We start from the raw sequence: 144,179 nt of genomic DNA, 5'->3' as shown, positions 1-144,179 counted from the left end.
CTCAGTTTGTATTCCCCTGGAAAGCAGATTATGTTTAGAGACAAAGACTGTGATTATGTACAGAGACAAAAATTACGTACAGAAACGAAGACTATATACAAGTGCTGATCCTAGATCTGGGGCAGTAGATCCTAGACAGCAGGAGTAAGCAAGCATAGAGGCCAAGGCAGGAAAAAAGAAAAATCACCATACGGTGTGCTATCAAGGTCACTCATAGATTCTTCTAGAATGGATCCTGCATTCTGCCAAGCACTCGGAGAAGTCTATGGAATACCTTCTAGAATTATCCAACAGACAATAAGAGGCCGGAGCATCCATGCACTAGTCTCACCCCACCCCCTTTGGCTAAGTGTTATGCCTGGCCTTACCTCACTCACACTTCTCACTGCTTTTGTGCACTGCATGAGGAATTCCCCGTGTTACCGAATCAGGTACTTTTTGCCCACTGCACAATATTCCCATCACCAAAGTGATGAGTTTTGCAAAAAATAAAATTTTATTCATGAAGTGGCCAAGCATGTGGAGTCAGGAGAGCAAATCTCAAATCTGTTTCCCTGGGATAGAGTTTTTGGGTAATCCCAGTGGCTTGGGAGGCTGAGGCAGGAGGATCACGAATATAAAGCCAGTCTCAATAAAAGTGAGGTGGTATACAACTCCATGAGACCCTGTATCTAAATAAAATACAAAATAGAGCTGGGGATGTGGGTCAGTGGTCCGATGCCCCTGAGTTCAATCCTTGGTACCCACCCCCTCTCCAAAAAAAAAAAAGGTATTTTAAAGCATGGGGAAAAAGAAATTGAAAGTAAAGAAGAATGAAGTAATTGGTGGTCTTCACATACATAATCATATGTAATGGCTCTTCATAGGATGCATGTTCAGAAAATTGCAACCTTAGCATGACCTCCGGGTATTTGGTCTTCTGATATTAAAAGGTCACCCATCAGTCACCCACACAGGCTCAACTGAAAGGGTCAGTAGTTCCATTTGAGTTAGACAAAACTACCTCCAAATTCCTGAAAAACAATTTAAATAACAATATCCACTGTGACCATACATCAGAGATGTTATCTACAGCAAAGCTAGTGGAGGGTCTAATACTTTATTGTTTAGGTAAGCAACTTCAAAATCAGTGATAACACCAGTAACTAGAAGAAACTGAAGCTAGAGTTTGTTCACACCCACATCTGACATGAACATGACCTTGATTATGGCAATAGAGCATTACTGTCATGATGTACACAATTGATGTGGCAATAGCTTCTCTGGAGCAGCAATCGCAGTCCTGGTATGGGCACTGAGGCTAACTTGCTGGGTTCTGCTCTTGCTTTTATCACTGGTAAACTTAAGTGCACACTTAAACACAATATCTTTCAGTTTCTTCTTCTTCAAAAAGGACCATAATAGAATCTACTTTATAGTTTGATGTCAAGTTAAGTGAGATAATGGTTGTAAAGCACTTAGTAGAGAGCCTAGACATAGTTAGTGTCCCAAGAGGTCAGTAGAACTTTATCAAATACTTTATAATTACCACATATCAATTTCCTTCTCTCATAGCAGGAGGTAAGTGCATTAAAAGCACCCCATGCCTTCCCCCTCATGGTTATAAGATGCTAAGTAAGGGAAGCAAAATAACTGCAAGTTCAGAAACCAAGCATCATGGTGACAGGCAATTTCAGCACCCAAATCCCAACGTTTTCTTGGCACTGTTTCATAATGATGAAAACTGTGTAGGGGCTTACCTCTCTCACACAAACGAGAACCAACGAGAAAGATTTTAAAAGGCTCATGTTTCCACTTGGTAGAAATCCTTTAGTCTGACAGAATAACAGCTGGTTGGAGAGGGGGAAAAACAACCAGCACAAGAGCTAAGTAGCTTCAGGTTTCCATGGTAACAGAGTGCCATATTCTGACCTCTTTAATCACCTGATTCTCATAGGATACCAAAAGGAGCAAGGAAACAAAAACCCTCAGACAAAAAAAATGCAGCCATTTGTGGAGCAAGTGATGACAAGACAGCAAATGTGGCCCAGAGGTGATTCTAATTACCTTTGGCTACCTGATAGTTCCTTAGAATTATCTTTTTCACTGTGATAGATTAATATTCATCAAGCAGAGCTTAGTTGAAATTACTCATTCCCCCCACCCCACAAGCCACAGTACAAATGCAAGATGGCACCCTGGGGATGGCAGACAGTTTGCAGCCAAGCCACAACAGGTAGCAAGATAATGGTGTGGAGTGGATAGTCTCTACAGGAATGAAATTTATGATATTTTTCTCCTTACCATGAGCCTTTGCTTGATTTCTAGGAAAGATACTGAACATCTTTTGAAAGATCAGAGTGGTAGATCTCAAAGCAAGGTCCTCAGAGCGCCTGCACTAGAATCCCTGGGGGCATTGTTAAAACACACTCTCCTAAGGTTGAACTTCAGAGATTCCAGCAAAGCAAGCCTGGAGTGGCGCCAAGGAAGCTGTATATGCCAGGCAGCTCCAGGGGGTTCTTTTGCACCCTACAGTTCCAAACCTCTTATTTAGAGCTTGGGTGTTACTTAAGAATCTAATTTTAACTAACTTTTCTCCACTTTATTTGTGCTGGCATTCAAAAGATCACTTGTCAATGTAAATGTGACAGATTCTACTCGTCCACAGATAACTAACAGGGATAATCCATTTATTGAGACATAAAAATATAGGGAAGAATTCAAAACCACCTAAGTAGAAGAAAACAAAACTAGTTTGGAAAAATACATCCAAGCTAACAATGAAAAGGTAAACTTTGGCTTGAGTAACTTTATTTAATTCCTCATGTTGCCTCACCAGTTATAATAATATCTAATATTATAATAAGTGTCATTTACTTTTTATACAATTGAATTCTTCTGTTAAAAGAAAAATACCGAATGTTATGAATCACTATTTTATTTCGTATCTCCCAAAAAGTTGTACAAGTTATATTTAGATGCCATTCAAGTTTTTCATACATTTATATATTCAAATGTTTACAAAGTACCTACATGAAGGTCAGTGCTCCAGTTTCGAGAAAAAGGGGGAAAGTGGCTTTATCTTGAGGAAAAAGGGAACAACATGGGTTGAGATAGAAATCAGAGTTTATAGAGTTTATATTCTAGGAGGGAAGAAAGACAATAAACAACCAAGTGCAAGATATACCGAGTCTGGTGGTTAAAAGTACTATAGAAAAATACAAAGCAAGTGTGTTGATTGCAGTTTTAAATAACGGAGGGCGGGAAGAGACCTCAAAAAGAAGGTGACATTTGAAAAATCCTAAACATGATAAAGTAGCAACTCTTACAAATACTTTTTGCAAAAATGTTCAAGGCATAGGAAACATCAGGTGCAAAAGCCCAGAGGCAGAACATCTCAGAGACCAATGTGACATGAAGGGAGTAAACAAGAGGAAGAGAAGTAGATAAGGTGAGACATAATTCTGGGAGAGATGACACATAGCATGACCTTTGATATTTATTGCAGTGAGACAAGAAGAAACCAGGAGAGGGTTTCAAACAGAAAGTACAGGAACTGACTTACACTGAAAAGCATCACTCTGGCATCTGAACTGAGAATAGACTGTAGAAGAGACAAGGCATAGTAAGAGGGAGACCAGATAGAAGATATTCTAAGACTTTGGGTGTGGAACCATGGCAGTAGTGACAAATGGGAAGATTCTGGAACTATGCCATGATATGGGAGACTGGGCAGTGAACGGTCTTGGGAAATTTGGTATTGTTTCCAGTAGTGTAAGGGTCATCTTGATAAATCCAAGGTGAAATTTCTCAGCAATTGTGACCTTACACGTTTAGGGAAAAATATAGTCAGATCAAAAAAATCGTATTTAGCCATTGTAAGAAGTTTTCTACTTCACTGAATAAATTTTCACTTAGTTTTGTCAAAGACCAGTTTGAGTATTCCTCATTCTCCCTGGGAAGTGCAGTGTCATGACTATTATCTCTGCTTGCTAGAGAATTTTGGAGGGTTGGTTGCTGAATCTACAGGTCTTTCACTTTATAAGAACGTGAGGCATATTTTTCAAACACCTCACTCTTTCCAAACCCCATCCTCAATGGCCTAAAGATGTCTGTGGCATAATTTTGGCTGACATACTTTCTAAGTTTATCCCTACCAATAGTGTGCTAAATGCTACTCAACAGAAATCATTCTCAATCATGAGTTTTTAAGGACTCGTTTATAACAAAGGCTGATACAAAAATTCTCAAAGCAGAAATAATTTTAGTGCAAAACCATACGGAATATTACACATATCATTTATTAATGATAAGAGAGATAAGACTCAAATTAACCAAGAAAGGTTTTTAGAGCTCAAAAGGGATATATTATATGAATCCCAGGAACATTTACAGTCGGTCCTGCTTCTGAGTTCCTCACTTATCATGAGCTTTCATTCGCTGTTAACTACCATCCTGCTTCACATCTTTCTGCAGTTTCCATTCATCCATTGATCTCTGGGTAGTGATTTAACTGAGGTACAACCAGCATTTAAGAGGAAAACGAAGCTCATTGTGACTTCATAGACATCATCCATCTGCCATCACCAGAAATGACTTCTGCCTCATGTTTTCCAGTTACACATCACAAGCCTATTTTCACCTTTTTTGAAACTTTAGAGTACCTTAAAGTTGGTAAGAGAGGGGAGGAACATTTTATCATGCCCATGTATGAGACTTAACTTATTTTTATTTTAAAATATCTTACAAGTTTATATTCAATGTATTTGCCTCTGTCTTATGGCATATATTGTCACATTTGTGATTGACTTGATAATGGATACTTGACACCAGAGCCCTGATTCTAACATGTCCCTATAAAAAACAAAATAGGATTTTCCTTATCACTTTGTTAATGTGGTATTAAGGGGACAAATAGATGAGGATAGTAGGAACATGAGGCTAAGAGAATAATTCTATAAAATGAGTCCACTATACTGACTCCCCAGACACTTTCATTGCCAAAAAGCAATCCATCTGCAGCCAGGTCACACCCATGGGGACAGGAAATGTCACATTCCTCAATAAACTGAGGCAGGGGGCAGAAGGCCTAGCAGTAAGTGTAGGTAATGAATGATAGGGTTGAGAAGATGCGGACTAATTATCAACAAAGACAATGAACTCTAACAAGTAATTTCCAGATTGCACTTGCCCCCTCAACCTCTGGACCACTCAACCAGTGGCTAACATCTCCAGGGAGATCAGGGATCCCACTTCTCAGCACAAGTGATTGTCCCCTGCGCTGCTCCTTAGGCACAAACATAGAGAAGAAAGAAAAAGTGGAGGAGGAGGGGATTCTGGGAGTCCATAAAAGATCAAGACATGCCCCTTCCCATGGGCAACCAGGTCCCGATCCCACTTCTCTCCAGAGAAGTCTATCTCTCTACCTCTCTTAATACAACTGGCTTTCCACGCTTGCCTCAGTTTTTTGGATGTTGAGTCTTCAAAACCAGAGGAACAAGAACCATTTCTGATCTCTAAGACAGATATCAGTGTCATTTCAGGGACTGCCTGTGTCTCTTTTATTGGTCCTTTTATTGATTAACTTATTTGTCTACATGCTGTAACAATTAAAAAATATTCCAAGCATATACTAGTTTCATGAGAAATATTATTTTACATTTGTCTTTTAAGAATGCCTTCAAGATCCAGTCACTGATTAATACAGCACTAAATTGTGTTTTTGCTGTACTATGGATGTTCTGCATGATTTTGGGCTTGAGCTTTACATCATAAGTCTTTTCTATTGATGATCTATTTAGTTAGGAAGTGACTCAGATGATGGATAATGGACTATTCTCTAGAGTCAGATTATCCAGGTTTCTGTTGTGAGCTCATCCCTTGGTTCCTAGGTGATTTGGGGGAATTGACTTAAAACCTGTAAGCCTTTTCTGTAACCTGGACAATAAGAATAGTCCCTCTGTCAGAATGACATTGTGAGTGTAAAACACACTAACTCATGCAAGGAGATTAGCACACAATGCCTGGCAAACAAGAAAAAATTCACTAAGGTTTGCTTTTACTACATTTTTATTAAATATTTTTTAAAACACCTCACTCTTTCCAAACCCCATCCTCAATGACATAAAGATGTCTGTGGCATAATTTTGGCTGACTGCACAGTATATGGGAAATATTTATTGATTCCCAATTCTTCCACTTACAAGTTATTTAGCCCTCTCTGACTCAGTTTTTCAGATTTTAAAAAGAAATCATTCCATCTCAAGTGAGGGTTCACAAAGGCCTCTTAACAATTTTGTAGGTATTCATTAAAAGGTGGAATTAATTACCCTTTGTGAACATGCCAAAAACAAAATACCACAGACTGGGTGACTTGAAAGAACTAATTTTCTCTCAGTTCTGAAGACTAGAAGTCCAAGCCAACATGTCAGCAGGTCTGGTTTCTTCTGAGGCTTCTCTCCTTGACTTGCTGATGGCTTCCTTCCCACTGTACTCACAATGTCTTGTCTTAGTGCATATCCCTGGTGTCTCTCTGTTGTCCTAATCTCTCCTTAAGAGAGCATCAGTTAGATTGGACTCAAGTTCACCCTTACAGACTCATCCTCACTAATTATCTGTTAAATGCCCTATCTCCAAGTATAATAACATTCTGAGATATTGGGAGTGTTTCAACATATGAATTTGGGGGTGGGACACACTTTGGCCAATATTGGGAGTCTTTCAACATATGAATGGAGGGGGAGACACACTTTGGCCAATAACACTATCTTCAGTTTTCCCAATCTTTCTCATCTCACATAACCCACCTACCTTAAAAGACACACCTAAAGAAATAGGGATTGAAAAGCTACAGATACCACAACTTGAAGAAATGGAGAAGTCTGTTGATAATAACTTTCTTTTCCTTCAATCACTCCCTTATCCTGCTTCATGTGTAGTTGCTGAAATTTTAGGTAGTGGTTCTAAAAGTACAAACACTCTGATAAAATGTCATTGCTATAAATTGAATTCTAGAGCAAGTTATTTAAAAATATTTTACAGTGCAGATGAACAATGAGTTCTCGCAGCAATACAGTGAAGAAAATCAGAATATTGTGAACTGAGAGGAATTTTTAACATATGTAAGAAGAAAAAAAATACTTTTACCAAAACTTATAACATTAACTTGCCAAAAATGACTTCAGAAAATATCATAGCTTGTCTGTCCAACAATCATTCGCTCTCCTTTTGTGTCAGTCCACTAAATTGTGTCTGTTTTTTTACAAGAAGTCATTGACCTCAGGGAGGCTCTCCAAGTTCTGTGGATAAATCAGGAATGGCCAATAAGGCAATCACAATAGTTCCATTTCCCCTTTTCCCTTTGGCTTAAGTATAGGCCAATGACTCACAAGGAGAGTCGGCAAAGAACTTTAGAAAAAGAACATAGGAAAGATAACACTTTCTTTCAAATACTGTGAACACGAGGATATGATTCTTAGGGCTTCTGCAGCCATCTATCCCCTGAAATACATCCCTGCCCCCTGCCCCAAGATTAAGCACAAAATAATAGAATGAAGCATGGCAGATTATGCCCCTTCAAAATATGCTATTTGGGCATAAGGATTATCATGAGTTGTAGGTTCTTGGAAAACAGTAGATACAAAAGGACACTCTCTCCTTTTTTCTCTGTCCCAGCAGAAATGAAACATTCTTGTCACCAGACATGGGGAATTGAGGTAGAGAAAAGTCTGTGCTGATAGATCTTGATAAGACAATCCTTGTCTTCTTTAACCTCCTACATGTGATAGTTACTTTTCTCCAATTGTCACCTTTTGTTCAACCTACGACTGTTGGTCAGCATTTGAGTTTTGTCACTTTGGGGGGTCATTTTCCGGTGGAGTCCTATGTACATGCAAAACCTGTTTTTCTGCTTTCAATCATCTTATGCCGTTTGATCCTCAGGCCAGCAGAGATCCCAAGAGGGTAGAAATAAAGTTGTGCCTTCCCTACACAAACAAACTCTCTAAAATCAGAGTCTAATTTTTACCAATACAGATATTAATTTAACAGAACTCTTAAAAGACAAGGCAGCCTGAATCACTTTGACACTCAACTAGATGAAGATCCAGAAGAAAGTTCTGAGGGAAACTTCTAATTCCACACCAGGATGTTGAAGAATGATAAAGAAAATGTTCAGGTCAGTGGGAAAGGCAACAAACTGCATTTGATTTTTCTAAACAGCATTAACTTTGAAAATTCTTTTTTAATGATATTTTTATATTTAACAAACATACTGAATTGGACAAAAGTCATTGCTTAAACAAAAGGTACTCAAGGAATGAGCTTTCTTCTATGATATCTGGCAAAATCTACGGAAGGAACAGAAAGCTCTCATTGTTGGCATTTGGTCTCACCTTTTGAGAAGACTCCAGTTTTAAAATATTATGAAAAGATGGCAGTTATCAGAATGATAATCCCCTTTGGTCTGAATGAGTGATGCTGAAGTATTTTCAACATGTGAGTCAATCTAAATTTTGTATAACCAAGAAAATCAACTTTTTTTTTTTTTTTGTACTGGAGATTTAACCCAGGGGTACTTACCCACTAAGCTACATCCCCAGACCTTTAGTTTTTTATTTTTCATTTTGAGACAGGGTCTCACAAAATTTCTTAGGGCCTCACTAAGTTTCTCAAAGAGACTTTGAACTTGGAATCCTCCTGCCTCAGCCTCTCAAACTACTGGAATTACTGGCGTGTACCACCACTTCTGGTAAAAAAACTCTTCACACTGCCTTCTCCCTTTCATTTTCAAGGTAACCATGATCATTTTTATACATAAATGAGGGGTGGAAGAGTTACACATTCTCATGGTTTAGGGGAGATTCCAAGTCACATGACACTACAAGGTACTTACCAATCATCCAGGACACTATGTTCAATAAGAACAGAGAGTGGTCAGGTCTGTTCAGCTCTGTCTTCACTGCCTAAGAGCTCAGTAAATATTATTTTTATTACAATAATAATATTAATGATGCAAGGGAAAAGGTAGTCTCATACATTGCTGGTGGGGACTACAAGTTGGGGTAACCACTCAGGAAAGCAGTATGGAGATATCTCAGAAAACTAGAAATGAAACTACCATTTGACCCAGTTATCCCACTCCTCAGCATATACCAAAAAGACTTAAAATCAGCATACTATAGTGACACAGTCACATCAATATTTATAGCAGCTCAATTCACATCAGCTAAGCTATGGAACCAACCTAGGTGCCCTTCAACAGATGAATGGTTTAAAAAAAAAATGTGGGACATATACACAATGGAATATTACTCAGCTATAAAGAAGAATGAAATCATGGCATTGGCCAGTAAATGGATGGAACTTGAGACTATCAGGCTAAGTGAAATAAGTCAATCTCCCAAAACCAAAGGCTGAATGTTTTCTCTGATATGTGGAGGCTAACACACAATAAGGCAGTAGGGTGGGAGAGAATAGAAGTTCATTGGAATAAGACAAAGAGGAATGAGGGGAAAGGAGGCAGGATTGGAGTAGAAAAGACAGTAGAATGAATCAGCCATAACTTTCCTATGTTCATATATGAATATGCCATCAATGTAACTCCACATCATGTACAACCACCAGAATGGGAAGTTATACTCATGCATATATAATATGTCAAAATGCACTCTATGTCATGTATCTCTAAAAAGAACAAATTTTAAAACTCCTTAAATATAAAAATAAAATATAATAATAAATAAATGGATGAATGAATGGGTACTAAAAAGAAATAAAAGCCATGACATACATATCCTTTCCCTCACCCCATCACAATTACTACTTTTAACTATTTATTATCCTTCACTGAACAATATGACTTTTGTCTAATCCAAAATATTCACTCAGTAGTGATCATTAAATTCCCAATTCAAAAATCTAGATTGACCTTTGTAATCATTTTTTAACTTACCATTGTTTTAAGATTTTTCCTATTCCTGTAACAGCTTTTGGTGACCTTACCTGTCTCTCTGTGATCTGGCATCATCTCAAAACAGACCATTTTAACTGCATTCACTAAATAAAACTATTCTTCACAACTCCTGAGAAAGATGAACTTATCCACATTCTGTTTTCAACAAGCTAGGAACCAAAAATGTGACAAAGCAGGTCAGAAAAAAATAATGATCATGTTGACTGTGCCCTGTAACCCAGTAATCACACAAATCAAAGTGGCAAGATGATCACAGACCTTCGGTGACAGGACTCATTATCCTAAAGAGCAATTTAGCAGGAGAGAACAGTTCATCTTGTTCACTAAATAGAAAATGTCGGAGTTTAATAGCCATCATTTTTATAGCATCTGTAGCTCAGCATCCAGGAAAAAATATATCATGAAGTTTAAATCCAGGTGACAATTTATTTGTGGTAGACACATTATTGGGTGAGTAAGCACTTAAGACTTTAAACTGAATAAGTTAGTATTCTCCTCCAGGACCCTACCACCCCCCTTCACTTTTCAGGGAATGTGGTAAGAAGCATCAAGGGAAGGGGCAGTTTCTTGATCACCAGTTAACAACCATATCCCCTTCCTGCACTGATTCTAAAAAGCTCTTAGAGTCAGATTGTCTCTTGAAGCAAAGGAATTTGCCTTAAGAATATATACAATTACTCTTCATCTTGACAAAAACAGTTTTAGGGAGAGTAGGCTCTAAAGCAAAAGAAATACCCACTCTTTGCAGCAGCCTAGAATGATAATGCCTATCCTTCCAAATGTTCATGGAAACCCTCTTTGTTCAGTGAAAGGACAGGCAGGTGGAAATCCCTAGAAACAACAGTAGAAAATCAGGAACTGTTAGATCTACATAGCAATTTAGTGTTGTTAATGTACTAACGTTCAATGTTCTCATTTTCAACTAAAAAAAAAAGCCACTAATACTTTAGAGCAAGAATAAATAAATTAGCATGACGAAATCAAGGTAATCCATATGGCATGAAAGAAAGCAGTACAAATTCTGGAATCAGACACATTTGAGTTCAAACCCAAACCCCCTGTTTCTAACTGTGTCAACTGGGGAAGTGACTTAACTTCTCCAAGCCTGTTTTTTCAGGTGATATGCATATCTCCTTCAGAGCATAGATTTAAAGATTACACGAGATTATTTATGTAAAGTACTTCCCAGACTGCCTGCAATTACTGAATGCTTGAGAAATATTATTTATTATTATGCTAATAAAAATAATGATCTATATTCCCATCTCACAAATATGCACTGTTAATGTCTTAGCATGCAGTGTATCATTCTGTTTTCTATATGTATGTTTGCACTTATTTTAATGCAATAATGGTATCATACTATGCATAATGTCTGTGGCTTACTTTCTCAAAAAAATAATAGTATATTGTGACCATCTTTCCATGCCATTCACTAAATCTCTGTATTATAATTCACCATGGTGACATAATATTCTCTTTCATATCTCCACAAAAGTTTATTTTACTGATTACCCTATTACTGAACTTTTTAAATGGGCCCAAATTTTCTCTATAATAAACATAAGTAAATAACCTTGCACAGAAATACTTTGGTATAATCCTCATGGTGTTAAATTCCTAGAAGAGAAATCACTGGGTCAAAGTATATATGCACTTTTCCAGTTTTCTTGACATATTTTGACAAATTCCCTTCCAGAAAACATAGAAATTTTAAGATTCTCTTTTACTTTATCCACACTGAGAACTGCAAATTCACCTTTTAAGAGACAAAGATATTACCAATATAATAGCAGTGAGAAGGTGTTTCACTGCTTTCTCTATAAAACAAAAGCACCTAAAAGCAAACTGAAATCTCCTAATTGCTATTTCCTAGCTAAAGTTTATTCTACAGCAAGAATCCACAAATCATAATCTGTTAAATTAAATTTGTAGAAGGCCATTTATTTGGACTAGGCTCCTACACTGGGCCCATCACACCAAACAAATATGAAGTCATTCATGCCAAATAAAACTAAAAAATTTAGAAGTATATTCATCCAACAAATGGCTGAGCTTCCCTTATTCACAGCAGCTGAGCTTTAGTCACCCGTAGGCAGACAGTAGATTCAAATGAGGTGAACCAATTAAGCACTTTTCCTCACTTCTATTTCTTTACCTCACTCTTACTTTCTGTCCATAACTATTGGCTGATCATGTTACACTCCCAAAGTTCTTTAAAGTTATTCTGATTCTGAGCCTGCCTGATTCTGGATCTTTAAACTAAATTTTTTGTTAGATTAAAAGAAAAACTGAGACCAGTTGAATATATCAAGGTTTACTTGAGAAAAAAGGAAAGGTTCTAGAACAGGACATCATTTTAGATTAAAGATGGTTCAGAATGCCCCCATCACCACCACATGTGGAGGTATAGCCAGAGAAGAGGGAGTGACATGCAGAAGCAACCTGATTGGCTGCATCAGCATTTGCCTTTATATAAGTATGGACGGCATCAAGAGGTTTTCTCTTACTTGAATGTGGTCTGATCAGTTGGCAGCCTGTGATTGAGACTCAGTTGCTTGGTTACTTTTAGGGTAAAAAATAGGTTAGATTTGCTTATTCATCAAACTCCACGTTTGGAGACTTCTGTGGGCCAAACTTTATCATCTAAGAACACACAGGTTTGGACTATCTTATTTTGGTTAAGTAGTAATTTTGTCTTTTGACAGGCCCATGAATCAAATCCCACCCACCATGCGTTTTTGTACATTTCACAAGAATTGTTCGTACAGATGAACATCTGCAATCAATTTGGTGATGGGGAATACTAACATGAACCCCAATTAAGCAAAATGTTATTTTTCAAAAATAGAATTTGGTTCTTCTCATTAGCCAAGACGTAGAACTTTTACACAAGGATGATTATTATTATCATACTTTGCATTTTGTCAAAAGATGTTATGAGGATTTGGTTTCTCTCTTATTATATAATATCCACATCTTATTCTGAGTTTCATATCTTGGCTCACAAAACCTAAAACATTTCCTACCTAAACTATTTACAGAAAAGTTGACCAACCCCTCTTCAAAGATATCCATTACAAATTTGAAAATTTAAATATCTTTTTAAGTGCTTCAACTATTAAAGTGACAAATTTAACAAGGATATTCCTGGATTCTGTTTATTAGTGATTCTTAAACCTGGAGTTCTCGAAGTTTCCCAGAGAGAATCTTCTGAGAAAAATTATAACAAGGAAAAGTTAAAGGATATCCACACATCAACCATTTTTATGGTCTCTTTCTTCAAGTTTAGGTTCCAAAAAATGTTTATTTAGATAATTAATCTTACTGTTAGAGAGAGGGGGGGGGGAGAGGCTGACTGTACAGGGTATCTATTCAGCCAGAGGTCTCTTTTACATATCTTTATCCAGTTTATCCAGTGACTACTGACAATAGAGAGTTCACAACAGCCCCAAAGCCTGCCTGTTTTCAAATAAAACTGGTCCACTTTTTTTGAATTTTATTTTTTATTCTAACTTGTTATGTGTGACAGGAGAATGCATTACAATTCCTATTACACATATAGAGCACAATTTTTCATATCTCTGGTTGTATACAAAGTACAGTCACACCATTCGTGTCTTCATACATGTACTTGGGGTAATGATGTCCATCTCATTCCTCCACCTTTTTTACCCCCATGTCCCCTCTCTTCCCCTAACACCCTTCTGCCCTATCTAGAGTTTGTCTAATCCTCCCCTTTTCCCCCTCCCTACCCCACTATAAATCAGCCTCCTTATATCAGAGAAAACATTCAGCATTTGATTTTTGGGGACTAGCTAACTTTACTTAGCATTATATTTCCAACTCCATCCATTTTCCTGCAAATGCCATGATTTTATTCTCTTTTATTGCTGAGTAATATTCCATTGCGTATATATACCACATTTTCCTTATCCATTCATCTACTAAAGGGCATCTAGGTTGGTTCCACAGTTTAACTATTGTGAATTGTGCTGCTATAAACATTGATGTGACTATGTCCCTGTAGTTTTCTGAGAGATTATAATTCCAATTGAAAAAACACAACTAATGACCATTCCAAATGAATCTAAGTTGGTATCTGTAATTTTTCTCCTTTTACGAGGAAACTAACCTTGATTTATATAAATTATTTCACATTTAAAACTATTGCGCAAGTATTCCTGCAGTAAGGGCAGAACAATTAAGAACAAATACACATAGAACAGAAAATGTAGGCTAAACTTTCCTTGTTTTCTCGGAGCCATTTGTTTAGGTTATGACAGCAAACTACACTGAAGCTAACCTTTCAAAACCCACTGCAAAATGAAATGAAATGGTTCAGGACAAAAATATAAAATAAAATACAGGAATAAGGACTGGGTTGTTTTGCCATTAACTGTGGCTTCCTTAATGATTGTGCATTTCCAGAAGGTTTAACATAATTGCCTCTTCTCCCTTCCTGAAGCTCCTTTAGTTACATCCTGACACATTCCCACACGCACAGCTCTTCTACCCTCAGGTTCAGTTTGGCACCGAAATTCAAACAAGCAACAGAGAAAATAGTCTGTTCTTTACTGCATATAGGCTATTAAAAATCAACCAAAAATGTATCAATTTCATGACAGAAACTTTAGACACTACAATTAAAATTTTTGTAAAAGGTTTATACCCAAGTAATCCTCTGGTGACCTGTAAGTCAAGACAATGAGAATATAACCAATAAAACTATCAGAGTTAACAGTGATGCTAACGATAGATAATGTTTGGATGCTTAGAATGTATCAGGGCCAGTAAGTTCAGCTGACTTGTAATAGTAATAACAAACACTCACCTATGAGCCAGGCCCTGCTCTAAATCCATGGTGGATATGCATCATTTCAAGTCAGTGGCACCTAGGAGGCAGGCACCATTTATATTAACATTTTACAGATGCAGTTTGGTAAATTGCCTTGCTCACAGAGGTAGTTCACTGTGGATCTGGGATTTGAGCCTAAGTCACTTGGCCCGAGAAACAACAAGCTTATCCACAGCTTTTTTCGTCTTCTCAAACATGCCTGATAAAGGAAAGTGGGGTAATAAGCTTTAGTCTCAACCATTACTGAAAGAGTGAACAAAAAAAGTTTTAAAAGGCAAACAATACAAATAAGCCGGGCACGGTGGCACACACCTGTAATCCCAGTGGCTCAGGAAGCTGAGACAGGAGGATCACAAGTTCAAAGCCCATCTCAGCAAAAACGAGGCACTAAACAATTCAGTGAGACCCTGTCTCTAAATAAAATACAAAATAGGGTTAAGGGTGGTTCAGTGGTCAACTGCTCCTGAGTACCCAAAAGTTAATTAATTAATTAATTAAAAATAAAAGTAAAAAATACTTGCATTTGATCTCTGTCTATTGTCTTCAAAAGCTATTAGAATAATAAGTCGAAAAATGAGCTCCATATCAATCCCAGTGCATGGACCAGAAGATGGAACAAGGGAATAGTCCTCAAATCTGGCCAACATGGAAGTGATAACCACTAGAAGAGGAAGTAACTAAAGACCTAGGAGAGTTCTCAAACGGTGGCACAACCACTGCAGCATCAGGAGGTACCAAGATAAAAGGGGGTCATGGTAAGAACTGCAAAAATTGAGTTAAAGTAGTCCCCATTGTCTTAGGTGATGCTAACAAGAAATTTTCATATAAGTGGAAGGAAAAAAGTCTATGTAATTTGATAATCTGGGGAGAAGATGGAGCAAAAAGAGTTACATAGGTTGCTTTCTTGCAGGACTTCTAGAGTTTTGACATGCTTCAGTGGATCTTCATGAGAATAATATAACATTTATACCATTTCCTAAATGTATCTGAACACAGATAACATTCTTTTCTTGGAAAAAGATGTTAACATTTTGTAGATTATGCATTTTCCATGCAATGCCATTTAAATGAATTACTCAATTTTTACTGTTCCTCTGTGGTGAAAACAATGAGAGTACATTGCTGAGAGAAGAGTTTATACTATGTGTACGGGTGTTCACATCTATGTACACTAACATGCAAAATATCATAAACCAGAAAAACCACCCTGTACTAAGTGTACTTCAAAGGGATCCATAAGAAGGATTACTAAAGTTTACTGATTAGGTGAATTAGTGAAAGAAGAATTACAGACAAATGGGTATACATTTTTTTCTTGCTGTGATATGATGAGAGATAGTATTGTGTTCATTAGGTTCAAGGAATTCCAGGACCCCAAAAAGCTTAAGAACTAATTGAACTGATGCAGTAAAAATAACCTTGCAAAGGTGATATTAACACTGAATTTCAGAAAAATCCCAGTATCTCTGAAGCTTAGTTTCCTCATCTAAATTGTGAAAACAATAATTAGTTGTATGTGCCATACAGAGTTAAAATGAATATAAAATTGTATAATAGATAAAGTTTTGATAAGCATACAGTTCTTTGCAAATATTAGAATTATTATTATGATAACATTAGATTATATTATTTCCAACAGAGGCAATATAAGAAAGAATATAATATGTAACATTCTGACTTTAGTAATGCGTATCTGAAAACCAATACAAAAAAACTGGAAGTAATCAACAAAGAACTAAAGTTAAGGCAAATCTCTCTGTCAGGCAAGCTCAAGATGATAAGTCACTTAAGGAATCTATCTGAATCTAGGCAGAAATCCCACAGCTTGTACATACCTGTGGCTTAGCACCACCATTTTAAGTGAAAATGGCGTTCAGGTATATTAGTAATATTCTTGCTATACACATATATGTGCATTAAAAGGAAGTAAATCTAGGACAATAAAAATAGCATCATTGTAAACTGTAGTTGAAAAGAACTCTGTAGTCTTGTAAACCACAAAGTATAAACTACTAATGGTTCCTAAGTGTCAGTCAAAGAATAGCAGGGGGGTGGGTATAAAACAATACAAATCAAGTGCCTACCACTTAACAGGTATGCTCCATGAAGAGTCACATTTAGCCGTGTAAGGTGGGAAAATTTTTTTTTTTAACTTTTTAAATAGCTGTAGATAGACACAATACCTTTATTTTATTTATTTTTATGTGATGCTGAGGATCGAACCTAGTGCCTCACACATCCCAGGCAAACACTCTACCACTGAGCCACAACCCCAACTGGGAATTATTATTCTTATTTTATTGATAAGGAAACTGAGGTCCAAAGAGATGTGATCTAGTTCACACAGCAAGTAGTCACCAGAGGTAGAATTAAAAGTCTGGTCTCTCTGATTTCAAAACATTTTCTCCTTGAGCACATCTATGGTTGTTCTAGTTTAAAGTAAACAAAGCTAAAAATAAATGTAAAAATAATGTTTTGGGTGATCTAAAATCAAATCTATAACTTTAAATATCTGAAATGAAACTTGTGGTAAAATTTTAATAAGAAAATATTTCTATAATTATCCAAGAGATTTGTTTTCATAATTACATAGGTAAAAGAAATTTCAGAAGGAAAATTACTTTTAACAGATGTAATACTTACTTAGTGTTATTTATAAGTGATTAATGAAAGGAATATTATAATTTAAAATTCCAGAAGCACTTCATGTTTAATCCTTATTGACTGATTGTCCATAGACCAGCACTAAAAAAATATAAAAGTGTTACACTTAATAAAATGTTCTCTGCTCAATATTACCTATTTTTATACTGATCTTGAAATAGCAATAGCAAGTTCTGTATTTTAAAACCAGGTTGAAGGATGATCTAGTTTCTTTGCCCCCTCTGAGTCCTTTTAAGAAAGTTTTTACCACCATAAGTTCTGTAAGGATGTGTCACAAATTATTAATTTCAGCTCTGATAAAGCTGAAGACACTTCCCATTCATAATTCATCAGCAGAAAAACACCATCTTCAAAAAATACTTTTCCTGATTATCAATCCACCATTTCTTCACTAAACAAATAAATGAGAGCCCAGACCAGAATCCCTGGGTAAAACTTCAAAAATTTTTCCAGGAAATCCCTTACGCCAGTGACCCACACAACACAAATAGAAGCAGGATAGACCCTTAGGAAGTCTGTCTAGAAATCAGAGCTAGATGGCTTATGCGAGTATAAAGAATAATTATCTTCCTCCAAATCCATATCCAATTCCTCTGTGGAAGTGTGAGCTGGTTTAGCAGGTTCAAAGACACAGGGAAGCACACGAAGAAGAGAAAGTCACAGGAATCTGAACTGTTGTGTCAGCAAAAGGAAAAGTTTCTTTAGTGTCCTCGCCTAAGCAAGTTCCAGGGCAACCAGCATCAGCAACTGGGTGTACAACAACAGGGAGCTGCACAGGATCAGGTTCAGACGCAGGGCCTGGGAAATCAAAGTAGATTTGATGGTGGCCTGAGCATCTCCTTTTCTCTCTCTATCCCTCTCCCCACCTCACCCCACCCCAATCCCTTACCACTCACCTCTTGCTTTTCCTTTTCTCTAGTAGAATAGGTAAAACTCACTCCACTTTCATTCTCCTAGGGTCCTAGCTAGCTTTGAGAATTAAATTGACAAGAAAGAATAGCAGGAGAAATGTGTACACATTCACTCCATACTGAGTGAAAGAAAAGTGACCACAACACTCGGAGCGACCAAGAGATCTTTATTGCAGCAGTGCAACAGAGGAGAAAAGAAAGAAAGAGGAGAGAGAGAGAGAGAGAGCAAGAGAGAGAGGGGTCTGGCAGGAGGGAGTTTTTATAGCCCAAATCTAATGAGGTTTTTGGGTCTGCAAGCTGCCTTGTTGGCACAAGGGAGGTTAAGTGTTCGGCCTTGAGTGTTCAGCCTTGAGCGGGGACTTGGGCGTTTGGGCTTGAAGCAAATAGTTGATAAAGAACCAGACAGAGGGTTTGAGTGGCCAGGTCATCCTGCAGCTAACTTTGTTTGGCATGCCCTGCAGACAGCTTACTCAGCCTGTCCTGCACCTAACACTGAGTTTTATATGGCACAGGAAACTTATAAAAAAAAAAATGAAAACCCAAGCAGCTAAAGTGAGTCACTTATATACTGAACTGGATAAAGAGTATCAAGTTGTGAAAAAAGGAACTAAATTATCCAGAGATAAGAGTTATTTAAACAAGGTCTGTACAGAGCTCTCTTGATTTTAACTTCTCATCCTTGATGACAAGAACGTGTTTCCTTCTGTTATAGAGTGGACATCTTTCACAAGGGAATTCAACTCCTGCTGTTATGGAGCAGAATGAAGGTCTGATTGATCTTGTATCTGCTGTTGTTTTAAGTGCCTTCAATTCAAAATAGCCAACATGCCAGACCAATGAGTTTTGAGGGGGCCTGTTCTAAAACCCCCTTTATTCTCTTCCTCTTGGGGATTGTAGTCAAGCACCAATCTCACTGCCCTTCTCTCCACCATAGTCTGAATATGAAATGGCTCTCTTTCCTCACTTTGAGGCACCTCAAGCCCCAAAACTAACTCCAAAATTGAGTAGCACGGGCCTGAAATGCTTCTTTCCCATTTTCCCTGAAATAATCAGGTACTTCCTTAACTGCCACTAAGGGAAGGATGCATAGCAATGAAGGAACTGTTGGACAGACTGTCTGGGCGTTCTCACAAAGTGTGGCATCTCAGTGCCATTCAGGAGTAATAACTGGGCATGATTCCCACTGGTGAAGAATGAGATAACATTCTTTCTTCTGATTTTCACAAAAGTAGGGAAAGCTCTTGGGGTGAAAAAGTTTTAGCCTTCTTTTCCTTTGGGTTGAGACAGAGAGATTTCTAGGGACCAAGGAGGAGGAAAGCGTTCAGGGGCCAGAGTTGGTCATCAGAATTTGGATTGCAAAAGGGAACTCTGGGGACAGCTGAATTGGTTAGCTTGTTTTAATTGCTAGTATTTGAAAAGCCATCCAAGATGGTTTTCCCAACCAGGAAAAGTGATTGTTTCACGTAACAAGAAGTCCCAAGGAAAAGGGACTCCACGGAGGAGGCTTTTTAATTCACCTGCTAAGACAGTCATCATGAACCATCTTTCCATTTTCTTCTCTTGCATCCTCAGCACAACACTTTGTTCTCATGCCATGTCTTCTTAAGGTAGTTTGATAGGCTGCCAAAACAAAGTACCATGACCTGGTGACTTAAACAACAAAACTGATTGTCTTAGTTCTGGAGGCTAGACTTCCAAAATCAAGATATGCAGAGGATGGGTTCCTTCTTAAGGCTAAGAGGAAGAGACTCTGTCCCAAGCCTCTCTCCTAGCTTTTGTCTCATGACTCTCTCCTAGCTTCTGATGGTATGCTGACAACTCTTGTTGGCATTTATTGACTTATAGACACCTCACCATGATATCTACACTCTTCTTACATAGGATTCTCCCTGTACCCAAATTTTTATTAGAAATCCACCCTACTTCAGCATAACCTCATGTTATCTAATTATACCTGCAATGACTCAATTTCCAAATCAAGTTTGGGGCTGAATTTTCTCCCCCAAAAAAGATAGGTTGGAGTCCTAACATCTTCTAAATTGTAGTCCTAACACTTTATTATTATTGTTATATTATTATAATCATCATCATTATCATTATTATTTTATTGCTGAGGGACAGGGAGAATCAATTTCAAACAGTAGCAAAACAGCTATTCCCCAAATCACATCTACACACAACATTCAGAGGAAGGAGAAGATATATCATCCTTACTCCTTTTAGGTAACTCCCCAGTACACACTGGTCATGTCTCACACTGTCTTACATATTTGTGGTCACAGCTATGTCACATGCTTCCCTAAAACTAATCACTGGGGAGGGGTTGGGATTGCAGACATTTGGAGATAGAATGTTGTAGAGAATGAAGATGATAACTTGACAGATAAAGGAAAGATTAAGATTTTAAGCATGTCAGTTACCATGTTCCCCTAAATCTTTCAGACCTCTAAATTGTTAATGTCTCCTTTCCCCATCCCTAATCACGTCTGTAACCTTCTTTAGAATTCATGCTCATTGGAAAATTGAAAATTGTTAAAACAAACAAATTTAGAATAATGACTGATTCAATATCCCACCAACTGAGATTTCTATTTTCTTTCTTTGTTGAGGGTGAGGGCGGTAACCAGGGATTGAACTCAGGGGCACTCAACCACTGAGCCATATCCCCAGCCCTATTGTATATTATTTAGAGACAGGGTCTCACTGAGGCTGGCTTTGAACTTGTGATCCTCCTGCCTCAGCCTCCCCAACTGCTGGGATTACAGGCATGCACCAATGCGCCCAGCCTGAGATTTCATCTAATGCATTGATAAGCATATGTTTATTGAAAATTATTGAGAAAACACTAAAATTTTTAAAATAATCAACTTAAAATGATTTATAATCCCACAGAGATATCCCCTGGTAATGTAGTAGATAATGTATTAAGTTCTTTTTCATCTGTATATTTTATACATTCATACATGTATAACAAAAGATGGTACTCTAGTATGTATGCTGCTGAGTAGCCTGTTTTCTTCAGCTAATGTTAATTTTTAATTTATTTTTTATTGGTACATTATAATTTTCCCATATTGGTACATGCACGTAACAGTTAATATTAATTTAATTGTTTTTACTTTCATTCTCTTTGTAGTTGCACTAGTCATCATACTATTGCCAACAGCTTATTCCCAGTACGTATTTATAGTCTACAGTTCTCTCTTGGCATCATTAATTGCAAGAGTTCCACCTTGAGTTAAGTCCAGCGTAAGTTTCTTTGTTCCACTGGAGAAAAGGAAAGGTGTGGCCAGAGAAGAATTAGCCATTATTCACTAAAACCAAGGTCAGAAGTGCTTGACCTCCTCTGGGGATATTTCTGACTAACTCCCACTCCAACAGAAGGAGAATTATCCTGCGTGCTCAATTATGATTTTTCTGTCTGTCTCCGTTCTCTATTCTCTATCATAACACCTATGAGCACAGCAGAGTTAGTTTTTCACATGACATGGTATCCCTGAAAACAGAGATGAGCTCTGAGTCATCTTTGTACCCTCTAGGTTTAGCATCAGATCTTCTGTGTACATTTTATTGAAAAAATGAATTTATTCATTCATTCACAGGTAAACAAGCTCAAAATTCTTTTTCTCACTTCCTGCAGTTTTTTCCTGCAATGATTCATCTTATTTTTAAAGGAAGTTTGAATGATTAATTTTTAAGTTTTATTTGCAAGAAAGTGAGTGCAATTATTCCAACACTAAACTAGATATTACACTTAAATATCAGTGAGGCAGGGGCCTAAAAAAAAACAAGTGTCTATAAAAATGAAGTAATAATTTAACAATCAGGTGATTGTTGCTAAGAAACTACATTTTTCTGTGAACACAGATGTACAAAGAATGGCCTAGATTCATATCCTACATTACGCATCTTCCTTGGAGTTATCTAAAAAGTCTGATTTTGCATGGCCTGTCAAAGCATATAAGTGAGTCCCTTAGTTATTCTGCTCCTGCTATTAAAAACCATATGGTTCTATACATAGAATATTATTTCAACACCATTATCTGTTTCTGAACCCCAGGTTGTTTAGATGACAGACTGAAGCTTCCTTTAGCTCCAAAACATTTCATGGCATCGATTATGACTCCCTTCTATAAGAACCACATAGAAAAAGAAAATCACTGCTACTTTTTTGGAGGGCAGGGGGAGGGATGGGAATTGAACCCAAGGGCACTTAACCATTGAACCACATCCCCAAACACTTTTCATTTTTATTTTGGAACAGAGTCTCACCAAGTTGCTTAGGGCCTCATTAAGCTGCTGAGGCTGGCCTCAAACTTGCAATTCTTCATCAGCCTCCAAAGTCTCTGGAATTAAAAGCATATGCCACTGTGCCCACCTAAACCATCATAGTTCTGATGTATCAACTATGCTAAATCCAAAAATATCTGCAATGTTTCTATGTAATCCAAAGTGAAATAAAAAATGAATTGGAAATTCTCTGGCAATTTTGAAAGACTTTTGCTCACCATTTCTGGAACATAATGACGATTTTGCTGTACTCTATCTGAAATAGGAGTTAACTCCAGAGCTTGACAGTGGAGATCTAAAACATGGTGAGGGACTGTGTTAAATTCAGGAGCTGGGAATTATTTTTGAAATAAATACTTTCAATATTTAACTGTTGCATTGGTTAGAAAATTCTTTATCTGCAAGCAAGACACTCAAATAGAATTAGCTAAAGTAAAAAGTAATAAGAAAAAAGACTTATGAGACATTACAATAACTGGGATAACTCACAATATTGAAAGAACTGCTGGAAAAAAATGAAAGCAGTGGGGATGTCAGGAACTGGAACCAAGGACAACTCAATGACTGCTTCTCTCCATGCCAGTCCCCACCCACATCATCTCCTTTTCTGTGAGCATCTGTCTCAATTCATCAAGTTTCTTCTTGTGCCAGGATGCAACCACCAGCACTCTGCAGTCATGCATGAAAGACAAGAACTTTGGCTCTCTATCTCCCTGAGGGACTTACCTAGCTTGTGGCCTAGAGGAGGATTAGGTGTAGAGGTTCATAATCCCTCTTGAGCCAACAAGGGTGGGCCCAGTCAGTTACCAAGGAGGAAGAGCAAAACTGTTACAAGAAGTAAAGATGAGCAAGGAAAATCAACAGAGATCAACTACTCCATGATGGACAATGATTTAATATGATTTTTACTAGTTGTGTCACCACAAATTCATAGGCCTGTTCAACTCCAACCTTATACAACTTCACTCCTAATACTCACTATTCTAAAATACTTTGATTTTTTTTTTTTTTTTTTTTTGCCTTAAACCTGTAAGGGATCACTAAGACAGAGTGGTTGGTCATTAGATCGCACATGCTTCCTCTTATAGAATGTTCATCCAATGAAATTCTATGGCTTAGTTTTCTTAAATTAAAAGAAAACTTATTTTTTTAAATCAAAATACAAAAAAAATAAAGATGGAGAAAAGAGAAAGATGCATATGAACTACCTTCCCCCATGGTTCCTTAGATTTCAAAAATTAATGTTTCCCAATTCATTAATAAACTCTTACCTAATTATAAGAGTAACAACATTAGGGTTAACGAATATAATGGCTCCCAAGGGGAGAATTTCTTCTGTTTACAAGCGCTGGCTGTGAAAAATTGGAGCCTCTCAGCTCTATGACATAAGCTGCAGTCTCTTGTTTTCTCATTCTCTGTGCCTCTTATCAATTTGTAGTACATTTGGAGTGAGGAAATGTGACCTATAGACACACCTATGTGGGAAAATACTCATAAGCCTCTGTTTATTCAGTAAGCATTTGTAGAAATCAATTCACTCTTTGTCTCCTAGAAATCAGTTTTTTATTTTAAAATAAGTGATGCTAGTGCTTAAGGATGTTGCCAGACAAATAGTTGGAATCGTTTATGTTTTCAAAAGATTTTTACCTGCTAGAAGTATAAGCCCAATTTTAGCTAGTCTCTCAGAAGATTGTGGATATTCTTCTCTGTTTGAAGTTTACTTACACAAAAATTTTTAACCTAATTCCATCCCATTTATCTAAGAAGATCTAATGCAAGATTTCTAATCATATTTCAGCCCTATAAGTTTTCACTTTTTGGTCATATGGTACCAACTCCATGCCCGTATACCCACCCACTCTTGTATCTTACTTTATTCCCACCAAATTCATAGGCACCTCCTCTTTCAGGATAAGAAGACACTTACTGCTGATCAATCATAATCACCTCAGGAAACAAAGGGCAACCTCAACTTAGGTGAAGCCAGTCTGTTTATTTCCAAAAACAGCATATTATAAATATCTAAGTGGGATGTAGGGAAACCTCAAGTGTTGCTACATGAACACTGAGTCAAAGACAACAAAGCTGTGACTATACCTAGGCCAAGGGACAAAAGAGCCTGATCACCAGAATCAAAGGACAATCATCCACTCTCTGGAGCTGGTCAGTAACTGTTGGGTGTGCTAGGTGCAGACACTGTAAGCTAGGTATGGAAATTAAAAGTAACCACTTATAAATGTCAATAGTGATTTAATAGAAATTATGTCTAGTGTATCTAACAATGGAAATGGAGTTCAAATGTTCTATGTCTTCATTTTTAATTTTATTTCATTTTCTCTAGCAATTCCTGTGCATTCTATTCACAAAGATACCAACCTGTGACAAACTAGAAATAAGAACAAGCTGGGCCTTCACCACAGGAATATAAACTCTATTCTGGAAAAAAAAACTCTCATTCACACCATGAGAGTTTTAATTCATGACATATGCATATATTTATGGGGTGACATTTCAATACACCTATAAAGTGCATAATGATCAGGTCAGGTGATTGCTATGTACATCACCTCAAATATTAACATTTCTTTGTGTTGGGAACATTCAGAATTCTAATGGCTATGTTGAAATACTCAATTAATTCTTATCAACCATAGTTACCCTTTCCTGTTACAGAATATTAGAGGTTATTCCTTATATCCAACTGTGCCCCAATGGACCATCCTGTCTCCCTCCTCCCCTCTCTCCATCCTTCCCAGACTATGTTGATTTTTATTTTTTAATCAGGTTTTTAGATTCAACATATGAATGAGAATGTGTGGTATTTCTCTTTCCATGCCTAACTTATTTCACTTAGCATATTATCCTCTGATTCCATGTATATTGCAACAAATGACACGATTTCATTCTTTTTTATGGTGGAATAATATTCTTTTGTGTATATATGCTACATTTTCTTCATCCATTCATGCACCAACAGACATCTTGATTGATTCCATATCTTGGCTGTTGTTCATAGTGCTGCAATATATATGCAAATGCAGATTTTTTTCTCAACATAAAGATTTCATTTCCTTAGTGAGAGTGTTGGATCCTATGGAGGAAGCATTCTTTTTTTTTTTCTTCACATTTTCTTATTGGTGCATTACTGTTGTACATAATGACGGGATTTGTTGTTACATTTCATACATGCACACAATATAATAAAATTTGGCCAATATCACTCCCAGCACTTCCCTGCTCTCTCCCCACCTCTCACCCCTTGGTCCCTTTTCTCTACTGATCCCCCTTTGATTTTCATGAGATCTGCCCTAGCTTTCTTTTCCTCTTTTCTCTCAAACTTTCTCATATGAGAGAAAACACATGTCCTTTGACCTTCTGAGTTTGACTTATTTCGCTTAACATAATGGTCTCTATTGACCTGCAAATGCCATGATTTTATTTTCCTTCATGACTGAATAAAACAAGGCGAAGGCATTTTTAAGCAATCCAGGCAGCCCAAAGAGACCAGTGGGAAGACAGTCAAGGAAACTGACAGTCTATTTTCATGCTCCATTCTTCCTCCAATCTCCTGTTGAAGTTCCCCATTGGACTATGAGGTAGATCAGTCTTGTCAGCCAAAAACAAGATACAGAAAGATAGAGAAAAGGAACTCTATTTATTACAGTTGAAAAGTCTGTGCCTTCATTGTGGGAAATGCACAGTCCCATCCCCATAAAGTAATATTGTTTTGGTCACACTTCCTATACCATTATTAAGTTAGTGCCTCTCAGCTTCATCTCAACTGCTCCACACAAGCTTTACCATAACAGACAGAATTCCTTTCAGTATCCGTCCTTCACAGTGAGCAACACCACATGGGGCTTTTTCAGCCCAGGCATTTGAGGCATATTGCTGGAGGAAGGGACCCTCTGCTATGTGCAGCTTCCTCGAGGGGCCAGCAGCTTAGGTGGGGAGACTCTGAACATGGTCTTCCCCTGCCATACACACAGAGCATATGGTCTCTCTGTCAATTCTCAGCTCCAGAGTGGCCTAGCATTAAAAATAGAACCTCCTTTCATAGGGTTATAATGAGTACTAATTTTTAAAGTGCATGTGTAATCAGTATGTTAACATGAAGCTCTCATGGTGTGAACAAACACTTTGATTTTACTCCTTGCTGTTCTTTTAAGACTGCTTGGGGGATAGGGACTGACTAGGCCTTCTCCTATATTTGGATGAAACTTGAAATGCCATAGGGACTGTTCCGACACAGGACTCTGGGGGAACATAAAATCCTACAATCACTTTAAGTCATAAAAAGAGCCTCAAGTCAATTATTGAAAGTGTCCATTACATCCATCCGTTTCGCAATCTTTATTCAAAAGTAAGACTTCTGTACCTCCTATTTGCTAACTGTGGCTTCTGGCCCCTCCATTCTTAGATGGAGGAGAGAAAATTGGGGGTACAAAAGTTCTTACTTAGCAGGCTCAAAATATGGCTCCAAGCTGTCTGAACTATGCTTAAAAAACAGCCTTTCTCTTATTGGCACTTCCAGGATTCTTCAGAGGGACTTCTCTCCACTGAGGTATTCTGGTTCTCCAATTCCCCCATTTGATATAGTCCTTGATTTTCTAGAAGTCCACTCCATGACCTCTGACATCAAGATGGTACCCCTCTTACACATGATTGTATATTGTTCCAAGCCAGATCTCTCACCCCCTGCTTGACTCATCCTAGACCAAGGGAATACTCATCTATCCTTGGTCCCAACAAACTGCAGGACAAGGTCCAGCCAAATGCAGCAGCAACTGTCCTCACTTCACCTCCAGACCCCTGCCCTGGGCCTTTATCTCCCGAAACTGCAGGAGGTCCCCATGAAATGTTCTGTGGGGCCCACTGATAGAATTTGCCTCAAAATAGAGAATGAGACATATTTGATTTGCCTTCTCAGCTTTTTAAGAGAAGGAAACATTTCCAATTTGAATTCTTAACAAGAGATTTTAGTCTGTAATTCAATTTTCATCTTTATTCACATACTTTTCATTTTTGTCACAATTTTATCCATCTTTTTCTTACCTATGAGACATGATGAAACCATCTCTTTGGAATCATAATCATGGTCATAAATCCTGTATGTGGCCTTCCTCAGGTTTTACCACAAGTTGGACTAAACAGTGGTAAAGTGACACACACAATCACAACGGGCTCTATAGAGCAAAATATGCAAACGCTACCTGTTTACCTTTCTCCTTGGTATTCTTACTACATATACCCAAAGTAAATGAACTTGAGGTTTGTGAATAGCCCATTTAATTATCTACAAAATTATTCTTGCTTATTCTAAAAAAACAAATTGAACTATCTAAAAAACTTGTCATCTACAAAAAACAGATAACAACATTTCAGACCTCACCTTTCTTATACTAAATATCTGTAATGCCCCATCTAGAGAAAAGGGAGAGAAAAAATAAATAATTTCTAACATTTTCTGCTGATAGTAGTTAACTTCAGAGTTCTGGATAAGAATCCAGTAATCTGAAGAGTTTTAAACACAAAGACCAAAGTCCACAGCAAAAGAGTTTTGTTTCAGTTCTCTTCAAATTTAGAGCATCCTGGAAAAAAAAAACAAAACAGAATTTCCTCAAGGCAAATAAATAACAGGCTGAGACCAAGAAACTATAAAGACAAGGGTATAAAAATGAAACTGATTGTCAGGTAAGACTGGTCAGATTGGCCAGCATTATTAAAATAGTCAGAGTGACAAGGGATTGCTATGGAAAAAAACCCCAAAGGCAACAACTCCCTGGATGGGCTATAACCAAACCATCTTGAGTAACGAGCTTCCCAAGTGAAACATGCAAACCTGTCCAGAACTGAGAGATGGCCAACCACCCAAATTTCATTTTTTGCTTCTTCTTAGTAACAGAATCCTGATTTTCCTGGGGAAGTGTATACAGCCAAAAGCAACATTTTCTAGCTTCTCTTGCAAGTTGGTACCTCCATGCGACCAATTCTGATCAGTGGATGTAAGTGGAGGTCGTTGGATCCAACTTATGAAAAAGTTCCTCACGTGGAGACAAAGAGATGGGTGTGAACTTTTAGCCTTTCTGTCCACTCCTCCTTCCTGCTCTGCTGAACTTAGCTTTGAAGGCTGGACTCCTAGCAACCATGATAGAATACAAAGCAAGCTTGAAAGTGGGAGTCACAAGCTAAAGGCGACACAGCTGATGAATGGAAGAAAAGCTTGGGTTCCTGAGACCACAGTCGTGCCAGCCCTACACGGTGCTTCCACATTTCTTTTATAGGAAAGAAAGAAAGGCTTATATGTTGAGGCACCTGTTTTTATACACCATCAAGTCCTAAACAGTGATGCTAACACTTTCCTTGCCTTACCAGATTTCAATAAATAACTCTCACTTTCACACAAGCATTAACAGCTTTCACAGTGCCACCTATCTGTCAATGATTACAGCATGCCATTTGGAAATGTTAAAATATGGGGGAGGAGAGAAATATGTGTCTTAGAAATAATGGAGCTGTATTTGGAGTTTTCCATTTGCCCAATTGCTTTAGCTTAGCTGAAATTCTGCCAGTAAAGTCATTGATTCTGGAGTCATATGGAAGTTAGAGATTTCCATACAGGGACCCAAATGGCCTTGACCAATGATGTGTGGTACATACCCAGCAAAGAGAAAAGCAACCCAATGCAAGTATTACAACCCACAGCTGTGTGGAATTCTAAGTAAAAGTGAGAGAACAGCTGTAGTAACATTGAGGTTAGAGTAACGACAAGGGTTAAGAATCTCTTGTTATATAATGGAGCTTAAATAAACTCAAAAGGAGCCTGGAAATAATGGCAGGCTTCTGATTAAAAAATAAATAAAGGGAGACTAAAAGGAAGAGGATGCCAAACAGAGCAAGGAGGACATGCCCCAGGCATTGGCCATCAGTAATGAGCTCTGTGGATGCCCTCATGCTAATTATTTCACAAACCCATGGTATTGTTTGGGCTTATTTCCACTGGTTCACTTTTTATAAATTTAAGTTCCTAGCTAAAGAAACTTTTATAAAAATGTGGTAAATCAGAAATACTCCATTCAGTCATACTAAGTGAAATAAGCCAGTCCCCCCAAAAGCCAAAGGTGAAAGTTTTCGCTGATATGTGAAAGCTAGCCCACAATAAGGGGGGATAAGGAAGCACAGATATTCAGTAGACTAGACAAAAGGGAATGAAGAGAAGTGAGAGCGGACAGGAAAAGGAAAGACAGTGGAATGAATCAGAAATAATGCTCCTATGTACTTACATGAATACACCATAGTGAGTCCCACCATCATGTACATCCATAAGAATGGGATACTAATTAGAATAAGATATATTCCATGCTTGTATAATTATATCAAAATGAATTCTACCATCATGTATAATTAAAAAGAACGAATAAAGATTGTTTCTTAAAAAATGCTCCATTCAACACCTAAGAGTTCATTATAATCATATTATTCAAGGGCTGTTCTAATACTAATCCTCAGTCAGAGTGAATCATATCACATATCAGCTTTCACATATCAGTAAAAACATTCGACCTTCGGCTTTTGGGGACTGGCTTATTTCACTTAGCATGACTGAATGGAGTCTTTCTGATTTACCACATTTATGACAACCATTATAATCTGTATGGGTAAGTGAACAAAAATACTAAGTCCATAAAAAGAAATTAGAGGTAAGTAATGGAAGAGGGAAATGTGTTAGAAACATTTGCTATATTATTATTCTTGAATACTTTCTGCTACATGAGAAAAAAAAAATAGCAGATAGTTCATGAAGGCTAAGATTGAGCCAGTTTTGACTTCTCCACTCTCTGGAATTATGTAACTCTGACCTTTGCCCAATGACTTTGCAGCACCAGCCACAACAGTGAGCGAGCAGGGTCACACCACAGCCTGAGGTCAAGGAGGGCAGCAGGCCCCAGAACAGATCAGCTGACCCTCTATCAGCAGACCTGTAGCTTGAGTAGTGTAGCCTGCTGTGTTAGCCAGGGATTCTTCAGGTGTTTTGCCACATTATCGTGGTAACACAGGGTCTGATGCAGTACTCAATAAGTGCCCACTATTGGGTATTTCTAAAAGTTTAATGATGAAAATCAAAGTATATAGCCCAATAGATGATACATTGAAATATTTTTGGTTAGTCCTGGTAGCATCTTTAAAGTCTAAAAATTATAGAATATTCAACTGGTATATGTAACGAATGCCTCAGTATAAGATATGTGGACTGACAGGTTTATGCCTTATTAAAATAAAGGTATCTAAGATAATATAAATGTAATCATGGCTTTCCATATCCTATCTTCTACATTCAACCATAGCTTCAGATAAGTTGCAATTTTCTTTTTGTCTTTTGATTCTTCACTGTCCTGTTTCCTCTGTTCTCATGGTTGAGGAAAATGGTCAAGACCTGGAGAGAATAGAATACCCCAACCCAGGCATGGTGGCATATGCCTGTAATCCCATTCTCTCAAGAGGCTGAGGCAGGAGGATCACAAGTTTAAAGCCAGCCTCAGCAACTTAGCGAGGCCCTGTGCAACTTAGTGAGATCCAATCTCAAAATTTTAAAAAGGGTGATAGTCTGGGGACATGGCTCAATGGTAAGCACTCTTGGGTTCAATCCCCAGTACCAAAAGAAAAAAGCCCAGACTATCCACCTATACAATCAAAGGTCATTAAACTACCCTATTTTAATATAATTGTGTATATAGAGTGTTAAATAATATACAACCTATGTTTTAAAATGCCAAAGACCACTTATTAAGATAGAGAGTAAAAAGCTGATAAAAATAGATTCTGTTTATTGAAATGAACAATGATAAATCTTTGTAGTGTTTATTTGCTGAATGTTTTTTTTTTAATCACCAGTTTCCTAGCTCTCTCCCCCTATAATATCAGATACATGGTAGTCATTCAAAAAAGACTATGTATTAAATGAATAATGTAAGACACAGTATATGGTTTCAAAGATGTTTACTATTTGGTCAAACAATAAATTTTTAAGTTGTCAATCATACAGTAAAATATACAATGGCATACATATTCACCAAATTTGCATTATTGCTATGTAAAAACAGGTTATGATCTGTAGAAAAATGCAATTCCTGAGATTATTATTGGCTTTTATCAATCATTTTCCTGACAACTTGTCTTTCCTTAAGTGACTTGGGAGTGTGAATTGTGGTTAGGATATTCAATTTTAGACTAAATTTTTATTATCTGTTAAATGAGCAAACAGACTCTCTTTTTTATAAAAGACAGAGAAAAGACCCATGGTATGCTACCTTTTTCCCCAATGTATACCATATGGAAAAACACAGGCTGAACATAAAAGAAGTCTTTTCTAAATGATTCTCAATCACCCATGAGGAATGTATGTTTTCTAGTTAATAAGTCCTTGATGTACAGCAGTCCAGCTGTTGTTGTGCATTTATTAAAATATTCTCTGCTAAATAATTATGTTCATCTTTTAAAGTAAATGGCTTAAAATTCCATTCAATTTCTTTCTGCAAAAGAGTACATCCTCACCGTCATAAAACAAAGGCATGATACACTGACAGAGTTGTCACGAGCTTTATATACTCTTCTGTCATTTCTAAGAGGGGCAACCACAACATAAGTCATTTAAAAAAAAAAGCTCTTCTGGCCTGTGATGGAGTCCGTTAGAGTTTACACTTAAAGATAAACCTCTAAGACCAAACATGATAGGGCTAGCAAGCCACTGTTGAGTTCCTGGTTTCTGTTTTGAATGGTTTTCAAAACAATCCTACAAGTTCCTAACTGAAGCATAAAACAGAACAAATGCTCCAAGCAATCTTTCTTTCTTGGGTTCATTAAGGCCTTGGAATCGTGTGTTTTATGTGTTTTGATTCTCTTACACATTTCGAGGTACCTTGCTCTTGAAAGCACTAGAACAAACTAATTGAAAGGAAACCACTCTGCAACTTTGATCCTACCAAATTTTAAAGCCTTACATGACCCATCTTGTAAATCTGTCTCAGGGCTTAATGTGTCTACGTGATTATAGAATGCATGAGTCTTGCCTCATGATGATTTTCTAATATGCATAAAATATTGAAAAATAGGTATTTACCAAAATCCCCATAGACCAAACCTTTCAGACTGGAACCCCAAAACTCTTGAAGTCTTTTAACAACAAATTGTGGCCTATTTCACATACTTAGAACCAATAATTAGTATTCTTGACCTACAATTGAAAATAAAATGATCTTTATAACTAAACAGGATAAACGTAAAAATCCCTTTGGAGATGTTTTTTATTTAGACAATGCCTTCATTAATGACACATCATCCTCCATTTCTTATTACTCCAATTCGATTTCTCCTGCAAACAAGGTAATCAGCAGAATAGCTGTGAATCCAGTTAACATTCCGGCATTCTGAATCATGAAAAAGGTGAAATCGGTTTTTCTTCCAGTTACCTTTTCTCTCAGCATATCATTCATCTCTGGAAACTAGAAAGAAGATATATTGTTAGACTACGTTTGCCATCTAGTGGTCAAACATAAAAAAATCACTTCCAGATTTCTGTGGGGAGGAAGATCATTTATTTCCCGATGATTAAACATTTTAGTACAGAGTGTATAATTGGAATATCTAGTGCTTTCAGGCATTAAGAGTAAAAGTGTTCAGTGGTGTTGTTCCCCAACTGAGTCAATAAGCAGATGGGACCTACCTGGTTTTGTGCATTCTCTCTCTGGTCTCCTGCCTCCCCTGTTCCCTGTGCTGAATCCATACACACCATTCTCTCAGGATCTCAAAGGCATTCTCCTTCAAAATCCATGTACTTACTATAACCCTGACATGAACGCTTCCAATTTTTCAAAGGACTACACACTTCAGATTTCACCTTAATTCCTACCTTCCTGAAACACTTCCCTCAGCCTTTCCTAATTTATACTAGATTCCCTTTTATCTTCTCTTGTCATATATACTGCTTTTCCTTTTATTTCACAGCATTTTAAAATTATTTGTAATTATTCATGATTTGTTTGTTTGTTCAGTTTCTAGTTTCTTTCCTTCTATATAAAAAGTCCCACAGATGCAGCAACTGTCCCTATTTTGCTCACTCCAGGGTCCTAATGCCTCACAGACTTCCAGGCTTGGCCCAAGAACACATCAATAGTAGCTGACTGAATAATTTTTTTAAAAAAAAACACACACTATAAATTTAACTCCTTATTTCTTCAATTTGTTTACTTTTGTTTGCTCTAACCTCACAAAATTATAAGAGTTTTAAAGAAACTATGCATTATTCTAGGATTAAAGACTACAACAATCTCATTGCAGTATAAAAACAATTAAAATCCCAAGTATTTTACTTAAAAATCTACTCTTTCTCAGCAATAACATCTACAGAAAAGTCTACATGAGGAGACTTGTAGATGTCAACTTTTCAAAACATATTCCAAAATGATTTGCTATATATGCTGTGGTGCATTGTACCAAAGCATCCGAGAGGTCTCCAGAGTCTACAGTTAATCTGTGGGCTTGACTTAAAAAGTTCTTTCTGTGAATCGTGTACCATGGTATACACCTGAAATTCTAACAGTTCCGGAGGCTGAGACAGGAGGATCACAAGTTCAAAGCTAGCCTCAGCAAAATACAAAATAGGGTTGGGGATTTGGCTCGGTGATCCAGTGCCCCAGAGTTCAACCCCTGGTACCCCACCCCCCAAACAAAAAATTCTTCCTAGAAAAAAATAATGGTAAGATGTGAAACTACTGGCGAAAAGGCAAAAATGATGAAAGTACATATGGCATCATTTACCAGTACATTTTTTTTAAGAGAAAGAGAATTTTTTAATATTTATTTTTTAGTTTTCAGTGAACACAACATCTTTATTTTATTTTTATGTGGTGCTGAGGATTGAACCCAGCACCCCGCGCATGCCAGGTGAGCACGTTACTGCTTGAGCCACATCCCCAGCCCAACTAGTACACCTTTTAAGAAACTCTAATAGATTCTGTTCTTATACCAGAGAAAAATGTGACCACCTAGAATAAAATAGTATGAAACATTAATTTTGCAAAGAAAAATGCAAATGCAGTGGGTTGATCTAAGAGATGAAATCCTTGCTCTTAACAGGGTCTGCAGAGAACAATGAACAAGAGCTAGACGGTTTTAATTATGGAGCTAAGAATATAGATGAAGAAATTAAAATATTAAATTATATGTAATATATTCAGTTCCAAACACAAAAGAAATATACCTTGATTTTTATATCCTAGCACATTTTTATTTTCTAGAAAGCTATCCATGACTCACTCAAAAATGTACAGGATATTTTCTCTCTTAAACATACACAAATGGGCTAGGGTTGTGGTTCAGTGATAGAGCGCTCACCTAGCACATGCGAGGCCCTGAGTTCGATCCTTAGCACCACATAAAAATAAATAAATAAAATAAAGGTATTGTGTCCAACTACAACTAAAAAATAAATATTTTTAAAAAACATACACAAAGACACACTCAAGTTGGCATACACACACACACACACACACACAGATAAAGCAAGACACAAACACCCATAGACATAAATATAGATGCAAATACACATTGACACAAATAAATACTATCAAATTTAATTTTACCAACTTCTATGTAGTAATTTTAGTTCAACCCAAAAAAGTTTCACTGTTTAGTGTCATTTCTTTTATCAAGCTATTCTTCTTCCAAATGTGACATCCTCATAAAAGAGGGGAAAAATGTTTCATGCATTAGAAGACAGTTTTTAATCTACCACAAGGCAAAGAAGACTTGCAAAAATAATCCTACTTCAGCAAAAACAAATCATTTCACCCTCTATCAATAAGATTACAGATAAAAGAATCAATGAGAACCAATTTCAAGTTACTATTAGTGCAAGCTACTCAAGAAGTGTGTTCAAACAGGAATATTTAAAGGTACAGCAGGCCTTGCACACTGAGAAAAGCAGAAAGTTGCTCTTAGTCAGCTCATCTGTGAATTTTAAATTGCAACAAAATAAAATGTTAAATTTCTTACCATATCTGCCAGAGAAATGTAGAGAAACATGCCTCCAGCAAGTGCAAATATAATATTTGGAGCAAAGTTGTTGCCCACTAAAATGCCAAAAGCCAGCCCAAGGTAGCAGGAACAGGCAGAAAGGAAGTTGAACAGCAAGGCCTGTCGAGTGCTCATCCCTGCATTGAGCAGGATCACAAAGTCCCCTGGAAGAAGAAAAAACAAGTGAATTGCTTTTTTTCTTTTCTTTTCTTTTTTCTTTTTGTATCAGGGATTGAACCCAGGGGCACTTAACCACTGAACCACACCCCCAGCCTATTTTATTTTTTTATTTAGAGACAGGGTCTCACTAAGTTTCTTAGAGTCTCACTGAGTTGTTGAGGCTGGCTTTGAACCTGAGATCCGCCTGCCTCAGCCTCCTAAACCTCTTGGATTACAGGCATACCCCTTTTGCACCTACCTAAATTACTTTTTTCTACTTGGGGATGAAATCAAAGATAATCATCAATTGTATATCATCTCCTGAGAAGTGTCTGTTCAGTTCTTTAGCCCATTTATTGATTGGGTTATTTGGTTTTTTGGTGTTAAGTTTTTTGAGTTATTTACATATCCTAGAAATTAGTGCTCTGATATGTGTGTGGTAAAAATTTGCTCCCATTCTGTAGGCTCTCGCTTCACCTCACTAATTATTTCTTTTGCTAAGAAGCTTTTCAGTTTGAATCCATCCCATTTGTTGATTCCTGATTTTATTTCTTGTGCTATACGAGTCTTGTTAAGGAAGTTGGGGCCTAACAATCAATCAACAAATATATGAAAAAGTGTTCAACATCTCTAGCAATTGGAGAAATGCAAATCAAAACTACTCTAAGATTTCATCTCACCCTAGTCAGAATGGCAGATATTAAGAATACAAACAACAATAAGTGTCAGCAAGGATGTGGGGGGAAAGGCATACTCATACATTGCTGGTGGGACTGCAAATTGGTGCAACCAACCTGGAAAGCAGTATGGAGATTCCTTGGAAAACTTGGAATGGAACCACCATTTGACCCAGCTATCTCACTCCTTGGTTTATACCCAAAGGAATTAAAAACAGCATACTACAGGAACACAGCCACATCAATGTTTATAGCAGCACAATTCACAATAGATAAATTGTGGAATGCCTTTCAATAGATGAATGGATAAAGAAACTGTGGTATATATACACAATGGAATACTACTCAGCAATAAAAGAAAATAAAATCATGGCATTTTCAGGTAAATAGATGGAGTTGGAGAATATCATGTTAAGTGAAATAAGCCAATCCCCCAAAATCCAAAGGCCAAATGTTTTCTCTGATATGTGGATGCTGATCCATAATGAGTGTGGAGAGGGAGCATGGGAGAAATGGAGGAACTTTGCCCCTTTGGATAGGGCAAAGGGGAAAGGAGTGGGTAAGGGGGTCAGAAAGATGGTGGAATGAGATGGACATCATTACCCTAAGTACATGTATGAAGACACGAATGGTGTGATTCTACTTTGTGAACAACCAGAGACATGAAAAATTGTGCTCTATATGTGTACTATGAATTGAAATCCATTCTGCTGTCATGTATAACAAATTAGGACAAATAAATAAATTATTTTTAAAAAGATGATCATTAATGTCTGACAAGGGCTCCTTCATTTTGGTATATCAGCAGGATTTAAAGAATGTGTTATCTGAAATGTCTCACTGCATAAACCACCCTTTACTTTAAGAGTGAGGCCCTCACCTAACTCATGAGGAAACTCCTCACACAGGATTGCGATAGAAGTGCTGATGCCCTGGAGAAGAGACAAGGTGCAGGAAGCCCCAATCGCCAGGCCATCGATGAAATTGTGGAGGGCATCGCTGAGCGTTATCATCCAGGCAATCGTCCCTATTTCTGACAGTTTGGGCCCCTTCAAACAGGTACATGAACTTGACTCCCTTTTTCCATCCTGTAAAATAGTAGAAAAATCGATCAACCTGATAACCAACATTTCTTAAACTTCTAAGAGGTACAAAGAAATAGAAGATGGGTTAGGTTATGTCTTGGGAGAGACAAATTGTTCAACTGAAAGCCCTGCACAGGGATGGGAAACTTTAATAATATCTAACAGAGAAAAATAAAAATTACAGTAGGGAGGAAGAAAATAAATCAATTGATACATCTTGAGCAAGCCACTTACAGACATTTTACATTAGTTTCCCCCTAAATCAATCCCTTTGGCTTACATGAGCAAACTTACAACTTACTTCCTGCGATGTAGCAGATATTAACCTAAGCATTTGATTTATGCATGTTTTAAATTAAGGAATTTGCTCAAAGACCACATTTAAACTCTTCTCCATGTTACGATTTGAATGTGAAATCCTTAATTAAACATGATGACATCAAGGAATATTTATTACAGTTCATTCTGTAATTATCAGAGTCAGTTTCTTCCACTGTGAAATTACATAAATGTACTAAATGATACACTTATTTTTCAACAACTTTTTGAGTTTCCACTCATTCCAGGTACTATGCCTCGTGTTTAGGCTATAAAAGTGTGGTCCCTACCAGCTCTAAATTTAGATTATTCTCTTAACAAATTTCATGAATTGTTATTAGAGCAGGATTGCCTTTGCTCTAGCATGTCTTCCCATTTTGAGATAATAATAAAAATAGAAAATCCCATGACAAACCCTTGGTGGGAATTTAGAGTTCATAAAATTTGCAAAATGGTACAAAATCAAATGATAAATGCCAACTAAAGCATTGTACAGAAGTTGCAAGAAAATGCAAATTCATTTTCAAGCAGGAAAGCAATTTGTAATTAACTGGAGAACATTATTTCTAACTCTACTCCCCCCACCTCAACATAAGCAGTTAATCACCACATTTATTATTGAGCATCTGCAATTTGTAAAACACTGTGCTGAATGCTATGGGAAAGATATGGAAGTAAAAAACAGCTTCTGTCTTCGTGAAGCATATCTACATTGAATAAACAAGACGAAGAGTATATAGCTGACTTTCTTCCTAATGAGCGACATGTATTCAACAGAGAGGGGCTTCTTTCAGAGCAATCATCTAAGAGGTTCTGCATTTACTCTAACATCATTTCATTGCTCAGTACACTTTGGGGACCAACACTTTCAGAAGTTACTTTAGATCTTACATCTTTTCACTATTCGCTGGAGGCAAGTCTGCATCTTTGTGGGATGTTGTTTGTTTCAGACATCACCAAAAGTCACTTGGAGCAAATAAACTCTTAATTGACTATAGAAGGACTGGGAACACAGCTGTCATCCTCATTGTCATTGTGGTCAATGTTGTAGTGGAATTTTAGACAGCATCCATTATGTGTTAGATGCCGTTCTAAGCACCTCCATTCATTTAAACCAATTCTTTCAGGTAAGTACCACTGTTATTATCATTTTAGAGTGAAAAAAATAAAAAACACAGAAAGATTAATGAATTTACCCACTGATAGAAAGGGAGTAAGTGGATTTTTTTTTTTTTTTTTTTTTTGGTAGCAGTGTATTACCACTCCAAACTTATAAAGGGACAGAGGGTTCTTGTTTGTAATAGGATCTGAAGACAGTTCATGGGGAAAACTGCTCTTCCTGTCAAAAAGCTCTTCTAAACATTTGAAGCAACAATGAAATACAGTTTATAATCTCCTTGACTTTAAAAAGCCAAACTCTTGTGCATGAAAAGAATTTCATTTTGTCTTTCCATGTGGTTTTTTTCACTCTATAGCTAATCTTCAATGCACAACATAATGAACAATCATGATTCAGTCCATGTCCAGTGGATGGCTTGGGTAAAAAAAAAAAGAAAAATGTCCTGGAGCAGGAAGCAATGACCACAGAAGAAGTTGTGGGAAAGCCATAGGAAAAGTGATCCCGGCTTTGTAAAAACTTCCTAGCCAGATACACTTAATAAGTCTGCTGTGAATTAAAACGATTATTTTCACCTTCCAACTTGGCTTACCTAATCATACATTTATAATTTCCTTATTTACTGGTGATGATTTAGGGAAAAGTCTAGCAGACCAAGTCATAGCTACCCGATATTACTCACACAGTGGGATACAAACACCTTTAATACAAAAAAGAAATTAAATTAATACATCAGGCATGATTTTCTTACCTCTAAATACAGATTGGATTGACTTTATTTATTTGCCTCATATTAGCTATATGAGTTTAGGTCCCAAATGATACTACCAAGGTTATAAGTCTTAAATTTTTAATAAGTTTGGAACACACCAAAATAGGCAAACATTTACAAAAAGTTCATTTGTAACTCACCTGGAGCTAAATCACTGAGCAGAAAGAACACTAAATTCAGGTTTCTCTAATTAAATGAGTGAGGGCTCATCTCTTTCCTTTCTTTATTTTTGCTAGCTGCTGTGGCTGCTGTTTGCTTCCTTATTTGATTTTACTCTAAATATGAGGCTATTTCTATCCCCAGCCATGATGAGGCAGTTCAATCTAGTGAAAAGACGGTTAAGTCTGACATCCAAAATTGAGTTTCTAGGGCGGCTGTGACAAGAATTACTGCACCATCTCCAGCAGGGCTCTCAACACATCTCACTCACCTTAATTATTAATGGAAACAAAAATCAAAGCACAGTGCAGTGGAATTGGAATAGGGAGAGGAAGCATATTGTGACCAAAGGTTTAAAAAAATAAAAAAAAAAGGAGGCACTAAGTAGAATCCAACATCAATTGGAGAGGAGGAAGCAAATTAAAAAAAAAAATACTAAGAATTTAAAATGGAGAAAGCAGGTGGGCTCACTGTGAAAAGTTTAAGCAAGATGGAGGAAGTTGAGAGGGGAGGAGTAAAGGAGAGGGAGGAGTGGCCTGAGGAGAGGAGGAGGAACAGAGGGAAATGAGGAGGAGGAGGAGAAAAGGATGTGGAGGAGGAAGAAGGGAAGACAAGAACAAGGAGGAGGAGATGAGCAAGGGTGAGTGAGAGCAGAAGCAGGAAGAGAAAGAGAAGGCACAGGAAGACAGAGAAGGACAAAGACAGGGAGCACAAAACGGAGGTGATGAAGAAGAACGGAAGGAGAGTAATAGGAGGAGGAAGATGAGAAAAGAAAAAGAAACTCTTGGCTAGGTAAGTCAGACACTGATCATAGAAATACAGCAAACCCCTGTCAGGAAATACTCTGAAGATGGGGAATAGCTATTTTTTCCACATGTCCAAAATAAAATATTCAGATTTTTTTAAAGTATAATAAAACCACCTACTTGCTAGATACCTATTTATAAAAATAATGTGATTTTTATTAAAAAAATAATGTAATAATGCAATGATATTCTAAGTGCAAATATGTTTGGCCACAATTCTTTTTTTCTTATTTCAGTGCTGGGAATCAAACCCAGGATCTCAGTCATGCCAGTCCAGTGCTTTACCATTGAGCTATATCCCCAGCACCGATGGAAATATATTTGGAAGAATATATACAAAATTTTTTGTCCTGGTTCTACTTGAGAGAGAACATCATGAATGATCTTAGTGATTTTATCCTTTTATGTTTTTATGAGTGTTCTGGCCCTTTTTTCATACTCATGAATTTTAGTACTCAGAAAATAAAGTGAACCTAGGCTGGGGGTGGGGTATGGGGTAAGAAACACCAGGCAGGAACTGTGAATCTGCAGATTCTGACATTACCATCAGCTAACCATGTGAACCTGGTGAGCATGCTGCCTTCAAGGTATGGAATGGACTGGAGAGAGGGTAGAGTGTTCCACTGAGGTGAATCATTTTTTGTCTGTTTAATGGCTCAAGAGATTAGCATGGGCACAGTCAGACCTCATTCTGCACTGAGAAAGGCAACAGAGCCAAGAGGAATGGGCAGGTTCGAATTGCTTATTGTCTCCATGCTTTATTGGTAAGGAAGCAAAAGCAAACAACCATCAGATGAATAGTTAAACTCCATAGTCCATGTCCCATGGGGAAATTCTTTTTTCAGAGGAAGAGTTCTGGCAAAAAGAAAATTAAGCCAAAAAGGAAAAGTAGCAACCCATCAAAAAAATACAGTGATGGCAAAATGAAATATAGATGACAACCAACAAAAGATGCAAGCTGTATGTAAAGAAACATACAAAATCCATGCCTAGGAAGGAGAAAATACGGTAGTACAAGTGGGAATAATAAAATGCAGCTTTAAAAGACTTCAAGTAAAGGCGGGTGAGATTTAAGAAAAGCAGCCTAGAATGCAAGCCAGTTTATTGATCAGCAGGCATGAGCCTTGCCATTAAGCCAACCTGCATTTGAGGCCTAGCCCTGCGCCCTTGGAAAAGAGACTTTCTTCTCTGAGATTCAGATTCCTTATCTACAGAATAGTGAGAATAATACTTCCGACTTAATGGTCCGACTTAATGGGACTGTTGTGATTAAGTGAGATGGTGTTCATCAACTAGTGAGTGCTCCTCGAATGATTTGTTGTCAGGTTGCAGAGCTGCATAGATGAACATGGCTGGATGACAAGGCAGGAAAACTAAAACTTCCCAAGAGTGTATATGATAAAATATTTACTGCTTATGATCCTTAAAGATATTCAGGAGCTTATTAACCAAAATTATTGAGAAAAAAAAGAAAGAAAATTTAGATCTACAAGGAAAGATTTACAAAAGTGAGTGGGTGCAGAGACTCGTTGAAAGGAAAAGAGAAAAAAAGTTTAACAAGGATGCGTGAGCTTGGGCATAATTATGCTCTTGAGGGGAACCTCACTACTAAAGCTCAAGGTATATGAAAGAGTCAGGAGATTAATTAGGCAGAAAGTCAAACTCCCTGTGAAAAGTACAAAGTCTGAGTTAATAAGTTTATATGAATTGGACAGCTGACTGGTATGGGAGGAATGGACTCAGAAATGTGTAAAGGGATAATATCTTACAGATATGCAGCACTTCACAGCTTAAGAAGCACTTCCAACTGCTCACTTCTTCATCTTCTCTTGACCTTTACATTTGTCCCCACAAGTGAAACAGTACAGATACTGGTATCATAATTTTAGATATACGGAATAAGATAACCTATGTCTATAAATACTTGCTCAAAGTCACACAGGAGATATTAGAATAGACCACTTAATTATTCACTGAGCATCCATTTTATAGCAGGCAGAAACTGTGCTTAGAACTGAGGACAGAAATATAAATAAAAGAATCTTCACCTTGTTGAAGTTCATAGCCCAGAAAGAAACACCCAGGATTCACACTTTAGGCTTGTGATAAATGGCTCCCATTTCCCCTTCCAGAATGTCTCCCTACCCTCTTTCCTGAGGCTGTGCTGAGTTAACCAACTGGACATGCTCATTTTTTTCCCTAATTTCCATTTGAGATTGATCCTTAGGAGGAGTTCAGCGGGGAGGACAGAGGAGAGGTCAGGGTATTCATTCCTCAGAGCCCCTTTATGGGCTCACCTCAGGGCATGACCCTCAAATGAAGGCCACAGCTCCTCCCAAGAAAACTCTTTCTAGGTTCTATAAACTGCTTCCTTCCCTCCATCTTTGGGCCTGGGGGTAGTAACACCTTTGCCATTATTGGTCCCTGGTTTACACTCTAGCCCTTGCAGATCTCTTAAGACATGCTCTCACCCCACTTCACACTTTCCTCAAATTATCCTAATTTGAGAATGCAATCTACTTCTTATTCAAACCCTAACTGATAACATCATTGGTGCTGGAAAGGGGCATAGGAAGCAAAATTCAAAACTAAGAAATTTTAATTGGGTTTTTCATAATTCAAAGGAGAGAGCAAAGGAACATAATTATGCACAAGGTGACAAATGACACCCAGGGCATGCATGGTCTCTGAAAAGTGTGTATTCCAAATTTCCCCACCACTTGGTTCTTATGACCCCCACAGAACCAATGGAATTGGAACAATCTGTGGCATTCAGAGATTCTATAAGGAACCCTAGACCCCTAGGATTTTAGTGTAAAATCATGTCCCCTCTTGCATTAACTACTTTTTTAAGCAGTTCCTTATTTGTTCATGGGTACTGATCTCTGCCCATGGAACACTAAATAATGGTAGAATCATGAACAACATGAACTGGATTTTATCTGATTCAGTAGACCATTAAATTGGATGTTCACATCACCATTCCACTATTAAACTGTACTTGCAAGAATAGGCTCACACTGTTCTTGAAGGCACAAGTGAATTTGCTCCAAACCATTTTTCATAGAATTCATAGATCCTATCACTTCCTCCCTCATAGAAACATCCAGATAGGTCTGTGGAATGCCCTGATCATGAATATATACCTTATACCAGCAGCCAAATATATGATTTCATTTCTGATACAGAGAATACACAATTCCAGGAATACCTACAATTGTGCTATAGAGAGTGCACACCTTTGGCTCCAGGTATAGGGAAAGTAGCCCATCTTATTTTTACACCCAATAATTCACTTGGAGAATTATTGCTTCCTGTCCTCAAAACCTTAAACTTGGTAGGTTTGAAGAACCTAATGTTCAAGAGAGTGATGCTTCTAATTGGAAACATGGCTGTTTTCTGATCCTTTGGAAGCAATCTAATCCATGGCAATTTGAGGTTCTTTATGTCCTGAAGCCAACAGATAGATGAGGAGGCTTTAATTACTGACTAGGAAAATGGTGCCCAGCTGTCAGGGGCAACTGATTTTCTGCTACAGAATGAGGACAAGAATAGTGCTTAGAACTCCCTCCCTGATAGTCCTGGTCAAGGAATTACAGCAACAACCCAATTTAAAAAAAAAAGACCATCAGTTTTTGCAGGACTCATTTCTTGCAGGAATGAAGGTTTGGGACACCAAAACTGGAAAAGGACGCAACCAGTCAAGATGAAGCCAGACAGTGAGGTAAACACAGGATGGATATTGGAAGGACAGGTGTAATAACTAGCCTAGGCCTCGTATCCAACAAAAAAAAAGTAAGTAGCAGCTTTAATTTATTCCTCAACGACATCTTTTCTCCCTCTCCTCTTCTCCCAGTACTTTATTGAAGAACACTGATTATGGCCAATATTTTAATTTAGATTACAGTGTAAATAAAATGACCTCACATACAAGGATGATATGGAAGTTGATGGTATTTTGTAAATCTCCCATGTTAAGTACTTGAATTTTTTAATTGCATGAAGGATAAAAGTAAAGACTCAAAGGGATTAAAAAAAAAAAAGAGTGGAATGTTACCAATGTCATTCATTTACCCATCCAGATTCACTGTCTGTCTTTCTTTCCCCTAGTTGCCTCTCCCATGAGACTTGTATGTACTCCACCAAAAGGCTCCCAAACCCCTAGCTTTCAGTTGGTTTCATACAAAGGCCTCCAACATAAAATTAGAGGTAAAGGAAGAATTAGAGATGAGGATGTTTATTCTCCTGATTCACTCCTTGAGGAGTAATGTAGGCTGACTATCCTCAATTAAAGATCATGGTTCCATTTACAGTAGATTTCTGTGCAAGACCAGCTTGTTCCAGGTTCTAGTAACTTCTTCCTTCCCCTTGGTGTGGGGAATATGTTGCTAACTGTTCCAGTATTACTAGCCTCAGGTCACTGCATCTATGTATTTTTTATCCTTACTAGGATGTGCAATCTCTTTCTGGAAAGGACATGACTCATTTAAAGTTGAATGCTCATTCCACAAGACAACAGTCACACATTCTACATATAGTGTTACATATATTTTAATGGAACAACTAATAAATAAGACTAAAGGAACATGAATGTATATGAAGAGTAAAAGACACTCTAACAAATGTAAAATTTTGATGGGCTTTGCTTTTATGACTAGGTTTTCTAATGATCTCTGTGTTTGTGTTTTATAAACTGGGGGTTCCTTGGTCCTTCCTTTAGCTTTGAAAAGGAAATCTCAGTTCGCTAAAACTAAATGAAACTTCATACAAGAAAGGAGAAATAAATTTTATCTTTATTGCATATAACCAAATATAATTCAAATGCACCAAATCTCTAGCCAATTGGTTTCAGGAAAATCTCAAAACTATATCCCAAACTCTCTTTGCTATAGAAAATAACCATTCACTAAAAAACAACAGTTTCCAAAAACCTTGAAAATTGTTTCCTTTCTTTCCAGTCCTTCTGTGAAATTCAAGTAAAGTTGTTTTGGTCCTTAGGAGTTGAAATAATTGTCTTTCATTTTCAGCTTGGGAGCATAGCATTTTACTGCCTTAAAAAAAAAAAAAAAAAAAATATATATATATATATATATATATATATATATATATATATATATATATAAAATTCAGAGGAAACCTGAGGGATTTTCAAGAACTCTGCTACTATTTTGCCAATGGAACTTAAAGTATGTACTAATTACATATTTACAATTATCCTAATGGAGTATTTATCCACTCTAAAAGGTTGTCTACTGTTGCTACAGAGAATGGCATTAATGTTCTGGTACATTCGAGAAACCAGATCTCATTTCTTATAAAGAAAGATTGTATAATGTACTCCCCAGCCCACACAACTCTCATTGTTCCTGAGAATTCTTAACATTCAAGAAACACCAGAAATTGGTTAAGTTTTAATATGAGCTACAGAAATCAGTTGCTAGGATCCTGAAAAGTAGTGTTCCCAAAATGCAGGAAGATCTACACTGCCCCACATCAAGGCTTCCAGAATAATGCAGATGAGGAAGCAGGTATAGGTGGGTACCATAGAGATACCACCCCATCCAGCGGCTGCCTCTCGTGTACTTACTACTTGATGTGAATTATGTCAAGAAGGGAAATATAGACAATCCTGCCCAATGTAATACAAATGATTGGTTTTCTGGCCCTGCAAAAAAAAAAAGGGGGGGTGGGGGAAGCACTTTCTGTTGACAGAGAAGATTAGAAACACAAGCCTCTTAAGGCAAGAAGCTCAGAAGATAAGAGGCAAGGAATGACAGATGAGAAAACAGAGCAGAGCCAGTGGTAACTGCAGACACTGCGATGGGACAAGCAATTAGACCCTAGTGGAGTGTTGGAATGAGGCAAGCTGCCAGCCAAGGAGACGTGAGCAATGTGGAGGCAGAAATAAAAATTAAAAAATCCCTTCTCTGTGATTGGGAACCAGCAACTGGCCAGTATTTAAAAATCAGAAAAACAGAGGCCATTTCTACTCTGTATGTGGAGAGTAAGGGGTGGGAGCCACAAAAGATAAAAGAGTACCAGGACTTGACGGGCTCTTCAATATGTCATTGCTTGCATATGAAGATTTGCTGACCAGTTTAAGAATAGATATTTTCTAGTGATTGATAGATACAGGATATACCTCTAGAGCACTCAACAGTAACAATGCAATATTAATAATAACACAATCTCATAGAGCAATTTCACTTATTATGTTCCTAGTATTGTTCTATGCATTTTACGTATATCAAGTCACTCCTCATACCAACACTACATGGTTATCATCTTCATTTTACGAACGAGGAAACCAAAGCACAGTGAGAATGAATTAACTGACAAAATCATACATCTAGACAGGAAATGGGACAGGATCTGAACCCATTCATCAAACAAGCTAAGCCTGAGAGCTCTAGGAAATGTGGGTTTCTATTTTCTGTCTTATTTACCCCTGTTCTCCCAGTATCCAGTACTGTAGGTACTCAGTAGAACATTTATTGTCTGAATAAAGGTGTAGTCATAGTAAAAGTACATCTTCTATCATATGTTCATAAAACATTGTCCCATGAAGCATCTATTCAAATCTTTTCAAAGAGCAAACATGTGGACATTTACCCATTAGGTGCAAAGAACGTGCATAAAAAAACATTTATTAATCAATTTCATTTTGATTCATCTATATAATACAAGACTCATAAAGTACATAGGTTTTTTGTTGTTTGTTTGCCAATTCTTTATTACCAAAAGTTGAGGAACAAGATTTTAAAACTCTTGAAGGGTAAGGATTTTTTTTTTTTTCTTATTTCAAGCCAGGAGTTTTTAACATTCAGTAGGTTCAATAAATGTACCTTTGAATTAAATAGGAAGAGGACTATTTTGCTAAGCTGAATGAAGTAGAACAGCAAAATCACATTACAGTTAACTATTTCAGAGGGCATCCCCCACCCCCACCCCCACTCACCCCAGTGACCCAGCAGAAGACTCATTGGCAGCCATCTTGCATCTAACTCTCTAGAACTTACAAATTTTCCGATACCTTGGGGGCAGGAATCAAAACAAGAATAGTAGTAACAAAGACAACTAACCTGTTAACCTGTTAAATTTTTGTTTGCTAAATACTTTCCCAACTGCCTGAGAGTTGTTACTGGCTTCCTGACTCCAGATGAAGTCAATTAAAAATAATTACCAGTGAGGTCTTAACCAGAACCACACAGTTAGAAAACAGGAAAGTTAGGACTTGAACCCAGACTATTTGACTCATAAGCCAATGCAATAAAAAGCCAACAGACTACTCAAGAGAAATGAGTTTTTTCAGATAAAACATTTCTGAATTCAGTAGTTTATTACTGTGATAATGGATTGCTTTATTGCTCTTTGCTAGCCTCCATCCTGGAAGGCACTAGTGATTCAAGTGCCCCTGGTCTTGAGGAAGGAACACTAAGCTGATCCTCAGAGGTGTTCTGAGGTTTGCTAGAACTTTAAACATACTTAAAATGATACTCCAAATCATCGAGGAGAAACAAACATCATCCTTGAGCTGTCAGATCTACTCTGTATAATCTGTTGTTTACAGAATGCAAGCATGGATGGAAAACTACAATTGTCTTTGTAGCTGGCCCTTCCTGAGTTTCTCACATTTAATAAAAGGCAGTTTGGGAACCAAAGTCTTATTTTAGATCATCAACACTATTTAAGCATTCGAACACAGTAATGCTTGATCTCAAGAATAATTTCTATCTAGAATTTACTCCAATTTCATTTTACAGCATCCACTGTGCCACACCTACTCTGGCCATCTTTCTCTTCCTATAACCCAACAAAGGTGGGTTCCTGCCCCTGAGACTCTTTGTTGTTTCCTCGGCCATCACAAAGACAGCTCTTTCCTGTGATTCAGATTTGAGTTTCAATGTATTGTCCTTACAGAGATCATCCCTGACCACCCAAACTATTGCAGTCACCCAGACATCACCACATCCCCACATTTTAATTCTCTGCACAGCATTTGTTACCCTATGATGTCCCAGTAGGAAAAAATCAGAAGGCCAGCAAGTAGGAACATCTCCTGTCTCCTTTGCCACAGAATCTCCAGAGTATAGAACAGAACCTGGCATGAAGCAGGTGATCACTGGATACATAAGTGAGTGAATGAGGGAATGAGTGTCTGAATACTGTGTTTCTCCCCAGTCAGATGACCACTAATTTATCATGTCTGAACCAGGATGTCATGCAGAACATGAACTGTTACCAGAAAAGTAGCCTACTATATCTTAGAGGCTCAGTTTAAGATTGCTTTTATTGTTTAATATAAAAATTTCATGACTCTGGAATTTTGGCCAAAGTCAAGAACACTATAAAAAATAGAGAGAAAATATGAACCATTTCTGCAAAAATGATGTCTACCCAATAAAGAGTTTTTATGATTCTACTTTCTAAATGCAAAACAAGCTCTAGATTTGTGGATTTGTTTTGCAGCCTAGAAAACTATGCATGATGACTGATCCCTCACTTCAGTTTTTCCAAAGTGTGTTTTATAACCTAGCAGTAAAGGAGGTTAAACTAGAAAGCATCAAACCAGAGACTTAAATGGTTTACTAAACCTTCAAAGGTAATCTTTCTTGTTGCTTTCTTCAGTACTAAATGTTTCTGACTTCATCTGCCTTCACTGAAGGTTTAAAAAAGTCATGTTCATCAAGCTCTTTGATATTCCTAAGAAGATCGGTAAAATAAAATAAAGTCTGGGTTTTTTGTTTTGCTTGTTCTTTTTTGGATTTTGAGGGGTTTTTTTTTTTATTTGTTTGTTTTACTTTTAATCTTCAGATACCTGCCAACCGAAATAAAAAGTAGTAGTATCCCAATCACTTCAAAAAGAATTGGGCTCACACACAGGTCTCTCCTTCCTACTAATTAGAACTCAAAACTAACCATACTTCTGAATAAATTGAGGCATTGCTAAGAATGGTGAACAAACTTGAAGGCCATAGAAAATCACCACTTAGTTAAAATAAATGAGAAGCTATTAACTTAATTGAATTGAGATCCTCAGAAAGGAACTGAAATTCTCTATCTAAAAGCAGCCATAGAGTAAGATTAAATTTTACCACCCAATCAATTGTCTAATTCCAGCCTGAAGGTACATTTATTAAGAGTGAGCACTTAAATTGGTCTTCAAGCACCTTCGATTCTTTTTGATTCACCAAGGTTAACAATAAAGTATTAATAATTATAAAAGTATGATTCATTATCTGAACATTTGCCTCAGACATAGAACTGAATAGATATTACAAAGACAGACAAACATCTTTGTGTCAGCGGGTGGGGGCATGAGGTGTCTGCTAAGATTCTACTATGTAACAGTGATGTCAGACCCAAAATGCATTTTGGCTTCTTTTTCAGATGGTTTCATTTGTGATCCTTCTAATTTAGAATCCTTACTTTAAATATATAGAAAAAATAGAACAATACAATGTAAAATAAATTCTGCCTCCTCAAGAACTTCTTCAAGGAATAAAGATTATATAACCCTCTTGCTTTAGCAAACTTTCCCTCAAGTAATCCACTGAATAAAAGTTACTCACCAGGTCTTGGTTCAGTATTCCCAAACTGCAGAATGTAGCATGTAAAGAATAGAGCACAAAATAAATATTTTTGAAAGTGCAAACAGAATAATGCAAAGAAAAGAAAGTGGCCTATTTAACAAGTCCAATAATTATGAAATAAACATTCTTAATAATGCAACCTTTAATAAATAAAAGACCTTGAAACACTGACATTAAAGACCCACCAATAATATAATGTGTATTTAAATATTCCTTTGCTTATGCTGGTTTTCATCTGGGCTTTCTATAGAGTGGAATTAAGCAACTCTTTCTGGTACCCATAATAATTTACTTGAACCTTTTACATTTTTTTCCCTCATTATTTAAAGGGAAAATATGCTGGCTCTCATTCTCAATTTTTTATCAATCAGCATGCATGACAGAGTAATACAGCAATTCTTCATTATACTAATGGGGAAAAAATTAACTTGACATCAAGCCTAATTGAGTAAAACCTCACTAATTCTTCTAAATAGGAATAAGTCCTGCTTGATTAGTGAAAGCAATTTAGTATAGAACATGTTTAGATAAATGCACTTATATTGCCTTCCATAAATGACACTAACAAACTGGGCTCCAACAGAAAGCATACATGTGGTAAGATCCCTAAGAAAACCTGCCACAATGTATGGATAAGATTAATGCAACACACATAATAACAATTATGTATTTCTTTAGATAGCTTAAAAAAAATTAGGTATAATCTTGCCAAACAAAAAAATATGTTTCAAAGGCAATTTTTAAAGACCTTGCCAAGAGAGTCCATAGTGCAGCCTATAAGCAAAAAGGAACAAACCATAATTTATCCGCTATTATGGAAAGGTAGTCAAAATTAATGAGGTTTCACTATGTAGGCAATCCTCAGCTTGCTCTAAGTTGTGTTCCAAAAGTTCGTTTACAAGTTAACTCTTGGACCTCAGAACCGATTAAAGCAATGTTCCCATTAGGAAGTTAGTAGGATGGATATGGAACAAACACAGGCTTGGGATGCAAGACCTCAGGAGAGGGTCTCATTATAATGTTTCCATTTATTATCTGTGTAAACTTGAGTGAAATGCATACTTAACTGAATCTTAATTTACTCATCTCTAGTAGGTTTAAATACCTGTATCTCAGGACTCCTATAGAAAATAAGCATAATAATTTTTTAATTTTCCTAAATTTTTTAAAATTAGAAAAAGACCACCAAATGTTTCAAAATAATAATTGGAAGTATCTTCTGCATCTAGGTTAGGGTTCTCGTCAATCTAATCCAGGAGCCTCTTACCTTCAAGGTTGGTTCATGACTCATCACCTCAGGAAAACATCCATGACCAACCACTTCACTTCCATCACTTTCCACCCAATGTGTGCCCCATCTTCCTCAGCACAGTGACTTGCTAATCTCCCTACTACAGTACTTACCACCCTACACAACAACTACGTTTTTACATGTTTATAACCACCTTTAAGGAGCACCAAGTACCTGATAGATGCTCAAAAAGTTCTTGCCACATAAGTAAGAATATTTTTCTTACAAAAAGGAATTTATACTTGTCTTTTATTTAAAACAGTCATTTTTCCAGGTGTGAGAGTGCACACCTGTACTCAGGAGGCTGAGATGGAAAAAAAAAAAAAACACCTTGATCTCAGGAGTTTAAGACCCGCCCAGGCAACACAGCAAGACCTTATCCAAAAAGGAATAAGTAAGATTCTTCAGACTCATGCCCAGGCTCCCTCTCCTGGGCTCAGGAGGACCAGGTTGCTTGGCTGTGAAGTTACTAGTAGATCTACAGGGAGAAGGCTTGGCACCCTGAAAGCCAGGAAATGTCTATCAAATGAAAAAAAAAAATCAGATTTGGATACCAGATAAATTTATTCTAAAGAAATATTGCAGAAGAGAAGATAGCTGAGCAGATCTAGGCAGCAACCATGGACTCCCCCACAGCCAGAAACAAATCACTGAAAGAGGCAGCTGGTCGGGGAGGCCGGTGACAGAGTACACACTCTAAAACCCAATGCTGGATGGCTTGAGGCTTGGAGAGACAAATAATTTGGTTACAAGAACAGAAAATCAGGACAGAATTCCTTGACCCTGAACCCTGACCAGGGTGAGGTCAAAGGGGAGGGGTAACAAAGAAAGAGGGAGGGGAAAAGCCCATCAAGCCCACTTCCTTAACAAGAGTTGTGAAGAAAAACAGGTTAAACAGGACAGAGGCAGCAAAGACAGTGAAGGAGATGACAATAGTTTGGCCCAAATTGTGGGCTGAAAACTGAGACTGGCAGCAGAGACATTTAATAGAGTTCAGAGTCAGCCCCCCTAAAAAAAAATTAAATCGATATAGCTTCTCCCTATGTTTTGAGAGTAACAAATAAAACCAGAAGGAATATCTCTGAAATGGGTTGTCCCAGTAATCCCTCTAGAAAGAACTTTTTATAGAGGGAATCACTGCTAGCTGAAAGTTACTGAAACCCCTTCCCCTCACTTTGGGCAAAGGGAGTTGGGTGGAGCTGACCCAAGAGTTAGTCACTCTCAAGGAGTGCTGAACCCAACCCAGCACTCTCCATAGCCTCTGCAGGAGCTCAGGTAAAAAACAGGCCAACTGACATGCTACCTCAGTTATAGACAGTCTCTAGTGATCTACATCAGCCAGGGGGGAGGTCTCTAAGCCAAAGACCACTCACAGAGAGCCTGCATTCACAAGCTCTACTGTTGCAGATAGCCTGCAAACTGTATGTCTCTGGGGAGCAGGTGTACGGTGTCCCACAGTAATCAGTGACAGCCCTGAGCCCTGCACCCTGCCCTCCTGTGCCTGAAAGAAACAACCAGCAAATACAGCACCCTCCAAGCTCACAGACTCATGCCTCTGGGCTGGATTAACAAGCACTGATTGGGGAGAAAGCCATAATAACCAGGGAACTAGCTTCTGTGCCCAAGCATCTCTAGGAAAGTCTACAACTGCAAGTCCCAAAGTTGCTGATTAACTCAATTCTCATTCATACTCATGGACCCTAAAAAGGCAATTCCGGAAGATGATGCCAAGTCACCAGCAAAGAACTTCACATATACACAATGGCTGTATACCCCACAAAGAGGCTTACAGAGAAGCAACCCAGAAACCCCAGCCAACACTCAGTGTACCCACATAAAACTCCAAAAACCTGCAACTTTTGCATTCCAGATGAGACAGCTGTAATATTCCCTCTCCCCAGGCCACCCAGTGCCACATCAAACAGACTGCAATACCACTACCTTAGAATATCACACCCTGCATACTCTGAAATATACATGGGGATTCCCACACTGGATTTGACAGTACTGGATACATGAAATTTTTTCTTCAGGAGGACACACAACACTGCATTCCCTAACAGGGAAAACTTGGCTTCTAAGTCACAAACAATTGGGGACCATTGCCTCTTATTCAATAGAAAGCTGGTAGATACCTGGATACACCAAAGATTTGTAAGGGCTTCCTAGAATTATATCCAAAGTGAGCTGGTATAATCACCATCTCTACACCAGGGAAACTTAGAGGCAAAGCAGAGGAGTGAAAGACATCTTCTAAAGGTCCAAAATCCTGATGAAATCCAAATCAGGAAGACAATAAAAAATCTCCCCACCTTGGCATGGTTTAGAAGACATATTCTCAGGCCTCATAGATAAAGTATATAATCTTGAAAATAAAGTCAACAATAAACAAAAGATGTTATGAGACTACAACCAGAATATTCAAAATAATCTGAGAGAACATTGAGACCAAATGTAAGAAGTATGGGCATAAAAGAAGGCACCAAAATACACACTAAAGGAATGGAAAACCTTTTCAATAAAATAGTATCAAAAATTTTTAAAGCCTTAGGAATGAGATAGAAATACAAGAGATATTTAGAAGCCCAAATAGGCAAGATCAAAAAAGATCCTCTCCAAAACACATTCCAACTAAAATGCCTAATATATACAATAAGGATAGAATTTTTTTAAAGTGACAAGAAAAATCAAAGGTCACATTTGGAGGTAAGCCAATTAGAATTTCTACTTGTTTCTTAGCCTGGACCCTCCCTAGGAGTAGCTACTCTCATATCTAACAAAGGACTTTAAGCCAAAGTTAATCAGAAGAGACAAAGACGGTCACTTCATACTGGTTAATCATCAAACAAAACAATATAATGATTATAAATACTTATGCCCCAAATGTCAGTGTACCTATATATGTAAAACAAACCCTAATCAAAATAAAGAATCAAATAGACACCAATATGATAATATTTCAACATACCTCTCTCACCAATATGTCATTCAGACTTAAGTAATGTAAACACCCTTCAGAACTGAAAAATACTATTAAACAAATAGACCTAAATGCACCTATAAAATATTTTATCCTTAAACAACCAAAGCCACTTTCCTCTCAGTGGCTCATGGAATCTTCTAGTATTTTAGGACAAAAAACAGGTCTTATCAAATTAAAAAAACTGAAAATTCTTTGCATCCTATCAGATCAAAATGGAATGAAATTAGAAACCAATAAGAAGATAAAAAACAGAAAACATCTTAACCTGGAAATTAAATAATACATTTCAATGAGGAATGGATCATAGAAGAAATCATGAGAGAAATACAAAATTCTTAGAAACAAATAAGAACAGATATAAAACATATCCAAATCTCTGGGACAATATGAAGGAAGTTCTAAAAGGAAAATTTATAGCATTGAATGCCCACATTAAAAAAAAAAAAAGATTCCAAATAATGTTACCACTTCAAGGCCCTAGAAAAGAAGAACAAATTAATTCCAAAATAATAGAATATAGGAAATAATTAAAATCAGAGCCTAAATTAATGAATTTGAGGATAAAAAAGAAAAACAAAAGATCAGTGCAATAAAGAATTAGTTCTTTGAAAAGATAAACAAGATTGATAAACCCTTAGTCAAACTAACCAAAAGAAAGAAAGACCCATAAACAAGATTGATAAACCCTTAGTCAAACTAACCAAAAGAAAGAAAGACCCAAATAAACAAAATGGAGATGAAAAAGGAGAAATCACCACAGACACTTCTGAAGTCCAAAGGATCATTAGAAACTATTTTTAAAATTTATAATCCAATAAACTTGAAAATCTACAATATATTGACAAATTTCTCAACACATATGATCTACCAAAATTGAACCAAGAGAATGTAGAAAACATAAACAGACTAATATCAAGCTTTGACACTGAAGCAGCAATTAAAGCCTTCCAGAAGAGAAAAGCTCAGGACCAGAAGAATTCTCAACTTAGTTCTACCAGATCTTTTAAGAAAAACTAACATTAATCATCCTTAAATTATTCCATGAAATAGAAAGGATATAAAAACACCAAATTCATTCTGTGGAGCCAGTTTCACCCTGATACAAAACCAGACAAAGGCACTTCAAGGAACGAAAACTTCAGACCAAAATCCTAATGTACACAGATGCAAAAATCCTTAATAAAATATTGGAAAATCACATTCAAAGACACATTAAGAAGATAATATACCACAATCAAGAAGGTTTCATCCCAAGGATGCAAGGTTGATTCAATATACACAAATCAATAAATGTAATTTACCACATAAGTAGAATTAATTACAAGAATCACATGATCATCTCAATAGAGATAGTCTTTTCCTCTGTTTACTAGATTGAGCCTTTTTGTTTCTTATCATACAATGCAGCATAATAATTCCATCAAAACTAATAGAACCTGGGTTTAAAAATATTGAAAATTTATATATTTGTTGCCAAAGCCTTTGGAAAAACACCAGGGAAGGAGTTGTACAGGATGTGTAGACATGTGCACACACAGATACACACACACCACAAAATTTCCTAAATATCCTCTATACCTCTCACTAGCCCACAGTTTCAGTCATCAAATACTGCATGATCTCACTTATGCCCAGAATCTAAAGAAGTTAACCTTATAACAACAGAGAATAGAATAGAATAGTGTTACCAGAGTCTGGGGTGGTACCAGAACCACTGTTCCACAGAGATGTGAGACACAAAGAACAGAAGTACATGTGGTTACAGTTCCTGTTAGACAGGAGAAATAAGTTTTGGAGTTCTGTTGCTCAGCATCACAATCAGAGTTAATGATAATGTATTTGCAATTCTTTGAATGCTCCCAGCACAATTCCTGTTGAAATTTAATCCTCGTCCCCATCGTGAGGTATTAGGAGAGGAAACCAAGTAGGACCTTTAAGAGATGAATGGGTCATGAGAACAGCCCTTGTGAATTGATTAATCCACTTATCAATTAATGAGTTAATGAATTCTCTCCAGAGGGCATCTGTCATAAAAGCCAGTTTGGTTCTGTCCTTTGTATGCATGTTCCTTTGCCATATGATGCTCTGTGCCACCTCAGGACTCTGCAATCCCCACAAGAAATAAAGATCTCACCTAATATGACCCCTCAACCCTGGGCCTCCCAGCCTTTAGAACCATGTGCCAAAATAAGACTCTTTCCTTTATAAATTACCTAGTTTTAGATATTCTATTATAGCAACAAAAACAAACTATGACACTATACACATATGTATAAATATATGAGAACATTACACTATACCTCATAAGTGTATAAATTAGTACTTGTTCACCTAATTAGTTTTTAAAATTCAACCCAACCACCTTTATATCCTGTGTTTGAATGTGCTGTTTAGTGTTGTTCTCTGAGAAACTGTCATAGAAATCTTTTCCTACTTGTCTATTTTGGAAGAATAGAAGAGTCATTCTTCAGTATAACTCTTGGCTATAAACTGTACCTGAACTCAAGTAATTCGTCTATTTTTGAATCCTCAAAATGCACCCTACCTTGCCTTCACAGAAAACACGCTCATAGATTGATAAGTGCTTATAAACCTGACATATGATCACACAACTTTGCACCAGGTCATCTACTCTTTCAAGAGCTACTGGATATTCCACCACTGAGAGAGGGTTTTGTGGCTGCAACCATGTATGAGTTATGGGTTTGTTTGAGCTATCACAAGGCAGGGGGACAAGTTCCTGAGAACTCCTGGTGTAAATCCACCAGTTGCAGATTGCTCAAATCAAAGCTGATGCCCTACCTTAGCTCCCAGTCCTAGGTTCAAATGCAGCACTCACAGGAGGGCGTAGCCTCCCCAGCTCCAAACACCTTGTTTTTCCCATGTTTTCCTGTTTTCCTACACTACAAAACATTCTCAATAAACATTTCATAAAGAAGAAGTGAACATGGCAGTATGTATAAACGTGGCTTTATAACCAATGTGATCCTGCAATCTGTATACATGGGAAAAATAAGAATTCATACCCCATTTGAATCAAATGTATGATATATGATATGTCAAGATCATTGTAATGTTTTGAGCAACCAATAAAAAAAAGAAAAAAAAGTAAAAACCAGAAAAAGGAGAAATTACACTAGAAGAATAGTCAATCAAAAGAAAAACTAATTCAGAGTAAAAACCAGAAATATATCAAAATGGAATGGAATAAAAACCATTTCTTAATAACAACATTGATTGTAAATGGCCTAAACCCATCAATCAAAAGACATAGACTAGCAAATTGGATTAGAAAGCAAGACCCAACAATATGCTGTCTTCAAGAGACACGCCTCATAGGCAAAGACATTCAAAGAATTAAGGTGAAAGGATGCATAAAAAATATATCATTCACATGGATCTCATAAGCAAACAGTGGTTTCTATCCTTATATCAGATAAAGTGGACTTCAAATGGATATTAATCAGAAGGGACAGAAGTACATTTCATACTGCTTAAGAGAACTATGCATCAATAAGACATAACAATCATAAATATTTATGCCCAAAACAAAGGTGCATCTACGTGTATCAAACAAACCATTTTCAGTTTCAAGAATCAAGTAGATCACAGCACATAATACTGGGTAATTTTAACATGCCTCTGTCACTGCTGGATAGATCCTCCAAACAAAGTAAAGAAACCATGGAATTAAAAAATACAATTGCTGATTTAGACTTTACAGACATATATATAATATTTTATCTATAATGGCTAAATACACTTTCTTCTCAGCAGCACATGGATCCTTCTCTAATATAGACCATGTTATGTAAGCTATTACATATATGGGCGTGCAATTGTAATATTACCATAATATACTTTTAGCATCTGTAGGGTTATTTTGTTAGCTCCCTTTCCATTGAAATTAATTTTTATGTTCTTGCTTTTTTCTTGATTAGATGTGTTTGATTTTTATCAACTTTCAACTGTATTATTTCTTCTCTATTTCACACATTTCTGCTCCTACTCTTATTTTTTCCTTCCTACTTCCTAATTTGAAAATAATTTGATTGGTAATCTACCCTCTTTCTGATAAAAGTACTTTAAGTTATAAATGTTCATCTGTATACTGTTTTATCCCAGAAACAATAAGCATTTATTATCACTTTGTTCAAAGCACTTTTTATTTACTTTTCTTGTGCTTTATTCCTTAACCTGTGAGATATTTATAAGTATGCCATTTAATTTTGAAGTAATTGACATGTGGAAGCGGGGTACTATATATCTTAAGGTGATTGATTTCTAACGAAATAAATCATGCAGGAAACACAGTCTGCACGATTTCAAAGTTTTTAAAAAAGTAATGAAATTGCTTTTTCATATTGATTATGTTAGTTACATAAGTGTCAAGAACATGTCAAAACTGATCAAATTGCATACTTCAAATATGTGCATTTTATTATACTTCAATTTTATCTCAATAAAGATATGTGGAAATAAATAAAATCAGCATACTACATATCAATAATTATCAATTAAGAAATATAACAGGAAAAATATATCATTTATGAGACTGGTAAAGATATGGAGTATATCAATAGAACATTTTTAAAAATACTTAAGAATGGATTATAAAACATAGAAAATCTGAAATAGCATAAAGATGTCAGCTGTCCCTCAACTGAGTTCCAAGTTCAACACAATATCAATAAAAATCCCAAAAATTATATTGATATGGAAGAAAATGAAAAAGACTTTCTCATTGATCAAGCTGAATTAAACTCCTCTGACCCTCTTCTCTTATTAGACCTCAATCTTGGGCTCCCAGTTGTAGCAAGAATCCTGCTGAATTAGTTCATCAAGAATTTCCCACTCTTGATATTTGATCTCCCTCAATATCTGCTAACATTCCTCATTGCCCACAGATGATGTCTGATCACCCTGGCTTGCCCTCAGCAAGAATTCTAAGTTGGTTTGACAAAGCACTTCTCCCCTTGATGTCTCCTATTAGCAATTTTCCAACACTGACCCCACACACATAAACACACGCACTCTGCTAATAAACAATAAATGCATGGCTGTCTTTGCTGTATTTGGAATTGAATCTAATTTCTCTCCCCTTTCACCATAGAGTAGAACTCTATTACAACAGTCTTGAATAAAGTCTTCCTTCATAGTTTTAACAAATGTTAGAATAAGTCTGCTTTAACACAAATTACTAAGAAAAAAAGACAGATCAACCAAAGATAAATAATACAGGAAAACATAAAAGTAAAACATAAAACAGGAAACATAAAAGTAAACATGGCCAATTAGTACATAAAAAGATGCTCAACTTTACCAAAAATCAGAAATATTCAAAGATAAATTGCAAAAGGATACTATTTAATACTCATTAAATTGTCAAGAAAATTTTTTTTAACTCTGAAATTTCCAAGTATTGTTAAAGATGTGGAGGAAATGTGACTTCCTTTTATTTGCTGATCAGAAGGTCAATAAATATAATAGTTTGAAGAATAATTTGTTATTACTCAGTAAAATTAAATATGTCCATAGTCTGTGACCCATTTCTTACACATCTCACTATATCCCAACCTTTCTCACAGACGATTAAGCCCTAATGCCTTATGTCATTCACTACATAAAACAAATTAATGACTCATCTGTGCACACAAAGTGGTACTATATACTTAAAAGGACAGAAAACTCTGTCATAAATGCCTAACTTCCTACAATACATGGGATATTTTCATACTCAGAATTGTTCTGCCTCAAATACTATTATCACCCTAGCCTCAGTCCTAGACAAACTTTCACCCACAGACACAATAAGACATGTGTAAGTATCAAAGTGTTTTTTAGTATCAAAATGTAAAATAACACAATATGTTGTTTATGGTTGTAGAGCTATATATAAAATATAAAAGCATGAATAGATATGGGAAGACTGAATTCATGAAAATAATATTAGTGAAATATATGCATAATTGAATGCTATAAAGCAATGAAAATAAAACAACCATCCCAGGCAGTAGTAAAAATTAATTTTATATACATAATATTGATTAAAGAATGACCAATAAAAATAAATAAATAAATATAATATTGAACAATAGAAGGCAGATAAAAAGATTATATTCTCTATGAAAAACTATTCCATAATATTAGGTGTGAAAACAAAAGGACATAATGACCACAGAGGGGCTCAAGTGAGTCCTCTGAATTGCAGGTGATAATCTGTTTCATGGTCCAGCTGATGGTTATACAGGCAGATTCACTTTGTAACATTTAGAGAGCCCTGCAATGATGGTGTGTGCATCTTCCTGTGAGTATACTTTGCCTCAATAAAAACATTTATCTGGAGAAAATTGTCTTTCCTCTTCTTCCTACCTCTCTAGGACTTTCTACCTGCTTCTCTCATTTCTGCTAATGACACCATAATTTTTTTTTCTGTAACCCAGGCTCATATACTCATTTTTGGTCTTTCAACCCCAGCAGACCAACTCTTGCCAAGAGCAATCACTACTAACTGGACATTATCCAGAGTTGGTCCAGTTTGTCCAGAATAGATCCTATTCTCTCTCTCCTTTTCTGCATTTCATACATCGAGTTGGAAATCAAGAAGTATTTGGAGTCTTATCTTGATAATATGTACCAAAAGTTTCTGTCCATTTGAGTTATATTCTCCAAATGCAATTTTAAAGATTCTTAGGTTAATATATATGTGTGTGTGTGTGTGTGTGTGTGTGTGTGTGTATATATATATATATATATAGAGAGAGAGAGAGAGAGAGAGAGAGAGAAGAAATTGGTCAAAGTTTCTCTGGCAATTTCTAGGGAAATAGGGAAGGCCTATCTAGGACTATCTTGTCTTTGAATAACTGTTCTTTTTTTTTTTCCTTTTTATTTCAAGATATTCATTTATTCAACAAAAATCATGTGTGTGTGTGTGTGTGTGTGTGTGTGTGTGTGATGCTATACATAGAGAGAAAAAAAAACTTAAGTTTCCAAGTTACATCCAGAACTCAAATTTTCACAACATTTTAGTTATGTTAGTATAGATCTGAATGCACATATCAATGAATTAAATAAGCTCCATAAAAATATTAACCATTTAAATGTTTATTGCATGATTAACTTAAACAGGAGCCAGACGCGTGATTTCTGCCCACATCCCGCATGAGCAGAGAATGGGTAACTATCAGAGGTGTGGGCCGGCTGCAAAATAAAAGCTATGAAAGTAATATTAAGAAATAAACAGGAAATTAATTGAAATGGGGGCGCTTGGGAGGATAGACCTTATGTGTCTGATCCTAATAAAGAGGAAAGCCCAGGAATTCTTTATCTATAGAGGTACACACCAAGGGGAATCAGTAAGGAGTTTCCTCAGAAAAACAGGCTGTTCAGTGCTTGGCAGGTTACACCCATCTCCTGGCAGCTGTGTTTGATCCTAGGGCTGTGAGCTACAGCAGGGGGCCAGTGTGATCTGGGCTTTCTCAACCAGGGAATTTCACCTAGGAGTTCCCAGAAAAACAACTTCCCTGCCTTAATGGCCCAAACAAAATCCATAGTTCATACATGGCTTCCAACATTTAACTGAAATGTTGCCTTTTCCCAAGGTAACAAAAGCAATCCCTGACTGAGGCCTGTAAGCAACTCTCCATCCTTCATACAGACAAAACAGTACAGATTTGGAATCTTCTAAAGCACCTTCATACACATAATCTCATTTGATTATCCTAGCTGGCCTGTGAGTTGGTGGAACTAATGTTTTCTCTATGAACTTCACATGCATTGACATCTTTATGAGGACAAGAATGGGGAGGTCCAAGCTGACCAAATAATTATCTGATGCAAGGAGTCACAGCAGACAGACTTCATTCCTCCTGACCCTGTTCTATCTGACCTTTCAACTACCATTTTTATATTTTGCACCATTAAATTTTTCATCTCTACAATTAAACTGTTATAACATTTCTATACCCAGATTTTAAAAATTAACAGTACCAACTATAATCCTTAATTCAATTTTAAGAGATGTGATGTGCCCCAATTATTTCAACTATGTGACAAACATCTTTCATACATAATCAAGGCATTATTACTTCATGTTCTTTCAAATAAACTGAATGTGTCAGATTGTGACAGATATAACTGGACTTATTGGGTGCAGAGTTAGACAACTCTGTCAGAGAATCTGGTGCAAAGCCTGATAATATCATCATTCAAGTGGTAAATTAAATTAGACTTTAAAGTTCTGTTCCATTAAGTGAGAGTTAATGTTCCAAATTCCTTTAATATATCTGACAGATCAATGGCAGGCTGGCAAGCATCTATATTCAGAAGGTTATCTTTACTAAATTAGCTACAAGTTTCAAAAATCACTTTACTTTCTAGGAAAAGTATTCAAATTGTAAGAAAGACAAATAACAGAGATGAGAATACACGGAATTCTGTATATTTTTATCTTCTTGTTGTATTATTATATCTGAGAGGGAAAATATACAAACGAATTCAAACATCTGTGAGGTTTAGTACCAGAAGCCATCTTCAGAGGGTAATCTGTATATACTTAACATTTAAAGTTGAAGTTATTCCCAGAGGAATGAAAGGTGAAGAGACAGGTCTTGATGAGATGACTATGATAAAAACCAATAAAAGAAAAAAAAGTAAATGGAAGAAGCAGGAAGACATAAATTTATCACATGTGTGCAATATGTCCACACTATGTTGCATGGTCAGCCCATAATAAACCATTTGATTTTCACAAAAATTGAGTAGTTAAGAATTTTTGCTCCTCACTTAACCAATAAGCAAACGAAGGCTCCGAGTTGTTAACTGTCCCCAAATCACACAATATAACTTATTGCTAAGATGTGAACACTGGACTGTGGAACTCCAAAGCCTCTTAGCTTCTTCTCCATACCCAGCAGCTGCTCAAGAGCAAGGAGATTCAGAGGCAACACCAGGACAGTGATAGCCACAAGACAGTACTGGGCCACTGAGACCACCTGGTGAGACTTCCCTGATGCAACAGGAAAGGAATGGGTTCCTGAAAAATTTGCCTTCCTATTCCAAGCATTTAGTCAGTAAGAAGTGCTCAAATATTAACGACAGGAATAGCTCAGAAAAAGAGGGAATGAAAGTTACAAATACAGAAGGCTGCCCAGATGAATCACTTGTATTCCAAAGAGAAAGTTCAGAGAATAGGCAATGAGTTTAAAAATTATACATAATTAAGCATTTGGGGAGATGAAGAGGAGGAGGAGGGAGCACATAAAAACTAGTCAGCAACAGACATAGATCAGGGGGCAATGGTCAGCCACACACTGAGAATACAGAATGTCTTGGTTTAAATCCTTTTTTTCTACCTTTTTGCCCTTGGGTAAGTTACTTAACTTCTCTGGATGTCAGTTTCCACATTTATATAATGGAAATAATCCAAGTTCCCAGAGATTACAAATAGGGATCTCGGGTCCTCACTGAAGTAGGAACAGGGAGGAGTGAGAACTTTGTGGAGCATTAAAAAAATTAGACCAGTTTTTATTGAAGATGTGGGAAGGTGTTAATAGAGATGAATAAAAGAATAGCTACCATCAGTGAAGTGTGTGCTCAATTTGGAGGGATCCAGGCACCATTTTCACGACGTTAGCACCACTTAGAGGAGAGGTGGATTAAATGGCCCGCAGAGGGCAAAGGAGCACCTAGGTGGACCTGGTGAGAGCAGATTCCACCCACAAAGGGACCTGCCCAGAGTCCCTCCTGACTGTCTAGCTGTACCATCCTCCTCTGCAAGCACTCATCAAACAAGCTGTAAAAATCACTTCTTAAGTAAATTTGTATTTTTTTTGTTGGTGGTTAATTATGGAGGAAGATGAAAAGAGAAGGATGAACTCTTTTCTTCACAAATGAAATAATCAACAAGAAGCAAAGCGATGCTGGCCCCAGAACCGCAGAAAAGTTTAGTGATTGGAAGCACCAAGTACCACTGAAGGTAGAGGCTAAAGAATGAAACTAAAAATAAGAGAATTGGTTGCAAGTTAATTTCAGAAGCAGTTAGAACCTCAGATCTTTCTTTTCCAGCCAAGGACTGCAAGGCAGGCATTACGAACGACTGAATGGAGATTTACCCTTTGGGGAAACTGAACCAGAGTATGAGAGAACTCAAAGCAAGCTGAAGGCTGAAGTCAAGTTCAGTGCTGGAGACAGGGGCACATAGTCAAATATTGTTAGTGTCCCAACCCCCTTTTCCTTCCCACTTCCCAACACAAGCAGCCAGGAAAGAATACTCCAGCTTTCTTACCACCAGGTAAAAATGAAGGAAAACCAAACTACTCAAAAGAATAGTAATCAAGACGCACATGTATGTGCACAGAGGTTCCAATCAGTTTCAAATCAACCTCATACTTAAATATACATGTATATATACATATGTGTATATGCATATACATTAAAATGTGTGTATATGTGTGTGTGTTTATATACATATGAATTTTTTGCTTTTCTATGTAAAATATATCATATTTCTGTTATCAAGGGCAGAAAGTTTATTGATTCTGTCCCACTGATAGATTAACAGTACTTAGATCAGTGCCAAGTATATATCATATATTTGATAAATACTTGCTGAAGGAATTACTATGTGTTTAAACTTTTACACTCTCACAGAGACCCAAACACCTCAAAAATGTTCTTTTTATACTTGAAAAGTATTGCTTAATATGAGTTATTGACAAAGTAAGTCTCCCTAGCATCACCACACTTAACAACTAAATTCCACTTCACTGCACCTCAATTTTAAACATAAAATTCCCAATAGTCAACTTCTAAGAAATGGCTGAATTAATTTTTCTTTTATTAGAAAAACAGGTATATCATATCACATTCTTATCATCATCTATTCTTAAATGAAAGCACAAAAGATTTCAGAAGGAGACTGATTACAGACTTCTGGAGGAATAAGCTGCACTGTCCCTCCCATAGCCCTGAAGAGCTAACACTTCCCTTCAAAGACCATACCATTCCTGGGGAATCATCATCTGGTAAATACAGTCCATCAAAAGCTGTGGAGCAAAGGGGGGAAACCCCACCTAACTGCTTATGTACCACTGAAATGAGTATTCCACATGGCTATGTAGGAAAGTCAGAACAAAGAACAAAGCGACATAACAGGGTGTGATGTGACACATTATCTTGTGACAATAATTGAATAACTGGAGAAATAAAATCCTGTACTCCCCCTCTTCCTCCTCTTCCCCTCACCTTTCCCCACAAACACGCATGCCCCCTGGGTACCCTAGCTCTGCACAGACACATGCACACACCACACGGACTGCGACACCTCTCATTTACTGAGTCTGGAGCAGGGGTACTAAGGAATCTCATGTCATCTGTCTAAATACTTAAGTTATAATCAAGCTGCGAAATTGTTAAATGCATCCATGAGAACAAATTTTTTAAATTGTGTAAAGCTATCATTTTTATATGACTAATCAAAGACAAAATACCAAAGACCACTAAATGTAACATTCTTGCATAAAGACTCTTCTGTGATGGGCCAAATTGTTTGGCTGAATAATAAAATAATGACATCCCTATTTCATATATTTTATTTATTCTATAACATTTCTTTTGTTCTTCCTACATTTCAGAAAAATCAAGAATTGTACTGTTAAAATCTAGATTTACTACATAATTCATGCTCTATTTGTAGCGATGCCAAATTAGACTACTTTTCTTACAATATTTAAGTTGTTTCTTACTTTCTTAAATTTAAAAAAAAAAAAACTTCAGCTTTAGTTGAAACAGTAGCAACTAAAATTGTCAACAAAATTCTTAAAGCTTCGCTTAGACTCCCATCACATAGGTTAAATTATTTTATCATACAAAAATATAAGAAACTATTTTAATTTTATTATTAAAATCACCATCATTTATATTATAAAACCTACTATCTCTTGAAGCAATATCTAGAACTTTAATATACATTGTTCCTTGGATTCCATTCCTTTTCCTGTTTTATACAATCAAAAGAAAATAAAAGAGTAGTTTGTTGCTTAATTTGTAAAATCTTGCTTCCTTTAAGACTCTTCCTCCAATGAAATGTCCAGAAAACAGTTTTCTTAAGAACTGGTGTAGTCCAGGCACAGTGGCACACACCTATAATTCCAGCAACTAGGGAGGCTAAGGCAAGAGGATCACAAGTCAAGTCCACCCTCAGCAACTTAGCAAGGCCCTAAGCAAGTTGGTGAGACCCTGTCCCAAAATTTAAAAAATTAAAAGGGCTGGGGGTGTGACCCAGTGGTTAAATGCCCTCTGGGTTCATTCCCCAATATTAACAAAACAAAAAAAAACTGGTCTCAGTATCACTTTTGCATTTCATCTCAAGGCTGGGTACACGGCTGCTATCCAAGCATGCACTGTCTCTGCTTCAGTTGACCTCTTATTCCTGGGAGTACATTTCCAGAAGTCTAGTTCATTTTATTCTTTCAGTAGATTGGTAGTTTACATAGATTTACGATCCCACAGTTTTTTTCATTCAATATATTGAAGGAATTGGGCCCCTGGCTTGCAGTGTTGATACTGGGAAATTCCACATCATTCACCTGCCAGTTCTCTTCTAAGTGCCCTGTTTAATTTCTCCCAAAGTTTTTTGAACATTCTCTTCTCAGATACTTGTGTGACTAGTTCTTCCTCTTTATCCAATTCTCTGCTGACCTCTTTAGGGATCTTTCCTGACCAGTCAATAAAAAGAAGCCCCCTCATGTCCCTCTCACATCACCATATTTGATTTCTGTCAAAATACTTATTACTGTCTGATATTTTCTTGATTTACTCTTTGCTACATGGTCTGTTTCCACCAAATAAACTGTGAGGTCTATGGGAATTCGTTTGCTTCTGAGTCACCAGTGTTTGGGATAAGAGCAGATACTTTAAAATGCTTATTGAATAAATGAATGAAAATCCCGTTCACAACACTACTGCCAGAAGTAGAGCAAAAATAGCCTTTTGATTGTATTCGTATGGTACCTAAAACAGGATCATGTCTAGGACCCCACCTTTGTAAGAGTGCTTAGATTTAGTATAAACATGTCATCCAGCATAGCTAGTCCTAAACCAGGAGACTGACAACTTTAACTACATTTGAACTTTTGAGCCGTTCAATTTATTTGTTAAAAAATATACATATTAACCTCTTAAGAAGCTAAAGCCTTTGGGAGATCCTCCTGTGCAAATAAAAATATTCCTTTCAGCTCACTCTGACACTTGAGGCACATTTGGCAGGTAACTCAGCCTGGTAAGTTCCTGAGCAGGAATGGTTCTGACATCAGATTTTCCAGAGAGGTCACACTGAGGTTCTGCTATGGTTAAGGAGGTCCTCAGCCATCCAAATATTTTAAATCCACAGCCCTTTCTCTTCCATGCTTTGTGAAACAGGACTTGGGTATTCCAATGGAGAACTTGTTCAAGTTTGGACCAAGTTCAAGCTCTTTCTCCACAGAACTGTAGCCCTCCCTTAGAGTAAGAATTCAAGTTGGGCTCCAAATTTCATGGCAGAGTATCACCTCTGCCATCTAGTATCTGAAAGATTATTAATCATTGTTTAAACCAGCAAAATAACTGAATGACACTTCCTGAACCACCATCAGAGTTCAACCATGATTTCACTATGATCCAGTATTTGCCAAAAGTCTGTATAATACATATAGAATTAAGATATATAGTGCAAGGAAGGGGTTGTGATTTTCCATTTTGGGTTTTGTTTTTGTTTGTTTTGTTACTGCTGCTATTGTTTGGTTTTGGTACTAGGGATTGAACTCAGGATCATGTAACCACTGTGCCACATCCACAGCCCTTTTTTAAATTTTTTATTTTGAAATAGGGTCTCACTAAGTTGCCTAAGATCTTACGAAGTTGCTGAGGCTGGCTTTGAACTTGGTATCCTCCTGCCTCAGCCTTCCCAGCCACTAGGATTACAGGCATGCATCCCTATGCTAGGCACAAGGAAAAGTTTTTATTATCATTCTCTAAGTTCTCTCTGCTATGCCCTGCATTAAACTGTATCTTCAGAAAGCAATATCCTTGAACCAAATTATCTTTTCCCCCCCTCCAAAAATAAATATTTATTAAGTTAAAAGTTAACGTGGTCATCTTGTTTCTAGTAGAGTTACATGAGGAAGGAAATCCATAGGTTTCAGCAGATAGCCTCAGTACTCACTCACTTCGACACTTAGAAGCTGAGTGTTCTTGGATTTGTAATGTCATCTCTCTAAGCCAGTCTTCTAATGATAATGGACTTGTACCCTAGACTATGAGGGACAAATGAGGCAATTCACCTAATGTTCCAGACATAGTCCTTGAGCTTTTAATAACTGTTGTCGCAATAATAAGAAATTATTTGAAATCCCAGAGACTCGGGAGGCTGAGGTAAGAGGATTGCAAGTTCAAGATCAGCAGCAAATCAGTGAGTCCTTAATAAAAAAAAAAAAAAATTAAAAACAAGGACTGGGAGTGTAGCTCAGTGGCTAAGTAACTAAATCCTGTACCAAAAAAAAAAAAAAAGGAAAGAAATTATTTCAACATTTTCATATTATTTGCAAAATTTTGGTTTAAAGCATCATTCATTACATTGCATAAAATATTTTTCTCTTTGGTTTGTAGTAACACAAAAGTGTCTCTTCAAACACACAGGTAGGGAGAAGTACACAACCAACCATGTTTTCTTTCTAGAAGGAGACTCAGGTCATTTGTCACAATAACCTCTTTCAGGTATCTATTTTCTTCTATTTCCGCCTCTTAGTTGGCTATTCTTTTCATTTTTAAGGTACACGTTTATATTGTGTTTATCTTTATAGCTGGTAATCTGCCATTTACTAGCTGAGTAAACCTGGAGAGGTTATTTAACACCTTAAGTTTCACTGTCTTCACCTGTCAAAGGAGAATTTGGAACATACTTTGTAAAAACTTCATTGAGAGACTCGTGTATAGTTAAATAATCTTAGAGACCAGTGAAGCCCCAGACCACCAAGTAATTCATAATTTCTTTTTTAAATCACTTTGTTTGGAGCAAATATGTAGAAGGAAAGTGGGGAAAAGATGCAGACTCACATTCTACTTACCTCATATTTATAGGAAGAAGTCAGATACACCAAAATGTACAAAATGCTGGCTCTACGGTATTCACAGCAGTCTTTGCATAGTAAAAAGCACAGAGTACAGTAAAGGAAAAAAATGAAATCAACACAACATACCTGGAGAGAGATTACACTGACATTATCAAAATGAATATGTCCATTAGGCTCTGTGACAGCAGGATTTGCATAGCACGTCACACCATTGATTGCAGGTAACGTTTTAGGTTGATGCACTTTTTCTTGAGGACCAAAGTCATCATTTCCAAAGTGAGTATGATCATTCTACATAAAAAAAGGAGTATGAATAGGTTATAAGACGAAAAAAAAGACAGCTCACACAGACAAGCAAATAGTTTACTGATTTTCATTTAAAGACAACATTTTTTATTTCTGGTCTTATGTAATGCACACTTTTTAGATTTATAACATCTCTATTTAAATGTATTCTCATTTATTAGATTCTGTCACTTCTGTTTTTCATGTTAGGGTACATATACTTCTCTGTTTTGATGAATATGAATGGAATATAAATTATACACATCTGTTACTTGACATTAAATTGTTGGTACTTGTTCCAAATTCTACAATATGAATCAAGTATTTTCTTATACTTGTCAACACACTGACCTTTTCATTCTCCTCACATACAGGAGTCCAATAACATAATTCTAAGAACAAAATTCCTGCCCACATTAAGGAGTTTTAGAGGGTAACATATCACATGCTTTAAAGTCCATCTACCTGACCGTATGTCTTTAATAACATCTTCAGTGTTCTTTCAAAAAAGAAAAATATGTAAAATCCACCAAACACAGCAACTGCTTTCTCAACATAGTTGTCAACTTTAGGATTAAATCCAAATGCCTGAGGGAAGAAAAAGGGCAAGTCAGGTAAAACTAAGTAATTTAACTTGGTTTCTGGAAAATAATACCATAATTTGTCAGTATACAATTTTCATCAAAGTTCTAAGTCCACCTTCACATCCAAGTAATATCAGGAACTCACCTGCCAAAATCACAAAACAAATATTCTGAAATTTGAGGAGCCAAATCCTATGGGATGGCAAAGAAATCTTACAACCAGAAGTCATCCCATTAAATAAAGCCACTAGATGATCTCACAGTTTCTTCCCTAGAACACCTAGGGCAATATGGTTTTGAAAAAGTCAATTTTTAGCAGTGAAGAAGCAGCACTGATTCTCATCTTTATGAGATAATAGTAGATCTAGGTAATGAAGACAAAGGAGATATTGACTACCCACTTTCTCTAAAAGTAGTACATTTTCCCATGATATCCAGAGTAAAGAGATCTCTCCCCCACTGCCCCACCACACACACATAGAGAAAGATGAGAATGAAATAATCCATTGTTGAGGACAAAAAGACAAGAGTTGGAGTTTGAAGTCACAAAGAGTCAAGCTGTCCCTAACACATGGAAACATTAACTTAAATAAAATAGGGGCAGAGAGTTAATATGTGAAAAGTAAAAAAAAAAAAAAAAATCTAAATTCGTGGTATTATTTTTTGGGGAGAGTGAAGTGGGGCTACTGGGGATTGAACTCAGAGACACTTAACCACTGAGCTACATTCCCAGCCTTATTTTGTATTTTATTTAGAGACAGGATCTCACTGAGTTGCTCAGTGCCTTGCTCTTGCTGAGACAGGCTTTAAACCTATGATCCTCCTGCCTCAGTCTCCTGAGCGACTGGGATTACAGGATTACACCACTGCACCCAGCTTGAGGTATTATTACAAATACAGATTTTTTTTGGCGGGGGGTGGAGGTATCAGAAACTGAACCCATGGCCACTTAAGCACTGAGCCATATCCCCAGAAGTTTTTTTTTTTATAAATGTTTTCAGACAGGATCTTGTAAATCCTTAGGGCTTCACTAAATTGCTAAGGTTGTCTTTGAACTTGTGATCTTCCTGCCTCAGCCTCCCAAGCCCCTAGGATTACAGGCATGTGCCACTGTACCCAACCAGATTCTTTATACTAGAACATTTTCAATAAAATATAAAACCTTAAAATCATAGATGTAAAATCTCTAGTCTCTAGTCTAAAATCTCTAGTAATACTAGTTTGTTTAATCTGTGTGTGTGTGTGTGTGTGTGTGTGTGTGTGTGTGCCTGTGCATGTGTATCTATGTATTTGGTGCTGTGAACTGAACCCAGAGCCTTACACATGCTAGGCAAGTTCTCCACCACTGAGCTACTTCCCTGACCCATTTGTTTAATTTCACTGGACTTAAAAGCAAGAGAGATGATAAATACATATAGTATTGTGTTATATTAAATGTATAAAATTTATTTTTAGTCATAAAACCTGCCCTGTCAACTTAGCTATAATACTAGTCAATTGTATATCAAGTCATTTAATTCTCTTGGATTTTAATTTTCCTCTCTATAATTGAAGGTTTGAAGTAAATCCTCTCCTACGTTCTTCCTGTATCAAACAATAATAATAAAATCTATAACTCTAAAAAGTTGTACTCCCATTTCCATAGAGGGCTGTGAAAACTCAACAAGGTTTTAGTAATTTTTTAAAACTTCCTGAAATATTATTTTGTCTCTGTTTACAGGTTGTATCTCTCTCTCTCTCTCTCTCTCTCTCTCTCTCTCTCCCTCCCTCCCTCCCTCCCTCCCTCCTTCCCTCCCTCCTTCCCTCCCTCCCCATTATGTGTAGAGAGATACAGTCTGTGTATGCACAGATTTCTCTAGTTCTCCTTTGTGACTTCCTCCTACAAATGTCTCTTTCTTTTTCTCTCCTCTTCAACATTTCCTTTCTTTTCTTCTCACTAATTTCCTTCTTCTATTACTTTTTCCTATATGGCCATTATATATATATATATATATATATATATATATTACATGAAATAAAACATACATACCACTTGTTGAATAATTGAATAGTGCATGGTAATCAATATCAGGTCAATAGCACATTTTATCAAAGAAAAAAATAAGTTGCTATTTATTTATTAGCCCACAATTGATTTTTTTTCCTTCAATCAAAAAAGAAGGAAAAGGGTTGTTAATGATGCTCTCACTGATCCTCTGGTAGTAAATATAGAAGGGCCTTTTGTGGTATATCTTCAGTAAACCTGACATTGCATGCTCTTAAGGAAATAAATAAATAAATAATGAAACAGTGCCCAGAAAAATTAAATTCACCCAAATGCGAAGCACAATAAAGTGTTAACGGCCCTCAGAGGTGTCCCAGAGATGTCTGAGCACGTCCTGGTGGCTGGCCTCCTAGAATATTAATTTTGTCTCTGACACTGACAGCCACTGCAGCTTCAGACAAGCTTTTACATTTGCTATGATTCAGCTTTCTCTTTTCCAAAACACTATAAACCAGACCGTAAAATTCTGAGAGAATTATGGAGGTTAAAACTGTATAAAATGCTAATGCATTTAAGAGAAACAATTATTCATAGAAACCAACAGTCAACATCCTTACCTCTGGAATAAGTTGGAAAATTGCATTTGAAAAAAGGGTCCCAATAGCCAGTCCCACAAAATAGGTCAAAATTTTGGGGAAATAAGACTTCTTTATCAGTGGAGTCAAAATTAATCCAAGGAGAGATGCCAGGTTAATAATTGTCACTGACAGGAATCCATATCCCCAAACTGTGGGTCAGAGGGAAAAGGAAGTCGCAATTAATCAGAGCCAAGGAGCCAAATGAAACCTTACTGTACATCACTTGGAAAAAACTTCTTCTTTGAAAGCTTGAAATGGAAATCTTCATTAAAACAAAATTTTTACAATGAAAATTATACAGAAAACTGAGAGCATATAACAGCATAATAAACATTAAGAAAAATAGTGTCTGACCTTCAATCTGTCTTAAATCATCATTATGGGATCAAAGAGTTTTATAACTTTCAGGAACTTGGAAAATATCTGGAACAGTGACCAAGAGTCTGAGGTCCACGGGCTCTACGCCACTGAGTTTCATCTGTGACTCAAGGCCTACTACTATTCATGGAGCCTAGAATCTGGACCAAACCATAGTTTCTCCTAAAAAGAAGCTTTCAATTTTCAGCTTTTGTATGAAGATAAAGGAAGTGTGAGTTTCAAGGAAAAGGTATGGGATGATGTGCAAAGGGCAGGGGTAGAGGTGAGGTAGGGTGGGTTAGCCTCCAGGTGAACATCACTGCGGAAGCTGAGCTTGTCATAAGCATTTGTCTGCAGACTCCTGAATGCACCTCCTGGGAGAAGACAGAAGCACCTAAGCCCCCCACTCCCTGAGGCCTCCCAAGACCTAGTGCATGAGACACAGGAAGTGAGCACTTCCTGTGAGGCTGGAGGGAAGGTGGCTGCATTGCACAGTTCACCTTGCCAGGCCCAGATCAAGGCAGAGATTCTTGTGACAGATGGAAGTGGCGCATCTTTCATCTTTGGACACCCAGGGCCTGTTGGTCAACAGGTACTCAGTAAGTGTTGCCTAGAGTGAAATGAATAAATGCTGTCCAAAGTTCTAGAGCTAAGGGTAGATGTGACCTATGACCACTGGGCCTCAATTTTCCCTCTTGATCTAGAGAAATCAGTTTAAGGAAAAAATGGAAATGCAAGTGAAACATATGCAGTGCAGACTGAGACACAACATGCCACTGGAACCCTGAAATGAGTGGCTTTGCTGATGGCCCCACACACTGTACACAGAGAACAGTATGAAAGAGGAGAAAGCTGCCTCTACTGCCATTTCTTTAAAATACATAGAAAATACTTTTAAATATTGGACCAATTTTCTCATGGCACTCTCAGAGGAATTCACTGGTGACAGCTAAGGCTCAGTGGGCATTTGCCATGTGCCAGTACTGTGCTAAGCCATCAACAGGTATGAATTCATTTGCTCCTCACAGAGCCCTGTGAGATGAGCACCACTATTACTACCTCCTTCAGACAGTTGAGGAACCAAAGCATAGAGGGTTCAAGTAAGCTGCCCCAGTCACACAGACAGGAAGCTGGCTTTCCAACCCAGATCGTCTGGCTCCTGAGCACCCATCTTTAGCCCCATGCTTCATTATTCCTGTAGAGGTCATCCAACTTTTAAAAAGGCCAAAGGATTCAACAAAACTGTAAAAATGTATCCTGAATGATGCCTCATGAATACAAGATTACTCACCATTATTCTAGTCCAGTATCCATGAATAAAAACACTTAGCAAATATTCATGGAGCCTAGAATCTGAACCAAACCATGGTTTCTCCTAAAAAGAAGCTTTCAATTTTCCATGTGGGGAGCTGGAAAAATTGTGTGCCCATGCATACACACAGGGCCATGTACTAAATGAAAAGGACAGAGAATAAATGACCAAATCTCACTATAAGAACCATCACGCACTGACACAATGACTCTGTCTTCTCCAGACTCTCTACTATCAGCTCCAGACCCTGGCCATGCTCTACAAAGTCTTCAACAACCCACCTCATTCCCATTTACTAACTTATCACCAAAAACAATACCGGTGCACTCCCCTCAGACTCCACTAGTAATTTCCCTTAACACAAATGGCCCTCAATCCTATCACCAGCCTTCACACATTTATTCATCAACACACACTTCTAATCTTATTGGGTAGACAAGATGTCTACATGTTGAAAAATAAAAAGACAATTTTTTTTTTTTTACTACTGAGTAGAGGAAAAGTCACATACTTATCAAACTCATCAGCTTCCCCTGAGAAATCTTGTTCCAAATTCACTTAGTACCTCCATAAATAGAAGAAATACCAGGATCAATTTCAATTTGTCCATCTCCACTAGTCAATTCCATAGACAATTGGTGACCAAAGCCTATCAATTCTGCTTTAGATATCTCTAACTTTCAGCTTCTCATTCTTCGTGCTTGTGGGAGTACGGGTCCTGCCATCTCTCCTTCACTTGATGCAATATGACAGCTTTCTGTCTGGACTCCCTCCCTTTGATTGACAAGGCCTTCAAACTATTATACCAAGACATAAAAATGATAACTCATGCCCCTATTCCAAACCACCCTTCCTATACCTTTCTCCTCAACATGGTCTCCTCCGGAAAGCCTGTTTTCTGTTTTCTTCCTCCCCGAGGCAACAGTCTCTTGCTCAACAAGATTCTCACAGCTATTTGTTTGAAGTCGATTGGTCAAAAAAAAAAAAAAAAATCAATTCATCTCCTTATCCCATATCTTCCTTGCCTTTGTGGACATTTATCAGAACTATTTGAGAATCTGGGAATATAAGTCATCGCATGCTAGGGACATTGCATAGAGATGTCCCTTCATGTATTGGTAAGCCATAATTTGAAAAAATAAAAATCTATTTTTCCACTCAACTAAGAAACACCAAAGAAAGAACTGGTATGAACATTTTCCTTGTACTTTTCCATTTACACCTAGGACTTACTCTAAGGATCTGTTTCAGAGAGGATACTTTATATGAATTCGGAACCATTTTAATAGACTTCAAGGAATATCAGTAACAATAGCTAACATTTACCGAATGCCCACTGTGTGGGTCAAAGAAGTTCACTTATTTTTTAACTCATCTATTTATTACAACAGCTGTATGAGATAGCTAGCATTATTATCCCCACTTTGTAAATTATGAAATATGATTTTATTATTATCCCCATTTTATAGGGGTTTTGTTGCTATTGTTTTTCATTGGTTGGCTGGTTTTGTTGGAAGAGGGGTTGGTTTTTGGTTTTCGGGGTATTTTTTTGTTTTGTTTTGTTTAGTAGTGCTTGGAAATCAAACTCAGGACCTGTCATGTACTACATAAGCCTTTGAACATAAAACTATTCTCCCAGCCCCACCAACTTTACAGATTTATAAACAGTCTAAACTTCAATTTCTACCTGGCCCCACTCAAAGAGCAAGCAGCACAGATGGTGTTTAACAATGAAAACTCTGGAGGCAGGGGACTTATACTTAAAACCCAACTCTTCCCTTTACGACTATCATAGGCTTGTCCTTGACTTCACTGAGCCCCTGTTATTTAAATTGCAGATAAAAACAGCTCCTATCTCAGAGTTTTTATAAGAATAAAATAAAACAAATGCTATTCTTATAACATAGCAAGACTTCAATAAATGTTGTTTATTATTCTTTCCAAAAAATGTAGTAAATATATCATCATGTAAATTTTAATCCATTTAGATCATTGTTGTACAGCGAAAAAAACAATAAACTTGGAGTTAGGTGCCCTGGTCTGTCTCCTACCTCTGATTATTATGCCTATGGAAGCCACTAACTCAGGAGTGTGGGCCTAGGTCATTGGTTTGAACAGAATAATCTTGTAATAAAATTCTATTATTCTTATTTATAATCTGAATTAAACAATGATCTGTGAACTCTTTGGGGCCATGAAGTTATTGCTAAAATGTAATTCATTTCTCTCCTAAAGATTTGAATTTACTATTAGTCTCTTACACTCATTGATATGACTTTATATATATACATACATACATATATATATAGGACTTCAAAAAAATCACACAATGTAAGATCTCCAAGAAATGAGGCTATTTTATCTTCCTGCTGAAATATCAAAATAAACACACTGAAAAAAATTCTTGTATCATGACCCCATTATTGCTTTTATTTTGATTTTTTATTCCCTTGGATGTACTCAAACTTGTCTCTCTATTAAATGAACTGGTATATCAAGATTTGGAATCTTCCAAAGCAACTTCATACACATAATCTCATCTGATTGTCCTAGCTAGCCTGTGAGTTGGTGGTGCAGTTAATCATTTTGAAGAACTTTTCCTTGTGAGAAAATAGCACTGGACAAGGGCAAGAGAATAGAGTGAACCTGAGTAGGCTTATATAAGAACAAAGACATAATTGTACTACTGTGCCCAGGGCACTTATATATATTAACTCATGATGCTCCCAATAATCTATAGGAGAAGAGCTCTTACATCCATTTTTCCAATGAGATGGCTGAGGCATAGAGACATCAAATAAGTTGCTTAAGATCATACAACTGCACTGACATAAAACAATTGATTGTCACATCAAAAAGGAAATATATTGCCAAATTAAATAGATTAGTAGTGCCAAGTACTCTGTCTTGATATTGGGTCCTCAATTCAAGTATTAGGTTCCTTTCCGGTCTTGTAATTAAGAATTGTTGACTTTTCCCTTTATGACTTTACAATATTGACCCTAGAATTCCTGCTTCCAACTTCCCTGTTTTCATCTTTTGGTTTCTGAACTGGAGTAACCTTTGAGCAGTTAAGGTTAAAATCACTTTTGCATACACAGAATAGGAGATTTCCTTTTTCTGAAGTCTAGCTTCTTGTACTCAGAATTATATCATGTTAGATATATTTTATTTTTTAAAAAAGACATATTTTATTTAACAGTACTAATAGTATTTATGTGCCATTCTAAGTACTTGTCAAACATTAAGTTATTTAATCCTTATAACAGCCCTATGAGAAAGGAACTGTTTTAGATGAGGAAACCGAGACATCAAGAGATTAAAGTCATGTGCCCAACACAGCTGGATACTTACAAAGCTGGAATTTGAGCCCAGGTGAGCTGTCTTCACAGTCTGTCCTATTATTGTCTATACTACTAGCAAATGTTAGAATATTAAAGCATTTGCAAAATTCACTTTTGAGTGTAAAGTATAAACTGTATCGCTAAACAGGCTGTATCGAAATATAGATGTTCTCTAGCAAAATATTTGCTTGAATAATTAGCAATTATTCACAATTGCTATTGGTTCAAAATTGAAATTATTTTTATTCACAAAACTGATAATTAAGTTGATAACGTATGCTTGATGATTTCTATTCTTCATATGTATTAATATAGAAGATAAATGAGAACATGGATTTTGAAGACAAGACAACTAGGGTTGAATCTGGCTCTCCCAAACACAAGTTGTGTAACTTTCTTTGAGCAAAGGATTTCAAGTCCTTGTACCTCAGTTTTCTTGCCTATAAGAGCAAGTTTCTACATCAGAAAGGTGTATATTAAATGAGTTAATGTATGTAAAGTATTTGGTATCTGTTGAATAGAAAATACCACAGAATCTGGCTATTGTTAGTCGTTATTATTGTTGTTCACATATAGAGGATTGACACATACATACAAAGCAATCCAAAAGTAGGTTAAATGATAGTTCTTTGTTGAGTCTCCTCTTGTTTTCTCTATATTTACTCTCCTTCCAGTATCTATGTATACTCATGTTTGATGAACTTGCTCAGACCAGCATCTTGAAATGCCACCTCTATGATATTGAATCTCCTATCTCGATCTTTCCTTTGAACTCAACTGTGTGCACACCATTACCTACTAGATATCTCCACTTATGGGTCTATGTCAATACATAAGGCTGACTGTGCCAAATATTCTTAATCCTCACCACTCCCTTTTGTCTTCATCCCCAGAAATGGATACAACCATGTATTCAGCTTCTCTGGCTCAAACCTTGACTCATCTTTCTCTTTCCCACATCTGCCCCAGAAGCAAACCATTTTATCACAGTCTCCAAAATCCATTCTGCATCTGACCCCTTCTCCCTAGTTTGATTTTTCTCTACCTTAGTCCAAGTTCCCATATCTTGAGCATCCACCCCTGGCAATAGCCTCCTGACCAATGCCCTTGCTTTTGCTCTTGCCCCATGACAATGCACTCTTCAAATCGAAAGCAGAATTCCCCCTTAAGGATTCAAATAAAATTGTGGCACTCCCAGTTTAGAATTCCATGTTGGCCTCACACTCTATTCACAACAAACTCCAATCAGTTGGACCACACCCTCGCAGGCCTCCCCCATCTGGTGTCCTCTGCTTCCAGGACAACACTTCCGTCTATCTCTGTCCCCTCACTATGCAGACACACAGGCCTTCTTGCTGTTCCTTCCTCAGCCAAGCTCACTTCCAAGCTACACGGTCTGCTCCCTCTACCAAGAAAGCTCTGCCCACAGAGGATCTGCAATGGCCCACTCCTCCTCAGCCAGGACTCTACTCAGATGTAATCTCACCCCTTGAACGTCTAAAATCTCATCCACCCACACTACCTTCTCTGCCTTACCTATTTTATTTTCTTCTGAGGATGCAATGCTCTGAAACTACATTCTCTTATTTGTTTAAATGTGTATTATTTTTCTTCTCTACTATGGGATAAGCCCCAGAAAGGCAGGAAATTATTCTTCATATTCATTAATGAATCCTTAATGCAGAAAACACTTATTGCATGAATAAGCTAATTTAAAAATGAAAATTTAAATACCCAGGTGGAACAAGTAAACAATTTTGGGATATTGAGAAATTGCATATAACTGGGAAATAGAACCATTGAACAACTAGTTTATTTCACTGATGAAAGTACTATTCCATGTTCTTAAGCATGTGAACTGTATATTAAGCAACAATTACTTTTCTTATATTTTAAAATCTGTTCACAGCAGATTGTTCCTTAAAAATGGAGTGCTTATGGCAATACTGTTATAGACCCTTGCAATCATTGCTAACATTTTTTTTCATCTAAGATTATTAAAAGATTAATAACTCCATCCCTTAAGCTTTAATCTAGTTCCCTTATCCCTTCACTGACAATAGCAGATACACTGGCAAGTTTTAGAATAATGTGATACAAAAATAAAAATAACATGGTAAGCAAAAGGTGATGGAAACTAACAATTAACTATAAGACAAATAATTGATATGCAATCCAATATGTACAGCATAGCATAAAGTATATATTGTTTAAAATCAAGGATTAAGGTTTACAAAGTCTTTAAGTGATACTCAGTACAATTTTGAGTCCACAAGTACAAGATCATTACTTATGAATTTTAAATGAATTTTAATTCTAACTACTTTCAAAATGTAAGTAGATTAACTAAAAGGAGAAAAAAACAGAAAAAGAAGCATATTAGCATCATTTCATACTGATTCAAAGACTTTTCAAATAAGGGAGAGAAAATGCTTCAATGTACCTTCTGAGAGGCTTGGTTTTGTTTTGTGCTTGGACCGATCTGTACAGGGGTGGAAGCTTAGCTGTTGTACTAGTGCGGGACAGATGGCCGAGAAGTTTGAGCTGGTTATCTGGGAGGCATTTGAAAATCCATGAAGGGAAAAGATCTCTGCAGCAGATAAACACTGAAACAGAATAAACCCGATAACACAACATGTTAATACTATAAAAGCACATGAACAAAGAGGCATTGAATAGTTCAGCCAAAACCCACTACAGAAATGTACAGACCCTTAAAATAAGGAAATAGTCCATACCTCTTTAAACCTAGAAAAAAAAAATAGCACAAAGTCATCTTAATCAACAGCCTGCTGATACCAGATAAAAATTACAGATTGGCCTGGATGTGTGCAAAGACTTTTAAAAATAAATAAATAAAAAGTGGGGCTGGGGTTGTGGCTCAGCGGTAGAGCACTGGCCTAGGTCATGCAAGGCCCTGAGTTTGATCCTCAACACCACATAAAAATAAGTTAAAAAAAAAAAAGGTATTAAAAATAATAATAATAAATAAATAAATAAATAAGTAAAAACTGTGCTGGGGTGGGCCTTAGCGGCGCTCTTGCCTAGCATGCACAAGGCACTCGGTTTGATCCCAGCACTGCAAAGCATAAATAAATAAATAGAAATAAATAAAAACATATCATCAGCATTCAAACAAAGGGTTTTGAGACAATTTCAAATTCTCAATATTCCCTCCCACTTTCTTTATTTATTTGTTAGTTTGAATGGATTTTTATAGGAGCTATCAGAGTACCTATCGAATTTCTTACAGATAAACACCTGGTCCCCCACAGTTTCATAGTAAAGAAATTCATCCCTCCTCTACAGAGCAATAATAATCCTAACATATAAAATTATTTTAAAATGTGTCTCTAAAAGAAACAGTTGTCTCTAAAAGAAACTAAATATGCTTTCTTCTCACTGATAGCTTTTCTTTATCATATGAAGTTTTGAAAATAGTATTTTTGAAATGTAATAATTCTTAATGAGGAATAGAATCTGCCCTAGAAAAAAAGGAGGACTGCAAATTCAAGGCCAGTCTGGGCAACTTAGTGAGATGTGGTCTCAAAATAAAAAATAAAAAGGGCTGGAGGTGTGGCTCAGTGATAGAAAATGACTAGGTTCATAGAAAATGACTAGGTTCAATCCCTAGTACTCCAAAAAAAGAAAAAAAAAATCTGGAAAAAAAATAACTTTTTATTCTCAAACACATTTTAACTCTAAACTATCTTCCATATACTTGCATTATAACAAAGAATATAAAACAAACCAAATACTAATACATGCTATAAGAACTATAGCATGTGAAAATAAACATTTACTCAAGTAGAAGTGTCTATCTTTTAATAAATAAAATAGGGAAAAGTTCTTTGCACATTCTAGCCAGTCCTGAAGCCCCACTAAAACCTTAACTATGTTCTAGGGACTGAATTGCCCCCAAAAAACTCTTATGTTGCATCCCTAACCACCCAATGTGATCATATTTGAAGATGGGGACTTTGGTAGGTAATTAGGGTTAGATGAGCTCGTGAGGGGCCTGATCTCATGGGATCTATGTTCTTATAGGAAGAGACACCAGAGAATTTGCTTGTTGGCTTTCTCTGCTATATGAGGTCACCAGGAGAAGGGCACATTTGCAACCCAAAGAGAGAGCCCTCCCCAAACAACACCTCCTTTGCATCTTGACTTCCAGTCTCTAGAACTGTGAGAAAATAAATATCTGCTGGTTAAGCCACTTGGGCTATGGTATTATATTATGGCCGCTGAGCTGACTAGTACACTAGGAATGGTTTTGAGAACTAAAAAGTTGAGTTGTTTCACATAAGGTGCTGTAATTCCCTTCATAACAGAAACAATGAAAGTTAAAATGTCAGATTTTGATACAAAGAAACCACTATTGCTTACAAAGGAAAAATTAAAAAATACCAAATACAGCAAGATGCACACAACTGTCAAAGCCAGATTGCAATTACCTTACAGAAAATTCACCTTCTTTTTTTAATTGATTTTTTAATTTTTTTTAAATACACGACAACAGTGGAATGCATTACAATCATATACAATACATATAGAGCACAATTTTTCATATCTTCTTTTGTTTTAATGTCTAAGTATGCATCTAAAGTTGCTCTTTATTCAACTTACTCTCTCCTTTGGGTTTAGGATGATAGCTAACCACTGGCCCTAGAAGAGGACACAGCAAACTGACTGCTCAATTAATAGTCTTTTTCTCTATTAACAGTCTTCCCTGGGGCTGATAATAGGGAATCCTAAGCTAATAGATGGAGAAAATACCCAGATACCATTGCAGAAGAGAAAGTGGATATAGTTTATTCATCACCATGAAGACACCCAGGAGCATCATTGCTAGACTCAAAAATGACAGAGCCAGTGTGGCTCAGCTGGCCGATGCATGACTCCAGGAATTAACCAGGTGACAGACAGCAGAAGGTGGGACTTTCAGCCTCCAACACAGTTGTTGGAGCCAGTACCTTACAATGAATCCCTCATTCACATGCTTGTGTGCTCACGCTTACACTCGCTGTCGCTCTCTCTCTCTCCCACCTCTCTCTTTCTCCATTTCTCTCTCTCTCTCTCTCTCCCCCCTCTTTCTCCATTTCTTTCATATATATATATATATATGAGAGACAGAAAGCTCCTCTGGAGAAATTGTTTCTCTGGAGAACCCTAATACATACCTCATACCTATCACGTTAGTTTCTGACTAAAATATGATTTCACTACTTTAAATGCTATCAGGCTCTGGTTTTCTTTAACAATATCAAGTATAACAGCCACAGAATTATACTACACTTTGCATTAATTATTTCCTTCTTTCTACAAGTATTTATTGAATCATTGAAGTCTGGGTATAATATTGATGGGAGAAGAAGAGGGTGGGGAAGATAGAGGATGACAACCAGGAAAAAAAAGAGTACAGATAAATAAGCAATATCACTCTCCCATCAAGAAGCCTCAATAACGGTGGTGTAAATGAAGTAAATATGCCAAGATCTATAAAACCAGAATGAAGGAAATGAATCCAAGAAAGACACCACAATAAAGAACTACAAGCGTTAACATGAAGGAGAAATTATACACAGAGGAAAGAGTCAAAAACAACTATGAGGACAGGACTCTGGAAAAAGATAAAAAGGATATGGCTCGGGGTCTGATTAAGGGACTTAGGAGGAGAAACACAACACGTGGGGCAAGAGGGCGGCCAATTTAGTTTTAAGATATTTGAAGTTGCAGTGCCTGCAGGGCCTCAGATTGAGATGATCTGAAGCTTTCTCTGACAAAGGTAGATGCCTGGGAGAGAGATGAGGCTCTCTTCTGTGAAAAGATACCTGAGCAGGCAAGGAAAAGATGATCAGGAGAGAGAACACGTAGAACAAAGAAAAGATCTTTTTTATATAGAAAAAGGCCTTGGGAATATATGTGTAATTTGTTCAAACACAGGGAAAAAAAGAGCCAGAGAACAAGATGGAACAAGAGAATCCCATAACATAATAATCTAGGATAGCAAAATGTAGTGAATGCCCAGGACTTTGGCCTGCCTGGCATTCCTTATTTGTGGGCCAGTCAGGACAAGCCACCTGACTGCCATGGGAGCACTTCTTTCATGTCATGTGAGTGGGGCTGAGCAGGGAACAAATGATCAAGATTTGTCTACTCTCTGATAGAAGTACTGATAGTACGGGCAGGAATGCTGTGAGTCTAATGACTCCTTCAGCCATTTTGCCACCATGTGAAAGAAAACTGATGACTCAGAGATTTTCAACATCATCATTATTTCCGTGGATACAGCTGTGCCTGAAGCTAACGTGCCCTTGACTCCTCAATTACCTGAGTTAATAAATCCCCTTCTTGTCTTAGGTTAAAAATAAGTCATAGTGGATATTTTTTTTCTTTCACTCTTCAAATGAAAGATCTCTAATTATTTAAAAGTCATTTTCTAAAAACTAGTGAAGGAATGCTACCTAGGTGAAAGCAACATTTCCACTTTTTCTCTATTTCTTCTTCCTTTTCTTAGCACATGGACCATTTTCTCTACTTGGCTGTCTTGTCAAGTAGCACCCGTTAAATAATACAAATAATAGGACCATCTGATCCTATGACCATTATGCCAAGGCCTTTGCACCAAAACCTGAAATGAAAATCATCCCATTCAACTCAACCCAGAACTGGTTTCAGATTTTTGTCATGGACTGGGACTCTGTGGGAAGCTAAGAAGTTCACAGTCCCAATGAAGGACACTGCTAGGTGTGGCTTATACTCTCTGTGTGGCTAAAGGTAGGGAGAGAGAGTAACCTGAGATGTATTTAAACTCACTGTCAAAGTTAGAATAAAATATCAAGTCCGGGTAATTTTCCTAGGTGGTAAAGTAAGTGGGACACACGAACTTCAAATTGTATTACAAATCCCCAAAGGGAGTCAGAGAGTGAAGTTGAGTTAGGATCCAAATCTGAAAGAACCCTAAGTCCATTGTCAGCAAGCACTGCAATTACCTTATGGGATTCACCACATGCACAGCCATGCGCATTCATTTACTCATTAAAAAAACAGGTTGATCACACCTTCTGTGGGCCAGAAGTTGGGCAGGGACTGAGATTAAGACATGGTTCCCGGAACATCTTCAATAAGGTCACCATTCATCAGAGAAAACAGGTGCAAAACTGGTAAATATAATGATATGAAGGAAGTATTGTGAGATACAAGGGAAGAAGCCAGGGATCACTTCCTGGAGGAGAAGACACACATACACAGTCTGCCGTATTATTTTGGTGCTTCTGAGGGCTGGGGAGATGAGACATGATTCACATAAAATAACAATCAGTAATGCAAATGAGTATGCCGTTAATTGACATGTATTTTCTATACAACAACTATCATAGGAGTTCTATAAAGGCTACAGTTAATAGGAACTATAATATATGCTTAACATATTCAAACTCTTTCAACCAGCACATTAATTACTAATAGGTTTCAGGAAAAATCTGGATGAAGAAATCATATCTGATAGTAGAATGAATCAGAATTATTACCCTATGTACATATACAACTATATAACCAGTGTGATTCTACATCATGTAAAACCAGAAGAATGAGAAATTATACTCCATTATATATGATGTATCAAAGTGCATTCTACTGTCATGTATAACTAATTAAAACAACAAAAAAATTTTAAGTCAAAGCTGTCCAACTTTATAAATGTTAATGACAAAATTCAAACAGGTTTTCTCACATTTTCTGGCTTCTAAGCCAATACTGTGCTGCTATGTCTTGCTCAAACACTGAGAATAACTCAAAGGGGAAATGATTTTGATCCTGTCATGGAGTGCATTTCATTGCCCCTATTAGTGACTTGAGTCATAAAGTTAAATTGCCTTTCTACTCTTTAGAATCTACCCAGAGAGAGACCTCAACAACAATGCTACAATTCAAACATCAACCAGGTTTTCTCACCATGGTGTGAATTAAGAAGAAAATGAAAGATAGTTATGATAACTTGCCTCCCAGTAAGCCCACCTAGCTATCATTCAAACAGGAAAACTGGGTGTGGGGCAAAAGCTGAGCTCAAACAACAGATGGCCCAGAGCCTGGCACAGCAGGAATAAGGCTGTGGCAATTGCTGGGAAGTGATCCTGAGGCAGGGTCACGGTACCTAGGCACCTCTGTGTTCATGCCATCTTAAATGCTTTGTTTCCCTATTACTATTTTAAACCAAATACACTACTTTTGCAGGTCCAGCAGAGGAGCCAGCCTGTTGATTCATTCTCCTGGGCTACCATTATGTAACTACATGACTATGAAACTGATACAACTGGCCACAGGCTGTCAAGAATGTATTCAGAGGAAAAGGTGAAGATTCAAGATGATTATTTAATGAGACAGAAGCCTCTGGAATCCTTGAGCTCATATGACCTTAATATTTACTAATGTTAATAAGAACACTATGTGCCTGCCACAGGGAAGTGCTCAGTAACTCCATGTTGAAATGAATGAATGAATGAGCTCCTCATGTGGTTTCATAGTATTCTTTAGAACCAAATGCAAAAAAAAAACAGTAATAATGTAAATAAAATTATGAAAAAGTAAAAGAAATAAAAATCAGAAAGTAAAATACACTTAAGAATGTTTCATTAAGGTGACAAGCCAATATAAGAAGAGAACAATTTAATAATCAGGAGGACATTTCTGACCGTAGAAACAAGTAAACAGTCCCATTAATTTATCCCTTTAGGGGTCACTGAACAAATGTCATGGAGTTGGTGATTTAAATGCTCCACACTCAAGGCAGGAACATTCAAAGCTGGAGTGACTGAGGAAATCTCTTCCAGATTTGGTATTGCTGCAATCTTAGAAATGTCTTACCTCAGTTTCAAGAAACTTGAGCCTCATTCCTCCTAGGTATTGCTCAATCTGGGTATAAGCTGAATCACTATCAACCTTCTCTTGAAGTTTTGCCCTCTTAAATGACTATTCAAAGTTTATGCCTTAGTATTTTATCAAGATAAAAGACCGGTTTTCCCAAGATTTGAACAAAGAACAGTCTAGAAAGATAATCCCTAGGTGTAAGAGATAGCTAATCAAGTGATCCCAACTCTGTTTCCCTGACATTAATTCTTCCATTTTTCCCTTGGTTTTTCTTTTTCTTTTTTTTTTTTAACCATCTCATATATTTATTTTTTTTAATTTTTATTTGTTTTAATTAGTTATACATGACACTAGAGTGTACTTATATACTTTGATATATCATACATAGATGGGTTATAATTTCTCATTTTTCTGAGTGTACATATTGTAGAATCACATTGGTCATACAGTCACATACATACATAAAGTAATCAGTCCTCCTCCTCCTCCTCCTCCTCCTCCTCCTCCTCCTCCTCTTCTTCTTCTTCTTCTTCTTCTTCTTTCTTTTCTTCTTTTCCTTCTTCTCCTTCTTCTCCTCCTCCTTCTTCTTCTTCTAATTAAGAACCATCTCTGCTATTCCAAAACACAGAAGAACAGACAGAGAAGAGCAAGGCACAGGGAAGTGTTCTGGGGAAAAGAGCCTCTGATGTCTCTCCCAGGAGGAGGCAAAGAGACTCCTGGGTGGATCCATATGTGCTGCTTGATATCTGTGTGAAGCCTAAGCCAATTTGCACACCTTACACCTGCAGCTGTCTGAGTTCACACCTAACTGAGGCCCACACTATGATGTCAGAATCCACAGGGCTCAGGGTCCCCTGGCTGTCCATCAGTTTTGTCTCTCTCAGCTCTCCATTTTCACGGGAGTCACTGCTTCTGAATCTTGTGTTTCTGCTCTCCTTTCATTGGAGACACACAGAAGCATGGTTTGCAACAACACAGCTGTCACCCCCTTCCAGCCTTTGCTTCTGTCATGGGTATGGGCTGTGGGCCCACCTGTGGAGGGCAGTTTTCTTCTGACCTAGACCTTAAGAGCACTTGCTACTCTCTGATGTGTCTCATCTACTGATCCTCCAGAATGAGTATGTATGGGGGACACAAGGTCATGATGGGAAACTATGCTGGGAGTGGGGGTCCTCGTGGTGCAGGAAGCAGAGACCTTCCTTACCCTGGCTCAGCCACAGGTGCCCTGTGATTTGTGCTACTGTTGGCCTCTGTGTGGTGTCCACAGTCAGTGTTTGATTGATGAGGCTTCCTGCTTCAGCAGAAATGTGCAGGAGGAATGTCGTAGATTTTTCAACTCTCATAATAAGAATAAGACTTTTTCAACTCTCATAATAAGAATAAGAAAGGATTCTGGAAGCTTTTTGCCTTAATGAAATATGAAGACTGACATTCACTTGTTGAGAAATTAAAATTTGCAGTAGATTTCGATGGTCTTTTCTTGAGTCTGAAAATCAGTAATAACTTTTTTTTCAATCTTTAGTTCAATTGGGGATTGAACTCAGGGATGCTTAGCCACTGAGCTACACCCCCAGGCATTATATATATATATATATATATATATATATATACATTTTTTTTTTTTTTGAGACAGGGTCTCACTAAGTTGGTTAGGGCCTCACTCAGTTGCTAAGGCTGGCCTGGAATTTGGGATCCTCCTGCCTCAGCCTCCCAAGTTACTGGGTTTACAGGCATGTGCCACAAGGCCCAGCTATAATAACTTTCAATTTTTTAAACCCCTCACTATAACTACACTCAAGGTATTTAATTTCTTTTTCTTCCAACTCGGAATGATTGATATCAAAGGGATGGTAGCACTTCACTCACATTGTGATACTAGAACACAATGCTCTGTTCTCTAAGACCCTATGAAGCACAATATTAACACCTATGGGGTTGAGAGAGAGCAAACATTCATCAGGTAGAAACCCTAGAATGTAAAAGACATTGATATATTCAAAGTGATAAAGGACAAAATGTGGAAGCGAAGAATCCTAGAACCAGCAAAAGTGTCCTTCCCATAGCAAGGGAAATGGAGGTATTCCCAAATGCCTCTATCACTTTGTGCTGCTATAACAAAATACCTTAGTCTGGGTAATTTATTAACAACAGAAATTGACTTGCCACGGTTCTGGAAACTGGCAAGTCCAAAGTCAAAGCACCTTGTTGCCATAGCCTCACATGATGGAAGGGGCAGAGGAATGAGCTCATCTCCTCAAGCTCTGTTTTTTTGTTTTGATTTTTTTTTCTTTTCTTTTTTGATGTACTGGCAGTTGAACAAGGGACCTCAGGCATATTACGCAAGTTTTCTATCACTGACGTACATCCCCAGCACTTTTTATTTTGAGACAGGGTGTCTCTAAGTTGCTTAGGCTGGGTTTGAACGTGTGAACCTCTGCCTCAGTGTCCCAAGTGATGGATATGTGTCATACTCACATACACACATATGCATACATACACACTCACACACACTCACCTACACACATCCATACACATCACATACACACTCACATAAGTGTACTCATACATACTGACAAACATGCACACACATATCCATACATTCACACATACACACCTATACACACTCACATACATTCACATAAATACATTCACATACACACACTTGCAAACCTACTCACATACACTCACACACTCTCATTCTTAAAATTTCCTAAAAATCAGATGAAAAGTACTGAATATATTAATTCAAAGAGAAAGATGTCTTGTTTCACAATACATTGTTAAGAGGAAAAGATTTTTATAAAATAAATGTACAAAATAACACTAGTGCTAGAAATAAGGTTAAATATAATCTGCAGCTATCTGCTCCAAAATGTTAACAGTGCTTATTTCTGTGTGGTGAAATTATGGGGATTTTTATTTTTTTCCTTTCTGCTTCTCTGTATCTGCCAAAGTTTTTATCACTGCACTTACATTCCTATTTCATTGAGAAAAATAAAATTAAATTGATGGGAATTTTTTAACTTTTTTCTCTAGGTTGTCTCTCTCTCTCTCTCTCTCTCTCTCTCTCTCTCTCTCTCTCTGACACACACACACACACACACACACACACACACACACACAAGATGAGCTAGAAGTCTAAGAGATTACTAAAAATGAAGAGAAAAAAAGAAATAGTAAAAGCTACAATACATTTTTTCAAAACAGTTCACACACAACAGAATATTACTCGGCAATAAAGAGAATAAAATCATGGCATTTTCAGGTAAATAGACGGAGTTGGAGAATATAATGCTAAGTGAAGTTAGCCAATCACAAAAAAACAAATGCCAAATGTTTTCTCTGACATAAGGAGGCTGAGTCATAGTGGGGTAGGGAGGGGGAGTATGGGAGGAATAGATCAACTCTAGATAGGGCAGAAGGGTGGGAGGGTAGGAGAGGGGCAAGGGGGTAAAAAACAGATGGTGGAATGAGATGGACATCACTACCCTAAGTACATGTATGGAAAAGACACTAATGGTGTGAATATACTTTGTATAAAAGCAGAGATATGAAAAATTGTGCTCTCTATATGTAATATGAACTGTAATGCATTCTGCTATCATATATAACAAATTAGAATAAAAAAATTTAAAAAAACAAAAAACAGTTCACAAACTTTTCTGACTTTATCATAGTAAACCGACAAGTCCTCCAGCCCTGTTCCATGCTACCTTCAGTTTCTCAAGCCCTCTTCACCTCTAAATGCCTGGTGTGGTGTCAGACAGAAACCAGATCTGGATTTCTGCCTCTCAACTCTGACCTGACCCTACTTCTCATCACCTGTAAGATGGCCCCACAGGCTTTCTCCCATCTGCTAGCAAGACCAAAAGGCCTTTTTGCCTTGCTGGTAACCAAGGGCTTCACTCAGTCCCTCTGGGGATAAAGGGTACAAGGCATGCTTCTTATGCAAGTCAGAGCATGAAGAGACCATGAGGAATGAGCACATCCTTCAAAACCATATTATCTCTGTATGCAAGGACTGGCCTTGTCCATCACATAACCAATCACACAAAGAGACCTTTAGCACACTGATTCTCAAAGCATGATCCAAGGCCCCTGAGGGTTGCCGAGATTCTATCAGAACATACGCAAGTCAAAATTATTTTCATAATAATACTAAGTCTACATTTCTCTTTTTCACTCTCACTCTGTTATGAGCGAACAATGCAGTTTCCAGAGGCTACAGATGTCATAACAGATCAAATGCAAAATCTCATATGGGAATCCAACCCTCTGCTATTAAGCTAGGTATTAGACATTTGCAAAGCATAAAACAATGCCATTCTCTATTTTTATGGTTATATAAAATACAGTTATTTTTTCTTTTAACATAGAATGAATTCATCATTGTAATTTTTAATAAATTCAATAAATATTTCCAAGTTTTCTCAACACTAATTTCTATAATGGTAAATATTAATAGATATGAATCACACATACTAAGGCTTTTTGATGTTCTCCATAATTTAAGAGTACAAGGAGATCCTTGGGACAAAAAGTTTGAGAACCTAGAACATATGCACAGGAAGCTCCAGTGCCAAAAAATAAATAAATAAATAAAAACACAGACAATGCCTTATATGCCATGTAGCGGAGGAGTTAGGAGCTTTTAATATAACCCTATCTAATATACCTCTTATCCTATTTATCCCACTCCATAAGATTGTGTCCACTGAAGCATCACTCTCAGTTTGCTCCTCTTCTACTCATCTTAAGGCCTAACACTTAAGGAACTCAATTATCTGTCTTTAATGTTCCTCTCCCTCCTTTACCATCCTCTACAAACATACGTGAATGTGAACTCTCTATTCTAACCAAACAGTTCTAATAAGCCATGTATTCTACCTCTATTGTGACATTGATCTTCATGGCCTAGAAGACTGATGCCCCTCCTCTCAAACTATCCAACTACATTCTGTCCTGTGAAGCCCCTTTTGGAATCCACCTCCTCTGCTATGCTCAACCCTTCTTCTCCAGACTCCTACATCCATAGTGTTTATTTGTTTATATTTACTGGTACTTCCTTATATGATTATCTGTTCACAGAAATGGGTATCTCACCAGACACCGTGACGCACACCTATAATCCAAGCAATTCAAGAGGCTGAGGCAGGAGGATCATTAGCTCAGCAACTTAATGAGACCCTGTCTCAAAATTAAAAATAATAAGAAGAAGATCTGGGTAAATAGCTCAGTGGTAAAGTACCCTTGGGTTCATATCCACCATATCCTCATCTCCAAAAAGGGGCATCTCTTCAGTAAGATCATAAACATCTAGAGAGGATACTTCTTCCTTATTCTGTCTTCCTCAAATCCTAACAAGACTTTGGACATAAAAGACACACCATGTATTAAAAACTCACTAATTTGATAGGTTAAGCAAAGAGGATGCATAAAAGGAGATTTAAAACTAGCTCAGGAGGCTGAGGCAACAGGATCACAAGTTCAAAGCCAGCCTCAGCAATGGCAAGGCACTAAGCAACTCAGTGAGATCCTAAATAAAAATACAAAATACAAAAAATACCTTGTCTCTAAATAAAAATACAAAAAAAAAAAAAAAAAAAAAAGGGCTGGGGATGTGCCCCAGTGGTTAAGTTCCCCGGGGCTCAATCCCTGTACCAAAAAAAAAAAAAAACTAGCACTCAATGTCTAAATATAGTTCTGGGAAATAAAGTCAATAACCTGAGAGTCATTTACCACGACCTCTGAAGAGCCAAATTTTACAGTCACAAGGTTTTCTGCTCATTCTATGAATCTCTCCCAGAATCAGTTCAGTGTGGCCCTGATACTACAAATAAGCAAATACTGACATCAGTGCTTTCAAGTTGACCTAGATATATAGCAATGGAGAACAACCAAGTCCAAATGAGGAGAACAGAATTCTGAAAAATTCAGAAATCAAGAGTCAAACAAAATTTATTATCTTTATTATTTCCTTTTACTCAGACAACACATGGGTAAAATTTCAACTATTTCTTTTATACTACTTTTAAAATTTATTTATCTGCATCAAAGGAATTACGTTTTTACCTTGACTTAAATAAGTTTTTAATTTGATTAAACTAATTTAGAAAGTTGTGTTGTTACAAAATATTGTTTAAAAGATTGAAATTATTTATCAAGCAAATAAGTATTCAGTTACTCAACAAATATTTCCTGAATTCCAATTATCTGCTAGACACTATGCAGTTAGGTGAAAACAGAAGGTGACAGAGACAAACACAGTCTCTCATTTCACAAATCTTACAGACTTTTAAAGGGTTCATATAAAAACATAAATAATTATACCGTGGCCTGCTACAAGTTAGGGTAGGATCCATGAATGGATCAGGTAATAGGATTGTCAAAGACTTTCTAGAGAAAACAACATCTAAACTGAGACATGAAGATGAAGTAGAAATAAGGTTGAAGATATATGGGAATGGGGGCAGATGCCACAGGGTCCTAAAGGACAGTAGAATTCATTTTAACTGTACTGGGAAGTCTTGTGAAAATCAAGGCCTGCTCGGATTTGCATATTAATGATATAAGTTGGACAGAAATGTGGAGGATAGAGACAGGAGCAAGACTGGATGTAGAGGGCAGCAGCAGCCATGTGGGGGACTTCTGAGCACTCACAGCATGCCAGGCACTGGGGAGAATGGCTAGATACGGAATACGATTTCATCTCCACTACAATCCTACTAGGTAGTTACATTTTGTTCATTACATGAAAGAGAACACTTAAGTTTAGGAATTAAATAGAAGATATTTAGAAACTAATGTAATAAGGCTTATGTGCATTTGACAAAGAAAGAAGAAGCAGAAGAAGATGGAGGAGAAAGAGGAGAAAAGAAGGGAGGGAGGGAGGACAACATCTATTTTCTCAGCCTAATCCATGGAGTAGATGGTGATATGTATCTCTGAGATGGGCAAAACAGCATTACTAGGTTTTCGTGGAGAAAGAGATGGAGTTGCTGAGTTCTATCTGAGACAAGTTTAGACCTGATGATATGGGGAAGTTGGTAGAGTTAGAATCCATCAACCCTGGATGTCCAAGGTTCAAATCAAAAGAGAAATCTGAGCAAGCACCTCACATAGAAGGCAGCCATACAGAAAAGCATAACCTTAAGAATGACTGAGGGGGGGGGGGCTGGGGCTGTATAGCTCAGTGGTAAATCACTTGCCTCACATGTGTGAGGCACTGGGTTCGAACCTCATCACCACATAAAAATAAATAAAGATACTGTGTGTTCATCTACAACTAAAAAAATATTAAAAAAAAAAAAATAAAGAGTGACTGAGGTTGGGCTGAGGTCGTGGCTCAGTGGTAGAGCACTTGCACATGTGAGGCACTGGGTTTGATTCTCAGCACCACAAAAAAATAAAGGTATTGTGTCCATCTACAACCAAAAAAAAAAAAAAAAAAGTGACTTGAGATTGTATGTAAAGTCAAAAGAAGACGGGCTTGTGATGGAACCCTGAGGAACACTAGTAATTAAAGAATGAGCAAAGGAAATCAAAATTGAAAACCAGCAGCCAGAGAGGCAAGCAAAACAGCAAAGTTGCAGGCAAGTAAAGGATGTTTCATACTTGGATATAATCGGCACCATCAAAATTTACAGAGGTCAGACAAGGCGTGAGAAGCATTCATTATGTTTAACAATAAAAGGAATAAAAGGTTCTGTGTGACCTTGTGTAGAATAATTTCAAGGAAGTGGTGGGAGAAGCCCAATCACAATGACATGGGGAGTGACTGGGGGATAAGGAAATAGATATTCATACTTCCCCATCCAGTTACATGCAGAAAGTGAGGCACAAAAACCAGGGAATATTCAGGGGGATCATAGTACAGTGGCCTCACTAATACAGCATCTGCTTAAGCACAAGGGGAAAGAACTGAGGATTCAAAGTTGGAATGTCTCATGTCCCAAACAAATTTGTGTACTTGTTCTGAACTTTATTTAAACAATTTACTTGTACCTCAGATTCCGGAGAAATTGATATGTAGTAGGTCTCTTAAAACCGTTTGGCAAAGCAAATGTCCATAGCAGGAAATAACTTTGAAAGGTTAGAAAAACAGCTTGTAAAGGAATTAATATTGGATTTTAGAGTCAGCTGTTCATAATTATTGCAATTTGGTTAAACTAATTTAGAAAGTTGTGTTGTTACAAAGTAACAAGAGGGCAAAGAAAATAAATATTTTTTTTTCTTTTTTATATTCAAAAAGACAGTAACATCAGCAAAGAACACCCCCCTGCCTCAAATGAGTGCACAGTTCACAGTAGTTTCAAGAAACTGACATCAGTTTCACCTTGACCTCCAGGCACTTTCAAGGTGAGCTAACCTCTCCATGGGATGGTATTCTTCCCACGAGAAGCAACCATGGAAAGGACACAGGGTCTGAAGTCAGTCACCCTAGAGTGGAATCCTCACTCTGCACCTGTGATCTATCTCATTTAGAGTCATCTAACTTCTCTGAGTCTGGGTTTCCTCCTGGTTAAAAAAAAAAAAGTATTTTCCCCCAGGGATTAGAAATATTGGGATGTAAATAAGAAAGCACTAAGCACAATACCTGACACACAAGAACCTCTCCATAAATGTTAGCTATTATTCCTATTAGGAAAAGAGCAGCTTCCTCTGCTACCTGCGAAGGTACTACCCATGACATTTACATAAATGGCAATCATAACATTAGGAACAGAGCCAGTGGTTAACTTTTCATATTAATATGTGTAGGTGAAGTAGCCAAAGAACATACCAAAGTTCTGAGACACTACTCCTAAAGAAACTGCAGTGCATCATGATTTCATATACAAACTCAACTACTGGATACCATCAATAGCATGCAATCCTCAACAAAATGGTCTGTGTGCTTTATAGCTCACACCCAACTCAGAATCAACCTACTGATTTTGCCAGCCCCCTCCATTTGAACTTCGGGCTTATTTTCTCTTTCCCTGCCCTTGAAGAGCCATATCTCTCCTGTTCCACCTCGAGTTCTCCAATTAACAGGGTTCAGCTGAATAGGAAGGGGCCTGGATTCTTTGGCTTGCAAAATCCATATAGAGGTTTATATAGATTTAGAAGTATATCTAAATTTAAAATCACAATTCTATCCTTCTAGAAATATAATATGGATCTTAACCACTCATATTTTAGTAGTAATGTAAGTTTTGGAAAGAAATAACATATAGCCTCAGAAGTTGTAGAAGAAAGGAATCATTTCAATGTGTATTCAAATACTAAAACTATTTCATTTGTTTCCACACCTAGCGTAACATTCTCAGCAATGCATTACAAGTGTTTGATGAAAGAGAAGTAGAGACAGTTAAAACCTTTTTTAAGGTGAGAGTCATCATGGAAATGAAGCCACCAGACTGACTGACTTGTCACTGAATTTTTCCTGTCATTAATCCCTGCGGTTTTTTATAGCAATACTTTCTTCTATAAACTGTCTGCCTCTAAGGTGCTCAGGTCCCTAATCAAGGACAATTTTGCTAGAGACAACACACCAAGTAACGTAGCATTATGATGAGAGTAACCATGTATTAAGCACATAATTTCAACCAGATATGATGCTAAGTATTTTATAAGGTTTGTCTTTTTTCTTATTTATTATATGCATACAAGTAGTGGGGGGTGGATCTTACACTTTTATTGTTAGTTCATGTAACACACTAAATATAGAAAAGCCATGGATGTTCTTATTGTTCTTATTTTTTCCTTCAAACAATCATTCTGTGAGTAAGGACCATTCATTTCAATCTCCAGATGTGAAAACTACGAATTAAAGAGGTTAATTTGCTTGCCTGTGACTCAAAATAAGCTAATAAGTGACAATTAAAATTTCAAACCATGTCTGTTGGACTCTAGAGGCCAAACTGTTAACCATTATCGTGTACTCTCAATATAGTCAAAGAGCTAAGAAACTCATTAAATACAGCAATGACAAATCTAGATTATTTTGAACTAGATTCACAGAAGTTTTAAAGCCTTAAAGCCTTTATCAATGCTTGCTTAATTTTTCCCTCTAACTATTCAGTATATTTTTAAAGAATTACAAAGCCAAGGTGTTAAATATTTGAAAGGCACAATACCACTTTTCAGGTAAATACCTTTGATCTAGATTCAGATATTTTTGTTTTTGTTCTCCTTAAACTTCAGGCCAAGAAAAACAAAAGAGGAGCTTTGGAAGGAGACAGAAACTGCATTAAACAAGGCTCCATTCTGAAGGTTTTCTATGTTCTCAAATCCCATCATCGCAAAGGTAATTCAATGATAGCTTCACTTCTTTATAAAATAAATCTCAAGACCCAGCAAACCTATTCCATTACTGAAACAGACAAGGGGAAATTTTTGAGAATAAACTTATTCATTTCAATTACAAACAGCAATCTCTTAACTGGAGTTGAACCTGGGGAAACCCTCTGAAAACTATATAGTTTCTAAGATTGTCCAGAGTTTAGTAACATTGATTTAAATGCTGCATTGGAAATGATCCCAATGTTAGCTGACCGTACTTGGTAAGTGTACATCCTTTGAGGAAAACACCACCTTTATACACATAACTCACAGAATCTTTATCAACCACCCAGCTGCCAGCTGCCTTCACTTGAGACTTTCCCCACCCTCCTCCAAAAATGTTGATCCTTCTCAACCTCAGGCCTTTTTTTCTTTCCTTTCCTTTTTTTAAATTTCTTTGGTGGTGGTGGTACTGGAGATTGAACCCAGGCCAAGCTCTGATGCCACTGAGCTAATTCCCAGCCCTTTTTATTTTATTTTGAGCCAGGGTCTCATTAAGTCACCCATGATGTCCTTAAACTTAAAATCCTCTGGCCTCAGCCTCCCAAAGAGCTGGGATTACAAGCAAGAACCACTACACCCCACAGATTTTCCATTCATATTTATACTCTCATTTCTGTCCCCAACTCCTACTCCCCCAAAAGAAACTGATAACACAGAGGATTTCAAAATGTATTAAATTTAAAGAAGATATGAGTTTTTATGATGAGGAAACTAAGTGCCTGCTCCTCAATATCTCCCAAGATGAATATAACTAGAAAACAGAAATACAGCATGAGCCATGGAAAGCCCAACATCTACAAGCCTCCTACCTATCAATTCTACTTCCAACATCCCCAGGGAGAAATAAAGATCTATCCCAGTTAAGGAATTACCAGGCTGGAGATGTAACTCAGTGGTACAACACTTGTCTACCATGTGCAAAGTCCAGGGCTTGAATTCCCAGCACTGCCAATAAATAAGGAAAGGAATTTTACCTCTCCTGGTAGTGAGAGAGTTCAAACTCCCACCTGCAGCAAAACTTCACTTAAGATGGAGCCACTGATGCTACCAAAGAACATGCTCATCAGCTCCCATTCCTTGCTTCATCTCGTTGCCCAGCACCTATGAACAACCATTTTCTCCAGTGCCATTACCACGGACCAGAGAGAGGAAGATTTCCACTGTCTGCTACCAGAAGTGCTCACTGACAGAACCCTTTCCAAGTCATATAGAAGAACGATTGTTGCTCAAAATACTGTCTGAAGAAAAATTCCACACATGAGAAAGCATAAGAGAAAATTTCATGCTCTACATAAGAAAAATGCATGTAAACTCACAAGGAAATCCAATTTGTAATTAATGGTACAGACACACTTGGTAGAAGCAGAAGTTCAATTAATACATACATTTTTTAAAATGAAACCAGATAAGTAAAATTGATCGAGTTGTAACTCCTTATAGGGTATTTCCAATTTATTTGGAGCCAGGGTCACAAGAGTCCTTCAGGTCCATGCCACAGGTGTCCATTTGACAATCATGCATGGCCTTGTGATATGCCTCATGTTTGCTACGGTGATTACTTAGATACTGCAGTTTTACCTTGTGCATTTACTTTTCACAAGTTTCCATCTTATTCCCTGGTTGTATGACAGGGCCTTGAAGACAAGAACTAGTTTCACCCTTGTGGACCTTTTGATTCAGTGTGACCAAGCAATGGAGCCAGACAAGAAACTGATGCTAAGCAACTTCTGTCCATGGTTCAGAATCTGAGGTGATGATTGCTTGGGCTAGAGGAAGGATGCTTTTCTAGACTATGGACCCCAAAATACACCACAGCCTGAGCTTAAGATTGCCTGAGGTTCCACCTCTTACTTTGTGACACTGAGTCACTGACACAGAAAATGTGGACCTGCATTGCTTGTGGTCCTTTCTTTCCTTGTCTTTTCATACTGCTTGCGTTTCTTTCTTGCAGGCTCGGGCGGCGGCTCTGCTCTCTCCTTATTCCAATTGGGGTGTCGTGACTAAAGACCTAAAAAGAGCATGCTACAGGGACACTGCTACATCCATGTTCATAGCAGCACAATTCACAATAGCAAGACTGTGGAACCAACCTAGATGCCCTTCAATAGACGAATGGATAAAAAAAAAATGTGGCATTTATACACAATGGAGTATTACTCTGCATTAAAAAATGACAAAATCATAGAATTTGCAGGGAAATGGATGGCATTAGAGCAGATTATGCTAAGTGAAGCTAGCCAATCCCTAAAAAACAAATGCCACATGTCTTCTTTGATATAAGGAGAGTAACTAAGAACAGAGTAGGGACGAAGAGCATGAGAAGAAGATTAACATTAAACAGGGATGAGAGGTGGGAGGGAAAGGGAGAGAGAAGGGAAATTGCATGGAAATGGAAGGAGACCCTCAGGGTTATACAGTGGAGGGGGTAGAGAGAGAGGAGGGGAGGGGAGGGGAGAGGAGGGGAGGGGGGATGGTGGAGGATGGGAAAGGCAGCGGAGCACAACAGACACTAGTATGGCAATATGTAAATCAATGGATGTGTAACTGATGTGATTCTGCAATCTGTGTATGGGGTGAAGGTGGGAGTTCATAACCCACTTGAATCAAAGTGTGGAATATGATATGTCAAGAAATTTGTAATGTTTTGAACAACCAACAATAAAAAATTAAAAAAAAAAAAAAAGAAAATGTGTCCCCGTGCCACATTTTCCCTTTGTGCAAAGTGAAGATAATCATAGTACCTTTATCATAGGACTGTTGTGAGTATAAAATGTGATAATACAAATAAGTGGGTTAAAAGAGTTATGTCACCTAGTAAAAGGTTGATAAATCCCAGCTATAATTATTTATGTTATGTACAAAACGATCCATGTGATCCCCAGGAGAGGGAATAAAGATGAAAGTTTAGGTGTTAGATGTGGAAAGAATGAAAAGCATTTTCCTATTCAGATCCCAATCACACCTGGAATCCAGGTAAGCTAAGCTCTTGAAGCCATAGTCAAATGACTTTTGAGTGTTTCTCAAAAGTTTTTCCAAAAGCCTTGAAACACAACACACTGGGCACAACTTATGTAATAGTGATATAATGGGGCAGAATAGGGCCATTGTCTTTGAGGACACTTGACAAGAGACCAACACAACTTCGCCCTTCTGTGTCACCCTTCTGGTTTCTCACTGAACGAGCAGGTCGGAAGGCATTCCTAGCAGGTTTACTCCTGCTATGTCTCGGCACATAAAAGCCAAAAAAGAAAAGACAGATGATGTTCTTTATCTCTTCCATCCATAGTCAGTGCTGCCTGGAACCTTCCTCCCTCCTTGCCCCCACCCCTGGAAAAAATGTAATAGGCAACAATAAGCAATGCATAGAATATGTATGTAGTGACCACACACACACACGTGCACACGCGTACCTTCTGTATGCTGCATACCACTATCCTCACCAGCCATTGATCTGAACCAGGACTCATCACTGTCTCTCCCCTTCTGGCATTATAATACAGAGGGATAATGAAGGAATAGATCTAATAGTAAATGACCATTATAGGCCAAAAACTTGAAGGTATATCTCTGTGTTAAAATGTTTGCTGGGCATGAACAAAGGCCTGGATTCAATCCCCAGCACCACAAAAATAAAAATAAAATGAAAAATTGTAGTTGACAGTGTTTATCCTTGGGGCCTTTTGAATATGCTTCATCCATGCCTACCACCTGTCAACTACCTTCTGACTGTTTCCAACTGCAATGGTCATTATGCCCCATGCAACCCACCGTTCCTGCCTCCCTAGCTCCCATCTTGATGCACTACCTACATTCCACACTCTAAAGTTAGATTAATTTTTTGAAGACACAAGTCTGATCCAACCAGACATATCATTTTATGGTACATTATAGTTACGTGTGCATGTCTTATCTCCTCCAATTATCCGTAAAGTCATGTGTAAACCCAAATTATTTTACTCATCTTAAACTATCTTCACTCACTTATTCAAAAAATTTCTAATGAATACATCTAATGAACCAGGCACTACACCAACCCCTGGAGAGATGAGTCAGGATACACCTTTCAATTTGTTTATAATCTAGTGGGAGAGGAGAGAGGGGCATAGAGGGAGTACAGCCATGTAAAAAAAAAACAAACAAAAAAGTAACCTAAAATCTGTCCATGTTATAATATAATTGCAATATTTATTATTAATATTATTATTATATTATAATAAATATTATTATGATTTCACAGGCATCGATTAATACAAGATCACATAAAAGAGATTGCTACTAAATGTTTTAGGCAGATCAAGAAATGTCTCAGAAGAATTAATACCAGAGCATAAGCAGATATAAGTGGAACACTGAGCACTATAAACAGCCTATTATGGGCTGGGATTGACGCTCAGCGGTTGAGTGCTCGACTAGCATGGGCGGGACCCAGGTTCAATTCTCAGCACCACATAAAAAAAAATAAAGTCATTGTGTTGTGTCCATCTACAAAAAAGATTCTCTCTCTCTCCTCTCTCTCTTTAAAAAACAAAAACAAACAAACAAAAAAACCCAGCCTGTTAAACATTGCAGCAGTGGGGGGCTGGAGATATGCTCAGTTGGTAGAGTGCTTGCCTTGCATGCACAAGGCCCTGGGTTCGATCCCCATCATCCACACACCTGAAATCCCAGGGCTAAAGAAGGAGGATCTCAAGTTCAAAACCAGCTTTAGCAAAAGTGAGGTGCTAAGCAACTCACTGAGACCCTGTCTCTAATAAAAAATACAAAATAGGACTAGGAATGTGACTCAGTGGTCCAGTGCCCCTGAGTTCAATCCCCAGTACCCACCCCCCAAAAAAAGGTTACAGTTGTGGCCTGGTGCGGTGGCACATGCCTGTAATCCCAGCAATTTGGGAGGCTGAGGCAGGAGGACCACAAGTTCAGGGACAGCCACAGCAATTTATCGAGGCCCTAAGCAACTTAGCAAGACCCTGTCTCAAGATTAAAAATAAAAGTGGCTAGAGATATAACTCAATGGTAAAACTCCCCTGAGTTTAATCCCCAGCTGTGGCTCAGTGGTAGAGTGCTTGCCTGGCACGTGTGAGGCACTGGGTTCGATCTTCAGCACCACGGAATACTTTTATACTTTTATAAATAAGCACTTTTATAAATAAATACATAAAAGTATTGTGTCCATCTACAACTAAAAAAAAAAAAAAAACTTTAAAAAAAAGGGGGGGACTTTATTGAAATGTCTGAAGTTTAGGGGATGGGGTGGAGTTCAGCGGTAGAACACTGACCTAACAAGTACGAAGCCCTGGGGCCCTGAGGCCGTGGGTTCCATCCCCAGCACTGCAAAAAATAAAACAGTGTTTGAAGTTTATCTTGAAAGGACTGAATTGTTTTAATAGGATGAGCGATAAGATCAGATCTGTACTTCAACCATTCTAAATTAGAGTGCAGGACTCAGTCAAACTGTTTATTGAATAGTTAATTGATACTAGCATGATAAAAATATTTCATGAACTGGGAAAACAGAAAAATCTGTGCATCAGTGTTGTTTGTGATGCTCAAAAAAAATTTTAAGACAATGTTTAACTGAACTTTGTTAAGCATAGATTTTGATTAAGTGATTCAAGGAAAAAAAGAATGTTCTAGTTGGAGGCAGGAAAGGTCCAAGGAAGAAAAAGAGCTAAGAAGAGATTGAGCAAAAGCTTACCAAATTGTTGAATTGAGTGGGTGCCGGGCCTGGAGAGGTAGGTTGACCCCAAAGGAGGAGGGCCTTCAATGCCAGCATCAAGAATTTTCCAAATGAAAAGACAGATATGAGGGTTTTTGAAAGAAAGAATACTATACTCCTTCAGGAAGAGTTGATATAAATTCAAAGACATTAAAAATACAGTTCAGGCAATGGGGTAATAGTAAAATGTGAAAGAAAGAAAACTCATATATTTTGCAGGGGACAGTCAAGTGTCAGGTACAAGAAAGTATGACACAAAGGTTGCCTCACACAGCAACCTGCCACCTCCTCTACCCTCCTGGGCACCAGATTATTTGAATGGAGTCATTCCTAGCAGTTTAAGGTGATAATTGGGAAATGCAGATCTTCCCTTTCATCCAGCTGTTTAGCCAGTGTCACACTAAAGAACTTGGAGATAAGGTGTTGAAGAAGAGGAAATGAAGAAAAAGAATGATAAAAGAACCTAAAGCTCCCAGGGCGGTTCAATCCCTAGTTTAAAAAAAAAGACTCTGAACTAATAAAAGGTAGCAAATAGGCAATTCTAAAATCCCCAATATTCCAGACACTCCCCTACATGGACCAGACCTATGCTTGTGGTCATGGGGGCCACAGAGACCCACTTGCCTAAAAAGAGTTCACTCCCTCCTCTCTGTTGTTTGGGCTGCTTCTTGTACCTAACTCTTTGTGCACTTAGTAACTATAAAAAGCAGAATAATGAACTCAATTGTTTTACTATCTCCAGTTTGAACTGAGGTCACTTTGGTTTCCCAAAGCGACAATGTAATAGTAGTTAGAGACACCAGGGGAAAAAATCAGAAAAATTTCTAAAACCATTTAATAAATCTCCAGAATTCAGTAGTCTATAACTTGAGAGAAGCTAACCTAATACCACAGCCCACATCCAAAAGAACACTATCTTTTGAAGATAGATCTTGTAGAAGATGCAATAAATTTCTGGCCCGTGGAAACAAATTCTATTTTCTCAGGATTTTTTAAAGTCAGAAAATTTTATTTTTTCACAATACAGTACAGTGTTCCCTGTGGCAGGTGAGGAAACTAAACTGCATTCTTTGAAATACAAAAATGTTAAAAGGCCTTAAAATGTTATTCTAAATTAGATGGTTTCATTCTGAAGTCATAAGAATATGCCTTGGCTAGACTCCATTAGTTACCAGCAAATTAATGGATTCTTCTGAATTAACATCATTTGTCTTCTTTTAACCAATGAATTGTTGTTTTCATTAGGACTTCTTAGAACTTCAAATAGATGTTCCTTAGGCAGACCTGATTAAGTGGTGAATTTTCCTTGGCTTCCCTTTGTATACAAGTTAATTATGGGCTTTTTCCTATCTCTTTGGGATGCCCACAGAGGTCATAATGAGTTAAATATGCAAACTTGAGAATGAGAAACACAGTGTTAACATACATATAATTTCTCTACTTAAACATCCTATCTGCTAATAAAGCAAGAATCATATCACTAGTAAATTAAGTAATTGAGACATATTTTCCAGTATCTTAGCAAGAGTGATTAGGGGTCTTTGTCCCCCTTAAAATTCACCTTCAGACACTGCGAGATAAGGATATCACTTAAGTCAAAACAGTGTGTGGGCCACAGATATGCAAATTCAAGTCAAGTCTCTAAGCTTCTTTCCAAGCATAGGACCACACCTACTTGGAAATGCTGGTGTCCAGTTCTCCTTCTTGAAGAGGAGCTCAGAAAATACTTCAGAAGTTATTTTCTTTATTTTTCTAAAATATCACATAGTATGTGAGCATTTCAGTCTTTCTAACATATCATTTCTCAAATATTAAGCCAAATATAATAACATGCAAGAACTGGAATAACAGGAAACTAAAAATATCCATAAGGGATCACAAAATCCTTCTGGATCAAGGACAGACTGCCTCTGAAACCCCATGGCATCAAAAAATTCTATCTCTTGAGAAATTTCTATTGCCATAAATTTTAATTGGGGTATGAAATAACTAACAAAAAAAGAATACCAACCTGTGTATTTATCTGATTAAAGTTTCTCTAACTGTAATGTAAGGTCTGACTCATTGGGAAATGTTGTATTTCCAAGATTAGAGTGTAGTATACAGAATTGCCCAAACATCTTGAAACACAAAAACTTTTGTAACAAACTATCATTGCCTAAAAGTGACCAAATATATATATATATATATATATATATATATATATATATACATATATATATATATATATATATATATATATATATATATATGGGAAATACTATATTCGGTTATTTAAAAAAAAATCAAAGCATTGATTTAACTGAATCTGTCCCCCCACCCTACCCCCAAGGTCTCCCACATGCTAGGCAAGGGCTCTATCCCTCAACTACATCCCCAGCCCCACAACAGGTATGATTTTACTTGCTTCTAGGTCGTTGGAGGCTGCCCTTAAACTCAAGATTTTGTCGTTAACTAGATAATACTGTGTTTATGAACTGAGAAATGTTACGTTTTTATTTTGAATGAATTTTGGAATCACTTAGCCTGACATGAAAAGAAACAACCCCCTTCAAATCCAGTCTGACACAAACTGAACCACCAGCTGTGATCCTGGTCTCTTGGCATCCTCAGCTTCCCCATCTGTCCAACAGGTTCTTCAGCTCTAAATGTAATGCGCTCAGGAGTCAGAACTACGTTGTACATCATTTTTAAATGGAAGTGCCCACACGACAACTGTTAATGAGGGTGGCATGTGACATTCTTTCTGCTGACTTTGTGGAAAATTAAGTAAGCCGTTGTCTTTCTGGGAAGATTTAAATACAATATTCCTATCTTAAAAAAAAAAAAAAAAAAAAAAAGAGGAAGAAGCATTTCTGAAGGTGTCTTCCCGTCCTCAACTACTTCATAAACTTTTCTACAACATCTTAAAAGCACAAGCCTCTGATCTCTCAGCTTATCAGACAGAACTGCAACTTCTGGCTGAACTGTACTAGTCCTGTAAACCTGATTAACTAGCCAGATCTAGTGGAAATCACGCGCCACCGATCAGTTACGGTCCTATACCTGAAAAACCTAAGTTCTCTCTCCTGCACTTTCCCCACATGAAAACGGTTCCTATACAAATGGAAATCTACGGACACCCACTTAGGGCCGCGCTGGGCCCGCGGTCCTACCTGGTTGAAGTGCAGCTGGCTCAACTCCAGGACGCCCTTGACTGGGGCAGCTCCCAGCTGTTCCAGCAAGAGCTCGAGCTTCGCCGCCGACAAACTCCGATTGGCGCCGAACAAGCTCAGCACATCCTCGCTGAAGGCGAGCCCGGGCCCTTCCGCTGCCCCTCCGAAGCTGGTGGCCGCCAGCAGCAGAAGCCCGGCCACTGCCCTGCCTGGAGCCATCCTGGCCCAAGCTGCCCTTCGAGACGCGCGGGTGCACTGGTGTCGCCAAGAGTGGCCAAGAGTGAGCCGATCAGGCGTCTCCGCCCGTCCGGGTTAGCGTGGCGCGCAGCGCTCCTGCTCCGCCGCCGCCGCCGCCTTTGAGAGAGTAGCAGCCCACGACCTTCGGGACATTGAAGTGGCAGCTCTGCCCGGGGGAGAAGCGATAGACCGAGTGGGGCCCCCCGGGCCTCCTGGAGAGCCTGAGATAAAAGGGACAAAGGAGGACAGAGATAAAGGCCACCGAGCCACCGGCCGACCGTCCCCAGGAGCTCTGGGTGGCCAGAGCCTCGAACGGCCCGGCTGGGCTTGAGGCCAACTGCCCGGGAGCCGGGTTTGCAGAGGCCCCAGGATTTGCGCACAGTTTGGTGACACATGCTCCTCCCGGATATAAAGCCCCAAACCGCGCCACTCCTAGGAAGAAGTCAAACCACACTGACTGTACAACCCCATCTCCTCTTCCTGTCTTTATGCTTTATTCCCTCCGCGGTTAACTTAGAAAGGTTGAACCGTGTAGTCAGTCCCCAGGGAGCTGCAGAAAACTGACCCTTCGGAGTCCCGGGGTTTGAGCGTCTACACAGAATCCTCCCTCCTGGAACCTCTGGACTTGGCAAGTTAAAAGGAAGGACTCGCTAGCCTCTCACCTCTCCTATCTGTCTCTTTCTCTGCGTCTTTCTCTTTGTGTGACTAGATCGGTGTCTGAGTCTCTCCTCTCTCTGTCTGTCTCTTTCTCTCTTCCCTTTTTCCTTTATCTCCTGTCCGCTGGGAAACTCTGGGATTGGGCCCTACGCCCTTCACAGATAAGTGGAGAGTCTAGTCCCCGCCTCTGTAGCACGTGGTGACACACTCCCCCAGGCTGAACTCCCGGGCGTGTCCACGCCGCGGCGCAGAGCTGCTCTTTCTCCAAGCGCTTCTTTCCAGCTCAGCGGTGCCCTCTCCCTACCCTCGCCTCTGAGGATTACCTGGATGCCATCTACAAACGGGATCCCTAGCCCTCTTTCTGTTCTCAGTGGTCCACCTCTTTGTTACCTTGATGAAAACAACTTCCTGGAATGGAGTCTAGAGCCCCTTACATTGTCTAAGAGATTAACAGGAATTGCTTTTTTGTCTCACTTCTTAAAATCAGAGGACAAAGAGGAAACCCAAACTGTAGAACCCAGGCGGGCTAGCTGAGCCAGCACTGCCCAAGCCAGCCCTTCCTGACGCCGCGAGGGATATCCGCCGATCAGAAGGAATGTTTATTTGTTCAGATGAGGTTCAAGAAAAGCTGAGGTTGGGTGTGAGGTCAACAAGTTTGTGTAAAGTGTATGTGGTGTTTGAGGACAAAGGTTGTGTCTGGTGGATACAACGGTCCGGAAATAAAGTGAAACCATGCTTCCCTCTTAGATGACAAAAAAGGAATTCGACGTGCTCTTCTTGCCTTTCATCAGGGCTGTGCATAGTATTCTAAAACAGTACATTTTAAATAAAGTCGGTAAATCCAGACAAGGACAAACAAAAAGGAAGGAATTCATTATAACAACAACCATAGAAGGGAGAGACCAGGGAGAGAATGAGTATCCCAGGAAGATGGGGATCTTGGTAGACACAACTGACGGACTGTCATATGGGAGGGTTTGAGTTATTTTGACCAACTCCAGAGGGCAAAAAGAGGCAGTAAGAAGGCAGGGTTACCAAGTGGAATGTTTCTGCAGAAGCATGTCACAGCCTTAATGCAGAGATGGTGATTCGTGCATGACTGAAAGTGATTCAAATCAGCAGATCCTGAGTGACCACTTATAAGAATGAGCACAAAGATTCCTGCCTTGAAAGAAGATGAACTAAATGATCTTGAGGCTATGTTCCTTTAGTTGTAAAAGCTGTACATTTGTTCACGTTAATTTACAGAATTGTACTGAAGCTCAAAGGGCAAATATTTCACTTACAGGCCAGAATGAGTTGACCTCACAGTTGAGCTCTTAAATCTTTAAGGCTTTAAGTGGATTTTAAAACAGAATTAGTTACCTGTTTTTCCTTTTGACCTCCATGACCTAAGATGACTTTTGTAAATCAATGTTTTAAACAGCTCATCCATACCTAGCAAGTGGTTCATTTCCTGCTTCTCCACATCTAACTTTGTTGATAACAAAGTTACCTGTTAGTGATGGATTTTTCAATAGATGTACTGGGCTTTCAATAATGCAAATTTCACAATGTGGATTTCTAAAAATTAGAATTTATCTATCAGTCATTCATATCTACATGTATGCATTTTGCTAACCCATCAAACCTACAAGACAATAAACAGCAAAATAAATAACAATCAAAATGACTGGCAATTTTACCAAGTACAGTTAACATAATGTAAACATGCAATTAAGAGAAAGCATTTGGAAAAAGAGAGAGAAAGCATTTAGAAAATTACAAGCTACTAACTAAGGCTAATTTCTATATCTTTCATCCTATTAAATTATAACACAAACTACTGCCCAGTTAATGTTTTGAGGCCCCAAAATGGCATTTTATCATTCATACCATTACCAAACAAAAAGACTTCTAATTTAAAATACAAAGTATGATCCATAAAACATATTTTTCTTGTAAATTCGCCTCAAAGGCCAAATAGTTCTGAATGATAATAATGAGAGCAGCAAGCCAAGAACACTGGCAGGGTTTTGAAAGATGTCTTTTTTATTTTTGACTTGGCTACCTGGGAAACCTAGGAAAGCCATTTAACCCAACCAGGATTTCAATTCCCTCATCTATAAAACAAGGTAATTGGGTTAGGAATGTCAAGAATCCTTTCCAGCCGTTTTTATTTCTAAATGTCTAATTTAGAAATCACCTAACAGAACAAAATATGAAACACTTAGAAGAGAAATAAAAATTTAATTCTCCAGTTGAAAGGGTAGTTAACTTCACATCATACTTTCTTATAAGAGCTTCAAATGTTTCTCAGTCCAAATCTTTTGTTACTATGGTAAATATAGAGCAAATTCTTTTAAGCTTTTTCACATTTGCATTTCCTTGTGGAAGGACTAATAAGAAAATCTAAAAGAAAGCCCATACTTTCTCTTCTTTCCCTTCTCTTTCTTTGCCTTGTAGTTCTAGAGCCATTAGGTAGTACATAACACAATAGTATCTGCATGGAGGGAACACACAGTGGCCAAAATAGGGGTGTTGGAGTTTGAATAAGAGGAGAAGGTATCAATAATAAGGAAACTTACAGTGGGTAGCTAGAGCCCAGACAGTATCATAAAGATATCCAGATTGGGAAAGGGACATGGCAAATCAGAGATGCATCCCTAATGGGGTAAGGACATGTGCATGCATCCCAGCACAGTCTACTGCAGCTCAAGTGTGATGAGCTTTTCAGCATGGTTCATCCGGACCCATCTGGAAGAGGAGGCTGTGCAACAGAGCAGTGGCCTGGCATGGTCTACCAGAACCTAAATAGAATGGAAGGCATCCATAGCTCAGTAGTACAGAGAGAAAGGCAACTATCATAGAAACTCAGAGCCTGAGTAGGTAATGAAGGTATCTATGCTTGATGGTGGCCATGCACAGAGTGTCAGTGTTGGAACAGGGAGAGCAGGATGACTCTGAAGAGCAATGGCATGAGATATCAGTCCGTGCAGTTAGGAAGGGCAGCATGGCTGGGGCATCACAGTAATAGCAGTAATAGTATCTAGAACCTAGGGAGGATAAGGAAGGAATCAGGTGGAAGAAGAAAATGGCAGGAGAAAGAGATAAATTATACACAAGGGAATCGGTTAAGTAAGTAAGCATATTATAGGTTATAGAAGCAGAATTTCTCACTATCAGAGAAGAGAATGATAAATATGGAGAGAAAGAATGAATCTTATAATCAGGTTGAAATTGGTGATATCAGTGTCAATTAATGGTTTCTAGTATAGAAACAGAAACATACATAATAATAATTCCTAGCCTTGTCCACAGACAAGACCTGGAAACAACACAGTAATAGCAATGAACGTAACTAGGGCACTGAGCTTGGCTTCTAAATACTGTTCTCCACTAAACAGAATCAAGTCTCCTTAGAAAAAAGGCTGATTCCAGGAACAGGCAGGCAAAGAACGAATGATCCTGGAATATCTTGTTGTACTTGAAAGAAAGGAAATGGACCTGATCCAAAAGAATGTAGGAAATGAGAAAAGTGAGAAGTTCTTGCAACAAATGACACTGAAAGTAAAACTAAAATTTTGCTAAAACATGAATTTCAGTGAAATTAATTACATCATTCATAGAATATTTTTTATCATTTGCACCATGATCCATGCTTCCTGGAAATATAGAGTGAAAAGACACACTTTATTTTATTTTGAAGAAGCTTGGGTTACAGATTAGAGAGAAATGAGATGGTTGTTCTAATGGAGATTTTAAAGGTTATAGTGGAGCTTAACATGCGAGGCCCTGGGTTCAATCCCCAGCATGGAAAATAAATAAGGTTGCAGCACAGAGAGATAGGGGCAACTATGTCTGCAGATGATAGTGAGCAAATAATTCACAGAGCAGGTAACCCTTGAGCTTAAAGGGTAGGTAAAAGTTTGACAGAAAGACAAGAAGTAGATGCATATTCCAGGATAAAGAAACGGAAAATAAAAAGCCCTGAGTGAGCTAAGAACCTAAAAAAGAAAGAATTGCAAGAAATTTCTTGATTCTACAGAAACTGGAGCATTAAGGTAAGATCTGACAGAATCAGGAAAGATATCTAGGGATGCACCAAAAGATGCCTGATGATCATCTTGAGCACAAAAAAATAAAAATCCCTTCAGTGAGTTTTAAACTTCCCTTTCCCTGTATTATCTGTACCAAATAATATGCATTCTTTAATTATAAATATACCGCATCTAAAATTCTCAAACAAGAGCAAGATAATGAGTTTAGCTAGATCATATGTATCTATTTCACCACCAATGCCAGAAACAATGTAAGTAAGAATTGGATTTCTGCAATGCCTCTCTGAATTTCTTAATCTATAAAATGGTGATTAAAATAATATCTGCTCAGTTCACATCTCTGAATAACTATGAAAACTAGGTGTGATAAGATATGCAAAAAAAAAAAAAAAAAAAAAAAAAAAAAAAAAAAAAAAAAAAAAAAAAAAACCCTTACCAACTGTACTACAGATGCAGGCATTCTCATGAGCTATAATGGCAGGTAACAAGACCTGGGTAATAGGCCTAGCAAACTGCTAATGAGAAAGGGCAAGAACCATCAAGAATATCTTAGAACAAAGACTGCTTTATGTCTACCAAGACTCTTGAGGGTTTTTTCCTAGGAAATTAAAGCATTAATCAGAAATAGTTAAGAATCACAGATAACATCAAGCCTAATCTGGTAGTTCCTTGGGTAAGGAAAAGAAAGCTCAAGAGAGTTAAGTGACACAGTAAAGGGACACATTTAGGCTGGAACACAACACCTACCCTGTCTTTTCCATTTGCCACCACAAAATAAACACCAGTCCACTTCTCACGGATAATATAGGTTGGATATCCCTTTTCTGAAATGCTCAGGATCGGAAGTGTTTCAGATTTCAGATTTTTTTTCAGATTTGGGAATATCTACATGTGCATAATAAGGTATCATTGGGACAGGACCCAAGTCTGAACAGCAAATTCATTTATATTTCATATACAGTTAAACACATAGTCAGAGGAAAGTTTTACAATATTCATAATATCTTTGTTATTGAAACAAAGTTCCATGGTACGGAATTTTCCACTTGTGGTGCCATGCTGTTCCTCAAAAAATGTTAGATTTGGAGCATTTTGCATCTCAGTTTATTGGATTAGGTAAGCTCAACCTGTATAGTTGTGATATAATTGTGAGTCAATTTGATTTGTGTGTGTGTGTGTGTGTGTGCATGTGTGACACCAAGTAACCTATGGGTGTTCTATCACTGAGCTATATCCACAGCCCCCCAGCCCACCCCACGCTTTTTGTGTGTGTGTGTGTGTGTGTGTGTGTGTGATAGGGTCAAACTAAGTTTTCCAGGCTGGCCTTGAATTTGTGATCTCCCTGCCTCATCCTCCCAAGTAGCTGGGATTACAGGCTTGCACCACTATACCTGGCCCCCAATTTATTTTTTTTAAGATTGTTGTTACTTTTTTAATACCTTTATTTTATTTATTTATTTTTATGTGGTGCTGAGGATCGAACCCAGTGCCTTGCACATGCTAGGTGAGTGCCCTACCGCTGAGCTACAGACCCAGCCCCCCCCAATTTAATTTTATTGAGTAAATGAAACTTCAAATTATACTCACCTCTGTTTCCCTAGCTCTTATTTATCCTGTTTTCTTTAATTCTTTGCTAATGAACCAATAGCTTTAGTGCTTTGTCTCCCATTCAGCTCAGCTTGCCCAATATTACTTCACTGTGGTTTCTGTGCTTTATAATTCTGTAAATTGTTTAAGATATTCTTAGAATTTGTAGAAAATTTGTTGAGTTCTATTCCAAGCACCATAAAAAATTAATATACATGTTTTACTCTTATAATTAAAGGAATAAAAAGTTATTATAAAGTAAATGGTGGTTTTAAGTCTGAGTTGTCTCTAAATGGAGACAGGAAAATAACAATCAGTGGATGTGTTTATGTGGCTCTATGTGCACATTGAGGAAACTCCTGAGCAGTAGATAGAAACCCTCATGTTATGTGGCTGGCCTGCTTCTTTATCACAAAAAGCCAACAAAAATAGCATAGATTAGCTTTTTTTAAGACCTAAAAGGCATCCAACTCCTTTCCCTCTATAAACCCTGATGAAGAATGAGGTAAACTGAATAATTGGTATAAATAATTCTCCGTAGAAGAAGTACTTCCCACATCTCAATCTTCCAGGAGCACAGTCCCAAAGCTTGATTGAAATTGAGCTACTGGAAAATGTAAACAGGTGAGAATAGTTAAAAATTTTTGTTTTCAAGATACAACTTAATACAAAGTCTAGCATTAGACATTTAGGAAATGAAATTTCAACATAAAACAACTCTATTTTAAAGGAAATTTTAAAATAGTTTATTATGAGCCAAATATGAATGACTATAGCACAGGAACACAGATTCAAATTATCTTAAATGGTGTCTTTTGTCATGGAGGAGGTTACATGATCTTTTATAGCCATAGAACAAAAGTCATAAATCAATACATTTACATAGGTAGGAGCATTAGGTAGAAGGGGAAAAAAAAAAGAAAGGTGAATTTTTTTCTGTAAGCTTCAAGTGTTACAGCATTCTTAGCTTTAGTGTTGGTAGATGTTAGAATGTGGCTAAGCTTGCCATACATTTGGAGTTTTACCTCATGTCCTGAGGCTGTAAGGTCAAATACAGAGATTAAAAGTAAATGGCTATTAAAGGAACCAAGAAAGCCCAAGATAATTTTGGCCCTTGATCTGAAATATTGCATTTCTCCACAATCACAAAGTTCTTGCTTGGCCAAGTTCAAATAGTTTGCAGGATCTTTAATACAGATGTGACTTCTTCAGAGAGCTTTGGCTCTACAGTTCCCCCTGTTGGCCAAGCACTGTGCTCTATGCATGCAGAGGCCAAATGCTTCATGTCTCACTGAGCTAGGAAGGTTCCTTACAAGGTTCGTTACTAGAATCTGTTGAGTATCTGGGCTGAGCGCAGTGGTGCACATCTATAAGTCCAGGATGGTAAGTTCAAGACTTGCCTGGGCAATTTATCAATTTATTATCTCAAAATAAAATAGAAGAGCTGGGGAATATAGCTCCGTAGTAGAGTGCCTTGGACTCAACCACCAGTACCACCAAAAAAAAAAAAAAATCCTGAGTTAAATTAATGTTATTAGATATCCTTATCAGGTCTGGGGTTTTCCTTTTGCTGTTCTTTGTACCTGACATATGTAATATGTAATGTGTAGGAGGATTATTATACCTAAAGTTATAATAACCAAGAACATAGTATGGTCTAAAGTAGAGAAAGTAGCTGATGAGGGAACTAGGCATCCCAACCAATTAAAACATCCTCTGCATATATCATCATACTCTTTCATCAGACTGCCATTATGCTTTCCCCTGTATCTGCAGTCTTATCTGTGATTTACGAAATTTGATGTTGGGATTAGTTTAAATTGTTTGTTATCTTCCAATTCTAATTTTTCTTCCGGCCAGTTTGATTCCATGGCTATAACCTTGTATGGAAAGGCTAGTCCTAATTCTAAAAAATCTTGGTCTTCAACTCTTATTCATTGCTAATAATTAGATTTGTCCTATTACTGTGATACAACAGATTCTACTTTGGGAAAGTAAATGGTTAATGTCATTATAGAAGTCAGACAACACAGTATCACTTTAAATTCCTTCCCAACCAAATCATCCTTTCCCATGTACCAAATATTATTAGTAATAGGAGTAGAGACCAAAATCCAGGCTGGTGACAAATCAAGATTTCACAAATTTTTGTGGGCATCATCAAATCAGAGGCCTTAGTTTGCAGTCACAAAGGGAAACAGAACTCTAATCGATGTTGTTTTGCAAGTACCACTCATCTACTTCCCATTCGCATATTATAAACGCCATATTTTTTCTTGATTCCAAAGAATTCTGGGGCCAGGCAGTATCACAAAAGAAAATCATCTTTTCCTCTTCCTGGCTTCCTAGCTGAAAGAGAATGCAACCCAACAAGCTGCATGTAGGAAATGAAATAACATTTCCCTTACCTTAAAAATTTAGACATGCTGGTCATAAGTATGTATTTATTTCATTTATGCTACAGCTAGAACAGCCCTCAGGACACTCACATTGAAAGCCCAAGCAGACTAGACTCTTTTTTTTTTTTTTTCCTGTCATGGTGTATTGCCTGAGGATTCTAATTCAGCATGCAAGAAAACCAGTTTAGGAATACCAGATGTTCCTCAGAGAGGAAAATGTAAAGCCCAGTCTTCCTTAGTTAGAGTCCCCCACTTTTCCAAATATTTGCAAACTGAGATGACATAACTACGAAATGTAAAACCCACTGGAGTACCAAATAGTAGTTTCTCCCCAAACTCGTCTTCCTTCCTTGAATTTCTGCTCCCCATTTTAGCGAAGGTGTCTCTGGTCTCTCAAGTTGCAATTTTCTGTGATAGCTGATGGGATTTGTGTTTTGGGTTGGTTTCTGTGTATCTTTCCCTGTCTCAGTCTGAGGTCTGTTCCTCCTATTGTATATTGGGTTTATCCTGCACCCTTTATGGAAGGTGAGGGACTCCAGATACTGGATGATATAGGCTCTTTTGTGTGAACTCCTGGATGAGCTAATGAAGCTCCTTCTGACCCAAGAATGAGGGACGCTATTTTGGGACTTTCCCTATGAGGTCTTGCACATTCTTGGGAATTTCCTCTGATACCTTCAGGAGATAATTAGTTACCTAATTGTACCCTTTTAGGCTGGAAGGAAGGAATATCTCATTATCTTAAATGCCTTTAGGATCAGGTATTCATGGAATTTCTATACTAAAAGGTTGTGATAAAGAGGAGAAACACACAAAAAAAGCAAAAGGCAAATTTATAGAATGGAGGAAAAATGGGAGTAAAAGAGCAATTCTAGCAAAAAAAAAAAATTCTGGCAAATGATCTGAAACAATAGAATATGCAAATACCAATATTTAATAACCAAAAGTATTGTCAACCAAAGCAAAGGGAGGCCCAGATCCCAGGAACGACTTGACAATGTCCACCCGAGGAGAAGCCAAGGTCTGGGCATAAAGGGCCCAGGCCAGTACCGGGTACCAGCCAGGCAACTCCTCCAGAGAAACCAAATCAATTCTGGAGCCCATATTAAATACCAAAATTTGTGACATAAAATAACAATTCTACTTTAAAGGAAACAGGAAAATTGTTTATTTTGAGGCAAATATGAGAGCCCATAGCCTGGGAACACATCATTGATTGAATCCATGTTCCTGTGGTCACTCATAATGGCTCAGAATAAACTAGTTTCTTATTATCATTAAATCAGAGTTATTATTTTATGTCAGCAGAAAGTAGAATGGGGACCTCTTTTGTCCCATGGGTTTTCAGCCCCTTAGTACCTTTGACCTACACCCTCTTCTCCTCTTTTCTTGCCCTCTCTCCCAACAAGTCTTCTATACCCAGTATCTCTTCACACTAAAATATAAAAGATTAATAATTAAAAGTGATAATTGAAAACTGACCTAGGCATTTTTCACGTTTTCCCCAAATAGTGCCGACTTATCTAATTTGCAAAGTACTCTTAAGTGAGACTCTTTAGAAATTTCAAGGCAGAGACCAAATATTCTCTCTTAAGCACCTATAAGAAGTTTCTTCTTGACCAGCATAATCATTTCTAGTCTTTTCCAGAGACTTATTCACAAGCACTTTTTGGGGTTTTCATTGTTGTGCTGTTGTTATTGTTGTTGTTGTTGTTGTTTGGTACTAGGGATTGAGCCCACTATCACTAAGCCACACCCTCAGCCCTTTATTTTATTTTAAGACAGGGTCTCACCAAGTTGCAGAGGCTAGTGTTGAACTTGCAGTCCTCCTGCCTCGGACTCCTCACTCACTGGAATTACAGACAAGCTCCACTACACCTGGCTCATACCACATTTTTGCTGCAGAAAAACTTTATAAAATGATAGTATTTATTATTTTCATCTGCAACTGATGGCAAAGTAATAAAACTCTGTTTGAAAGAGCTGTCTGTTCTCTAACGAACACATCACAAACCACTGTAACCCAAGGTCTCCTACACTGTAGAGGGGAGAAACCTATGAAATTAGAATTGGAAGACTTGACTTCTCATTCTAGCTGATACTATGTGGACAATTATGTGGCCTTTGTAGTTTGTCTGCCTTAGCTATTCTGTGTATCTCAGGAATTTGTTATGAAAGCTAACAATAGAACAAAGCATCTTATCACACACAAAGCTAAAGAAAACTAAAATCTCAAACTGGCTAAACCAGACCAATAAGTCAATTTGAGCACAATTTGCAGCACTAGATACTACTGGTCTATCTGTACATACATAACAACATCAAACAAGCTAGATTCTTCTCTAGACTGGAAAATTACTTTCTTTTCAGATCCAGAAAACTTACTTCAGAAATTTCTGCTCTTTAAGGCTTTTTTGACTTTGTAATTTTAACATAGAAACTTTAATAGTTTCTATTTCTATTTCTTGTTCTGATGGCTCTGTTCGGTATGCTTCAGGAGAAACAAAATTGATTTTGACACATACAAATAAAAAACCAAAATGTGGTACCTGATATTTTACAATTAAATATAACCCAATATTATATGAAAGTCTTAATGCAGATAAATGTACTGGAATATAATATGATTTACACAAAAATAAAGTAAAATCAGGATATATATCTAAAGAGAAAGATAATGGTTGGTATACATAGGAAACTTAGAGTCCAAAAATAACTTTTATATCCTAAAAGCTATGAACTATAAGGAAGTGTTCAATTTGTATTTATGACTGAAGAAATATTACTTGGACATAAAGTCTAATGCCTTGGAGACATGAGGGTTCACTAATACCCATTTGTTTTTATGTTCCAGGAACCATCTCTAGAAGCACCTGCTCTGCTGCATAGTATCCCACTCCTATGATTGGGGTCTAACCCAGGGCCTCACATGCCAGGTAAGCACCCTCCCACTGGGCCACATCTCCAATTCTGCATGCATATTTCTTAAAGTCTGTGGACCACTGACATCTTTGTGTGTCTTCTAGGGACCTTACAGTCCATTTCTTAATTTAAGTATCCAAATCATGTTTATTCTCTTTCTCAAAGTAAAATATATATATACTTTTCACTTCATTTGGGAACTAAATTAGATAAGAAAAATTTGTTCATGTCAAAAGAAGTCCAAATATTTAATCAGACAAAAAATAAAAGCACCATAATTCTTTTTAAGGTTAATGACATGCAGTAACAAGTAGATGCTTTGTTCCAACTTTTCATCTGCCTGTGCCTTAGAGTCCTCTCACCTAAAAGAAAGATGAATTACTATTGTGGAGTTAGTAATCTGAAGTTAACTCTTTTTCAGTTTTCTGTCATTTGTGAATTTCTGGGGAGGAGGAAGGAAGAAATAAGGAAGATGATGTGTATTTTGTAATGTGATTCTTTTACTTAAGTTTTTATTTCCTTTGACACATCCCAATTGGTTTTTTAATTAAAAATGAAAATTTAAATCTAAATTGTAACTTCAAACTTTTATTTTCAAATTAACTTGAGGTTTTGTTATATAATTTGAACTCACCTTAGCACTGTAAGAATAAAAACTGAATCTGTAAACTCTATTCCAGCAGGGGAAATCCCATTAGGCCAGAATTCTTATGCTCCATAAAACATTCCAACTGCAATTGCACCCTCCCACATATAAAGGAAAAATTTAGACTAAAACTTTAGAATCCAAACCAGTAAAATATAATAAGTAACTCAGTATGTTTTAGGCAGCTCCACTTTGTAGAAGTTTTATCTAAGTTATTATATAAGAACAGTAAATAATTTAGAGTTGTAATCTAAAATATCACTAAGTACTAAAATAGCTAAATATAATCTAAATATCTAATCTAAAATAAAATCATCCAAAATATTTAATCTCAAGTATCTAAAATAAAAATATCTCCAAGATGTTTCTTCCTATTTAATCCACTGTAATTCAGTACAAAACATGCTTTTGCCAACATTATGTTCAATTTTTTTCAATTTTTAGGATGTAAAATTGTTACCTTTTTGGTTCCTTAATGATTTTGTGATTCTAGGATTTGAACTTTTTAAGAAAGACTCAGAAAAATCTTGGAACAAAGTTGGAGCTAGGAAAAAAATATTGTCATCCAGAGAGTTCAGCACAGAAATCAGAAGCTGATGAGCTTTCAAATAATTTCTGCTCTTTTTATCTTGAGAGAGGTATATAAGGTCTCCATCTTAGCCAAGGCTGGAGACTAAGATCTGAAAAATAAGTGGAATTAGAAAAGGAAGAGGCTTTATAGCCTCTTTGTAGCCTTTTAGTGTCATAATCTGTATACACTGCACCTGGCCCCTGAAATAGGTATAGAACCAAAGAATGGGGTTGGGTGTCACTGCAGACTAGATCTGGATTTTAGGATGATTAGAAAACATGTATATCGCTGTTATTTTTTTACTCACCTATGTATCTGCTGACATTTAATAATTCAATATTTATGACTGTAAAACCAATGCCGTCAACAAAAATAATATCTATAATTATTCTCTTTAACCCACAGTATGATGACATAATCACCCTAGGGCAATTTGCTCTATGAGGCAGCTGTAGTCAAATCCTATGGCGAACAGTGTTATCACTGTATCATCCAGATTAATGCATAGCTGGCTAAATGCCATCGTTGGCTAACAGATGTTATTTTCCTCAAATAACCTTTGCTTGAATTGTTATCTGGCATTTTAATTCTAGTATATGAATATGTGGAAAATTGAATTATTCCCTTAACCAGACAAGAACATACTTTGTATATAGTCTATATTCTTAAATATTAGGAGTGAACTTAAATCTAAGATAGACCTAATATAGGAAAAAGCATGTTTTTAAAAAAAATTGAGTCACCTCAAGGCCAAAAGTAAAAATCATAAGCAATGCATATTTCAAATTTGTAGTCTTTCTTTGATATAAATATTAAGAGAGATAGTAACAAATTGATCTACATTTGAGGAGCAAATAAACATTAAAAAAAGAAAATGCCTGCTAACTGGGCTTCTGGCCAAGAATCCCAGGTTAAAGTACAAAGAGGTTGCAGTATTTGATCAACCCACGAAGTTTGTTATGATAAACCTTAGTGTGCTTTTTCACAGTGTATTTTTACCTTTGATTATTTAAGAACATTTAAACTAATTGTGCTTTTTGTCTTTTTATTGATCTGTAATCCATATCTCAAATATTTTAATTCTTTTTTCAGCACTGGAGATAGAACGTAGGGTCTCCTCATACATACAAAGTCTTGTCCTGCTGATGAACAACAGCCCCAGCCAGCCCCCTGAAGAACTGAAACTCTATTCTTCTCAACTTTGAACTGGCTACATAAACACCTTCAAAGGACTGTATGTTCCTCAGTCTCTGGACTACTGTGTGAACATATATAATTCTTATGTATTTTACCTGTATAAACAAAGAAATTCTTTGCCAGGAAATACCATTGTCAAACGCTGTGAGGCTTAAAATAGATAATACATATATAATGTCTAGCATAAAGGCACATAGTAGACAATAAATGTAAAATGTACAAAAGTGTGTGTGTGTGTGTGTGTGTCTTAAGTGTTGTGCTGTAATCTCAGATAGTTCTTTCTTTTCTCAAAACATACCATGATTCCCTAAAATGGTAGAAATGATGATTATGACATTGATCTGAGTTTCAAATGAGAAACTTTCATTTATTTTTCACTGAGAAAATAGTTCCTTATTGGCACATCGGTGATTTGTCATTGTGTGAGCATCACAGAATGTACTTGCACAAACTAAAACTCCTTCCATGTCGTTAGGTGATATACTCTTCTGGTACCACTTTTGTACAAGCAGCCCATCATTGACTGAAACATAGTTTTGCAGCACATGACTATGTAAATACTCGGAAAAGAAACTTCTCTTTTTGTCATTAAATCTACAGCCCACCTTTATCTGAAATCTTAACTTCTGATTTCTCTATTATTACAGAAAATGAATTTTCTAAGTATTTTTTTTATAAGGCCAGCCCTCCACTGGTGCAACAAACCCCTTCTCTTGCCTACTCAAGTTCTTTTTCCTAAAATGATCCCTTTTCTCTTTTACTGTATCATCAGTTTTCACCTATGTACAGGATTATTCCCAAGAGCAGAAAATATTATTTCTTACCTCCTAGAAGTTCCTTTCATTCTTTATCCATATCAAGATACCACTGTATTTTTTATGGGTTAAATTGTGTCCCCCGAGAAGATATGTTGAAGTTCTAATGTATAGTAACTCAGAATGGGACCTGGTTTGAAAGTAGGATCATTGTAGATGGAATTAGTTAAGATGAAGCCATACTAGAGTAGGGTGGACCTTGATCCAATGTGACTGTTATCATAAAAAGAGAGCCAGGTGGAGACATACAAAGACACACAGGGAGAACCATGTGACAATAAATACAGAAATTGGAATAATGCAGCTTCGCACTAAGGAATGCCAAAAAATGCCAGCAAATCACTAGAAGCTAAGAAGAGACAAGCCAGAGTTCAGAGGAAGTGTGATCTTCCCAGAGCTTGATTCCAGGCTTCTAGCCTCCAAAACTGTGGGTTAGACAGAAATTTTCTGTATCCTCATCTACCCAGTTTATGGCACTTTGTTATACCAACCCTAGGAAACCAATAGACCATCAGTTTTCCACTCCATACAAGATGATTTCCATTAATAGAAGATACATTACCTCTTATCTCTTGAAAGTCCCCTTAACCTGACATCTCTCTTAAGCTAATACCCTGTTTCTTTGCTTCATTCTCCTTTGCTTCCATTTAAGAGTCATTTCTTTTTCTCCAGTACTAGGAATCAATCTCAGGGACTCTACACACTGAATGACAACCCTAGCCTTTCAATTTTTATTTTGAGACAGAGTCTTGCCAAGTTCCCTGGGCTGGCCTCAGACTTATGATCCTTCTGCTTCAGCCTCCTGAGGAGGCTGGGATCACAGGAGAACCACTATGCCCAGTCTTGAGAGTAGATTTCTTGAAAGAGTTGTTTACAATTGCTCTTATCATTTTCCCTTCCCCTTCTCTAATGCTTCTCACTTTAATCAAGGTCTCCACCGACTCTCCTCAGAAAAAGCTATTTTTGTCAAAGTAATTAACTGTATTTTATTTTTCTCCATAACAAAAATATTATATATTGGGGTTGAGGCTGTGGCTCAGTGGTAGAGCACTTGCCTAGCATGAGGCACTGGGCTTGATCCCCAGCACCACATAAAAATAAAAACAAATAAAGGTATTGTGTCCATCTACAACTAAAAAATAATAATTTAATATTATATGTGTATTTTTAATGTAGCTTTTGCCTTTCTTCCTTGCTAGAAGCTAAGTTCAAAAACAAAAAAAAAAAAAAGAGGAAAATGGTGATTTTTCCATCAAACTCCAGGCCTAGCACTCGTAGGGCCTCACTGAAAATGGATGAAATGCATTTGGTTTTAGATTTTTAACTGTTAGTAGTACATAAAATTTCCATTTGTATTTAAGCATTCTTTGTTTATGTGTGTTGAAAGTCTTTCAAGGATTTCGGTATAATTTTTCAGGAATTTAAAAGCTGCTAATATTTTCATGCTTGGTAATCATACATTATCTCTAATATTTTATCCTAAGTAAACCATGATGTCTTTAAATTTTGTTATGTTATACCTTCCATAGCTACTAGCAGATATTTATCTTCATATTCATCCTATATATTGGGGAAAGGAGGTATTTAACGTGTATCTTACAGTTGTCACATCTAAGTGAATAAATGCAAAGTGGGATAAAAGCTTTTGACTATTCTATCACCTTAATTTCCACTGAAATCCTCTATCACTAATGCACCTTATAATTTCATTAACATTCAAGATAAGTATCTTAAGATTATTATATTAAATGAGAAAAAGCATCTTCCTGGATATTAATGTGATTTTAAAATACAAAATGGGAAATTAAAGATGTTACATAAATAAATGCAATAATTGAAGATGTTTGTTCAGTTTGTGCTCTGAAGGGCAGCAGAAATTGAATACAATAAACTGAGTAAAAAGACAATATTAAGGAGTACTGTTAAATGTATTCATAAAATCTATGCTCTATAATATGAATGGGATTACAATCATATTAACCTATGATGTGATAGTTCACAGTAGTGAACCATCTGTATGCACATAAGCTTGTCTTTTCCACCTGCTCATTGCTTTCTTTATCAGTAGTAAACGGTAGCTTACTAGCAAGATAAGACAGCATATTATAGACGCTGAAACTTTGCTAACTCCAGGTATCAGAGACAATTTGTTCCACTGTCTAGCAAGGCTTCCATAGAAGAACTCTACATACTTTCTATTTTTTTAGAAATGCAGTAATATAATAGCAGCACTGTGGTTCAGTACACAATTACATTTTGTTTTGTTTCCACTAACTCATCTTTGAAAAAATCTTAATTTTATGAACAAAACAGATTTAAAAAGTGCCAATGACAAAGTTATATTGGATTTCACAACATAAAAGTTATTCATTATTCATTTATTTTTGAGACAGGTTCTCCCTCTGTTGCCCAGACTGGTCCTGAACTCTTGGGTTCCTCTTACCTCAGCCTCCCAAGTAGCTGGAATTACATACACCACCATGGCCAGCTAGAAATTATTTTAAATATATTTCTTCATGCTTTCTTTTAATGAAATTATACTTCAACCCTTAGCTTCATTCACTATGACTTCTCTCTGCCCCCAAACTCCGCCCTCACCATTGCCCCTCCTCACATTCCAATCATGTTTTCCCATCATTTCCTCCTTCAACCTAATCAAACAGATGAGGTGTCTCTACACCTGAGGCAAATTCTGTATCTCAGCTCTAGACCTTTCCTCTTCCTGCACCTCCAGCAATGTTCTCCTCTCCCTCCTGCTCCCTTAACCCTTTTCTCACCCATCAGTGGCTTCTCCCCAACAGCACCCAACCCACACACCTCTCCACACTGCTCGGGAGCCGCTGTCCTAGTTTCTGCCTCAGCCAAAGTGTCTACCTTCTTTTCAAAGATCAATCTCCGGGTTGTCTCCTCTACTAGGTTTCTTGGCAGAATTTGACCCTGGCTGACCATTTGTCCTTGCTGGGGATTGAACTAAGGGCCTCACAGGTGCAAGACAAGTGCTCTACCTGAGCTACTTCCCACCCCACCCCCAACTCCATTCCTCTTGAAACAGCCCTGACCTTGTCTTTACAAAGCTACATTTTCCTAGTTCTACTTTTTTTTTTACATTTCTGATCAGTTAAATAATAGTCCTATTAAAGGTTTGAGTCCCTTCAAGCTCTGTTTTTCATCCTTTTTCCCTGATTGTACACAGGCTTCTTGACCACCCTGATCTAATTCCTTCATGTCAATTATTACCTATTTGGGCTCTGTTATATCCCTGACCCTCAAATTCATATGCTGAAGTTCTTACCCTGAGTCCTCAGAATGTGATTGCATTTGGAGATACAGCCTTTAAAATGTAATTAAGGTAAAATTAGATATTTTTGAGTAGGCACTAATACAATATGACTTGTGTCCTTATAAGAGGAGGGGATTGGTACACAGACACAGAGGAAAGACCATGCAAAGACACAAGAAGATGACCCTTTCAGGAGAAGCAGAAAGACCTGATCCGAAATCATCTTGTTTATAGCCTCCAGAATTGTTAGACAAGAACTTTCTGTTGCTTAAGACACCCAGCCAGTGATACTATTAAAGTAGTCCTAGCAAACGAATACACTAGCTATGATTATGCCATAGCTCCTTAACTCATTCCTGTTATGTCAGCTCTGAATGCCAGATTGTACTACGTACTGGACCTCACCAACTGGATACCTCAAAAACATTCCAAGATTTCAACATATGCTGGCTCATCCTATGACCTGAGCCAGAAACCTGATCATTTTAGTGGATCCTACATGTGCCCACTCCAGTTTCACTTTAAGAAGGTCTCAAATTTTCTGTCCCGGGGTTTCTCCAAGGTTTCTTCAAGAACTTGCTTAGCCATTCCCCAGTTTAAAGGAGCTGATGTGCCTGGAGGGAATCCTAAACCAAAGAGAAACAAGAACAGGGAATAAAGGCCCAGTCTGACAGTTCTAAAGAGCTTTTAACATGGCTTCTCAGGGGATCCCCACCAAAGATCCTGCCCTAGTACTTTGTGGCAATAAATGTTTTGTAATACACCCTTTATGAACTTTCTCACTTCCCTGACTCACTCTCCCCATTACCTCACTCTTACTTCCTGAGATCATCTTCTACAGCCCAGTTCTTGGCTGACTCACTCTTTTAAGGGGAACCTACACGAATCCTGTCAATGGTGTTCTTTTATCTTTCTTCTCTATTTTCACTGGCCATCCATTATCAGATACTGGTAGTTCTACTGTGGCTTTCAAATTGGTCTACTCTCTTCAAGTGTTCTGTCTTCATCACAGACTTGGCCACGGTCAGCTCTTACCTGGATCATCTACTATCTTCAAGCCCAGTCTCCCTGCCTTTCGAACTGCCCCTTACCAATTTGTTCTCCACAGAGAAATCAATGTGTTCTTTCTAAATGGACTGTCTGATCTTACTTACTCACTCATAAAAACCTTCAATTATTCCCCATTATCTTTTGTATAATGGCCTTAGGATTATTTTCAAGATCTTTCCTAGTTAAAACCTAATCTTACCACCTGAGTCTCCATGGCTTATCTTTGCCACTTCTTATATGCAATACTAGGTCATGTTGAGTTACTTTCAGGTCCCTGACCCACTATGCAGCCTCTCAACCCAGGGCCTTTTCACATGTTGCTGCCTTTTCTTGAAATGCTCCTCTGCTCTCTCATCACCACTTCTTCTCTTTCTAGTTTAAATGTCACTGCCTCTTGAAAACCTTCTCCAATGTTAACTTTTGATTAGGTGTTCCTCTTATATCTTCTTAATACATATTATGCTGGATTTTACTTATTTGTTTTTATGTGTGTGTGTGTGATCCACTTGATAAATATTAAGGTTTTTCCTCCTATTATATTTACAAAACTTCAGATATCTTAAATAGATATAAGTATATATTATTGCACACATTTATATACACATATACATATCTATACATATACATACGTAATGTTTCATATATCTTAGATATATATTTCATATGAGTATTCCATAAATATTGGTATGATAATAAATTAATGAGTAAAAGAAAAATTATTAAATAATGCTACTAAATATGTTTAATAATAAATAAACTGGCAAGCAAGTTTTCAGATCATACAGAAAGAGTTAAAGCAAAACAGAAGAAACTTTAATAAATAGAAACTCTATAAAAATCTAGGACAAAAATGTCATCTTTGGAAATGAATCTTTGCTACTATTACCACCATCACCATGGATACACACCTACTCAGATTTTTAAAAATTTGTTACTTAGAGTGTAATCTTTCAAGTTTATAATACAAAACAGACATTTTCAAATAGGAAAAATTAAGTCAACTCCATAAATTAATGAATACTTTAAATGACTTTTTAGTGAGATTGCTTTAATTTGTGACCTTACCCCTGGAACAATTGGGCGTAAACAGGACTAGCACCAAAAAAGCTGAGAAGTAAAATCTGTTTTACGACTGTGACTTGGTGACTTCTCACTCTGACAATGCCTTTTATCCTCTGCCTATTTCCACGCCAGGTCCTCACTCTAAAATCTGAAGGCTCCTTTTGAATCCAGAGGTGTTTTAGCACCAAGTTACATCCCCAACCCTTTTTATTTGTTATTGTGAGACAGGATCTCCCTAAGTTGAGTAGGGCCTTGTTAAGCTGCTGAGGCTAATCTTAAACTTGTCATCCTCCTGCCTCAGCCTTTTGAGTAGCTGGGATTATAGGCATGCACCACCATGCTGGTCGAAGGTTTTTGAGTCTTCCTGCTACCCTGACCTTCACTAAATCTGAAATTCTCACTAAAATTTCCTGGTGAGTTTCCCTTCCCACCTATCACCTACCTAAACAGCATTTTTTTTTTCTTTATCACTACCACTCCTCACCTTTCTACTTTGAGAGATATAAACAAATGCCAGCACTTGAATGGATTTATGGGAACTTCAGTTCTGCTAAAATCAAGAGGTTGGTTTCCTAGGACATTTACAGGAAATACACGGAGGGCAAGCTGTTTTCTGTGAATGATTCTCATAAGATTGCCAGGAAATTATGTTTTAGCTGGGATCCTACCAATAGGGCATTGCTGCCACCAACTTGGAGTTGTTTTCAATCTAAGCCAGATAGTATTTCTTGGCTCACGAGCATACTGAACTCACATAGCATCCTAGCAACAGTGTGCCATTACTGAAAAACACTGTTTGCCACTGTATAATCCATTTTTTGTTACTATAATAACATACTTGAGGCTGGGTACTTTATAAAGAAAATAAGTTTATCTGACTTATTTAGTAACTCTTGCAGGGATTACTTGGAGTCCCACAAGAACTACATCACCCTTCCAGGGGAAGTGCCTCAAATGACCTAATTACTTCCCAGAATTGGAGTCCTTAGATGTTTTACCTCCTCTCACCCTGAAGTCCAAGCTTCCAATACATAGCCCTTGGTAGAAATACTCCACTATATTCAAACCACAGCACATGCCTTGTAAGGATAGGTTGGTAGAGATATGTCATCACATACTGTATGAGAAAGCCAATATAGTAATCAGTCACTTAAATGTGTGTCTAAGAGTACATAGTTATTTGGATCCTCTAGTTAGCAGGCAATAACTTTCATCATAAGCAAGTTTTGGTTTGATTCTAAAAAGTAGCTAATGAAATTATACAAATTTCATAAATATAATAAAATTCTTTTACTTAACAACCATTTTTGGAGTGTCTGCCAGATTCCCTTATGTATACTAAGGGATTATTAATAAACAAAACATACTAAAATCTTTGCCTTCCTGGAATTCATAGTAGGAGTAGAACGAAATAACATGCACAACTCATTTTCAAAACAGTTACACAATGATTCACTCTGTGGTTATTAAAAATATTTAAATATGTGGAAATAGGTACATATAATGTTAAATGGGGAAAAACTAGGAGAAAAAACTATATATATAGTATGATACTGAAGTTTGTAAAAAAAAATAATAGAAGCACACAGACATAGTTATTATAGTTTCCAGGGATAGATATGAATTTGGGGAAAAAAGAGTACAGATATATACTAATAGTTCCTGATGTTATCTTTGGAATAAGATTGCCAATAATATTTATTTTGTGTCTTGTATTTCCTAAGCTTTTTAAAATTTCATAATGGATACACTACTAGTAGCTGTTATAGTTTGGATATGAGGTGTCTCCTAAAAGCTCATGGTGAGACAATGCAAGAAGGTTTAGAGGAGACATGATTGGGTTAGGAGAGCCTTAACCCAATCAGTGATTCAATTCCCTGATGGTATTAACTGGTGGAGACTAAAGCAGGTAGAGTGTGGGTGGAGGAGGTAAGTCACTGGTGACGTGCCTTTGGGGTATATATTTTGTGTTTGGCAAGTGGAGTCTCTCTCTCTTTGCTTTCTGATCATCATGTGAGCCACTTCCCTCTGCCACACTCTTCCACCATCATGATGTTCAGCCTCAGCTTGAGCCCTGAGGAATGAAGTCGGCCTCCTATGGACTAAGACCTCTGAAACCATGTGCTCCTGAATAACCTTTTCCTCCTCTAAAATCGTTTTTGTTAGGTCTTTTAAGTCACAGCAGTGAAAAAGCTGACTAAAACAGTAGCAGACAGATGCTATATTATGTATTCTTAAATGTAAAAAAAAAAAATAGGCTAAGATTCAGCTTTGTTTATAATTGCCAAACCAAGATGTCCTTCCATAGATGAATGGAAAAACAAACTGTGATATGGCCATACCATGGTATATTATTCAGGGATTAAAATCAGTGAGTTATCAAGTCACTAGCAGGCATGGAAGAACCTTAGATACACATCCACAAATGCAAGATTCGAGTCTGAAAATGCTATGCACTATCTGATTCTAACTGCTCTATGACATTATAGGAGAGGCAAAACCCTGACACCAGAAAAAATTGGGAGACCAAGGGGGTCAAAGGGCCAAGGGGAGGGCAGGAGGGAGGGAGGAACAAAGCAGATTTTAGAACAGTGAGATTACTCCATGTGACATTGTAGTGGGTGGTATCTGTCATTATACTATCAAGACCCTAAGAACAACAGAGTGAACCCTAATTTAAACCATCCACTTTAGTTCTTAATAATGTATCAATATTGGCTCATCAATTGAAGCAATTGTGTCACACTGCAAATTTTAATAATAGGGGAAAGTTTGGGCAAGTTGTATAAGTAAATTTATGGAAATTCTCTCTACTTTCCACCCATTTTTGGGGGGTGGTCCAACCTAAAACTTCTTTAAAATAAAATGTATTAATTTTTAAATGCAGTTTTTTAACAAATAGACTAAGATGCGTTCTATCATTTTGACCTTCTAGTGATATGAGTCAAAATGCTGTACAAAACAATGGTTCCCACTTCAGAAATATGGACATTTCCCATAAAGAATTGAAGACAGAAGACAAACTTTTCTACTTGTTCTTGACTAAGTGAGCACAGTAAGCAAACACATATGCACTTACAAGTATACACATACACACACACAAATACCCTCTCACTACAATATTCCAGAGACAGAACTTAGTTTTTCTTCAATAAAGAAAATTCCTTTAAATATGATAAACTTGAGGCTGGGGATGTGGCTCAAGCGGTAGCGCGCTCGCCTGGCATGCGTGCGGCCTGGGTTCGATCCTCAGCACCACATACAAACAAAGATGTTGCGTCCACCGAAAACTTAAAAAAATATATTAAAAAAATTATCTCTCTCTCTGTCTCTCAAAAAATTAAATAAATAAATAAATAAATATGATAAACTTGGCCTTCTAAAACACTCTTTCCATCTTGTGAGTTTTCTCATTTCACATGCCCTTAGGATCTGACACCTGTAACCACACAAGCTGAGAATCCCTAATACATTGTGGCCCAGAATTTTCCCCATCAAAGTCCAGGACAGAGGAGGCTCTGCTGTACTAGCCAACCTGTCTGTCTAGTCACATGTTTTATATTATTCGTTGTCATTCATCATGACCATGAGGTCATATGAAATGCACCAATGCTAACTTAGTGCAGACAGTGAGTTAGTTTTCCAAGTGCATTTGACAGGTTTATTTGCTAAAAAGTCTCCTACCTGTTCCCATGAGGTGAAACTAGGAGTGCATGTTCACAGAACAGATGAGACCTTCAGGATATGGTTCACTGCAGAATCAATGAAGGGATGAGGGAGTGCTGCCAGAGAAGATAGCTATTATTACTCACCCAAAATCCCAATAGGTACTCACCACTCTTCCATGAGAAGAGACTCAGAACTTCCAGATCTGGCACTGTGGTCTACTGCTTCCTCTCCCAGGCCCACAGTAGCGTCAGGTTTGGATTAAATAGTATTCATCTCTACCTCTGAGAGGAAACAGAAAATGAGGGACATTTGTATTGAGGGCCAGGGTTCAGACCCATCTGGTGGTTGTAGGTTATTTTACAAGATTACCAGAAAGAGCAGGTGTCCTTGGCACTCAACATTGAGGGATTCCTGATTCTTCCATCCACAGCGTAGAGCAAGCGGAGACTTCTGGGATAAAGTAAGATTTGAAAGTGAGGCAGGGAAGGACAGGTCCTTATGCTTCCTCTCAAACTCTTGCCAGTGATTAGAAGTTCATACAGACTTCGAGCAGTGCCTTGGGCTTCTCCTCAAACTTTGAGCAGCTGTTATTCTGAGAAGAAAGCATCATGGCCACATCCTGTTATCTGGCTCCTTCTCTAAATTGAGGAAGAGAAAAATGGGTGAACTATCTGGTTAATTCCGGTCCCACTGAATTTACTCCTCATTAACAGGAAAGTTTTCAGTATAAATTTTGAAGATCTAGTTGAAAATATTTAAGTGAAATACTTCTATTTACTGAATAAGAGAAAACTGACCTTTCTTCGAAGGGTATGGTCTTTCAAGAGAAAGGTAATTCATAAAACTGATAATATATATGCATGTGTGAGTATGTAACAATAAACCCCACCATTATGTACAAATATAATGAACCAATAAAAAATATGGGAAAAAAACTGATAACAGAGATCAGAGCTAGGTCCAATTCAATGTACCCATTGTGCTCTATTTAAGTTATTCACTTCAGTCACTGACTGCCTTTGGTGCTAAATTGACACCTCAGAGCTGAAAATGAAATTGCTGTATTCTGCATACCAACAAAATGGCCTGGTGAAAAATAACCCTGCAGGGCTGTTCCGGAAGCCTCTCAGGCCAGACAATCAGAGAGATGCAAACCACAGGACAACACAACAAAAGTGAGGTTGTGGATGAGAACAATCTGGGACCATCACAACAAACCAGCAAGTGTCCTTCTCCACATGCAAAGACAGGCATGTGCCCTCACCACCCTTACCAAAATGATTCCTCTCCCTACCCCAGTCTGTAGAGCCACTTGGAGAAGACTAAATTCTCAGCTCTCCTGTTCAATACCATTCACACCTTTGGAACTGGTCTTCCTAATTTTCCATACATTGGTTTACTTCAACAGGCTACTCAAATTGAGTCTTGGCATAAAAAGACAAAGGACTTAGAACAAAGAGTTTGCCAATCTGAGAATCAGAGTCACTTTCATCATGGCCCATTGATGCCTCTCACTTAAGAGTCGAGTGCTATCTTCTCCATCCTTTCCCACTCCTGGCAATTCCAATCCACTCCCTTTCTGTCCTGCATTTCCCAGATGCACTAGTCAGTACCTTCTCCACAGTCAAGAAATGTTGCAGCATAGTCCAGCTTGCCCACCAGGTTTGACCTTCCCCCCTGGTGTCTTTCTTCCTCCGTCAGAGCATGGACTGCTGAGGTCTTATCTTGGCAGTAAATACTAATTTTGTTTTCAACTTATTGAGCATCCCCTAGGTAATATGGTAAAAGGCATATTTCTCCTTCACACATCTTCCCTGTGGCCCCTGGCAGGCACTCGTTTTATTCTGCCACATTTTTTCCCACTGTCCTCTATAACACAAGTTGCTTTCCAAAAATATAATAAATCACTCACTCTAAAGTAAAAGGTTGCCAAGTTTATCTTCTTCCCAAGTCATTTGCTTTAGCAGAGCACAGAAATTTCAATTTCCAAGGCAATATCAGTAAAGGGTCTTGGAGAAGAATAACTTTGTAATGTCCTTTAAATTATACCTCTAAGGCATTGTACTCAAGTTGTGGGTAGCAACTCACTTAATAGGTCATAAAATCACTTTGGTTAATTAACATCGATTTAGTTTTTAATAAAATAAAATTGAAAGAAACAAATATATCAAGGTAGACCACTTAAAATAAAACTAAACATTCTTTCTTCAAATTTTCATTTGTTTTCCCTTTAACCACATAGGTATATATATTAATATATAAGATAAATAAATGCATTTCTTTTTTACTGGTTCTTTTGAGTTATGCATTACAATAGAATTCATTTTGACATAACTTTACAAGCATGAAATATACTTTATTCTACTTACAACCCCATTCCTATCAATGTACATGGTGGTAGGATTCATTATAGTGTATTCATGTAAGTACATAGGAAAATTATTTCAGACTCATTTCACTCTTTCCTTTTCCTATCCCTACTCCCTTCCATTCATTCCCCTTTGTCTCATCTACTGAATATCTATTCATCTACTCACCACCCCCTTATTGTAGGTTAGCTTCCACATTATCAGCAAAAACATTTGACTTTGGCTTTTTGGGACTGGCTTATTTTGCTTAACAGGATAATCTTCAGGTCCATCCATTTAATTGCAAATGTCATAAAGTCATACTTTACAGTTGAACAATACTCCATTGTGTATATATATACCACAGTTTATTTATTCATTCATCTATTGAAGGGCACCTAAGTTGACTCCTATAGCTTAGCTATTGTGAATTGAACTGCTATAAACATTGATGTGGCTGCATTACTGTAGTAGGCTGATTTTAAGTCCTTTGGGTATATGCTGAGGAATGGTATAACTGGGTCAAATGTTGGTTCCATTCCAAGTTTTCTGAGGAATCTCCATACAGCTTTCCATAGTGGTTGCACCAATTTACAGTCCCACCAGCAATATATGAGTATACCTTTTCCCCTACATCCTTGCCAACATTTATTGTTAAGTGTATTCTTGATAATTGCCATTCTGATTGGAGTTAGGTAAAATCTCAGTGTAATTTTAATTTGCATTTATATAATTGCTAGAGATGTTGAACATTTTTTCATATATTTGTTGACCAATAAATGCATTTCTTATAATGATGATCATCAAAAAGTTTGAGAGTTACCTGCCCATGGCCCCTAGATCAAGTTGCTAAATGCTTTTGATTTCTCTTATGTAATTTTCCTAATATCTAGCCCTACATTTCCATTCTCAGCTCAGGTTAGAATCTTCATTTTCATTATAAAGTTCTGCAATAATCAGAGTCCACATAATTGTAGCATTTACAGTATTTATAGTGTGCTTTCCACTATTTCCTTAACTCTCAAACCTTTGCAAGAGAAATCCTGACTTCCTCAGCCTGGCTCTCCACCATCTGGCCCATCTGTCTACTTTGTCACCCTCAGCTCCTACAGTGACCAGTTAGCCTCCAGGCCCTCTTCCATTTTCTGTGTCAGACTGTGATCACATCCTCCCCTTCCCATCCTTCTATCTGAAAGAGCCTCTTGGACCCCATGACCTTGGTATCCCAGCAGAGGTCTGAATCCAGGCCCAGTGCACTTTCTACACCTCTGTGCCATATCCCACCCCAGGAAACACATCTATTAACCATCTGCCTTCCTCTTTCTTGAGAATCCCTAAATCTTATTATTTTTAAACCTTCTATGAATCATAATTGTTGGTGTCCTCATATACTCTTATTTTATTTTCCATATTTTTTATAATGCCCATTCAAGGAGATTGTAAGCTCTTTACAAGGAAATACTTGTTCAGTTTCTCATGCCACCCTCAGTACTAACAATAAAGATCCTCAATAAACTGTTTCAATTATGGATTTTCCCCAGGATTACCCAGGATGCTAAAATCACTCAGATCTAATAATTGAAAAATAGGCCAGTAATTTGAAGAAATGCCAATCTATTTTTTATTTTTCATCCAATTGTATTTTCTATATTTATGAAATAAATTAATTCTTTTTATATTTTTAATTTTTAATTGACATCCTATTCCATGTGATGGTGATTGACACCAAAAGTTTGGTCCTTGTCCCTATACAGATCCAATAACAGGGACAAAGTTTTCAGAAAAAGGAAAAAGAACTGGGCCCATGGCACATGCCTATAATCCCAGAGACTCCAGAGGCTGAGGCAAGGCTCTAAGCAACTTAGGGAAACCCTGAATCAAAATTTTTAAAAAATTTTTTAAAGAGGGATGGATAGGGATGTAGCTCAGTGGATGGACACCTCTGGGTTCAATGCCTGGTACCAAAAAAAAAAAAAAAAAGGTTTTATGGCTTTGCTAGTAAAGGAGAATGGTGATGGACTCACATCACACAGGCTGCCATTTTAACTGCTGGGGCAACAGAGGGCTTTAAAAAGGGGGATAAAAAGGTTGTTTTCAAGGTATCATTATCAGTAGATCTAATTAATGGTTAACTTATATCTGAAAGAGCTGTTGTTTCAGTTTCCAGGTCTGCAGTTTTTCTTTACTCTTGTGGACAGTGAGCAGAAGGGCAGATAACTTGGCTTAGGACTGGAAGAATGTTAATCTTGCTTCTCCCATGGTTGGGGAGGGGACCAGGGAGAAGAGGAAAGAAGGAAAAAAAGCATGTCAGTTTCCAAATACACCATGAGTGTTTGAGCCAGCAAGGTTTGTATTCAAAGCATAAAGTTACACAATCACTCTGATCTTATAGTTGAAAGATTGGCCAATAATAGAAAGAAAATCCATTCCATTTATTTTTTATTTTTGATCAAATTCCATTTTCTTTTTTTAAAAATTTGTTTTAATTAGTTACACATGACAGTACAATGATCTTGACATATCATACATTTGAATCAGATGGGGTATAATTTCTCATTTTTCTGTCAAATTCCATTTTCTAACTTAAAAGTTAATTAATAGTTATTGTTTTATATTTTTTAATCGACACATAATAATTGTACCTATTTACAGGGTTCAGGGTGACATTTTAATACATATATATAATATGTGATCAGATCAGAGGAATTGATAAATCCATGACCTCAAACATTTATCATTTTTTTGTTTGGGGAACATTCAAACTCTTCTCTACTTGCTATTTTGAGATATACAACTAATTGTTGTCAACCATGGTTATTTTACTATGTTTTAGAATACTAGAAGTTATTTCTCCTATCCAACTGCACTTAGGTTTTATTTTTTTTCCATAACTTTATTGAGGTAAAATTGAAGTACAATAAAATGTACATATTTGAAGTATTCAATTTGATCATTTTTAACATGTATGTAACCAATACAATCAATATAAAAAGCATTTCCATTACTTTTTTAAAAAATTGAAATCAGGAAGATTGTTTCCTGCATGATTTGTTTCATTAGAAATCAATCACCTTAACATATATAGAACCGCGGCCCTACATGTCAACTATTTCAAAATTAAATGTCACACTTATATATATCTCAGAGGTCAAGGAAGAAAGCACAAGAAAAGTAAATAAAAATGCACTTAGGTTTTATGATATGTGAATTATATCTCAATTAAAAATATGAAGAGAAAACCAAAGCACTTTTCATGATATTAAGTAAGAAAACATTTAAATCAAAGGGTAATTCTGATGTCAAGGAACCTAGTGATCAGTTAAGTACTTATGGCTCTTAATGGAACCTTCTAATCTGATTACCTGGATTTATTTATGAACACATCTGACTTATGTCTATAACCAGTGCTTCTCAAACTTTCAGTGGTGTAGAGCCATGTGTTTTTTAATTTCCTGTCATTCTCAGACCAATGCTTTTAAAAACTGCAATAAAAATAAATCTCTAGCAGAATGAAATGAACACACTTAAAACTGTTCTGTTCAATTATGATAATCTTTCCTAAAAGTTTCTTCTCAATTACATATTATTTAATTATGGGCAAAGAAACAGTTTGTGGGCTGGCACAGGTCCATGACCCACACTTTGAATTGCACTATTTTCAAGTTCATTCCTCAAGGATGGCAACACAACACAATTTATTTAACATTTTATCTTCTCAGGTAGCGTGGAGTAGCTCAAGTAACTCCAATTGATTGCTGTTTAGTTAGATCAATCAACCTAGTTACCAATGGCAGCTCCAGCAATAAATAATTTGATGGCTTCAAAATTCAAGCATTAGAAACTGCTAAGATCAGCTCAACTCCTAATCAGTAGTCTACAGGGGCTCCAAGTTCACAATGCAACACTAATTCTTTTTCTAGATTAAATGTCACTTGTGCCTTTTTCATTTCACATGTTTCTATATGAATTCCATTAGGTACTGGACATAACTTAGGAAATAAACAGATAATTGCAACAAACCCAACAATAAGGAAAAGAATGGCTCTAAAATGACAAAGAATTTTAATGTTGAACCTTGATACATAAGTCAGATTATTTACAGAAAGTGCTTCCTAAGATGGCTAAGAATATACCTAGTTTTTTTTTTTTCAAGATAAGGATTAAGGAGGAATTTGAAAAATATTTTGTATAACTCCCTTACCTGAAATGCTAGTAATTATGCAAGTAGCTACTAGATGTCTAATGACCAAGAGAATAAGAGATGTTTGAGGAATGAAGTTAGAAACTGGGCTAGGCACCATCACAGATTCCCTAATACCCCTTTATTATTATTGCAAAAGACATGAAAAACAATTATTTTAAATCTCTACAAATCCCATCAGTAATCTAAAAGAGAGGACTTTAGCTGAAAAAGCCCTGGAGATAAGATTTTTAGGCTTAGGGATATCGTTTATCTATCTGAGGCTTGACAAATATACTCCATTTTCTTGATCCTTGTGGAAGGCAGGAGATGCCTAGCCCTAGTTACTCCACTTTATAAAGCTGTAGTTTGCCATAAGCCACTCCATTTTGAATATAAGTGCCAAGGGAGAATGCCTCTACACCTTGTTTGTACAAGTAAACAATCACCATCTACCCAGCACAACCATAGGCACAAATGAATAATTTATTTGCACCAACTTTTCAAAGTAAATCAGGAGCACCTGGACACTTGGGCATGTCAGATCATATCAGAAACTCCAGACGCAAGAGCCTATCATTTCACTAGATATAACCCCCTCACCTAGGACCCATGAAAGAAGGAGCCTACCAGATCTGAATATAGCAACACGCTGACTCCAACACTCATCATGAGCCTTGCTCAGGAAAATTGTCACAACAATGAACCTCCAACTCTCTGTCCCTGGACTTTAGCTTTCCCTGCCCTTGAGGATGCATGGATCACTTCAAGCTGACACCTCACGCTGAGACTTTGAAACTGTTATCCATCTGGACCCTCACCTCCACTCTATAGAACTGGTTTGTTAAAACCTTTATCTGACCACCTACAATGACTCTTGCATTTGTATTTGCTCTCTGCCTTTGTTTTAGCACAACATCCTGAAACCCTGTAGCTACCTTAATCCTTTCTTAGTGTTTCTATAACACACACACACACACACACACACACGTCAATCATTGTGTGCAGTGTGATGTGTGACTGGAGTGTTATAGACATTAGTAATTACGACTGGAATGGAATAAAAGATGTTGTGATCGCCTCAGTCACAAGTGAGCCATGTATATTGTTGGTGAATTAAATCCAAGGAAAGTGATGTAGCTTTCGAATGTATTGTTATTCAGTTAATTCTCATGTGGAAAGACACTTCAGAACTATGTTAGTGGTCTGGCTGTCTTGTGGTGGTCTCCTTGTTATGCAGGAGAGTAAGCAAAGATTCCTTATGCTTGTCCTTTAAAGAAGTGCAGCAGTGGCATGCCTGGGTAGAAGCCACAACCTTTGAGCCCAGATCAGAGCTGACCCCATATCCCAAAGTGCATGTCCACCCAAGGACAGGGTTTTGACAAAGCGTGTTACCTCTGTTTTACTTGTTGGAAGTGACATTACTCTATTTCCTGAATGAAAGAAAGTAAGATTTTGTAAGTGTGTCTGGTCAACTTTAGATCATATTAACTCTTGATTAGAGAACTCTCAATTTCTAACTTTCCTTTATCCTATAAAATTATATTGCTGAAGAATTTGTGAAGCAAGGAAAATGGCTACATAAAATTTTTTAAATATAAGGTCAAAAACTTCCATAAAGATAGTGATTGAATGCACTGTGTTATCTCATAATAGAGATACATAAAACAGCAGTAATTTGTCTTGTTTACAGAAAAATTACTTCATGGAAAATGAGAAGTGCTAGTTAGCCAAAGAACAATTACTTATCAAGTATTTTATTGTGCCAGTTTGTTTCTCCTTCAGAAAACACACACACACATACACACACACACAGTATATCTTGACAAAACAGCTATTTCTTTTGAATACTAGTACAATTGGCAAAATTCCAAGTAAGAGAATTTTTAAAAAACTTTTTCAACCCCTCCTCTCTGTATTGGGTTTTATTGGATTTGAACTCCTGTGGTTTCTACCACTGAGCTACATCTCCCTGTCTGTCTGTCTATCTGTCTGTCTTTTTCTATCCATCTAAAGACAGGGTCTCACTAAATTGCCCAGGCTGCCCTCAAACTTACAGTTCTCCTGCCTCACCCTCCTAAGCAGCAGGGATTACAGGCATGTGCCATCACACACAGCCCTCCCTCTCCAGAAAGAAAAGAAAAGAAAGAAAGAAGTGTGTGTGTGTGTGTGTGTGTGTGTGTGTGTGTGTGTGTAAATGCTCACTCTCAGAGGATGTCATAGAAACAAAATTGCATCCCTAAATGAAATAAAGTGCTGAAATAATTACTTATCTTGCCTTTCCTATATAAATTGTATTACTCAGTAACTAAAGAGGTGAAAGAAGTATCTTTATTTTTTGAGGGGAGTGGGTACTAGGGATTGAACCCAGGGGTGCTGTAACACTGAACTGTATCACCAGACCTTTTTATTATTTATTTTGAGACAGTGTCTCTCTTAGTTGCCTGGTCTGACTTTGAATTCTCAATCTTCCTGCCTCAGCCTCCTGAGTTGCTGGGATTACAGGCACGTGCCACTGTGCCTAGCAAGACGCATCTTCTTTATAAAAATAATTTTTTTAGCTAATAATCAGAAACCAAGTGATAGAACATCACCCTTTTGCAGTCCCCAATGAGCTAATGAATGAAGGCAATGAAAACCAATGTCTTCTAACATCAGAAAAAGACCAACAGCCAGACATTATGGATCAATGGAATCAAACCTGAACACACTGAACTTCACCATGAGGATCCAATTAAAAAAAATCTAGCATCTTAGACTGTGAGACACTTTATATTAAAATGGCCCAGGTTCTTCAACAGATAAACATCAAGATAAAAAATGACATAGAGGATAAACCCATAGATTAAAAGAGACATGAAAAACATCAATTTTTCACACAGGCAAAATCAACTAGAATGTCTAATGTTGGACACTCAAGTGATGAAACCATAAAGAAGGTTACTTCTGGAGAGAAGGACAGATGACATTGGTACAGATCCCCTGGAGAGGCTTCCAGAATAGCTGACCTATCTGTACTCACCGGTAGCCTGGGTGATAATCAAAAGTGTTTGACTTATAAATAATCTAAAAGATACACAATTCCTTTGTGTGGTTTTTCGTAGACCTATATTTCATTTTACAATAAAAAGGACAAGATATATAAGTTTTGTGACTAAAAGAAGAAGACAACCTGGACACTTGGCCCTCAGTTGGAGAAGGCTCACAGGAGTGTCTTCTCTATGTGACTTTCTGTGTGACACGCTTCTCTGAAATGCAGGATTCAGGGTGTTAAATTCCTTCCATACCTCTGAAGTACACAGCTGAAATATGTTCTCTGAATCAGTATCAGTTTTACTGGCAATTAAAATTATATAGATAATTTAGAGTCTGGCTAAAACCAACATGTAGGTTCTGACTTTAAGTTATGACAATATCCTGATTTCTTGGCTTTTATTTTTGTCCCCTTATAATCCTGCCCAAAATGATCACTTTTAAAAATCAAATGAGAATGGTATGAGCATTCTAGGAAAAGATATAATTTCTCCTAAAATAAAACCTAAATTTACTCAAGAACTCATCAATTCTGTCCCAAATATTTAACCCCCCAAAAAAATATTTACCCAAGAGAAATGAAGGCATATGTTCACAAAAGGATTTATACAATAATGCTCTTCAAAACATTATTCATTATTACAAAAACTGCAGAAAGGCTAAATGTTCATCAATAGAATAGATAAACTGTGGTATATTTATGTACTGAAATACTAGTCCACAATAAAACAAAAGAAACAAATTACAGATACTTGTAACAATAGGATGAATTTCAAGATTATGTTAAATGAAAAACACCTCACTCAAAAGACTACATACTGTATGAATATACTTTGTGAAATTCTACATCATATTCTACATTAATTTGATGTCGATGGTAGAAAAAAATTAGTATAGTAGTTGCCTGTTCGGCAGTGAGTACAGAGATTGACTGAGAATGGACACAAAGATTTTCACTTTTGTGAAGATAAATGGGCTATATTCTGATACAAGTTTGAATTGTGAAAATACATATAAAAAGTCAACAATTTATGCATTTCATTTTATGTAAATTTTTCATCAAAATAAAAAGAAGCCAAAACTCAACAGACGTGATGGTGCACATCTGTGATCCCAGCAACTCCGGAAGCTGAGGCAGGAGGACTCCAAGTTCGAGGCCAGCCTCAACAACTTAGTGTGACCCTAAGCAATTTAGTGAGACCCTGCCTCAAAATAAAAAATAAAAAGAGATGGGGATCTCAGTGGTTAAGTGCCCTGGGTTAAGAACCCAGTCCTGGAGTAGGGGTGGGGGGGGGAATCTAGGCAAAGATATATACACTGAATTATTTAGGAGAAATATACTAGGGCCTGAAATTGTTTTAAAATACATCCAAAAATAATATGAAAGACTAACGGATGATTACAGGGATGAACAAATCAATAGATATGCGATTAAAAAAATGTTTGGCAAAATGTTAATAGTAGAATCTATTGGTGAACATATAAAGAGTAAAATTCTTCCAACTTTATGGTATGTTTAAAATTTTCATAATATACATGTTGAACAGGGTGACCAAATGAGATCACCTCACTGCTAATTTTGAAATTTATGGAATTTGATTCAGAATAAAACACAAACTCCTCATCGCATAGCTGTGTGAAATCTGGGCCTTCCCTATCTCTTTGTTCTCATCCCATATCACCCTGCCCTCTGTCTTATACCAGTGACCTAGATTTTGTTCTTTAAGTATAACCAAACTGGTTGTCCCCAAAGTGTCGACATATGTACAGTTTCTACCTGGAACGCTCTTTTCCCAGATCTTCTCATTACTGCTCTTTCTCAGTTCTTTCTTGATCACCCATAACCCTTCAGAGGCCTTTCCTTATCAACTAACCATACCAAAGTACCAAATGACCTTCACTCATGATTTTTTTTTGTTTTTTTTTTTTTTTTTTGCATATCACTTATCTTCACTGAAATTATTTATTCATTGGTGAGCTTCCTAAACTCTAGAATCCTTCCCAATCCCTGCTTAGCGACAGGTAGCTGATAGTCCTTGGGAAATATTAACTAACTACCTACAAAACTAATTACCCAAGGAATATTTCCAACATAAGGAAAAACAAACAAACTGAAAAGAATTACCTGAAAAAATAAGAATTCAAAAGTAAGTAAAATAAATATTTTTAATGACATTGGATATATTAGTAATATGAACCATAAAGTCATAAGAGTTGAAGAAATATTATAATTGAACTGAAATACAGTAAGTTAAGTAGAATGGGTACACTCAATAAATAGATCAATAATCTTGGAGGTAAGCTGAAGGAACTCTCCTAGAAAGTATCAGAAAAAGTTAAAGGGATTAAAAATATAAAAGAAGGACTATGAAATATGGAGAAGAGAAGTAGAAATGCCAAGCTCTCAAAAAAAAAAAAAAAAAAAAAAAAACTCCCAGAAAGAGAGAAAATGACAATTGGATGGGAGGAATCATTACCCTTTGCAGAAAATTTAAGATTCTATGAGAAGACACTTAAAAGGGTCTGAATAAGTGAAATGATATTCCATATATTGGGTAGGACAACTTAATTTTTCAAAGCCCTCAATTCTCATCAAGCTAATCTATAATTTAAAATTCATGCTAGGTGTAGTGGCATAACCTATAATCCCAGGGCCCTAAGCAACTCATCGAGACCCTGTCTCTAAATAAAATATTTTAAAAGACTGGGAATGTGGCATCTCTGAGTTCAATCCCTGGTACAAAAAAAAAAAAAAAATGCCAGTGAAAATTCCAGCCAGATTTTACTAAGATTCAATGAAGTAATACACTAAAGCAACTTTGCAAAAAAAGAGAGAGAGAGAGAGAGAGAGAGAGAGAGAGAGAGAGAGAGAATTTTCTTGTTAGGTATTACAATATATTACGGTGCAAAAACACATTAAAGTAAAATAGGAAGTGGAATGATGTACTGGAATAGCTAATTCAGAAACAGATATAGCACATGTGAGGATTTAGTATCTGATGAAAAGGCATAAATCCATGAGGACAAGAACGACTACTCTGGTCACTGTCAGTGGAAAACTGTGTCACTCAGTGAGCAAAAGACCTAATACCCCAAACAACAGAGATCATAGAGGGATTAAAGACCCAAAATTGAAATACACTTTAGACAGGAGGGTGAAGGAAAATCCTTATGAACAAAGGAAAAGAACTTCTCAGACAGAACTTTCAATACTGAACCAGAAAATAAAATTTTATTAAATCAAAAGTGAAGATGTCTTTCCAGTTAATATCATTGTCAATAAAGTAAGCAAATAAGTATCAGATCGAGAGATACATGTGCAATTTGTAAACTGTGCAAAGATCTAATATCTGAAACAGATAAAAGAATTCTTTCAAAAACAAAAGGAAAGGGTTAAGTTATAAACAGGAAATTCACAGAAGAAACCAAACTTATCAGTATGCAGAGAAATCTTTATTTCCATTTGATTGACAAATAGCACTTTATTTCCATTAGATTGGCAAAGATTAGCAAGCAGAATAATGATACATTTTGAGAGGGATGTGGTGATATAGAACTCCCTGTTCAGCTAGCCAGAGTGGAAACTGGTGCATACTTTCTGGAGGGAAATCTGTCAGTCACACAATCTACAATGAAGGAGGTTCATTACAGTATTGTCACTAAGGGAAGTTGAAGACAATCTTACTGCCTCCCACCAGGGGAATAGTTAAGTTCAATGTGATAGATGACCAGTAAGGACTATTTGCCATATTTAGATGAACCATGCTAATTAGCATACACACATAATACACACACACACAGAGTTACCTGGCTAGAACTTACATCAAGCAACTGAGAGAAAGGAAAAAGGTGGACAACGAGAAAGAGAGGAATAGGGAGAGGAGGGATAGAAGGGAGGGGAGGAAAAGGAGGAGGGAGTGGAAATGAAAACTACAGGACAGTAGTATTTCTACAAATAAAAATAACAATAAATGAATCCAGTCCACACATAACACTGGGACAAGAATGTAAATGGAGGTCGACATATATCTACTGTTATGGTTTGGATATGAGATGTCCTCCAAAAGCCCATGTGTGAGACAGTGCAAAATAAGGTTTGGAGGA

The 144,179-nt window shown here is 37.2% G+C and overlaps 1 protein-coding gene across 1 annotated transcript; it reads right to left on the bottom strand.

The window, feature by feature from the left end:
• Window positions 1–31,657: 31,657 nt before the first annotated feature.
• Slc39a8 (solute carrier family 39 member 8) lies at window positions 31,658–107,418 on the bottom strand. Its single transcript, XM_027935542.2, has 9 exons — window positions 107,282–107,418; window positions 106,383–106,840; window positions 80,761–80,923; window positions 73,284–73,453; window positions 70,564–70,686; window positions 69,940–70,104; window positions 37,463–37,670; window positions 35,726–35,910; window positions 31,658–33,174 (listed from the first exon to the last, which is right to left on the bottom strand). Exons 2-9 carry the CDS (start codon window positions 106,599–106,601, stop codon window positions 33,025–33,027), a joined length of 1,383 nt encoding a protein of 460 aa, XP_027791343.1. The 5' UTR covers window positions 106,602–106,840; window positions 107,282–107,418; the 3' UTR covers window positions 31,658–33,024.
• Window positions 107,419–144,179: the final 36,761 nt, after the last annotated feature.

This window comes from Marmota flaviventris, chromosome 7 (genome assembly GCF_047511675.1).
Source record: "Marmota flaviventris isolate mMarFla1 chromosome 7, mMarFla1.hap1, whole genome shotgun sequence".
NCBI lineage: Eukaryota > Metazoa > Chordata > Mammalia > Rodentia > Sciuridae > Marmota > Marmota flaviventris.
Note: the sequence above shows the minus strand (reverse complement) of the source record. Positions and strands in the feature narration are given on the sequence as shown.

What these genes read in the sequence shown, in the direction of transcription:
- Slc39a8 (XM_027935542.2), bottom strand. Translation starts at nt 106,601, where the DNA reads ATGGCTCCAGGCAGGGCAGTGGCCGGGCTTCTGCTGCTGGCGGCCACC. An exon ending in TATTAAAGACATACGGTCAG is followed by an intron (nt 70,105 to 70,563) that starts GTAGATGGACTT and finishes TTTTTTATGTAG; the next exon opens with AATGATCATACTCACTTTGG. An exon ending in ACATTTCTCTGGCAGATATG is followed by an intron (nt 33,175 to 35,725) that starts GTAAGAAATTTA and finishes TCTTCTTTCTAG; the next exon opens with TTTCCAGAGATGAATGATAT.